Here is a 117402-nt window from a genome sequence, read left to right on the forward strand (position 1 = left end):
CGCTTCACAAATCCCGTCGTTTTTATTATTGCTATTACTGTCGTTATTCTCTGCGCCTCGGTCACCTCGTCTGTAAAACGGAGATGAAGACCGTGAGCCCCACGGGGGCCACAACCAGCTCACCCTGCATCTCCCCCAGCGCTTAGCGCAGCGCTTGGCACACAGCCCTTGACAAATCCCAGCATCGTCATGATCATTATTCTCTGCGGCTCGGTTATGTCATCTGGAAAAGGGGGGTGAAGACCGTCGGCCCCCCGGCGGGACACGACCTGATGACCCCCGCATCTCCCCCAGCGCTCAGAACGGTGCTCGGCACGTAGTGAGCGCTTAACCGATAGGGCAATCACCGTATCGCCCCCCCCCCGCCCGCCGCAGACCCCTGGTCTCCAGCCTGCGAGCCCGTCCAGCGTTTAGCACAGCGTTTGGCACGGCGCTTGGCCCGCGGTGGTCCCTCTGGGAGGGACTGGCTTGGCCGGTTGCCGGGATGGCGTGGTCCCAGCGTTTGGGGCTATGCGGCGGGCTGGAGGGATGCGCGGGGCTGGAGGCGCGTGCCCGGGCCGGGGGGGGGGGGGGGGGGGGGGGAGGGGGAGGGGGAGGCGCGTACCCGAGCGGGCACCCGCCCCGCGCGCCGCCGCCATTCGCTACGTGCAGACTTGTTCGTCGGCACCAGCTGGCGGGCGGAGGGGGAGGGGGCGGGGAGGAGCAGGAGGAGGAGGGAAGGGGCAGGGCCAAGGCAAAACGGACGGGAAAGAGGAGGGGGGGGCACTGGGGGGGGGGGGTCCGACCATCCCACTCCCTGCCCCCCCCCCAAAATGGGGAGGGCCCCCCCCCCCCAGGCTAGGCCGCATCCTCTAGGGTCACCCAATCCATCCCCCCCGCCTCCGGGCAGGACCGGGAGACTTCACCCTGGCGGGGACCGGGCAGCTGATGGGGACCTGGGGGGGCCCGCGGAGGGTCCCCTCCTTCCCCCAACCTCTTCTCCGAACGCTTAGGACAGTGCTCGGCACATGGTCGTCATTTCCTCAGCTGCAGAATGGGGGCGAAGACTGGGAGCCCCCCCTCTCCCCCCAGTGGGACACAACCAGATCACCCCGCATCTCCCCCAGCATTTAGGACAGTGCTTGGCACACGGCGAGCGCTTAAACATATACCATCGTTATGTCCTCATCTGCAGAATGGGGGTGAAGTCTGGGAGCCCCCCCACCCGCCCTGTGGGACACAACCAGATCACCCCGCATCTCCCCCAGCATTTAGGACAGTGCTTGGCACACGGCGAGCGCTTAAACATATACCATCGTTATGTCCTCATCTGCAGAATGGGGGTGAAGTCTGGGAGCCCCCCACCCGCCCTGTGGGACACAACCAGATCACCCCGCATCTCCCCCAACATTTAGGACAGTGCTTGGCACATCGCGAGCGCTTAAACATATACCATCGTTACGTCCTCATCTGCAGAATGGGGGTGAAGACTGGGAGCCCCCCCTTCGAGGGACACAACCAGATCACCCTGCATCTCCCCCAGCGCTTAGGATAGCGCTTGGCAAATAGTAAGCACTTAAGAAATACCGACATTATCATTATTATTATCTCCCGCCTCCGTAGGCCCCGGGAGGAAGGAAGGGACCGGACGGGCAGAGAGCCGGCCGAAATCCTCCGCGAAGCGGGGTGTCGCTGACCTCCCGCCCACCCCCCACGACCCTGGGCCAAAGGAGAGCGGGAGGGAGGCCGGTTGAGAGGCGAGGGGCGGTCCGCTATGTTCGCGGTGCCCCCCTCCTCATCTCTCCCACGGCCTCCCTCCCGTCTGGGGCCGTTGGCCCCCTCAGAGCCCTCCCCGTCTCCGGAGACTTCCTCGATTCCCTCCTCCTCCAGGAACCCCCAGTTAACGCTCCCTCTCTGGGGGTCATCTCCTCACGCCCCTCACCCCGAGCGCTTTCACGCCCCCGCCGCGTTTGTGCCCGCCCTGGCACCCCTGTGGAAAGCCACTGACCCCCTCCACTTTTTAAACGATTATTTACCCCCGTATCCATCTTCTCCTTCTCTTCTTCCTCCTATCTCTAAATCGTCCTGTGTCCGTCTAGCAGGGGAGGGCAGAGACGGTGTCTTCTGGTGTACTCTCCCAGGTGCCGACTGCAGCGCCCTGCACACAGTAAGCGCTCGATAAATACCATCGAATACCACAGACGAAGCGTTGGGGTAGATACGAGCAAAACAGGTTGGACCCAGCCCCGTCCCACAGTGGGGTTCACGGGCTTAATCCTCATTTTACGGATGAGGTAACTGTGGCCCAGAGAAGCAAAGTGACTTGTCCAAGGACACGGAGTCGGGAGTAGGACCCAGGTCCTCCTGACTCCCAGACCCGTGCTCTGTCCGCTAGGTCATGCAGATCATCTGTCCCAGGCTGGCGAGGGATCTGGTGGAAGGGCCCAGGAAAGCAATGGGGACAAGGGGCAGGAGGTCACAGAGATAATGGGGAGGAGGAGCCAGGTTCTAATCCCAGCTGCTGGTGCACTGTGTGACCTTGGGGAAATGACACAGCCTCTCTGATCAATCGATGAAATTTATTGCACACTTTTTAAAAAAATGGTATTTGTTAAGCACTTACTAGGTGCCAGGCACTGTACTGCGCGCTGGGGTAGATCCAAGCTAATCAGATTGGACTCAGTCCAGGTCCCACATGAGGCTCACAGTCTTGATCCCCATTTTCCAGAGGAGGTAACTGAGGCCCAGAGAAGGTAAATGACTTGCCTAAGGTCACCCAGTAAACAAGTGGCGGAGCGGGGATTAAAACCCATTCTGACTCCCGGGCCCGGCTTTATCCACTAGGTCAGGCTGCTTCTCGCTCTTACTATATACAGAGCGCTGTACTGAGCGCTTGGCAGAGTATAGGATAACAGATCTGGTAGATACATTCCCTGCCCCCAAGGAAACCAGAGAGGCTCTTCCCTCCCGGGCTTGCAGAGGGACGTTATCCTTTTCAGGGCCATCTTTTTCCCCTCTGCCCTCCGTGTAGACCCTTCAAAAGAACCCAAAGTCCAAGGACTCCATCCTCGCTCTCTCCACTTTAAAAAAGACTTGGGAAGAAAGGGACAGGGCCCTGAGAAGACGGGCAGAGCTGATGCAAGAAATGGGAAACTCCCTCTGAGAAAAGAGGAAAGGAATTGGGGTTATTTGATCTGGAGAAAAGGGGAATGGATAACTGCCTCAAGTCTGTGAAAGACATTTCTGAGAACAGTGACCAGGAGTTCCACAGAGAGGAAGGGATTTAAAATGCAGCAGTAGAGAATGGGGTTAGCTATAAGGAGGAACTTCCAGATCTCCCGGGAATTAAGCACTCCGGGGCTTCCAAGACTGCTTATGTCACCTAGATCCACGCGGCAAGACCCCGGATTTGGGAGTCGGTGCTCGTGGGTTCTAATCCCGCTTTTGCCACTTCTCTGCTGTGTCATCTTGGACAAGTCCCTTAACTTCTCTGTGCCTCAGTCACCTCATTTGTAAAATGGGGATTGAGACTGCGAGCCCCACGAGGGACGATCCGATTACCTTGCACTTACCCCGGCGTTTAGAACGGTGCTTGGCACGTAGTAAGTGCCGAACAAAAACCGTCGTTATTATTAATTATTATTAAGTGCGAGAGAAGAGCCCCTCAGACCTGGGTGGTTTAGCCACTGACCTGCCTGGAAGCAGGGGACTAGCCCCAGTGACCTCATGAAACCCTCTTCCAGGTCCAGGATCCTGTGACCCTGCTTTCCCCGCAACCATCTTCCTCTCCCGATCACTTAATACGGTGCTCTCTGCGCACGCGAGTGCTTAATAAACGAGTCTGATAGATTGGTACACCCAAAACCCAAACCTGATCATCGGGATACAGCGGGGGCAGACTTGCGGAAGAGGGGAGAGCCGCCTCAATGGCAGATACCATTCTGTGCCCGGGGAAGTTTCGCTTAGGGATCATCTTGTTCCTTCCCTTACCTCTGGGCAAGATGACCTCTCATCTAGCCCAGCCAGACAAGGGCCTCTTAAAAGATTTCCTGTTCGGAGAAGCCGCGTTCATCTCAACCCTGACCACTGAGAAGTCTTTCTCAAAATCTAACTTAAATCCCGCTTGCTGCAGTGGGAAACCTTCCCCTCTCGTCCCGGTCCAGCCAGCTCTCGGGTTTCTATTCCATCAGCATATCTGGGGCACCTAATTAATAACGATAGTATTTGTTTAGCCCTTATTATGTGCCGAGCACTGTTCTAAGCGCTGAGATAAAGAGTAATCAGGTTGTCCCACGCGGGGCTCACAGTCTTCATCCCCCTTGTATAGAGGAGGTAACTGAAGCCCAGAGAGGTGAAGTCACTTGCCCCAAGTCACACAGCTGACAAGTGGCGGGATTAGAACCCACGACCTCTGAAGCCCAAGCCGTCTTTCCACTCCGCTAAGACACGCTGCTTCTCAGTAAGCCACCTAATTGGCACGTTAAAATACCCAGACACGTTCCTTTCCCCACGCCTCCCGCAAGCCCCCAGTCTGCCTTGCCGCCCAGCTTTGGATGCTGATCCATCCCTCCAAGGGAAGTGGGGGCTGCTGCCCCGGAGCTGGTGCCAGACCGCCTTCCTTGCTGCTTGGCTTGGAAGCACTCAACATACCTCATGTCCTAGGAGCAAAACCTCTCCCTCCATCCTCCTCCTCCTCCCCTGAAGAGGAAGAAATAGGTTGACGAGAGACATCGGTTAAACTTGGCGTAGAAGTAGCAAGTGACGGAAGTGCTAAGGTCTAGATTAGTGGGGGTCCCGCCCCCTCCGGCTGCCGAGAGATGGATTCAGCCACCGTGGGTTTCAGCGCCAACCTCTCCGCGCTCTTCTTCTGCTACACCCCAGCTCGCACTTTCTCTTCCTCCCAAGGGCAGGTCCTCGATGTGCCTCCAGATCGTAAGCTCGCTGTGGGCAAGGAATGTGTCTGTTATATTGTGCCGTACTCTCCCAAGCGCTTAGTACAGGGCTCTGCGCACAGTAAGCACTCGATAAATACGTTCCATCACTCTTGACTCTCCCCTTTCGGACCCCCTGCTCTGGGCTTTTCCCCTCCTTCGAAGTCCTTCCCTAAAGGTAACTCCAGAAGACATTCCCTGGTTAATTGCCACCTTCCCGGTCAGGTCTCCCATCCTTAGCACTCGCGCATATCCGTTGGTTTATTTCTTTGGCTTTGGGGGCCAGTTTTTGCTTCCTGAAAACTGGGCAGGCTCAATCTTTCAGGGGACGTCTTACAAGAGGTACGCGGTTGGCTCCGGGAGAAGGAAGCTGGGAGTCTGACTTTGGATTCATAGGCCGATCCAAAGGAAAGCAATTGAAAGAAGGAAAGGGCCGGAAAAGGGATCCTGGGAGGAAAGGAGAAAGTAACCGAGAGGCTTAGCTTGGAAGAGAGAAACCGAGAGACCAATGAATGGGGTTCCCGGGTTTTAGGTTGTCTTTTACATCCCAGGCGTTCAAATAATAGGAAATGGGGTTGAACTGCAGCGAGAGATTGGAGTTAGCCCCAAGGAAGGATCTCCTGAGTCAGAGGTCACCGCTGACTGTGTTCTGAAGACTCTGAGTCCTGTGTTCTGAGTTCCTGAAGACCTTTAAGGAGAAGATAAACGACGGTGCAACCCAGATAGCAGAGGCATTCACCTGCTTGGAGTCAGGAGGTTAGATGAGATGATCTGGCTGGTACGAGAAGCAGCGGTGGCCTGGTGGATAGAGCACGGGCCTGGGATTCAGAAGGAACTGGATTCTAATCCTGACTCTGCCACCTGTCTGCTATGTGACCTTGGGCAAGTCCCTTAACCTCTCTGTGCCCCAGCTGTAAAAGGGGGATTAAGACGGTGAGACCCCTGTGGGACAGGGACCGTGTCCAACTGAATAACCCGCATCTCTCTCGGCGCTCCGTCCGGTATTCGGCGCGTAGTGAGTGCTTAACGAATACCATTAAAAAAGAGGCCTCTCCTGGCTCTAACTTATGCCAGGCTCTTGACCCCATTTCTGTTGTTTTAGCAAACTCTGTGGCTGAAAATGGACACCCTGGCCCGGAATCACAACGTGTCTGTTTATTGTTATATTTTACTCTCCCCAGGGCTTAGAACAGTGCTCCTGCTCACAGTAAGAGCTCAATAAATGACTGACCGAATCAGTCATTAGACCTGGGGATTGACGGCAGGGATGGGGTGGGGGAGCTGGGTCTCTTCACCCCCTGTCAGAATCTTGAACCAGCTCCATCTCTCTCTCTCTCCCTCCAGCCTGCAAAGGGGAAGGGGGAATCCGGGAGCTGGAGGCCTGCAGGGCAGAGGGAGAGGCGAGCTTAATTGGAGTTAATTGGCTAATTGACACTGAATGAGCTGGGGAAGCCAGACTCCAGGGGCAGAGAGAGGGGAGGGGGAAGGAAGGGGAAATTGGGGGAGAGGACCATTCCTCCTGTCTGATGGTTCCACTGCAGAAAGTTTGTCGCCCTCACCCGCGCATACACGTTCTCCCCACCCCAGGATCGCATCCACTCAGGGGGGTCATCCTTGTGGACCCCCACCGCCGTGATCCTCCCCGTTCCTCTGCTGAGAGGGGAAACTGAGCCCCCGGGCCCAGCCCAAGCACACACAAGCCCTGACTCTGTTATACTGTCCTCTCCCAAGCACTTAGTACAGTGCTCTGCACAGTAAGTGCTCAATAAATACGACTGATGATGATGATGATGATGATGATGATTACTGTCTGTCTTCCCCTCTAGACTGTGAGCTGGTTGTGGGCAAGGAATGTGTCTGTTAATTGTTCTATTCACTCACTCGCATTTATCGAGCGCTTACTGTGTGCAGAGCCCTGAAGTAAGCACTTGGGAGAGTTCAACGTAACAATAAACAGACGCGCTCCCAAGAGCTTAGCACTGGGCTCTGCACACAGTAAGCGCTTAATAAATACGATTAATGAACTGCATGATGGAAGCATTATGGTATAGCGGAGAGAGCCCGGGCCTGGGAGTCAGAAGGTCATGGGTTCTAATCCCAGCTCCGCCACTCATCCGCTGTGGGACCTTGAACAAATCACTTCACTTCTCCGGGCCTCAATTCCCTCCTCTGTGAAATGGGGATTGAGACCGTGAGCCCCACATGGGCCAGAGACTGGGTCTCATCCGATTTGCTTGTATCCACCCCGGGTGCCTGCCACATAGCGCTTAACAGATGCCATCATCATTATTATTATTATGGAACGAATTCCACCTCGATCCAACGTGCCCCCGTCCCGCTCGGCGTGGCTTAGTGGAAAGAGCACGGTTTTGGGAGTCAGAGGATGTGGGTTCTAATCCCGGCTCTGCCACTAGTCTGTTGTGTGACTGTGGGCCAGTCACTTCACTTCTCTGGGCCTCCGTGACCTCATCAGTAAAAGAGGGATCAAGACTGCGAGCTCCACATGGGACAACATGATTACCTTGTAATAATAACAGTCCAGTGCTCTGCACCCAGTAAGCGCTCAATAAATACGACCGAATACACGAGCGAAGGAACCCACGACCTTCCGACTCCCAAGCCGGGGTCTCTTGCCACTAAGCCACGCCGCTTCTTGCCCGTGGTTTAGGACAGCGCTTGGAGGTCGGGGGTTCTAATCCCAGCTCTACCACTTATCAGCTGGGTGATTTTGGGCAAGTTACCTCAGTTCTCTGTGCCTCAGTTCCCTCATCTGCCAAATGGGGATGAAGTCCGTGAGCCCCACGGGGGACAACCCGATGACCTTGTACCCCCCTCCCCCCAGTGCTTAGAACAGTGCTCGGCACATAGTCAGCACTTAATACCAACATTATTATTATTATTATTCTCTGTGCCTCAGTTCCCTCCTCTGTCAGACCGTGAACCCCACGGGGGACATCCCGATGACCTCGCATCCCCCCAGCGCTTAGAACGGTGCTCGGTACATAGTCAGCGCTTAACAGATACCAACCTCATTATCGTCATTATTAAAATGGGGGTGAAGAGTGTGAGCCCCTCGGGGACAACCCCATGACCTTGCATCCCCCCCGCACAGTGCTTAGACCGGTGCTTGGTCCATAGTCAGCGCTTAACAGATACCAACACTATTATTATTACTCAAATGGGGGTGAAGAGTGTGAGCCCCACGGGGGACCACCGATGACCTTGCATCCCCCCCCCAGCGCTTAGAACAGTGCTCGGTACATAGTGCTTAACGAATACCAACACCATCATCATTATTACTCAAATGGGGGTGAAGAGTGTGAGCCCCACAGGGGACCACCCGATGAGCTGGCATCGCCCCCAGCTTTTAGACGGGTCCGTAGGCAGCGGCTGAGCGATGGCATCACGGTTATTCTTAGGGTGATGAGGAGGGGGTTGGGTGGGGGGCGGGGGGGACCCGCAGACAGCGGCAACGTGCGGCCGGGCATGTGCGCCCGCCCGCCCTCCACCCGCCGACAGGGGGCGGGGCAGGGCCGCCGCCGCCTTCCACTGCGCCTGCGCCGCCGGCCCTCTCTTCTTCCCCCCCCCCGCCGTCAGGCAGCCAACCGAGCTGTGCTGCCCCCTACCGCCCGAACCGCGCACTTGCTGCCCCCCGCCCGGAGCGCAGCGGGGCTGGCGCGGCCCGGGGACGGGGGACGGGGGACGGGGGACAGGGGAGAGGAAAGGAGAGGAAGGGGAGAGGAGAGGAGAGGAGGGGGAGATGGGAGGGAAAGAAAAGAGGGGAGAGGAAAGGAGAGGAGGGGGAGAGGGGAGGGAAGGAGAAGAGAAGAGGAGAGGAAAAGAGAGGGGAGATGGGAGGGAAGGAAAAGAGGGGAGAGGAAAGGAGAGGAGGGGGAGAGGGGAGGGAAGGAGAAGAGAGGAGAGGAGGGGGAGATGGGAGGGAAGGAAAAGGGGGAGAGGAAAGGAGAGAGGGGAGAGGGAAGGAAAAGAGGGAGATGAAAGAAGAGGAGGGGGAGAAGGGAGGGAAGGAAAAGAGAGAGAGGAAAACAGGGGAGAGGGGAGGGAAGGAAAAGAGGGGAGAGGAAAGGAGAGGAGGGGGAGAGGGGAGGGAAGGAAAAGAGAGGCGGGGGAGATGGGAGGGAAGGAAAGAAAGCAGCACGACCAAGTGACAAGAAAGACTTGGGAGGACTTGGGTTCTAGTCCTGGCTCTGCCACTTGTCTGCTGTGTGACCTTGGGCAAACCACTTTACTTCTCTGTCCCTCAGTTACTCCATCTGTGAAATGGGGATTAAGACTGTCAGCCCCCCGTGGGGCGACCCGATTATCTTGCGTCTACCCCAGTGCTTAGAAAAGTGCTTGGCACAGAGTAAGCGCTTAACAAATACCATAATTATTATTAATTAAGGGGATGAGAGGGAAGGGAAGGAGAGGCGAGGGGAGATGAGGGGAGAGAAGGGAAGGAGAAGAGAGGGAAGATGAGAGGGAAGCCAGGGAGATGGGAGATGAGGGAGGGAAGAGAAGGAGACGAGAAGGGAGGGGAGGGAAGGAGAGGAGAGAAGAGGAGAGAACAGAGGAGAGGAGAAGGGAAAAGAGGCGAGGGGGGCAACACTACTACCTAAATAACAAATGTCTGCAACTCAAACTCCTCTCCCCCAGGCCTCTGGGATCCTTGATGAATGGCTGTCTCCCCCCCCCCCCCCCCCCCCCCCGCCCCCAGACTGTAAGCTCATTAGGGGCAGGGAACTAGTCTAAGTAAGCACTCAGTAAGTGCTACTGATCGATCGGTGCCCCTCTGGTTAAATGCCTGCTGGGCCAGGAGGTGGGAACTGAGGCAGGAGCTGGGGCCAGCTCAGCTCGGCTCTGCCCTCCACCCCCACCCTCCCACGACCCCCGCCCAGGGTGACACGGATCCCGCCGTGTGGGGCATGAAGGTGGAGCGGATTGGGCTGAGCTGGCGCAGAGCGCGGGGACCTCCTCTGCCCTGAGCGCTGGCCGGGCACACCTCTGCCAGGCCTAGAGACGGAGCGGGGCAGCTGCTGAGTCAGCGCCCTCAGAGCCCCGGTTCCCCAGGAGGGAGAGGCTCTGGGACACTTGGGTGGCCGGGACGAGTGGCGAGGGGAGGCCCGGTGGGGAAACTGAGGCAGGACGGCGATGAGTGTGCTCTCGGGGTGTGTCTCCAAGCTGGGCTGTGGCACACAGCTGGGGGGGTGGGCGGGAGGGCGTGCGGGCGTGTGCGGCGTCTGTACGTGAGGGAGAGCACAGAGCCTTGCGCCTGAGCCTTGGCTCCGCAACCCTGCTCGGGCCAGACGCTCCGGCCGGACGGCTGGGCGGGGGCCCGGCCGACGCCGCCTCCTCCCTCCTGATCCGCTCGCTCCACTAGGCGGGCCACCCCCCGGCCCCACCCAGATCTGGAGGACTGAGTGGAGGGTACCGGAACCCCTTCTCGTCACTCTAGCCCACCAGGCCCAGCGGATCCTCCAGGCCCACGCCTCTCGTCAGGCCCACGTCATCCAAAAGGTCCACCGGGCGCACGTTCCCCACCGAGCCCACCGGCCCCTCCGGGCCCCCATTGCCCACCAGGCCCATGTCGCCCTCCAGGCCCATATCACCCACCAGGCCCACGACACCCACGAGGCCCACCGGACCCACATTGCCCACCAGGCCCACTGGACCCTCCAGACCCACGTCACCCAACAGACCCACATCACTCACCGGGCCCACCGGCCCCTCCAGGCCCAGGTCGCCCAGCGGACCCACCCGAGTGCAAAGCAGAGGGCACTGCGGGGCAGTCCCCTGCCTCCTCCCAACCGTGGCCCAACCCAGGGTGGTAAGGGCAGAGCCCCCTCTCCTGCTCCCGGTATCACCGCCAATGAGAAGTGAAGCCTGACCTTTCTCCTCCTGCCCATCCGGTTCCCCTCCTTTCCCCAGGGGCGAGCGGGAGGGGCAGGTACAGCTGGCCCTCAGCCGGCGGAGGGTGCGGGGGCAAGGCGTTTTCGACACCGAGCCGTGTCCGGGCCCTCCGCGGTCGGGGGCGGGAAGAGCAGGGATGGGAGTGAGTGTGTGTCCCGGAGTCACCTGAGGCCCCTTCTGCCTCCCTCGGGGCTGGGGACCTGTCCCGAGGTTGGTCCCGGAGGAATCCCCTTGCCCTGGTCAGCAGGTCTGGTGCCTGCCGCCCGGCTAGAGGGACTTCCTAGAGGCAGAGGGTGAAGAAGAAAGCTCCGGATCCTGCCCACCGGGCCTGCTGCTGTCCTCTCTTCCAGCCTTGAGGGAGAGAGTCAAGGGTCAAGGGGGGTCAGGTGGGTTTCTCCACTGAATCTAGAGTTCTCCAGTGGCTGAGATTAGACAGCTTGGACGTGTGGGTGGACAGCGGGGAGGGCTGGACTCAGAACCTGTAGGGGAGGTGCAGACCCACCCATTGTTTCCCTCTCCCTTCACACACACCCACCCTTCCTCTGCATCTCCCTGGACCCCCCTACCTGAGTCCAGATCCCCAAGAGAGCCTCCACCTTCCCTCTGCCCTTTCCCCCACTCCCTCGCTCCCCAGCACGGAGCACGGGGAGCTTCAAAGAGGCCTGGAAGGAAGTTGGAAAGTCACCTTGTCTGTTGCCCTTGACCTAGTCCAGCTCAGTGAAGGTCTCTCTGACCCTCCCTCAGATGAGGGACCCTCCCCTCGGTCCCCCCGGGGGGGGAGGGGGCAGGGGAGACTGGCGGGAGGCTGGCCAGTTTCCCAGGATCCCCCTTCCATGAGGAAGGACGGACTAAGGAGTGTCACACATAGCACCATTATTTTTATCACCAGGAGGGGAGGGGATAGACTCATCTGGGAGCAGCTTGCCGATCTGGGGAGTGGCTTTGCTTCTCTGCTCCTGTGTTGATGGGGTCTGGGGACCTTCCGTTGTGAGTCCTCCAGACTGTAAACTCCCTGTGGGCAGGGACCATGTCTCCCGACTCTGCTCTACTGTCCTCTCCTAAGTGCTTAGCGCCCAATAAGCGCTCAATAAATCATAATAATAAAAATAATGGTATTTATTAAGGGCTCACTACCGTTCTAAGCACCGGGGTAGATGCTAGGTCATCGGGTTGCCCCACGTGGACCTCACAGTCTAATCCCCATTTTCCAGATGAGGTAACTGAGTGAAGGGACTTGCCCAGAGTCGCACAGCTGACCAGTGGCAGAACCGGGTTGAAAACCCACGACCAGAGTGGTGACTCCCAAGCCCGGGCTCTTCCCACTGGGCCGCGTCGCCTCTCTACCACTTGATGGAGGAGGGTGGTGGCCTCGTCGCTCTGAGGACTGACCGGCATTGAATTCTAAACGTGCGAAGCAGAGAGGGCTTGAGGCAGGTGGATTTTATGCATGTGTTTTGTCGATTCAAGCGTCCATTTCTCGGGCGACGATCACCCCAAGTCCCCGGCTGGCCTGGCGTGCCTCGGGCCTAAACCTGGGCTGGAGGCGACACCTAGTGGTCCCTATGGAGCCCTGTGGAGTCCACGACTCGCCTCCGTGACTCAGTTGGTCAAAATAATAATAATAATTATTATTATTATGGTATTTGTTCAGAGCTTACTATGTGCCAGGCACTGTACTGATAAGGATGCTACTGATGCCCGTTCACTTGTTCTGCAGAGGGCGGAGGCTGAGGATGGTTGAGGTGAGGGCAGTCCGCAGGACTGGGTAGGCAGGAGATGGACTTGAATGGTAAACTCGCTGTGGAGGGGGAATGTGTTTAATGTTCCGCTGAACTCTCCGAAGCACTTAGTACAGTGCTTTGCACACAGGAAGCACTCAGTAAATACGAATGAGTGAATGGGTCCCAGCTTCTCAGCTTGTCCCAGCACAGCTCCAGGACTGCAGGGTCCAGGTTCAGCCCCATTCATGTCAAAATGGAAATGGGATCACAGTGGACCTGGGTCTCATTTGGGGGTGATTGGCCACACATATGCCTGTTCCTCGGAGTGTGTGGTTGCTCCAGTGGTTGCTGGGACTTTTGACCCAACATCCCACTGGAAAAACCAGCAGAGGTGAGAAGAGGCATATATGTGGCAGTATCCCAGCTCCTGTGTCCTGGTTCTCCTCCTCCATCCCCCAGCCAGGTCCCAAACAGTATCATTATCATTATTATTATTATTATTAGGCCTTCCCTTGACTAAGCCCTTCTTTCCCCTTCTCCCACTCTCTTCTGCATCACCCTTGAATTTAGATTTGTCCCCATCATTCACCCCTCCCTCAGCCCCACGGCACTTACGGACATATCTGTAATTTAATTATTTCTATTAATGTCCGTCTTCCCCTCCAGACTGTAAGCTTGATGTGGGGAGTGTCTGTTCGTTGTTATATTGTACTCTCCCAAGCGCCTCCTACTGCAGTTCCCTGCACACAGTAAGTGCTCAAAACTACGGATTGAACGAATAAATGAACGAACTCTACACAGTAAGCGTTCGGTCGATACCAGCGATGGATTGATTGTTTGCTCAACTCATTTAGGTTGGGTTCAGCCAAGGACGTGACCCGGCCATGACCGAGACCTGCCCCACCTGCAGAAGCCTCGACCCCCAGGTCAGCTGGTCCTCCCAGCCCCCTTCGGCCCAGCTGAGACCCTCAGGGCTGCAGCAGAAGAAGAGAGGGAGCTTCTTCAGACTTCGGTCCTTTCCCTCACCAATCCCCGACTCCGGGAGCCTTCAGCTGAGTGAAAGTTGGGTGTAGGGGATCTGAGGGGTTGGGGGGACAGGAGGGAACCCGGAGCCAGAGGCTGGGAAAGGACTACGTGATGGCTCCAGGGAGACCTGAGCATATTAATCAAAGCTGCTTCATTCCAAGGCCTTCATAATCTCCCCCCACAGATCATTTACAGCTGCGGAATGTAATACATTCAGTGAGGGACAGAGCTGCAGAGAGGGAGGGAGAGAAAAGAAAGGAGAAAAGAAGAGAGCGAAGAGAAGGAGAGAGAAAGAGAGAAAAAGAAATAGAAGAGAAAGAGCAAAAAGAGAGAGAGGAGAAAGAGAAGGGAAAAAGAAAGGAGAGGAAAAGAGAGGAAGAAAAGAAACAAGAGAAGGAAGGGAGAACAGAGGAAGGGAAAGATTTCACCTTCTAGGATGTGGTGACCAAACGGTCCACAGAAACCTGCAGTTGAAAGGGATATCAAAAGGTCATTTAGTCCAGTCTCCTGTCTTCAGGCAGATGAATGCCTAAACCATGCAGGGTAGATGCCTATCAGTACTCAATTTGGAGATGCAGCGTGGCCTAGTGGATAGAGTCTGGGCCTGGGAGTCAGAAGAATGTGGTTTCTAATCCCGACTCTGCCACCTGTCTGCTGTGTGACCTTGGGCAAGTCACTTCACTGGGCCTCAGTTTCCTCATCTGTACCACAGAGATTGAGACTGAGGCCCATGTGGGACAGGGACTATGTCTGACCTGATTATCTTCTATCTACTCCAGCACATAGTACAGAGCCTGGCACATAGTAAGCACTTAACAAATACCATAAAGAGAAAAAAAAATTCTTAAAGATCCCAGAGAAGCAGCGTGGCTCAATGGAAAGAGCCCGGGCTTGGGAGTCAGAGGTCATGGGTTCGAATGCCGGCTCTGCCACTTGTCTGCGGTGTGACTGTGGGCAGGTCACTTCACTTCTCTGTGCCTCAGTTACCTCATCTGTAAAATGGGGATTAAGACTGTGAGCCTCACGTGGGACAACCTGATTACCCTGTGTCTCCCCCAGCGCTTAGAATGGTGCTCTGCACATAGTAAGCGCTTAACAGATACCAGCATTATTATTATTATTATCCCCGGGAATGGAGATTCCACAGTGTCTCTCGGTAGTCCGTTCCAGTGTTTCCTCCCCTGAATGGTCAGGAAGCTTTTCCCATTGTTATGTCGTACGCTCCCAGGTGCTTAGCACAGTGCTCTGCACACAATCAGTGCTCAATAAATATGATTGACTGACTCAGGGTGTGAGAACCAGGCTCGGGCTGAAAAACTCCTATTCTAGACCGTGAGCTCATTGCGGGCAGGAACGTGTCTGTCGTTACACTTTCCCAAGCGCTTAGTACAGTCCTTTGCACACAGTAAATGCTCAATAAATACGATCGAATGAATAAATATTTTGCCAGTGTCACCAGATCCTATCAGGTGCCCGTCGCCCCAGGTCTTGCCCCCCTCACCAGCCTCCTAATCGGGGCCACTCGGCTCGGGCCCACACCCCCGTGAGGTCACACGCACTCTTCTCCGGGGCCACGAGGCTGGGGGGGGTGGGGCGAGGGGGCAAGGGAGGCGGGGGGGGGGAGCCCCCAGCTCTGATAACCCAGCTGCTGCTTGGCGAGGCCCGGACGTAACCTTCAGACAGGAATCATCCGTGGTCGTGGCCGTCCTCACGTAGGCTCCGCTGGGATGGCTTCCAATGCCTCCGGCTCCCCACGCCGGCCTCGGGACCCTGGGCTACTGGCCAGCTCTCCCGCTGCCCCAGCACCACCCCGGGGCAGGGGAGGGGGCGGACTGACAGCCCTTGGGATTTCCGGCCGCGTCGGCTGCAGCAGAGGGACACGGATGACCGGACGGGGGGAGGTAGAAGCCCTGGGCACCGGGGACAGAGAACGGGAGCACTGGGTCGGGAGAGGCCGAGAGCGGGCAAAACACAGTGGCCAAGGGACGCCGGCCACAGGTCCGTCACCTCCCATCGCCCCTCTGGAGCTGGCTCCTAGGATGACAGGGAAGCTAGGGAAAGGCTGGTGTAAGGAGAGCGACCTTCAAAGAGGTCACGGACTCTCATTCTCTGGAGATCATCCAGGAGTCGCTTCGCCGCTCTGGGCCTCGGTTACCTCATCTGACAAATGGGGATGAAGATTGTGAGCCTCACGTGGAACATGGACCGTGTCCAGTCTGATTGGCTCCTATCTACCCCAGCGCTTACTGCAAGGCTGACACATAGTAAGTGCTTAACAAATACCATTTAAAAAAAATAAAAAATTGGATAGGCAGTCTGTTCCCCCGCCCCAACCCCGGCCACCTCCTTTTCCGAATAAAGACATCAGCCCCACCGCCACCAGGTCAGACCGTCTTTAATAATATAATAATAATATTATTTGTTAAGCGTTTACTACGTGCCAGGCACTCTTCTCAGCACTGGGGTAGATACAAGCTAATGGGGTTGGACACAGTCCCTGCCCCACAAGGGGCTCACAGTCTTAATCCCTATTTTACAGATGAGGTAAGTGAGGCCCAGAGAAGTGAAGTGACTCACCTAAGGTCACAGGGCAGATAAGCGGCAGAGCCGGGATCAGAACCCATGTCCTTCTGAATCCCAGGCCCGTGCTCCACTTCTTTGACCGTGGCTACAGGATGTTCAGAAGGACCGTGTGGCGGCTGCCTTCGGAGGCAGCGATCCCGGTGCTTAAGGACTGAGTAGCTCAAATCCCCAACTACTTCCCCTCCGGCTGGTCCGGCCACCGGCGCCCGGCTTTACCCAAGACCCCTCTTGAGCCTCCTCCTGTTTCCACCAGCCCAACTTCCTGGAGGTAACCAAGTCCATATGCTTACCCCCCAGAAGTGTTTCCTGTGGTGGTGCGAATCTACCGCCTGGTTTGAAATGACCGGAGGAGGGGTCTGTGGACAAAACGACCTCAGGACTCTTCTCTGATCCCTGTTTCCCCCGACATGTCCGCCTTGGGCCCTCGCCCCCTTAGATTCCACCGAGGTCAGCTCCGGCCATACGGATCTGAAGTTTGACGGCGAAGGTGGGCTTCGAAGGTAGCCATGGAGGAGTCGAGGTGGCCCTGGGCTCCTTTTAATAATAATATTAATATTTATAATAATGATAATGGTATTTGTTAAACGCTTACTATGTACCAGGAGCTGGTCTCCACAGCCACCGCTCTCTACATCATGTTTAAGCGGCCGACGACCAAAAGTCTTGCCTGCCTTGGCTCTGGGGAAGGCAGAGGATAAAACCTGGACCTCATGCACTGAAGAGCTGAGACTAACGGGGGAAATAAGGCCAAACCAGAGATGCAGATGGGTAACCAAACAAAAGCAAGGGACTGAGGTGGGACAACATAACCGACCCATAAAGGAAATGGACAACAGAGACAGACGTTAATTTAGAGAATGGGTCAATGGTGCTGGGAATGGAGGAGGAGGGGGGTGGTTGAAGGGATACAAGTCAAGGTGGGAGAGGGGTCATCTGGGAAGACTTCCCGGAGGAGATGCAGTGGGGCCGAGTTTCGAAGAAGATGGGTGGGGAAATGGCACAAATGGTCTAACCAAGAAGACCGGGGAGGGCGTTGAGCAGAGATGTCCCAAGCAGGAATGCAGAGGGGGTGGAGGGCAGGATCCAAGGGACTGGGAGTCAATGTAAAAATCCATAATTCTATTTATTTATACTGATGCTATTGAGGCCTGTTAATTTGTTTTGATGTCTGTCTCCCCCCTTATAGACTGTAAGTCCATTGTGGACAGGGATTGTCTCTCTCTATTGCTGAATTGTACTTCCCAAGAGTTTAGGACAGTGCTCAGCACAAAGTAAGCACTCAATAAATGTGACTGAATGAATGAATGAATGAATGAATAAATGAATGAAGGACTTGGGTTCTAGTTCCCAGCTCTGGCCCTTGTCTGCTGTGTGACATCGAGCAAGTCAATTCACTTCCTTGAGCCTCAGTTCCCTCATCTGTAAAATGGAGTTTAAGACTGTGAGCCCCACGTGGGACAACCTGATTTGCTTGTATCTACCCCAGTGCTTAGTGTGGTTCCTGGCACATAGTAAGCGCTGAACAAATACTATGATAAAAATAAAATAGGAGGCAGAGCCTACAAACCTAAGGTTAGGAGTCAGAAACTGACGTCAGAGTTGTCCAGGAACCACACCAGAAAAGGGGAGAGTCATTTTAAGTGGTTTAGTGCTTAAAATGTGTCAGTACTGTCCTAAGCACTGGGATAGACCCAAATTAATTCGGTCAGATTAATATAAGGCTCCACATAAGGCTCACAGTCTAAGTAGGAGGAAGTACAGGCATTGAATCCCCACTTTTACAGCGAGGGAAATGAGGCCCAGTGAAGCGAAGTGACTCCCGTCTAGACTTTAAGTTTGTTGTGGGCAGGGAATGGTTCCATTATATTGTACTCGCCCGAGCGCTTAGGACAGTGCTCTGCACACAGTAAGCGCTCAATAAATACGATTGATTGATTGACAGACTTGCCCAAGGTCACAGAGCGGACAAGTGGCGGAGCCATGATTAGAACCAGGTCCTCTGAGACAGACCCGTGCTCTATTAGGCCACGTTGACCCTCACCCTTCCCGCAGCCCCCGCAACCTTTTTGCCAGGGTTGGGGGGAGGCTGGATTCAGAGGAGGGGGTGGGGACAGGTCCCCTACTCCCCCAGGTTCCAGCTCGGCATCAGCGGTTCGGTGGGGCCTTGGCTCATCGGCCCAGGTTGCCCAGACTCCGGGCTTGGCATTTGCACAAAGGGCACAGCCAGCAAGGGCAGGCTCACCTGTGCCCCAAAATACCCTGAGCTCGTGAAGGAGCCAGAAGTGGGGAGGGTTAGATTTCAAAGGTCCCTTGGCCAGGGCAGAGGGAGAGAGAGGATGGAGGGGGCGGGGGAAGGAGGGGAAAGGTAGCAGCTGACTTTTCAACGTTAAAGGGAACCACAGTTCCCCAGCTCCTGTTAGCCCCTGGAGTGGCCCCTGCCTCCCTGCCTCTATTTGATGGCATTTATCAAGCAATAATAATAAACAGTCCCTCTTCAGAGCGGACAGAGAATCGCTCTCTCCACCTTCAAAGCCACATCGATCAATCGGTGGCATTTATTGAGTGCTTATTAAGTGCAGGGCACTGTACTAAAGCAGAATCGGCAGACACGTTCCCTGCCCACAGTGGCATCTCCTCCAGGAGGCCTTCCCTCACTCTTCAATTCCTCTTTTCCCACTCTCTTCTGCATCCCCCTTGCAGTTGTTTCGTTCATTCACCCCTCCCTCTACCCTCACTTATGCACTTATCTGTTATTTATTTCAATTACTGTCAGACTCCCCCTCTAGACTGTAAACTCCTTGTGGGCTGGGAATATGTGTTATATCGTACTCTCTCAATCGCTTAGTTCAGTGCTCTGCGTACGGTAAGCACAATAAAGACAACTGATTGAAATAATTATTGTAATGTTTGTGCTTGCTATGGGCCGATAACTAAACTAAGCACCAGGCTAAAGACAAGATAATCAAGTAGGACCCAGTCCCTGCCCGATCTGGGGCCCACAGGCGAAGGGAGAGGGAAAACAGGGAGTGAACCCCCGTTTTATAGATGAGGAGACGGAGGCCCAGAGAAATTAAGTGACTTGACCAGCAAGCTTCTGACTCCTGGGCCCAGACTCTTTCTACTAGGCCACACTGCTGCTCAAGCACTGTGCTAAGCTCTGGTGTCGGTACAAGGTAATCAGATCAGGCAGAATACCTGCCTCTTCGCTATTCTTTAGCCCCTTTTCTGCTCCTCTCCTTCCCTGTGGGTTCTTACTGTTCCCACTTTCAATTAATCAATCATTTATTGAGCACTTATTGTGTGCAGAGCACTGTAATAATAATTATAATAATATTTGTGATATTTGTTAAGTGCCTGCTCTGTGCCAGGCACTGCTCTAAGCGCTGGGGAGGATACTAGCTAGTCAGGCTGGACACAGTCCATGTCCCGCATGGGGCTCGCAGTCTTAATCCCCATTTTACAGATGAGGTAACTGAGGCACCGAGAAGTTAAGCCACATGCCCAAGGTCACACGGCAGACAGGTGGCGGAGCCGGGATTAGAACCCATGTCCTTCTGACTCCCAGGCCCGTGCACTATTCACTAGGCCATGCTGCTTCTGTGCTAAGGGCTTGGGAGAGTCTAATATAACAGAGTTGGTAGACATGTTCCTTACCTACAAGGAGCTTCTCTCCAGTAAAGTTACAGCTGGTGGAGGAGGGCCAGGGGATTCTCAAACCCACCGAGCCCCCATGATGTAGTGGAAAGAGCTCGGGCTTGGGAGGCAGAGGACATGGGTTCTAATCCTGGATCTGCCACTTGTCTGCTGAGTGACCTTGGACAAGCCACTTAACTTCTCTGGGCTTCAGTTACCTCATCTCTAAAATGGGGATTAAGATTGTGAGCGCCTCGTGGGACAACTTGCTTACCCAATCCTCAGAGCTTAGAACAGTGCTTGGCACATTGTAAGTGCTTAACAAATACTATAATTGTAATTATTATCAGTATTAAAATGAGGATTAAGACTATGAGCCCCCTGTGGAACAGGGACTGTGCCATTCATTCATTCATCCAACCGTATTTATTGAGCACTTACTGTGTGCAGACAACTCTTCTAAACACTTGGAGAGTACAATTCAGCAATAAAGAGAGAGAATCCCTGCCCACGACACAATCCGATTAGCCTGTAAATACCCCAGCGCTTCGTACAGTGCCTGGCACATAGTAAGCGCTTAAATACTACAATTATTATTATTATCATTATCACCTGGAGGCAGGGAACCGGCTGAAATAACCTTTCAAGGCCCTCTCCAGAGCTGGAGCTCTGGGCGGGCGGGCTTGTGTCCGTCTTTCCCTCTCCAGATCCCTGCCTGGGTTTCAAGACTCCAAGGGGATGTCACAAATAACTCAGTTCTGAATATGAACCCGCAAGCCAGGGAACCCAATGCCCAGTTGCTGATGCCTCTTCATCCACGTGGCTGTCTCTCGGGCAGGCAAGGAGTCACAAAATGCTCCCCCTAGTCACCGCCCTTCCCCAGTGCTTTCGCCTCTCCCTCTGCCGCACCCCCTTTTTGCCCCCTCTCCCTGGGATATTTTCCCAGGATCTGGGCACGGGGTCCACGTTCCAGTCAACTTTCCAGTCCCATTGCCCTACAAGAGCATACCAGGGCATGGAGCTGAGAATTCCACAGAGGAAGAGGAGGAAGGGGGAAGGACTCGACTGGGACGAAAGTGGGGGAAACTTCTCTGGGCCTCAGTTTCCTCAACTAGCTTACAATCTAGAGGGGGAGACAAACATTAATATAAATAAATAATAAGACTTGCTCCAGTCTTCCCCCTGCCATTCCTTTTTACCCCAATTTTAGCCCGGTCACCCACCTGATTGTGAGTCTATATCTAAATCCACTCGTATAATCAATCGTAATCACTGGTGATTATTGAGCACTTATTAAGCAGTTGGGGGAGTGCAAAATATAACAATTTAACACACACGCTACCTGGCCACAACAACCTTACGGTCAGTCAGTGATATTTACTGAGTGCTCACTGTATGCAGAACACTGTTCTAAGTGCTTGGGAGAGTACAAAATACAACATTTTAAGAGATACGCTCCCAGCCCTGAATGAGCTTATAGCCTAGAAGAGGAGGCTTATCATGAGCACGGAATGCATCTGTTTATTGCTGTACCGTACTCTCCCAATCACTTAGTACAGTGCTCTGCACACAGGAGACGCTCAGTAAATACGATTGACTGACAAGTCAAAAGGTCACTGCCAGGTAAACTCTGGGCCCGGTGGTTCCAGCCAACCCAGGTTGGCTCCCTGGGAGAGGAGAGAATCTGGGAAGGGGGTGGCAGTTATGCAAACAACGAGCTTTTGCAATTTTCCCAGCCCTCACAGCCGCAGCCCGGGAGGAGGAGGCAGGGCCACAGTGCAGTTGACATACGAAAGATTTGAATGAAGACTTCCGAGCATTCTACGACCTCTCTGAAAAATCAATCCCCGTCGCTCCCCTGGCCGGGCTGTCGGAGGCTGCCGGTCTTCGGACCTGGTCTCGAAGTCCCACTCGCCTCACTGGCCTTTCCCCAAGCCTTTTCTCCGACTAACCCTTCTTTCCCAGTGCCTGGATTGGTGCTCGTTCAGGTCAATCATTCGAGACCAGTGGCTGAGGGTCACTCATCTTCCGCTCCTCGCTCACTCCCCTAAACACAGCTCCTCTTCCTCTAGCGTTCCCTCTTTTCACTGTACCCTGGTCCTGATCCCCCTCCCCTAATTCATTCATTCAATCATATCCATTGAGCACTTACTGTGTGCAGAGCACTGTACTAAGCACTTGGGAGAGTACAGTACAACAATAAACAGACCGTTCCCTGCCCACAAGCTTGCATTCTAGAGGGGAGACAGACATTACTACAAATAAATGACAGATATGGACCTAAGTGCTGTGGGGCTGGGGTGGGGGGTGAATAAAGGGAGCAAATCAGGGTGACACAAAAGGGAGTGGGAGAAGAGGAGAAGGGGCTTTAGTCAGGGAAGGCCTCTTGGAGGCGAGGTGTCTTGAATAAGGCTTTGAAGTGGGGAAGAGTAATTGTCTGTCAGTTATGAAGAGGGAGGGCATTCCAGGTGAGAAGCAGGACGTGGGCGAGAGATCTGCAGTGAGATAGATAAGATCGAGGTACAGTGAGAAAGTTAGCATTAGAGGAGTGAAGTGAGCAGGCTAGGTTGGAGTAGGAGAGTAGTGAGGTGAGGAAGGAGGGGGCAAGGGGATTGCTTTGAAGCCGGTGGTAAGGGGTTTCTGTTCGATGTGGAGGTGGATGGGCAACCACTGGAGGTTCTTGAGGAGTGGGGAAACACGGCCTGAATGGTTTTGTAGAAAAATGATCCAGGCAGCAGAGTGAAGGAGGGACTGGAGCGGGGAGAGACAGGAGGCAGGGAGATCGGCAAGGGGGCTGATCCGGTAATCAAGGTAGGATAGGATAAATGCTTGAATTAATGTGGTAGTAGTTTGGATGGAGTGAAAAGGGTGGATTTTTAGCAATGTTGTGAAGGACATCAGGGTGAGACTGTGCCATCAGCAGCATTTACTGAGCCCCTTCTGGGTGCAGAGAACTGTACTGAGCAGCTGCTCAAAGCAGATTGCCACACTAGGGGTCTGGGGAACACTTACTGAAAGGCAAAGATGTAATCTCTTCCCTCCAGGTACCTCTAATGCAACAGGCCAGGACCGCAGAATCCTCCCTGTCCTTTGGAGATAGCCACCCTCCTTCCTTCCCATACCTAATAATAATAATAATGATGATAGGATTTGATAAGCCTTTACTATGTGTCAGTCCCTGTTCTAAGTCCTGGGGTAGATCCAAGCTAATCAGGTTGGACCCAGTCCCTGTCCCACATGGGGTTCAAAACCTTAATTCCCATTTTACAGATGAGATAAATGAGGCACAGAGAAGGGAAGTGACTCGCCTAAGGTCACTCAGCAGATGCGTGGCCGGTCGGGGATTAGAATCCAGGTCCTTCTGACTTCCAGGCCCGTTCTCTATCCTCTAGGCTTCGCTGCTTCTCTTACTCAGGCTGTGCACCCTTGGTGCACATCTCTATCTCATCTCTATCCCAGCGCTTATCACAAACCTGAGCAAATACCCTAATTGTTGTTATTATTCCTCACATCTAGGAATCTCCGCAGACCATCAGAGCATCATCTCCAGTGCCCCGCCCCTCTTCTTGCCCACCTGGGTCATCCTGGGGCTCTAATGGGGGCTCCCCTTGCTTGCTGTGGGACCTGGAGCAAGTCACTTCACTCCCTTGGGCTTCCTTACCTGTAAAATAGGGATTCAAAACTCATGGTGGGCAGGGAATGTGTCTGTTAATTATTGTATTGTACTCTCCCAAGCACTTAGTACAGTGATCTGCACACAGTAAGCTCTCAATAAATATGACTGGATGAATGAATGAGCTCTCCCGCCCCCTAAGTCTATGAGCCCCACACAGGAAGGGAAATGTGTCCACCCAACCTGGTTATTTTGAATTTACCTTAGGACTGAGCTTAAAGAAAGAACTTCACGAATCCCACAGTTATGAAACTCCTTTTTACCTCTCAGGACCTCGGTTGTAAAGGGATCTCTCTCTTAACTCTCCCCCTTCATATCTAACAATTATTCTCCCCTTTCAAAGCCTTACTGAAGGCACATCTCCTCCAAGAGGCCTTCCCTGATTAAACCTCCTTTCCTCTTCTCCCACTCCCTTCTGCATCGCCCTGACTTGCTCCCTTTATTCATCCCCCCTCCCTCCCAGCCCCACAGCACTTAGGTGCAGATCTGTCATTTATTTACTTATATTCATGTCTGTCTCCCCCTCTAGTCTTTAAGCTCACTGTGGGCAGGGAATGTGTCTGTTTATTGTTATATTGTCCTCTCCCAAGCTCTTAGTAGAGTCCTCTCCACACAGTAAGCACTCAGTAAATACGACTGACTGACTGTCTCCAGAGAATTAGATATGGATTCTGCTTTCTTTGTCCCCGAGACGGTCGTAGGCTGGCACAAGGAAAAAGAGTCTCTGAAAAGAAGTCACTCAGGGCCCCATCACCCTGTCCCTTTAAGAATCACCGCTCCCTTCCCACAGCAGGAGATGAGCAGACACGATTTGCTGCATCTGACGTCAAACGGGGATGAATGCTCTCTGTCTCAGGTCATTAGGCAGGAGGCCTAGCAGCCCCTAGGTGACAAAATGTCCTTCAGTGCACTTCCTCCGCAATTAATGACGTTGGATGGGAAGACTCTGCTTCCCACAGGGCCTGGCTCTCACCCCCAACAAACACCAAGCTGGGGCTCGGAGCAGAGGACGGACCTTCCCTGATTGAGGACCCACAGGGGGATGGAAAATCGTGGCTGCCCAACAACGGTGACCCTCCGGAACATAGGAGAGAAGCCCAGGGACCCCCATCAGGCAGACCCCCCTCCCCACCTGCCCTTTCTCGTTACGGGCAGGGAATGTGTCTACCAACTCTGCTACATTGTTATACTGTTTAATTCCCCCCTTCCCTCTTCTCCCACTCCCTTTTCCATCACCCTGATTTGCTCCCTTTATTCATCCCCCTCAGTTGTAAAGGGGTCTCTCTCTTAACTCTCCTCCCTTCATATCTGACAATTATTCTCTCCCTTCAAAGCCTTATTGAAGGCACATCTCCTCCAAGAGGCCTCAGAGCACCACAGCACTTAAGTACATATTTGCAATTTATATATTTCTATTAATGCCTGTCTCCCCCTCTAGACTGTAAGCTCGTGGTGGGCAGGGAATGTGTTTGTTTATTGTTATATCGTATTCTCCCAAACGCTTAGTACAGTGCAAGGCACATAGTAAGCACTTAATATCATACTTATTATTCTGCATACAGTAAACACTCAATAAATACGATTGAATCAAAGAATTGCTATAGTGTACTCTCCCAAGAGCTTAATACAGTGCTCTGCCCACAGTAAGCACTCAATAACTATAATAATTGTGGTATCTGTTAGTGCTTACTATGTGCCAGGCACTGTACTAAATGCTGGGGTGGATAGAAGCAAATGGGGTTGGACACAGTTCCTGTCGCGTATGGGGTTCACAGACTTAATCCCCATATCCCAGATGAGCTAACTGAGGCCTAGAAAAGGGAAGGGACTTCAGACACAGCAGAGGAGTGGCGGAGCCGAAATTAGAAGCCAGGACCCTCTGACTCCCAAGCCCTTGCTTTATCCACTAGGTCCGGTTGCTTCCTTTCATTCAATCACATTTAGGGAACGTTTAGTGTGACCAGAGCACTAAATACGGCTGACTGATTGACCGGTCTTCAACAGAGGCGGCTTTAAACGGGCCGGCTGCCCTCTCCCTCTGCCCCCCTTCCTCTCCCCTTTAGATGATGGGGACCGCTCCGCAACCAGACGAGCCGACTCCTCTGCAGGCATCCGTCCCGTCTCCCCAACGCCGCACCGCGGCAGCCAAGTGCGGGGCCCTGGAGGAGACGCACCAAGTCGTCCCCAAGGTCGCCCGCCACTTCTCTCCACAGAAGCCGGCCAGGAGACAAAGGAAAGAAAAGTGCAGACTCACGGAGGCCGTCCCGCCGCGGTGCTGCCAGGGGCGACCCCCGCGCCCCCGCGACGACTTTGGGGTGGGGGGAAGCGGACCCTACGAGGCTGCTGGGTCCACTTCACCCCTCCGACAGTGACAATCCCCACCGCCTTCAAAGCCTTACTCATTCATTCGTTCCATCGTATTTATTGAGTGCTTACTGTGTGCAGAGCACTGTACTGAGCCCTTGGAAAACACGATTCAGCAACGGACAGAGACGATCCCTACCCAACAAGGGGCTCACAGTCTAGAAGAGGGGAGACCGATGACAAAACAAGTAGACAGGCAGCAATAGCATCAAAATAAATGAATAGAATCAGCATATCTTCTCCAAGAGGCCTTCCCTGATTAAGCCCTCCTTTCCTCCTCTCCCACCTCTTCTGCGTCGTCCTGACTTGCTTCCTTTATTCATCCCCCCCCAGCCCCACTTCTGTCCATTTTATTTCTATTTATGCCTGCCTCCCCTTCTAGACTGTAAGCTCCTTTTGGGCAGGGAGTATATCTGTTTACTGTTCTATTGTACTCTCCCAAGCGCTTAGTACGGTGCTCTACACAGTAAGCGCTCAGTAAATACGATTGACTGGCTGACTCGCTCATCTCAAGACAATTATGGCAGAACACTCATCAGAGAGGACAAAGCCCGGACTTCCTTCGCGCACATACGCAGCTGGGGAAGCAGGTTGGCCTAGTGGAAAGAACCAGACCTGGCTCTGCCGATTGCCCGCTGTATGACTTCGAGCAAGTCACTTAACTTCTCTGGGCCTCAGTCTTCCCATCTGTAAAATGAGAAGCAGCTCGGCCTGGGAGTCGGAAGGAGCTGGGTTCTAATTCTGCTCCACCATCTGTCTGCCCAATGACCTCTAGACTGCAAATTTGTTATGGGCAGGGAGAGTGTCTGCTAATTCTGTTGTACTGTACTTTCCCAAGAGCTTAGGACAGTGCTCTGCACATAGTAAGTGCTTGATAAATTCCACTGATTGTTTGATTGACCTTGGGCTAGTCATAACTTCCCTGTGTTTCACTTACCTCGTCTGTAAAATGGGGATAAAGACTGTGAGCCCCATGCTGCGTCCAACCTGATTAGCTTGTATCCACCTCAGCGCTCAGTACAGTGCCTGGCACCTAGTAAGCACTTAACAAATACCATAAAATAAAAAGAAGTGCCAGACAGGATCAGATCAATGCCATCCTGTCTGGCAGGAGCAGCAGGGAACATTTGGAAGAACGTTTTACTTGCCTCACGTGACGTCTAACCGCATGATTAAGGATGTTTCTTCTCGCATCCCAAACTTTCCTTCTAATAACCGTTTATAGACACAAATGTTGGTACATAAACATATACAAACGCTTCCTGAGATAATTGGCGTTGTTTGCCTGCCCAGCTTCCTGCGGTGATGAATTCCACATGCTGACCACCGGCTGGGCGAAGAAGTGTTTCTTTTTGTTTGTCCTGAGCCTTCCACCTTCAGAGGTCAGTGGGTGAGTGACCCCTAGCCCCGGAGGCGGGGGAAGGGAGGGGTCCCAGGACCCCTCCCGGGCTTGTCCCATCCACAGCCTCACGAGTCCAGTCCGTAGACTTCCACCCTGCCTCTGCCCAGCCTTCGGCTCTTTGCAAATGCAAGGGTCCGAATCTTTTCAGTCTGGCCTTAAGAGGAAGGAGCGGGGCCGACTGGAAAGACCTGGGAGTTCGGGAGACCTGGGTTCTAATTCTGCTTCCGCCTCTGGCCGGTGCCTCAGTATCCTCATCTCAAAAATGGGGATTAAATACTGCTTCTCTCTCTCTCCCTTAGACCGAGCGCCCCAGGAGGGATGGGAATGTGTCCGACCTGAGTAACTTGAACCTGAGTATCAACCCCAATTATTAGCATAATATGCAGCACATAGTAGACACATCAATAGCAATTATTATCATTATCATTATCATTATTATTATTATGCATGGTGTTACTATGCAGTGATCACTAAGTGCCAGGCACCGTACATAACACTGGGGGTGGATGGAGAAGCAGCGTGGCTCAGTGGATAGAGCACGGACTTGGGAGTCAGAGGTCATGTGTTCAAATCCCAGATCAGCCACTTGTCAGCTGGGTGACTTTGGACAAATCACTTAACTTCTCTGTGCCTCAGTGACCTCATCTGTAAAATGGGGATTAAGACTGTGAGCCCCGTGTGGGACAACCTGATCACCTTGTATCCTCTCCAGCGCTTAGACCAGGGCTTTGCATATAGTAAGCGCTTATCCAATGCCACCATTATTATTATACAAGCAGTCTCTGTCCCACCTGGGGCTCACAATCTTAAATCCCCATTTTACAGATGAAGTGACTGAAGCACAGAGAAACAGCTTGCCCAAGGTTACACAGCAGACAAGTGGCGGAGCTGAGATTAGAACCCATATCCTTCTGACTCAGTGGCACCTCTCTGATCATTTTGGTCCCTCTTCCCTGGACCTTTCTAGCTGCCTGTACTTCCTGAGATAGAGCGAGCAGACTTGCACAGAGGATTCCACAAACTGCCGGTCTCCCCGATTGCTCAGAGCAACCCCTGAGATCCTTACTTGGCTTATTTTCTAACTTGGAGCTGGAAAGGGCTCACAAACCCTCATCCAGCCCAGCCATTAGCCTCAAACCCGTGGAAGGTCTAAACCACCCAAGGCACCAGTGGCCATCTCTACTCTGCGTTTAAGGATCTAATAATAATAGTAATAATTATGACACTTGTTAAGGGCTTACTATGTGCCAAGCACTCTTCTAAGCACTGGAGAAGATACAAGGTGATCACATTGGACACAGTCGCTGTTCCGCATTTTGTTTTACAGATGAGATAACTGAGGCTCAGAGAAGTGAAGCGACTTGCCCCAGGTCACACAGCACACAAACGGTGGAGCTGGGATTAGAACCCACGACTTTCTTGACTCCCAGGCCCGAGCTCTATCCACTACACCACACTGTTCTACTGCCACCACTCACTTCAGCCTGATCCAGGGCTCTTCATCTCCATTCATGCATTCATTCAATCGTATTTACTGAGCGCTTCCTGTGTGCAGAGCACTGTACTAAGCGCTTGGAAAGTATGATTCGGCAACTGCTAGGGACAATCCCCACCCAACAACAGGCTCACAGTCTAGAACAAAAGAAGTAGATCAATAGCCGATCTGTCTCCGATGGCCTCTTTGAGCCCTGAAGTCAACTGATCTGGGTCACCCTTAAGAGAATTAAAGACTGTGAGCTCACTGAGTGTCTAATTTCCCCCTGTCTATTCCTGCCCAGGGCTTAGCACTTAATAAATATTATTACTGCTATTACAATTAAGTCACCGCTCAGTCTTCTCTTTCCCAGGCTAAACACTCCCAATGAGAAGCAGCGTAACCTAGCGGAAAGATCTCGGGCCCGGGAGTCAGAGGATTTGGGTTCCAATCCTGGCTCCGCCACTTGTCTGCTGCGCGACCTCGGGCAACTCACTTGACTTCTCTGGGCCTTGGTTTCCTCATCTCTAAAATGGGGGATCTGATGCCCGATCTCCCTCCTACGAACACTGTGAGGCCCATGGGGACAATGGCTGCTCCCAGCTTGCTTATCTTATATCTACTCCAGTGCTTAGGACAAAGTAAGGGCTTAACAAGTACCACAGAAATAATTTCTCTATCACTGGCCCCGAGGACCTGCTTAATATTCCCTTCAGTATCATCGGTCTTCTCTGGACCTTTTCCAATGTCTCCATCTCCCTTTTAGAGTGCAGTGAGAAAAACTAGAGCACTGACCAGCAGGCTACCCTTCTCACTCTTGCTGTTTACACTTCAGTAAGTCATCTTGCATGCTCTCCTCCGCTGTCCACTGGCCTTTCCTACCACTGGTGAGGTGCTTCTGGGCCTAAAGAAAAAATAATAATAATAATAATAATATTTTAGTGCTTATGGTGTCAAGCACTATTCTAAGTGATAGAGTAGATTCAAGCTAATCAGCTTGGACACAGTCCCCGTCCCACGGGAGAATTGTACTTTCCGAGCGCTTAGTACAGTGCTCTGCACACAGTAAGGGCTCGATAAATAGGATTGATTGAATGAATTAATGAACGCGAGGCTCACTGTCTTAAGTAGGAGGGAGAAAAGTATGAGAAGCAGCATGGCATAGTGGCTAGAGCCGGAAGATCAGGGGTTCTAATCCCTGCTCCGCCACTTGTCTGCTGTGTGACCTTGGGCGAATCACTTCACTTCTCTGGGCCTCAGGCACCTCATCCCTAAAATGAGGATGAGACTGTGAGCCCCTGGCGGGTCAGGGACTTTGTCCAATCCGATTCACCTGTATCCATCCCAGCGCTTACTTCGGGGCCTGACACACAGTTAGGGCTTAACCAACATCACAGTCATTATTATTAAAAGGTAGTGAATCCCCCCCAGATCGAAGCCACGTCCTCAGCCTCACTTCTCTTCCCGTCGGCGTTCCCATTTGGATCCATGGCATGGCAGATCCACCAGAGGGCAGGAAGGGCAAGGGAGAGGGCACGGATTTGGATTTGGATCAAATCCTTTGGAAAGGCAACTTGCCAGTCAACAAGTTTGAATTAGTCTTCGGTGACTCACCAAGCCTTGGGTGGCCATTCAGCCGGATTTATACCGGGAGCCCAGAGTTCAGCCGACCTGCGTCCAGGATGAAACAAACAGAACAAGGAGCTTTTATTTCAAGCGCTTGAGTGTTCCTCCACCGGGGATCCTCCCGGTGCTGGGGTCGGGGGCTCTGGCAGCACCCGCGTCCCTCCTGACCAGGGAAGGGAATTGGAGTGACCAAGCAAAGGGTTGGGGGCTGGAGGAGGGCCCTTCTTGTCTCCCCAGGGAGACTGTAAGCACGCTGTGGGCGGTGACTGTGACTGTTTATTGTACTTTTCCCAAAGGTTGGCAGAGGACAGTACGACAGAGTTGGTTGACACGTCCCCTTTGTATAAATGGAAAGGGACCCCATCTTTCGGCCCTTCCCGTAGGGTGTGAAGCCAGCCTTTCCTGGGTTCCCCTCGGACTTCCCGGAGCCTGGCTCCGAGGGGTTGGGAAGCTGAGGAGGGGGATCTCTGACCCGGCCCCGCAGTCCCAGGCCCAGCGGAGAAGTGGAAGAGGACAACGGCCCAGCGGAGCAGGGAGAGGAGAGTGACTCACTGTGTCCGTATGTTATAATAATAATAATAATGTTGGTATTTGTTAAGCGCTTACTATGTGCAGAGCACTGTTGTAAGCGCTGGGGTAGATACAGGGGAATCAGGTTGTCCCACGTGAGGCTCACAGTTAATCCCCATTTTCCAGATGAGGTAACTGAGGCACAGAGAAGTGAAGCGACTTGCCCACAGTCACACAGCTGACAAGTGGCAGAGCCGGGAGTCGAACCCATGACTTCTGACTCCGAAGCCCAGGCTCTTTCCACTGAGCCACGTTGCTTCCCCTATTGTTGACTGTACTCTCCCAACAGCTTAATACAGTGCTTTGCCCATAGTAAGTGCTCAATAAATAGGATTGAATGAAAGACTGGACTAGACTCCTCGTGGGAGAGGACAATAAGAAGACCTTTTTTTCAAGTGTTCTCTTCCCCACCCCATCTTTTCCTTTCCCCCTCCTCCATCCACTCCATCCCCCCTCTAGACCTTAAGCTTGTTGTGAGCAGAGACCGTGACAACAAACTCTATTATACTGAACCCTCCCAAGCGCTTAGTACAGTGCTCTGCACACAAAAAGCACTCCATAAATACCAGAGATTGGTTGGTAGATTGTTTGCCCCACCCCCCAAGCTCAAAAGGAAGAGTTGGCCGCTCCCCGGGACCACTTTTGTTTGAAATGATCTTCTACTAATAGTATTTGTTAAGCGCTTACTATGTGCCAAGTTCTCTACTAAGTGCTAGGATGGGTTAGTTGATTAACTTGTGCTTAGTTCGGTGCTTGACACATTAGTAAGCGTTCAACAAAGATCATTGAAAAGGGAAGGCACAGCGGAGGTTTTGAAGAGAAGTGATCTGCTCCGATCGACGTTTTTCAAAGATGATTTGTGACCCTGCAAGGAGAGACTGAGCGTGACGGTGATTGAAATAATAATAATAATTTGCTGTTTATTGCTATGTGCCAGGCACTGTACTAAGCGTTTATCAAGGAGTCCTGTGGAAGTTGGAGCTGAGATGGCAGGGATTGGAGACTGGAGGTCTATAAACTCCCATCTTATCATACCTTCTTTCGTAGATTGGGTGTCCCACATGGGAAAGGGACTGTGGAAAACCTGGACCTTCTATCTACCCCAGTGCTTAGGTCAGTGCCCATCACATAGTAAGTGCTTAACAAATGCATGATTATCACTCTCATTATTATACCAAGAGGCAGGGCTGTGGCAGACCACTGGAAGTAATGTTGGGCACGAGGGCATAGTTTATCGAATTTATTGAACGGCAGAGACTGTCTCTATCTGTTGCCGACTTGTTCATCCCAAGCGCTTAGTACAGTGCTCTGCACATAGTAAGCGCTCAATAAAAATACTATTGAATGAATGTTTATTCAATAAATATTCAATTTATTCAATCCTATTCAATCTTAAAGAGAAGCAGCTTGGCTTAGTGGAAAGATCCCGGACTTGGGAGTCAGAGGAGGTGGGTTCTGATCCCGCCTCTGCCACTTGTCTGCTGTGTGACCTTGGACAAGCCACTTAACTTCTCTGTGCCTCAGTCACCTCATCTGTAAAATGGGGATCAAGACTGTGAGCCCCACGTGGGACATCCTCATTACCTTGTATCTACCCCAGCACTTAGGACAGTGCTTGGCATATAGTAAGGGCTTAACAAATACCATTATAATTATCATTTACTAAGCCCTTACCATGTGCCAAGCACTGTACTAAGAGCTTGGGAGAGTACGATAGAACAATATGTTAGGTTTCCCCAGCCCAGGCACAACCTGAAACAGTCTAAGCCAATGAGAGCGCTAGGATTCAGCAATCCAATCATTCTTCTGATATTATTATATATAGATTCCTCAACAGCTGCCACTGACCTCAGCTTTTTATATCTTACCTCCCTTCCCCTGCCAAAAAAAAAAAAAAGGAACGGAAAAAACAAGATGGTGAAAACCTCTCCCCAAACTTTTACCGTCCCAAAAGCAGCTTAACACCCTGGAAATGGGCACCTCCAGGCCTACGACCTTCAGCAGAGGCCACTCGAGAAATCCACCAAAGAAATGTGCGGTCTCCTCAATTACCCAGGGACGGGGAGGGTGAGAACGTATCCCATTTAGACAATTGAACTGTGATCGATATCATAATCTCCTTCCTCCGCCGCCATTTGGGGAGTTATTTAAAAAAAAAAAGGAGCCCACAAGTTTTTTTTTTAACAAGAATTATCAAATTAGAGGGACGGGAGGACTTTGGCTGCTGGCATAAATTTAGATTTCAGCTAAACGTGATGGGCGGTTCTAATTGGAAACACCAAACACCTGAAAGATCTGTAAAAAAAAAAAAAAAAAAGGCTGGGCTGGCCGGGAGGGGAAAATAAAGGGGGCCAACGGATGTCCGCCGGGTCTGATAAGACAGAAGCAGTACGGGCCACATTCATCGCCCGATGGGTTAGTGTCCTTGGGGGAGTCACTGCCGGCTCGGCTCTTCCTCTTCCTGAAATACGAAGGTCTCCTCTTCCACCTGGTCAAAGTGCAAGGTGGCACAACAATTAATTATGCAGAGCCCCCCCTCCTTTACTGGAAAGAGGTGCTAGGTGAATGGGAGTCGTGAGGGGCACGAGGAGGAGAGGCCACCTGAAAGGAGGTGGGAAGCGGCAGGTTGGCGCAACAGGCTGGAAATCCAGAAGGTAGAAGGAGCCGGGAAGCCTCCGGCTAGATTGCAGACACGGGAGGGAAAGCGGCAAGAGGCGAGGCTACCCGGTGGGGAAAGCGGGGGAGGAGGACGGACAAGTTTGTACACATAGGGAAACCTGATCTGTGCTTATAAATATTTCACGGGCAGAGACAGCAGTCCCGGCTGAGAGCTTTGGGGTGGGGAGAGCCGTAAGCCGAGCTTGTGAAAGGGGAGGGTGGCTTGATGGCAAGAGGGGTAGCGTGGCGTAGTGGGTAGAGCAGGGGCCTGAGAGTCAGGTCATGGGCTCTCGTCCCAGCTCTGCCTCTTGTCTGCTGGACCTCAGTTACCTCACCTGTAAAACGGGGATTGAGACCGCGAGCCCCATGTGGGACATGGAGCGGGTCCAACCCGACTTACCTGTGTCTACCCCAGTGATGAATACAGTACCTGGCACATAATAAGAGCTGAACAAATACCACAGTTACTACTACCCTTAGAAACATGGCCTTATTCTGGGCGGGGGCCGAGTTGGTCTCTCACTCAAGGGCCCTCGTTAAGCCCTACCCGTCCAACACCACGGCCCAGCCAGCTCCGGACACCTCAGGGAGGGCGGAGAGAAGATGGTCGGTCAGTCAGTGAGGCATATTTACTGAGCGCTTACTGTGTGCAGAGCACTATACTAAGTGCTTGGGAGAGTACAGACACATTCCCTGCCCTAGGTGAGCTTACAGTCTAGAGGGGGAGGCAGACATTAACGTAGAACTCATTTGCTCACAGGAGTTCAACTACCACCTCTATGTGATGATGCACAAATCTCCATCTCCAGCCCTGATCTCCCTCCCTCTCTGCAGTCTCGCATTTCCTCCTGCCTTCAAGATCTCTCTACTCGGGTGTCCTCCCGTTACCTTAAACTTAATATGTCTACCGCAGGACTTCTTATCTTCCCCCCAAACCCTATCTTCCCTGACTTTCCCATCGCTGTAGACGGCACCATCATCCTTCCTGTTTCGCAAGCCCGAACCTTGGCGTTATCCTTGACTCCTCTCTCTTATTCAACCCACATATTCAATCTATCATTAAATCCTGTCGGTTGGACCTTCACGATATAGCCAGAATCCGCCCTTTCCTCTCCATCAGAACGGCTATCACGCTAATCCAATTACTTATCCTATCCCGCCTTGATTACTGGATCAGCCTCCTTCCTGCCCCCTCAGCCTCCTGCCTCTCCCCGCTCCAGTCCACACTTCACACTGCTGCCTGGGTCATTTTTCAACAAAAAACGTTTAGGCTATGTTTCCCCACTCCTCAAAAACCTCCAATGGGTGCCCATCCACCTCTGCATCAAACAAAAACTCCTCACTATAAAGGGAGCGAGTCAGGAAGGCAGAAGGGAGTTGAAGAAAAGGAGAAGGGGGCTTAGTGAGGCAAGACCCCTTCAATCAGGCTTTGAAGGCGGGGTGGGGGGGCGGTAATTGTCTGTCAGAAATGAAGAGGGAAGGCTTTCCAGGCTAGAGGTCGGCGGCGAGATAGACGAGATCGAGGTACAGCGAGAACGTTGGCATCAGAGGAGTGAAATGTGTGGGTCGGGTTGCAGGAGGAGAGTAGCGAGGTGAGGGGGCAAGGTGATTAAGTGCTTTAAAGATGGAGAGAAGTGATGAAGACAACCATAAAGCACTACAGGCAATATAAGATTATCTCTATTTAATCAGGAGCTGCCAGAACAAGTGACAGGCAAACGAAGAGTCACCAGAACAGCTGTTCTGCCCACCACAGAGAATCCGCATGGCCTAGCCGAGAGAGCCCGGGCCCGGGAGGCAGAAGGACCTGGTTTCTAATCCCGGCTCTGCCACTTGTCCGCTGTGGGACCTAGGACAAATCACTTCACTTCTCCAGACTTCGGTTCCGTCAAATGGAAAATGGGGATTAAGACCGTGAGCCCCACGTGGGACGGGGACTGTGTCCAACCTGATTAACTTGTACCTAACCCAGAAACTGCCTTGGTACATAGTATGTGCTTAAAAGACACCGCTAAAAAAAAAAAGGACTTTCCTTTCCCGTCTTTTCTTGTCTTTCCTCCAAGCCACTGCTGCCCAGGTTCTGATTTTGTTTCCTTTGCCAACGCTCTCCCCTGTAAGTTTTAGGGAGGACCAAGCAGGGGTCGGGCTGGTGGACAAGTCTGGCCAGGAGGGTCCCTGGGCCGGAGCCATCAGCTGTCGGGTGGGAAAATGACAAAGCGGGGGTGTCTTGGAGAAGCCCTACTTCCTCTTCCCAAGAGGCACCAACCGGCCGGCCCTGAGCATAGCGGATGGGCTGAGAGGGGCCCGTCAGTCATCTCGGAGAGAGAGGAAGGAGGAGAAGGGTCAGCACCTTTGAGGAAGGACAGGGTTGAGAAACCGGGGAGGGGGGGATGAATTCCTGTTGGCACAAGAGCAAGAGGAAGCGAGGGCCAAGGGCTCCTCTTCGCGGAAAGGCGAGACCACGAAGGCGGCCGGGATCCTTCCCTGGGAAAACCACCACTTCCGGAATGATAATAATACTAACTGTGGCATTTGCTATGTGCCAAGCACTGTTCTAAAGCACTAGGGTAGATACAAGCTAATCTCTTTGGACACAGTCTCTGTCCCACCTGGGGTTCACAGTCTCAATCCCCATTTTACAGATGAGGGAACTGAAGCACTGAGAAGTGGACTTGCCTAAGGTCACATAGCAGACAACTGATGGAGCCAGGATCAGAACCCATGACCTTCTGACTCCCAGGCCTGTGCTATTTCCACTAGGCCACAGAGGTTTTGGAACCAGTAACCCTTTCCCAAATTAACTTCACAGCTTGGCCCCTGGTGCAGAAACAACAGGATGGGAACTCCATACACTTGGGCTAACTGCCCCAGAGAACCTCTAAGACCATAAGATAGTTTATTGTTCTACTGTACTCTCCCCAGCGCTTAGTACAGTGCTCTCCACACCGTGAGTGCTCAATAAATACGACTGAATGAATGAATGAACCCAGGCAGGCTAAATTACCATTTGAAAATAATTTTATTCAGATGGGGGAGCCCACCCCGCCCAGGTCTGGAATTCCAGGCCCGACCCCTAAATCGCCGGCGGCCCCCTCACACAAAAGTCTGGGCGATGGCCAGCACCTTGGAGTACTCCCCTTCCAGCCGGCGCAGGCTGCTGGGGATGGGGGTCTTGATCCGCGTCCCCACGGGGTTGCCGTTGTCTTCGATGAGGACCACGTTGTTCGAGTCAAACCTGGGAGTCATGGGGGCTCCGGGCCTGCGGTGTCCGACGATCAGCGCCATCTTCTTCTGCCCCCGGATGGCCAGCAGGATCCTGTCGCCCACTTTGCCCACGCCGTTCTTGTTGTAGACGTGGATGCAGCGGGGAGGGCGGTGGTAAGGGGTGTTCCCCATGGGGCTGTTATCCACCACGCGCACGCGGGTCAGCTTCTGGATGGCGCCGCAGCTTCCGCTCGTGCTAGAGGGGAGGAAGAGCAGAAGCACGCGTCAGCCCCTCGCCCGCCCAACGCCATCTTGGCCGGGGAAGCTTAACTTGATTAGTTTCTATCTACCTCAGCGCTTAGTACAGTGGCTGGCGCATAGTAAGCGCTTAACCAATACCATTAACAACCACTTCACTTCTCCGGGCCTCGGTTCCCTCATCCGTAAAAGGGAGATGAAGACTGTGAGCCCCATGTGGGATGGGGACTCTGTCCAACTTGATTTGCTTGTATCCGCCCCTGTGCTTAGAAAAGTGTCTGGCACTCGATAAGCAAGTAACAAATACCATTAATATTATTCCACAGTAAGCACTTAGCAAATACCATCCGAGAAGACTCGGTTGATGCCTGTCCCCTGGAATCTCAGAAGGGCTCAGTCTCCGGAAAGTGCAGCAAAAATTGATATCAAATACGTGCCCATGACTGTTACGATGTGCAGAGCACATAGGGGTGAGTACAATTCGGAGCTGGCAGGCACAGCCCCTGCCCACGACAAGCTTTCAAGAGAGTGGAGGGGGTGGGAAAGAACATACAGGTGAATACTTTCCAGAATCCTCTCTGCCCTCCTGCTCATAGGGAAGCTGACTTTTTTAATAGTATTTAAGTGCTTGCTATGGGCCAGGCGCTGAATTAATCGCTGGCGTGATAATAAAAATTGTGGTGCTTCTTACGCACTTACTATGTGCGAGGCACTGTTCTAAGCGCTGGGGTAGATACTCGGAGGACCACACAGGGCATCCCCGGAAAACGCCCTTTGGGGATGGATGCTGCTGCTTCCTTGGGGGGGGGGGGGGCGCTGGGGTCCTTCGACTAAAGTCTGCCTTTTCGCCTACTAAGTGGAATTTCCTAAAGCTTTCAAAAGGGATTGGACGACTAGTGAAATGGAAAATGGGTAACTCTATCCTGCCTCTGGCATGGCTCTCCCCACATCCCTCCCCTCCAGTAACTGTTCCAATCCTTGCCAGGGCCTTGGCAGAGGCGAAAGGGGAGTAATATTAATAATTACTGTATTTGTTAAATGCTTACTATGTGCCAGGCACTGCTCTAAGCACTGGGGTAGATACAAGATAATCGGGTTGGACACAGCCTCTGTCCCACATAGGGCTCACGGTCTTAATCCCCCTTTTACACTTGAGGGAGCTGAGACCCACAAAACTGAAGTGATTTGCCCAAGGTCACACAACCAGAGCTGCGTGGCCTAGTGGAAAGAGCCCAGGCCTGGGAGTTGGAAGACCTGGGTTCTAATCCCGGCTCTGCCTAAAAGAAAAGAAAACGAAGGGCCACGGCAGAAGTGTGGAAGGGTGAGCCTGGCCTCTTCCCCTGTCCAAGGTCTATCTCCTCTCATTCCATGCCAATTCAGGGAATGGGTCTAGCAACTCTGTTCCACTCAGTACGGTGCTCTCTAATAACTACTGTCATATTTGCTAAGCCCTTATTATAAGCCAGGCACTGTACTAAGCACTGGGGCGGATATGAGCAAAATGGGTTTGGACGCAGTCCATATCCCCTGTGGGGCTCATGGTCTCAATCCCCATTTTACAGATAAAGGAACTGAGGCCCCCAGAAGAGAAGTGACTTGCTCAAGGTCACACGGCAGACATGAGGCAGAGCCAGCATTCAAATCCATGACCTTCCGATTCCCATTGCTCTGTCATCTACGCCCTCCTGCCTCCACACACAGTACACAGTAAGCACTCAATAAACATCTCCAACTGACCCGCCCACATCCTACCTCTGGCCTGGAACACCCTCCCTCCTCATATCAGACAGATAATTGCCTTCCCCTCCTTCAAAGCCTTATTGAAGGCCCATCTCCTCCAAGAAGCCTTCCCTGACTAAGCCCTCCTTTCCTCTTCTCCCACTCCCTTCTGCGCCGCTCTCACTTGCTTCTTCATTCATCCTCCCTCCTCCCCACAGTACATATGCGTATATCTGTAATTTATTTATTATTTATCTATTTACTTATATTAATGAATGTCTCCCCTTCTAGACTGCGAGCTCGCTGTGGGCAGGAATGCGTCTGTTGGCTGTTATACTGTCCTCTCCCAAGCGCTCAGTACAGTGCTTGGCCCATAGTAAGCGCTCAATAAATACGACTGAATGAACTGACTCCGGAGAGGAGTTCGTCCGGTCTCCACTGACTGCGGTCCTCCGGCCCAGCCGACCTCACCCCAGAGCTCTCCCCGAGGCTTGATGTCTCTAGCTCCAGCCGCTCGGCCAAAACACCGAGAGGCCTGCGTCCTGGAATTAGCCTCCAAGCTTACCTGAAATAGCGCTGGCTTAGCGCACGGCTCACGTGGTTTAGCGCTGACCCCCAGGCACCCCCAGGACAGAAAGCCACCGCCATTCTGGACCACAGATCCTGCGGAAGAAACAGAATGACTTGTAAGAAAATCTTGGGCTTTAAAATGGAGCGGTTAAATGAAGGGGGTGGAGGGGAGTGACCGGGGACGGTCAACCAGGGAGGAGACGAACATCAACTCTGTCTTAGAAGTAGCAAAATAAATTCCCAGTTAAAATCCACCAGCAGGCCCAGTAGCGCTCTTAGCTTGGGCAAGTAAGGGAAGCCTATGAATCTTGTTTTTTTGTTTTGGTTTTTTTTTTGGTGTTTTGTATCTTTTAAGTGCTTACTACGTGCCAGGCGCAGTAATGATAAGACTGTGAGCTGCTGTTGGGGAGGGACTGTCTCTATCTGTTGCCGAATTGTACTTTCCAAGTCCTTAGTTCAGTGCTCTGCACCCAGTAAGGGCTCAAGAAATACGACTGAAAAAATGAACAATCAAAATAATGGTATTTGTTAAGCACTTACCATGGGTCAAGCACTTTTTTAAGGGCTAGGGTAGATACAAGGTAATCAGGTTGTCCCACATGGGGCTCACAGTCTTAATCCCCTTTATACAGACGAGGTAACTGAGGCCCAGAGAAGTGAAGTGACTTGCCCAAAGTCATACAACTGATAAGTGGCGGAGCCGGGATTAGAACCCATGACCTCGGACTCCCAAGCCCGGGCTCTTGCCGCTAAGCCCCGCTGGCACCAAATGGGAGGCTAGAGGTGTGAGAAAACCCTGAGATGACTAATAATTCATCCTCATCACCAACAGCACGCTCGATAAGCACAAAATGTCCCCTCTGCCGGCTAAACCGAGCTTGCTTTGTTCTAACGGTTGGCCAGCTTTCCCTCTTAGAAGCAAACCATTATCCCTAACGGTCTTTTCACTGATGGGAATAAAAGTTAAGGCCTATTTCTACAGAAAGTACAAGCCCGGAAAACCGTATTCCAAATTCCCCCAAGAGCTCCCACACTTGGGCACCAGCTCCTCTCGAACCCCTTCTCGCCCTCGAGACGCTTCAGAAGAGTCCTACGATTATGCGGAGTGGAGACGCTGATTGTAAAGAACCATGAATTGCCAGTTAAAATGGATTAATTTTGTAACCAAGGACCCAGAGAAAGTACAGCAACTTTCAGTAACATCAGACGGGCGGCAGGACGGCTATTGTAAAGAGCCAGGGTCTCCCTTGGTTTAACAACTGGAAAACGAATGCTGCTGTTTTAAAGTTTAAATATTAATATTCTCCCGACTGTTCAATCATTCATGGTACGGTAAGAGGCCAATCGGACGTCGGGCATGCAATTCACTCAAGCTACGGTCAGCTCAAACCCCCGCCCCAGAGAAATAAAACCTTCGAGCGGGGGAAAATGATCAATTGTCATCAAAAAACAATTTTGAGAACAGTCTGGAGATTGGGTGGCCAGCAGAGCTCTTTCCTGGGAATAACCTAAAGCTGTGGTGGAAAAAAAAAATGAACCACTAAAAATCCATAGCTTTTTATTCGCATTTCAAGAATGTCTCTACAGCTGGCCTGGTGGGTTCTGGTCGCCCAGCAGCGCCTACCTATTAGCCATGATTCCCACTTCCTCCAGATATAATTAAAAAAAATAATAATAATAGATTTAAGTGCTTAATATGTGCCAAGCACTAGGGTAATAATGAGAAGAACAGGTAGGGCATAGTCCCTGTCCCACATGGGGCTCACAAAGTAGGAGGGAAAACAGGCATTAAATCCCCATTTTCAGATGAGGAAACTGAGGCCCAGAGAAGTGAGGTGAATTGCTCACGATGACCCAGCAGGCAAGTGGCGGAGCCAGGATTAAGATCTGAGCTCCTCGCCTCCGTGGCCCATGGAGGCAGCATGGTCTAGTGGTTAGAACACGGGCCTGGGAGTCAGAAGGTCATGGGTTCTAATCCCGCTCCACCACTTGGCTGCTGGGCAAGTCATTTTACTTCTCTGTGCCTCAGTGACCTCATCTGTAGAATGGGGAGTTGAGTCTGTGAGCCCCACGTGGGATGGGGACTGTGCCCAACCCGATTTGCTTGTTCCCACCCCAGCGCTTAGTACAGTGTGTAGCTGGTAGCATAGCAGTCACCTGGTTTCCCAAGGAGTCCCACCCCACCCCCTCCTCCAAGGCCCTGCTCCAACACTTGAAAATATTTACCCAGGGCCCAAGAACTGCAGTAAGACCATGGGCCTTTCCTTGGAACTACTGAAAGAAAAGGATAGGAGCCCTTGCCGGCGTAGAGTGCCCAAACCTCCCCTTTAGGCCTCTCCTCCTCATCTTTATAATAATAATAATAATGGTATTTGTTAAGTGCTTACTATGTGCCAAGCACTGTTTTAAGCACTGAGGGAGAAACAAGGTCATCAGGTTGTCCCACGTGGGGCTCACAGTCTTAATCCCCCTTTTCCAAATGAGGTCACTGAGGCTCAGAGAAGTGAAGAGACTTGCCCAAAGTCACACAACCTGATAAGTGGCGGAGCCGGGATTAGAACCAATGACCTCTAACTCCCAAGCCCGGGCTCTTTCCACTGAGCCATGCTGCTTCTCAAAAAAATCACCATAATAATAATACTAATGTTGGTATTTGTTAAGCACTTACTATATGCACAGCACTGCTCTAAGCGCTGGGGTAGATACAGGGTAATTAGGATAATATATGCCCTCACTGAAAATAGCAAGCGTATTTTATGGTCTGCTTAAGTACCATCTTCTGAAAACCACAGAGCGTTTTCACCGAATTTATTCAAGGTGCCGCCATGGAAAAATACCCTGTTGAGTGACTTATTCAGTTACGACATTAAAAGAGGGACTCCCAACCCACCCCCAGTAGGGCCCTGAAACCACCGAGAATTGGAGACGGGAGACATAGCAGTCCTCAGCAATGGTACTTATTGAGCGCTATTAGCAGGGAACTGTACTACGCGCTTGGGAGAGTACAGTGCAAAAGAGTCGGCAGATACGTTCCCTGCTCACGACGAGCTCACAGTCTAGGAGACGGACACTGATAAGGGTAAATCATTTACAATATATAATTTAAAGATATGTACTTAAGTGCTGTTTGATGGTGCAGTCATCTCTCTAAGTCTAGACCGATTCCGAATGATTTCAGAGCTCAGGCTAAATGCCTTTCTAGCACTCTGACCCATACAGGAGGCGAAACTACTGATCGATCAATCATACCTATCAATCAGATGCCACTTCCCTTCTACTTCACCCAAGAGTGTTGTTTCCAACTACCTGGTCTACACTGCTGTTCGGGATGAAGCGAATTAGACCCCTCCCCCCCCAAAAAGAAGATGTGGTGTTCCCCACAGCGCTGTGATTTGAAAGAGCCGAATACAGTGCTCAGTAAATGCCTCTGACTGATTGAGGAATGAAAACCTCTTTGGGGCCAAGCAAACAATAGGGATTTAGGGAGAGGGGAATACGATGGTCATTTCTCCTCTGGGGCACAAATGGGGACTTTTTCTTCAATTTCGCATTTCCAACCACCTAATGCCGGCCTAGGACCCACTATTATCATTATTATGGTATCTTAAGTGCTTTCTTTTGGTCAACCACTGTTCTGAGCGCTGGGGTGGACACCAGTTAATCAGGTCGGGTCACAGTCCATGTCTCACGTTAAGGATCACAGTTGAACCAGGAGGGAGAACAGGTATCGAGTTCCCACTTTACAACTGAGGAAAATGAGGCCCAGAAGAATGAGGTGACTTGCCTAAGGTCACACAGCAAGGAAATGCCGGAGCCCAGGTCCTCTGACTTCCAAGCCTGGGCTCAGGCTGCTTCCCCTAGGGCCTAAAAAAGGTGTGTCTGTTCTATTGTTATATTGCACTCTCCCAAGTGCTCAGTACAGTGCTCTACACCGAGTAAGCAGTCAATAAATACGATTGAGTGACTGCTTGGTCAATCCCCGCCCCGGTTTGCCCCCGTTCTTATCAGTAAGATGAAGCAAGACGAGCCACTTCAGTTCTCTGCTCTCTCTAGAGCCCTACCCAAGTCGAGCCCAGGATGTGTGACAAACGGAGACTCTTGGTCCTTGGGGCTTGTTGTTGCAATCCCAGGGTTCGGGGAAGAAATGAAAGCTGGGGAAGCCAGCCAAGGATTTCGGTAAGCCTCCCAGCGGCGGCCTGGCCCCCGTAGACCTCCGGCCGGCCGGTCCACCTCTGCCCCGGCCCAGAGGATGCCAAGTATCCGTCCTCTCCTGACAAATCGGTCGGAGATAACGTCTGTCTTGTCTGAAGGTCACCCTCCCTCCCCTTTACACCGGGAGTCCCATGTGAGACAGGGACTGTGTCCTACCTGATCGTCTTGTATCTCGTGGCCCAGTGCAAAAGGCGGGGACCTTGGGAGTCAGAGGACCGGGGTTCTAATCCCAGCTCCGCCACTTGTCGGCTGTGTGACCCTGGACCAGTCTCTTCACCTCGGTTCCCTCATCTGTCAAATGGGGATGAAGACTGTGAGCCCCACATGGGACAGGGACTGTGACCGACACGATTGTCTTCTATCTACCTTAGCGTTTAGTACAGTGCCTGGCACATAGTAAGATCTTAATAAATAACGTGGTTATTATTATTATTATTACCCCAACATTGAATAACCACCCTCTGCAGAAGAATCTGATATTTAGACTGAAATGCTGACGTTTCCATCCATCGACACCTGTGAAACCTCAACAGTGTGCTAAGCGCCGACGGGATAGAACACTTTAGCGTCGTACAATGCCCGATTCTGCAACCTAAACTTATTGCTGTAAAGTATTTTTAAGTAGAGGATGAAACGTTTTAGATAAGATTCAGACCTCTGATTGGCCTGGCAAGCCTATTCACTGGCTTTCACAGGACCTCTTTCAACATGGAACATTCGGGATTCCAGCTCTCTGAAACCGATCTCCCACGGACTTAATATACTCACCATTGCTCAACTCATTTGTTCAAAGAAGTGGGGACTTTGAAGGGTATCTAAGGGCACAGGCTACTTCAGCCCGATGGGGGAGGGTCTCTCCCGTGTTATGGTACTTCAGACTTCATTTCGCAACTTTCTTCGTGAAGAAAAAATGTTTGCCAAGCTATCCCTGAACAGGATTTGATTACTTTCGAGTGTTCTGAGGCAGATTAATCAATGTGCCAATTCTCCACACCCTTTTTCTTAAATGGTATTTCTTAAGCACTTATTATGTGCCGAGCACTGTTCTAAATGCTGGGGTAGATACAAGGTGATCAGGTTGTCCCACGTGGGGCTCACGGTCTTAATCCCCATTTTACAGTTGAGGTAACTGAGGCAGAGAGAAGTCAAGTGACTTGGCCAAAGTCACACAGCTTCTCTGTGCTTCAGTTACCTCATCTGTAAAATGGGGATTAAGACTTAGTGTCCCATTTGCGACACGGACTGTGTCCAACCTGATTAGCTTGTCTCTATCCCAGTGCTTAGTACAGTGCCTGGCACGGAGTAAGAGCTTAAATACCCTCCCCTTCCAAAAAAAACTGTACATAAACAAGGCCTTGTCCATATCCATAATTTATTTTAATGTCCGTCTCTCCCTTTAGACTTATGGGCGGGGAACCTGTCTACTAACTGCTGTATTGTCCTTTCCCAAGTGCTTAGTCCAGTGCTCTGCACATGGTAAGCACCCAAAAAATATCATTGACTGACTGAGGAAGCGGTGTTGAGCTCCAGCCTAGAACGATCCAGAAGTTGGCCTGAGGAGCACAGGTTGCCGAAGAGACGCACCCACCTCCTCCCAGACATGCTCCAAAGCCTCCCCACTGATTCCTAAAGAGCTGTGTAGCCCCAAAGGTCAGCCAGTCCATCGTACTTACCGAGCGCTTACTGTGTGCAGAACACTACACTAAGCACTTGAGAGAGTGGAATATATCAATAAACAGACAAATTTCCGGCTCATAAGGAGCTTACAGTCTAGATGGGGAAACAGGCAGTAATATAAATAAATCAATTACAGATAAGTACCCCCGGATACCCCGCTCTAAATAAGGGAAAGGTTGAGTTGCTAATCCAGTTTAACAGCCCAGGCTCCTGGCCTGGAAGTTTTCCACTGATTTGAGTCCACACGATCCCTGTTATCTGGATCAGTTGGCCACCGTAAGGTTATTAAGCTTAAACAACGCTAAAAAGTGCTGAGTGAGGTCGTGCTGGAAATCATCTTTTGCTTTAAGGTCCTAGAAGACAAATTTTTTTTTTTCGACAAGCAGAACGACCTCCCGGTTCATTAATAAATCATTCAGCATCACAAGGCTATTTGGCAGCCTCCTCGATAAGGTATACCGACATCTCGACCAACAGCAATAACCGTGAGAGCCGAATTGGACTCCTCCCCGACAGGGTTCGGAGAGATTGCTGGCAGGCAGGGTCAAATGCGAACCTCAGGAAGCAAATGCTACCAGAGAAGAGCGGAGGTGAAACAATTCTTCCACCGATCCTCCTGAGGCAGGATGTAAAAATCTCTCCCCCTAAGCCCTCCCACCCTATTTGGAACACTACAGATTCGTCATCATTGGTACTTATTGAGCGCTTACTATGTGCAGAACATTGTACTGTATCCAAAGATTCTTCCAGGTGCTCATCATCAGTGGTATTTACTGAGCGCGTACTAGGTGCCTAGCGCTATATTATGTACCAAAGATTCTTCCAGACAATGATGCTCATTTTCAATGGTATTTATTGAGCGCTTACGATATGCAGAGCTTCGGACTACGCACTTGGGAGAGTTCAATCATAATAATTATTACAGTGGCATTTGTTAAGCACTTACTATGTGCTAGGCACCGTACTTAGGGCCGGAGTAGATCCAAGCACATCAGGTTGGGCACAGTCCCTGTCCCATATGGGGTTCACAGTCCTAATCCCCATTTTACAGATGAGGTAACAAGCCCAGTTAAGGTCACCCAGCAGACAAGGGGCAGAGCAGGGATTAGAACCCAGGTCCTTCTGACGCCCAGGCCTGAGGTCTTTCATTCGTTCATTCATTCATTCAATAGTATTTATTGAGAGCTTACTGTGTGCAGCACTGTACTCAGCGCTTGGAATGTACAATTCGACAACAGATAGAGATAATCCCTGCCCAATGACCGGCTTACAGTCTAATCTAATCTTTCCACTAGGCCATATTGCTTTTCTACAAATACCAAATTGCTTAACAAATACCACGATTAATTATTTTATGACAACTGTTGACAGAGGTTTCCCTGCCCTCAAGGAGCTTCCAGTCCAGGAGGGCTGAAGATCCCAGAGGTCTTTGAAGATGAGGTGTCAGAAGACTGCTTCTGCCTCTGAAGGTTATGAGGGGCTGCTTGGGCGTTGGAGCAAACCCAACTCACGGCCCCATTTCAAAAACAGTAATAATATTAATAATAACGATGGTATTCGTTAAGCAGTATGTGCCAGGCACTATACTAAGCGCTGGGGTGAATAGAAGCAAATGGAGTTGGACACGGTCCCTGTCCCACGTGGAGCTCAAGTCTCAATCCCCATTTTATAGATGAGGTAACCGAAGCACAGAGCAGTAAAGTAACTTGCTCAAGGACACACAGCAGACAAAGGGCAGAGCTGGGATTAGAACTCATGGTTTAGGCCAGGTCAGGATGGAGACTCCTTGTGTCTCCAGTCAGATCCAAAGACCCTGGAACCCAGCCACAGGTCAGACAGCCCCTAACCCTCCCTTACTGACTCCTTTCTTTAAAAAAAAATAGAGAGAGAAAGATAGATAATATTTATTAAGGATTTACAAAGCACTGTACTAAGCCCAAAGGTAGATACAAGTTAATCAGGTTGAATAGAGTCCAACGCCCTCATGGGGCTCATAGTCCTAGTCTCCATTTTACAGATGAGGGAACTGAGGCACAGAGCAGTGAAGAGACTTGCCCAAAGTCGCCCAGCAGACAAGTAGCGGAGCCGGGATCAGACTTGCATCCAGGATTTTCAGAGCTAAGGACTCAACCAGATCAATCAATTCATGCTATTTCTTTGAACTCTTACCATGTGACGAAACCCGTACTAAGCGCTTGGGAAGAGTACAATGTAGTCGGTAGGTTTGTATCCTGCCCTCAAGGAGTTTACAATCTGATGCGGGGCTGTGGGGGAGGAGGAGGACATGAAAAAAAAAAATCAATGACAGTGACCTAGCATATAGATTTATACCCTAGTGCTGTAGGGTGGGAGCCAATCCTAAAACATTCCCACTTCTCCTTGCCCCGCAAAAACCTCCTGAAGGCAGGAACTACAGCTCAGCCTAAGTAGGGGATGGATTGCTCGAGGTTTCACTGATTTAATCCAACCTCCACCTGCCCCGATTTTTTTTAGAGTTAGGGTTAAGCATCCCCAAGACCCCTATGTTTTAATTTTTTTCCCCTCAGATGAAGTTTTTCATTTTCCCTACCGCTTCACCTTTTAGAACATGCTGTCCGGAAGTCTGGTCATTTTACAATGCATCCTTTTCCTGAAAACCCACTGCCTCGCCCCATTTTTCCCCCTCCCACCTGCCACTTCAGCTCTTCTGTCCCCTAAACATTTGCATGCACCCACACACACCCCCTTCCCCACCATGTACCCATACAGTCCCCCCAACCCACCATGCACTTACGTACAAATCTTTATAATCCACTTCCCCTACCTGTAAATTGCTTTAAAGTCTCCCACCCAGGCTGTAGGTTCCTTGAGGACAGCACTGGTTTCTAATTCTATTGGACTCTAGGTGCTTAGCAGAGCACTCTGGACAAAGTAATAGCTCGGTAAATACTCCTCAAGGATTATTTAGGTATACATCCGCTTCCGTACCCCTAAGCACTCTATATTCATTCCTCCCCTTTCCTCTGCTACGACAACACCCAGGAGACAGTTCTTTAAACTCTCCTATTTCCTCTAGCCAAAATTTATTTTCATGTCTGTCTCCCCGACTAGACTGAAAGCTCCTTGTGGCCAGGGATCTACCAACTGTGTTGCACTGTACCCTCTCCAGCATTAAGCGCTCCACCCCCTCTAAGCACTCAGTAAATGCTTTCGATTGATAACGGACACCCACAGCCAATTTTTGCTTCAATTAATCGAATTTATTGAGCACTTACTGTGTGCAGAGCACTAGGCTAAGTGCTCGGGAGAGGAGAGAATTGGTACGTATGTTTCCCGTCCCATCCTTACCGTTTTTCCGTATGGCATCAGTCCCCTCACCCCAGGGGTCCCTCAGTCTCAAAACCAAGATGCGGACATCAATTTTCGGATTGATGCTGGAGTCTAATACTTTAAATGCCTCACCACTGTTATGTATGCTAACAATAGCTGAGTTCTCGAACTATTTCGCCTTTTGTGTCATCCGCAATCGCTACAAAGAAATAATTGTTCTGAAGACATGCTGGTAAAGGCACAAGCAGTACAGTCAATCCAAAAAGCTAAACTAAGACCCAGGATATTTTTCAGTTTGAAACTTTTGAAAGTTGAACACAGATTTTCCCCACTCTTTAAAAACCTGAAATTAACTCCTCTAACTCAATAAAATTTTTAATCGTAAAAATCCATTCCTTCAACGTTAAGGGCCAGGTAAAGTATTGCAGCCTCATAACTAGGAGTTTCCATCATGGGCAGAAAAAAAATGCTGCCAAACAGAAGGATAGCCCTCTAGGAATATCAAGTTTGAATAATAATTATGGAACTTGTTAAGCGCCTACTATGAGCCAAGCACTGTTCTAAGTACTGAGGTAGGTACAAATTAATCAAGGTGGACACAGCCCCTGTCTCACCTGGGGGCTCAGTCAATCCCCACTTTACAGATGAGGTAACTGAGGCACCGAGAAGTGACTTGCCCAAGGTCGCAGCAGACGCATGGTGGTGCCAGGATTGGAACCCAGGTCCATCTGACTCCTAGGCTCTATCCATTAAGGCACGCTGCTCTTGTGAAGAGAACATCCCCTCCAGCCAAGTCACTGCAAACACCGTGGAGCTACTAAAATTATGGGAGAGTCTTTAACTTTACTAGATAGGTGATAATTGTCTTGAGGCTAACAATCTCTCAACTCCGGAAGAATTAGGCAGGAATCTCACAGAAATTCTGCACCTTCAATTTGCAAATTAACAGCAGTGCCCTGAGGACTGACAGTATTCACTAAGCGCTCACTGTGTGCAGGACACTGTGCCCAAGAACACAATGGTGGGATCCTCCCCAAACGAAGTTTCCGCACACAGTAGGGATGATTTTCGCCAAATGAAAAGGGTGTGAAAAGAGGAAACTGGCTTGGGAGCCAGAGGAGCTGGGTTCTAATCCAGACTCTTGCCACCCATCTGCTAGTTGACCTTGGGCAAGTCATTTAACTCCCTCATCTGCAAAACAGGGATTCAATACCAGTTCTCCCTCCTACTTGTGAGCCTATGTGGGACCTGATTATCTTTTACCTACCCCAGCAACCTGGATTTCAATCCCAGCTCCTCCACCTGCCTGCTGGGTGACTTTAGGCAATTAAGACGATGAGCCTGATGTGGGGGCAGGGACTATGTCCAGTCTGATTAGCTTTGTATCCACTCCGGCACTCAGTAGAGTGCCTGGCACACACTAAGCGCTTAACATAGCATTAAAAATTTTAAAAACCCAAACCTTAATTTCATCCTACACTGGAGGACCAGGGAAGACAAAGGTCAGCTGAATGGCCACCTGAGCCTGAAGGAGAAAGTGCCTAATATGCACACTAAACAGCACTGCAATCCCAGATCCCACAGTTTAAGAGGGAAAAGAGGGGATATAAGTGGCGGGAAAGGAAGAGGAGAGAGGTTTAAATGTTCAAAAATTGCATTTCCTCTCTGCCTTAGTGCCCAGTGAAATGGGTGAGAAAGGGTCAGGTTTTCAGCTCAGAAGTCCTAAGTTAGGAGTAAAATGAGAGCCTTGCAGGGAGGCAGGAGCTGGATCTCATCCCCAGGACAGGAAGGAAATGGAAGAGGCTGTATTTTTTTGGTTTGGGGTTTTTTTTGTGGGGGGGGAGGAGGAGGGGGTCGTTTGGAGACATCCATGAGGCTGGCTCAAGTAGGCTGAGGGTGGAGGCCCTGGCTCAGCCACCCTGAAGTAGACCAGCCCCCCAGCCTAGTTCTGGGCCCTCCCTTGCTGCAGGGGTCCCCCCAATTCACTCTGAGACCCTATTCCTTCACTCATGAGCACTTACTGGGTGCCGAGCACTGTCCTAAGCGCTTGGGAGAGTACAATATCACAATAAACAAGCACATTTCCTGCCCACAATGAGGTTAGTCTAGAGGGTGAGACAGGCATTAATATATGTCAGCTCACAAAGCAGGCTGGGGCTACCAGACCACCTATCCGGGACAGACCCCCACCCAAAAACACCCCCTCCCACCCCCTCCCGCGGCCTAGTGGATAGAGGATGGGCCTGGAAGGACCTGCGTTCTAATCTGCCCCTCGTCTACTTGGGTGACGTTGATCAAGTCACTTCCCTGGGCCTCAGTTTCCATATCTGGGAAATGGGGATTAAGACAGTGAGCCCCACGTGGGGTAGGAACCGAGTCCCACCTGCATAGCTTTTAATAATAATAATAATGTATTTGTTAAGCACTAACTATATGCCAAACACCGTTCTACGTGCTGGGGTAGATTGCCCCGTGTGACTGTGGGCAAGTCACTTAACTTCTCTGGGCCTCAGTTACCTCATCTGTAAAATGGGGATTAAGACTGTGAGCCCCATGTGGGACAACCTGATTCCCCTATGTCTACCCCAGCGCTTAGAACAGTGCTCTGCACATAGTAAGCGCTTAACAAATACCAACATTATTATTATTATTATTACAAGGTCATCAGGTTGTCCTACGTAGACCTGACGATCTTAATAAGCCCATTTTACAGATGAGGTCACTGCGGCCCAGAGAAGTAATAATAATACTGCTATTAAAGCACTTACTCTATGCCAAGCACTGTTCTAAGCGCTGGGGCAAATACAGGGTCATCAGGTTGTCCCACGTGGGGCTGACGATCTTAATAACCCCATTTTACAGATGTCACTGCTGCTATTTAAGCACTTACTCTGTGCCAAGCCCTGTTCTAAGCACTGGGGCAAACAGATACAGGGTCATCAGGTTGCCCCACGAGGGGCTGACGATCTTAATAATCCCATTTTCCAGATGAGGTCACTGCGGCCCAGAGAAGTAATAATAATAATGCTGCTATTTGTTAAGCGCTTACTCAGTGCCAAGCACTGTTCTAAGCGCTGGGGTAGATACAAGGTCATCAGGTTATCCCGCGTGAGGCTGACGGTCTTAATAACCCCATTTTACAGATGAGGTCACTGCTGCTATTTAAGCATTTACCCTGTGCCAAACCCTGTTCTAAGCGCTGGGGCAAACACAGGGTCATCAGGTTGCCCCACGTGGGGCTGACGACCTTAATAAACCCATTTTCCAGATGAGGTCTCTAGGGCCCAGACTAGTAATAATAATAATAATGCTATTTAAGGGCTTACTCTGTCTCAAGCCCAGTTCTACGCGCTGGGGGCAGATACAAGGCAATGAGGTGGTCCCCCGGGGGGCTCCCGGGCTTCATCCCCATTGGACAGATGAGGACACTGAGGCCCAGGGAAGTGACTTGCCCCAAAGTCACACTGACACGTGGGGGAGAAGGGCACCGTGGGCCTCGCTTTCTGCCCCCCTTCCTGCCAGTCCTTCCTCCATCCTGCCCTCGGAGTGCCCCCCCCACCGCCTTCGTCTCCTCAAGCCTTCTCTGCGGGGAGAAGGACCGAGGCCCGGCCATACCGCGCTCCTCCTCCTTCTCCAGCAGGCCCAGCCACCGCGTTATATCCAGCAGGACCGTCGCTATGGCAGAAGGCCCCAACGCGCCTGCGCGGCCCGCCCCCCCCGCCGTGGCCGGGGGGAGGGGGCCGAGCGGGAGCGCGCGCGTGACGTCACGGCGGAGAGGGGTGGGGCTCTGCGGTGATTGGGCCCCGCCCCCTCGCTCCTCCTCCCCGAAGGCCCGAACGCCCGAACGCCCGAGCGGCCGAGCGGCCGAACGCCCGAGCGGGTTCGGAGCCCCTTCCCGAGGGCGCGGCAGCAGCCGGGACCGGCCGCTCGGCTCGCCCCCCGCCCGCCCTCCTGCCTCCCCCCGCCCCGGGGACCGAGCTGCGCCTGGGGTAAGTCCGACCCCCCCATCCCGGCTGCACCCCCTCCCCATCCAGGGCTGCAGCTCCCCATCCCACCCCCTGCAGCTCCAGCTGGGCTGGGGGGGCTCCCCCTCCCCGGAGCCCCCCTGGAGGAAGGAGGGGCTTTCCCAGCTGGGAAAAAAAAAAGTGACCCCAGGAAGGGGGAGGGGGCCCGGCCTGATTGAGCCCTGCCCCCTCCCCCAGCCCAACACAATGCGGCTCATTCAGGGCAGACACCCAGGCCTTGCACCAGGCCCAGACCTGGGGGTGGGGGGACAAACCCCTTCCCCCCTTCCTCCTCCTCCATCCCTCCCGGGCATGGGGTGGGCACCCCCTCCAAGGAGGGGCAGAAGGTGACCCGGCCTGGCAGAGGGAGAGGTCAGGAAGGGCGTCCGCCTCCCCCTTGACCTCTTGCAACCAGCAGCCAGAGGGCCCGTGCCAACCCTTCCCTCCTTGGCACTGCCCGGGGTGCCCCCGAGGCCGGAGGGAAGGGGTGGTGCCGGGCCTGGACCACCCCCCCGCACTGCTCCCCACCCGTGACCCTGTTGCTTCGTCCCCCCCCCCCAGCCGCGGTGCCAGGCTCCGGCAGGTGGGACGGACCCTGGTCACCCACCTGCCATCCACCACCCCTTGACCTTCATTCATTCGTTCGTTCGGTCCTATGTATTGAGCGCTTACTGAGGCCAGGGCACCGTACTGAGCGCTGGGCAATTCAGCGAGACAGTCCCTGCCCACACCGGGCTTACGGTTCAGAAGGGGGGGAGGCAGACATCAAGACATGTAAACAGGCACCGATATAAATAAATAGAATTAGAGATATATATACGTCTGAGCCCGGGCACCGAGGTGGCCACCGGAGTTGCCAGGGAGCGCTGCCAGGTAGGGGCGGGATGGCAAGACCAGGGCTCTGAGGTGGCTGGGTCATGTGGCCGGTCGAGGTTACCCGTCTCCCTCCGCTGCCCTCCGCCACCGGGCTCCTCAAGGCCGGGGTCCCCCTCCCTCCCACCCCCTGGCACCTGTCCCTCCCTCTCTTTCCAGCCCTAGTTTCCCAATCCTCCCTTCAAAGAGGGGGTGGCCTGCAGCTGGGCATTGGGGTGACACAGCAGACCGGAGTCTGGTCCCCACATGCCCAGGCAGAGCGGGAGGGGCAGGTCGGGACCTGTTGTTTTCACCTGCCCGGGCCCTGCCCTGGTTGGGGAGGGGGGGAAAGGGTGACAGAACCAGGTGGAGGTCAGGCATCCCATAGGGTACCCATCTGGAATGTATTTATTTGTATCCATACCCGTCTCCCCTTACTCCCCTCCCCTTACTCTAGATTCTAAGCTCGCCGTGGGCAGGGAATGTATCTGCTTATTGTAGTCTCGTACTCTCCCAAGCACCTAGGACAGTGCTCTGCACACAGCAAGCGCTCCATAAATACGATTGAGTGCATGAGCGAACCCAGGGCCTAGCGAGAGGGATGTGGGGGAGTGGCTTGGAGTTGGCACAGAAGAAGACCCCTTGAGCTGTCTCTCCGCCCCACTCAGTCGATCGATGGTACTTGTTGAGCGCTTTTTAATAATCAGGGTACTTGGCTTACTGTGTGCCGCACACTCTTCAAAGTGCTGGGGTGTGTGCAAGCCAATCGGGTCGGACTCGGTACCCGTCCCACGAGGGGCTCACCCTCTTAATTCCCATTTTACAGATGAAGTCTCTGAGGCCCAGAGAAGCGAAGTGACTTGCCCAAGGTCACCCAGCAGGCAGGGGGCAGAGCCGGGATTAGAACCCAGGTCCTCCTGACTCCCAGGCCCCTGCTCTATCCACTAGGCCGCGTTGCTTTCTGCGTAGAGCACTGTACTAAGCGTTCGGGAGACTACAACAAAGTAAGAAGATGTGATCCCTGCCCTCGAGGAGTTTGCAGCCTCCCTGGGGAGACGGATATTATTAAAATAAATTACAGGTAGGGAAGCAGCTTGGCCTAGCGGAAAAAGCGCGGGCCTGGGTTCTCATCCCAGCTCTTCCACTGGCCTGCCGGGTGAGCTTGGGCCATTCACTTTACTTCTCTTCTCTGGGTCTCCGTTTCCTCCTCGGTAAAATGGGCATTCCAAACCTGTTCTCCCTCCTCTGTAGATTGTGCGCCCCTGGTGGGACAGGGACTGTGTCCTCCCCTATTATCTCGTATCTACCCCAGTGCTAAGTACAGTGCTTGGCGCCTAGTAAGCCACTGACAAATACTACAATTATTATTGTAGGGGAGGCAACGAAGTAGAAGTTTAGGGACATAAGTGCTGTGGTGGGGCGACGACTAAGTAGCCCCCTTCCCCATTCCCCTCAACATAAATGCTAAGTCAACCCCCACCCCCACTCCATTAGAGCTTTCATTTCCTCTTCTCCCACTCCCTTCTGCGTCGTCCTGATTTGCTCTCTTGATTCACCCCCACCCCCACATCAGTCCCACAGCACTTATATACATATCTGTAATTTTTTTATATCGTCTGTCTCCCCCTTTAGACTGTAAGTTTCTCATGGGCAGGGAATATGCCTACCAACTCTGTTTATTGTTAGATGGTACTCTCCCAAGCGCTGAGTACAGTGCTCTGCACACAGAAAGCACTCGATAAATACGACCGGCTGGCCGATTGATCAGTAACCAGCTCAGTGTCACGTTCGATGGCTCCGGGAGAGTTAGGGTCAGCCAGTAAGAGAGGTGGGGAGGGTTCCCTGCCCTCACCCTGCACCTCTTTTCTCCGGTCATCTTTCCTCCCTCCTCTCTTGCCTCACTCATTATTGTGTGCTACACACACACATAGACACTCACCACCTACAACCTCCCCCTGCCCCAGATACTTTAGTTCACGTGGAGAAGCAGCGTGGCCTTGTGGATGGAACACGGGCCCGGGAGCCAGAAGGATCTGGGTTCTAGTTCCAGCTCCGCTACTTTCATGCTTTGTGACCTTGGGCAAGTCGCTTAGCTTCTCCGTGCCTCAGTTCCTTCATCTGTCAAATGGGGATTAAGACTCTGAGCTCCATGTGGGACAGGGACTGTGTCCAACCTGATTAGATTGTACCTACCCAGCGCTTAGAACAGTGACCGGCACATTGTAAGTGCTTAACAAATACCATTTAAAAAAAAATGAATTCTCCTTTCCTTTACATCAGCCAAACACTGGACCTGAGCTTCATCCTTTCCAGCTTTTCCTTTTTCTCCCTTTTTTCTCCTCTCCCCTCTTCCTCCCCACCTATGGGGTCAGGCTGTGGACGGGTCTTGGACACTTAATCCCATCCAGCCCTCTGAAGAGGAGGGGGAGATGGCAGGGGCAGATGGTAAGAGGCAGAAGTGTTTAGTGCAGTGCTTGGCACAAAGTAAGCAGCTAACAAATACCTTTAGTAATAGTAACAGCAGCCTGAGAGATGGGTTGCAGCTACATGTCTCGAGAAGTAAAAAGGAGCCTTTCCTCTCAGAAACCCGGTAATGATAACCTTAACTCATCCAACATCAAGCGGTGTGGCCTAATAGAGAGAGCACGGGCCTAGGAGTCAGGACCTGGGTTCTAATCCCAGCTCCGCCACTTACCTGCCGCTGGGCGACCTTGGGCAAATCACTTCACTTCCCTGTGCTTCAGTTCCCTCATCCTCAGAATGGGGGTTCAATATCTGTTCTCCCTCGTACTTGGACCGGGCGCCCCATGTGGGACCCGATTATCGAGCATCTATCCCGGCACTTAGTCTCGCGCTTGGCCCGTAGTGAGCGGTTAACAAAAACCACAAGTATCGTCCGTCACCCAGCAATCCTACCACATAATAAGCCCCAAAACACCCACCCTCCCATCCCCAGCCACTCGACAGTAGCCAGCCGTCACGTACCCTCCGCCCTCCAACTCCCCCCATGCCACCTAGCTGCGACAAACCTGAAATAATCCCTTCGGCTAAGCATCCCTCCGATAAGGGGGCCCTAAATCCACCTAGAAATAAACTCCCGCTAAACACGTCCCAAGACTCGAAGTCGTTCAGGCTGCCACCGTCTCTCCCTTCCGCCAACCCCCAGGTCCCTCGTCAGCCTCCCCTCCTCCTTGCCACCCTCCCACCCCTTTGGTGCCCGTCTCGGTCCTCTGGCTCCTTCCCACCCCCGGCTCCAAGCCTCGTAGGTAGGAGAGGGGAGTGGTTTGGGGGCCCAGGGGGTGGGAGGAGCTCGTTATTGCCAAAGAGCCTAGCAGCTCACCCTGGTAACCCTACAGTAACAAGCCACCAGGAGTAACAGTCCACCCGGACGGATCTACGGGTCCCGACCAACTACAGTGTTGATTCATCCAAGCAGCCCTCCATAAACCAGCCTGGAGCCGTACGCTCTCCACTCTCCCTTTTCCGCTGGTCCCCTGCTCTCCCGCTGCTAGGTTTTCGCCCCACAGTAGTGGAGGAAGAGGGAAGGCGGTAGCTAGCAGAGGGTCCCAAAATTTCCCAAAAGAGCCAGGGCAAGAGCAAGGGTGGGCAGGACCCCTCTGGGAGCCGGGGGTGAGGGCGAGGGGTGGTCTTTGCTACTAATCAGCTCGGCCCACCGTCCATCTCTGGGGAGGAGCAGGAGTAGTAGGATCTAGAGGGACTAGGCCTCAAGACCCAGGGCCAAACTCTGAGGTAAAGTTTAACGAAGGGCTCCCCACTTATACCATGAAGCCCCTGCTAGACCGTTGACCAGGCACCTGTTGGAGGGAAGAGGATCCTTACACCTAGTCAGCCAGTCAATCGTATTTGAGCGCTTACTGTGTACTAAGCACTTGAGAATACAATACAACAATCAAAAGACCCATTCCCTGCCACAACGAGCATACAGTCTACAGCCAAAACACTTGTACCCTCCCAGCCTGGCACGCACTCGGGGCCCAGTGCGCCCTGGTGAAAAGAGCAAATGATTGGAAGTCAGAGGACCTGGGTTCTGATCCCAGCTCCGCCGCAACAGGTTTGGTTTTGGGTGGGTCACTTCAGTGCTCTGTGCCTCAATTTCCTCATCTGTAAAATGGAGAGGAAATACCTGTCCTTCCCCCTTAGACTGTTACCCTCCTGTCTAATCTGTTTATCTTGGATCTACCCCAGTGCTTAGTATAGTGCTTAGCACATAGTAAGTGCTGAATATTACAATTACTGCTCTCATTACCACACAGGGGCCTATCCCGGGGACACCCTGACATGGTCACACACCCCTGTGGTGGGGGGAAAAAACCTGCACCCTTTTATAACCAGTCACACACTCTTCGTTTTAAAAAACACCTGTACACATCTCGGTCGCACACTCTCCCTATACAGGCTGACACACATCCATATCCCCTTTCTTCTGTCCCCCACTCCTCCCTTGGCGGCGGCCCTTTAGGACTCGCTTTCTGGGGAGGCCGGCAGAGTTGCTCCACTACAGAAAAGGGGTGCAGCAGCCGGGGTGGGGGGGGATGCGGGCCTTTCAAGGAGAGGGCCGGGGCTTGGGTATCCCCGCAGGAAGGGAGTGCAGTCCGCTCTCGAGAAGAGGGCAGGGGCTCGGGGTATCCCCATAGGAAGGGGATGTAGGCCGCACTCGAGGAGAGGTCTGGAACTCAGGGTATCCCCACAGGAAGGGGGTGCAGGTGGCTCTCGAGGAATCGTCCGGGGCTCAGCGTCCCCGCCGCAGACCCGGCTCCCTTTATCCCCGTGAGGCTGCCGTCGGCCCGGCTTTGTTATTCTGCTGCCGCCGCCTCTGCTGCTGCTACGTCTCTCCCGTTCTCCCGGGACTCCCCCCCGCCTCCTGCAGAAGCCGAGCCCGCAGTGCCGGCAGCAGAGGCAGGGAGACCCCGGGGGTACCCAGGGCACAGAGCCGGAGAGGTCGGAGCGGCCTCCGCCCAGACACCCGTGAAACTCAGGTGTCCTGGCAGCTAGGCCTAGATGGCCTTCTTCCGAGTCCTGGGTGTCCGGGGGGGAAGGGAGGCGTGATGCTGTTGGCTACTGGCCACTCCGTCTGCCGGCACCGGCTGCCTGCAGAGGAAGTGGGGGGTTCGGGGGTGGGGGTGGGGAAAGGTTTGGGGAAACCACAGAGGCTGGCCCGGGGACGAGCAGAGGACAGACAGAACCTCTTTCCCGGTCCTCCCCTCCAAGCCTCCGCTCCCACCTTGGGCCCAACAGTTTGGCCCGCCAAAGGGCACGGCCGTCCCGGCTTGGCCGTGCGGCGTGGCATGCTGGGAGCTGTAGTCCCCGGGGGCTGCACCTAGGTGTCCCTCAGCATCGTTGCTGCTTTCCGTAGCGGTGGGGGAGGCAGAGGAGGGGTGGGGAGAAAGCCGAGATGGGTCAGGTGAGGGGGGCGAGATCGGGGTCGAGGTGCCAGAGGAATGGAGGGAGCCGAGGGACACCGGAATAAGGGGCCGGATAAGCCCACTCCCAGCAAGGACCCAGGAGTCCCACCTCCCTGCAGCGGGCCCAACCCCACTGAACCTTGCCCTCTGATCCCTCAGTGGAACCCAGAGCTGCCGCTTATCGGGAGTCCCCATTTCTTGCTCTGGATGACAACCGTGCGAGAGGAGGGGCGGGCGATTTTGGTGAGCCGCGGCGGGGAGGGGCTTGGCCCGGCAGGGCCAGCTGCCTTGACCCCTGACCCTCGCCCCCTCGGAGCTCCCACGGATCCAGCTCGGTCTCCTGCTGGCCCACCCACCCCAGCCGGCTCCTCTCCTGTCCGAGCTCGACCTGCTGCCCGAGGGCCGGAGGGCCAGAGTGTGAGGCACCCGGGAGGCGGGCTGCGGGGGACGGGAGGCCCGATTCTGTACCCTGAGGTCCCTCGCCCCGATCCGAGCTGGCACCTGGGCTCCAGGCCAGGGAAAGTTCCTGCCCAGAGCAGAATGGCACCCTTCTCTCTTCCCCTGCTGTCTCTCCTCCCCTTCCCTCCCCGCCCTGCTCCTGGGCCTTATCTCCTTCAGTCAGCGGCTTCCCCCGGGCCTGCCAGCGTCAGTTCGGGGACAGAGGGGGGCTGAGCTGGGGGGTGGGCAGCCGGGGGGGGGGGGGAAGGGGGCAGAGCGGGGGCGACCTGCCCAGCTCACCCGGCGCTCCGACCCCCAGGGAGGACGATGTGGCAGTAGCGGCCATGCTGCCCTTCTTGTTGGCCACACTGGGCTCGGCCGGCGCCACCTGCAAGGCCCCGGGCTGCGGCGGAGGCGGAGGCGGCGGCAACAACACGAAGGACTATTGCTACAGCGCCCGGATCCGCAGTACCGTGCTGCAGGGGCTGCCCTTCGGGGGAGTGCCCACCGTCCTCGCCCTCGACTTCATGTGCTTCCTGGTGAGGGACAGGGATCCCGTGCCCCCCAGGCCTCGGCCTCCGGGTCCCCTCGACCCGCGCTCCCGGGCCCCTGCGCAGCCCCCGGGACCCTTGGGTCCCAACCACCGCACGACCCCTCCGAGTGGCCCCCGAGCCCCAGAAGCTGGACCCCCGGCGCCCAGCCCATGGAGACATGGGACGGGGACCATGTCCAACCTGATTTGCTTGTATCCACCCCGGCGCTTAGTACAGTGCTTATAGTAAGTGCTTAACAAATCTCATTATTATTATTATTACAGTGCCTGGTACAATGTAAGCCCTTAAGGAAGCAGCATGGCCTAGTGGCAAGAGCACAGGCTTGGGAGTCTGAGGTCGTGGGTTCAAATCCCGGCTCCACCACTTGTCTGCTGTGTGACCTTGCAAGCCACTTACCTTCTCTGTGCCTCAGTTACCTCACCTGTAAAATGGGGATTAAGAATGTGAGCCCCATGTGAGACAAAGTGATTACTTTGCATCTACCTCAGCACTTAGAACAGGGCTTGGCACATAGTAAGCACTTAACAGATACCATAATTATTATTATTACCAGCTCCCAAAGCCCCCTGCGTAGACCTCCCCCTGGAGTCCATATACCAACACAGCCCTCTCCCATCCCAGAACCCTTTACTTCCAGAGGCTTCATCCTCTTCCCCCCCGACCTCCCTTCCCGCTCCTACCCGGGGGGCGGGGGCGGCCCAGGAGAGGGGAGTGGACGGGCAGGGGCTTGGACCCACCCTGCCAATGCTCTCCCCCCCCCGACAGGCACTCCTGTTTGTGTTCTCTATCCTGCGCAAAGTGGCCTGGGACTACGGGCGCCTGGCCCTGGTGACCGACGCTGACAGGTGAGGCGAGGAGGGAGAGGCCTGGGGGATCTTCAAGGGCAGAGTTGGGGGTGGGGGTCCTTCCCCACGGGCCTGCAACCCCTCTCTCCTCCCCAGCTTTGCTCCGTTCAAGACCTGAATGGGGGTCGGTGGGGGAGGGCGCCTCAGAGCGGGTGGGAGACCGGAGGGAAGATCCTGAGCTGGGCCACAGTAGCATCCAGCCTGGAGCCCCCGTCCACTCTATCCCCTCGCCGCCAGGACCACTGACGTGTCTGTTCTCTGTCCCCAGGCTGAGACGCCAGGAGAGGGACCGCGTGGAGCAGGAATAGTACGTGCGGCCCAAGCACACCCTGCCCCTTCTCCCTGCCTCCCCCTCCCCGCTCCTCTCTCTCGTCCTCTGCCGCTTCGCAGTTTTCTTTTGCAGTTTTTTCTCTCTGCAGTCTCGTGGTTGCGGGATTAACGCAGCTGGTGTGCTCCGAGGCAGGGGTTCCAATCTTGTCTCTGCTCCCCCGTCCCCCCGACCGAGGGACTCCCGCCCTGGGGAGACCCTCCCCATCCAAAGCCGGGCCCCGGGGCTGGGGCTCAGGGATGCCTTGGGAGGGAGCGGTACCCAGGCCTTTAGCTAGACCGAGCCCGCTGTGGGCGTGGAATTGAGGCTGGGGGCTGTTGGCAGGAACGGCAGTGACTCCTTCCCTGCCCCCCAAGGGGGCTTGGCGGTCAGCTAGGGGAGACGGACAGACAGACGGACAGGCCGAGGCCTCCCGGAGTAAAACGGTGAGCCATTGTGCGGTCCGCCCCCTTTTTACTGCCCGCTATCGACCGGGAAGGATTTGCTCTTATTGCATTCTCCCGTTTTAACCCGGGCTGAACTCAGAAGTCCTCAAAGGAGCCTGGGAGGTTATCCAGGTGGGGCTTCTGGCCTGTGAGATGGTGTGCTCTGAGGGGTTCAGAGTCAAGTGCATAGGAGACCCAGAAGGGAGGGAGAATGAGGGCTTAGTCAGGGAAGGCCTCTTGGAGGAGTTGTCATATTAGAAGGGCTTTGAAGATGGGGAGAGTGGTGGACTGTTGGATGTAAAGGGGGAGGAACTTCCAGGTCAGAGGAAGGATGTGGGTAAGATGTCGGTGGCGAGAGAGACGAGATCTAGGTACGGGAACGGAACGTGCAGGCTGGTTCGTAGTACGTCGGTGAGGTCAGCTAGGAGGGGGAGAGCCGATGGAGTGTTTTTAAACCGATGGGGAGGAGTTTCTGTCTGGTGCAGAGGTGGGTGGGCAACCACAGGGGGAAAGGAAATGTGGGCTGGAAGGTTTTTTAGAAAAATAATCAGTGCAACGAAGTATGGACTGGAGGCAGGGAGGTCAGCAAGGAATGGTGGAGATTCAACCTGGGCACTGTGGATAAATGTCATTGATTGAGTGCTTATTATGTGCAGAGCACTGTACTCAGCACTTGGGAGAATACAACAGAATTAGCAGGCATGTTCCCTCCCCATAACGAGGGATCCTGAGGTGATCTCTGAGCCTGGACTAGCTGTCACGACTTGCATAGCCATTTGCCCCTGGGTGCCTGACTTGCTCTTTGGTCGTTAGGATTAGCCCATGCAGATTCCAGTCCAAGGAGGAATTTTCCTCTCGAGAATTCCCTTCCAAGAACACTCCTGCCCCTCCAGAGCACTGCACTAAGCTCTTGGGAGGGTTCGGTACAACACACCAGACAAGTGAGACCCCTTTTCTGCACCGAGGGCGGTGTCCGAAGTCAGGAGGAGCTGGTCCTGGAAGGCTTCTCGGAGGAGACGGGTTTCGAGCGGGGCTTGAAGTAGGGAGGCGGTGCACGCTGAAACTGTGAGAGACAGGGCTGGAGGGGAGGTGGCCAGCCATGCTGGTGGCTGGATTCCCAGGAAGGGAGCGTGGAGGAGTCAAGGACGAGAGGTCGGATCGGATTTGAACTCCGCTGGGAGATGAGGGTGGGATGGATCGGCGGATCAGAGGGTGGTTTCTACCCCCAGAGGCCTCGCTTCCCTTCCTGCACTTGCAGCCTCCCGGAGTCTCCCGGGGCCTCGGGCCCAATTTCTCTCTCTCTCCTCACCCTGGGGTCCCCCCACCCCCCGACACGTCTGCAGAGACAAGATTTGGGTCCCGGACACCTCCCGCCCCCCACTTTGTGCATTTCAGGGCTCCTCCCGGGGCTGGGCTATGAGGTGGAGCCCCCAGCCCAGCCCCTTCCGTCCTGCCAACCGGCTCTTCCTGAGGCCCAGGATGGAGCGGCCCCGCCTTGCTCCCTCCCTCCCCCTCCCTTCTCTCTCCCTCCCTCCCGCCCCACTTAAATCGCAGGTGAGGGGCTCTGCCGGAAGAGAATTGCCGCCGCCGCCACCCCCCTCGGTTTGAGGGGAGCGGGGGACTGGGTTCCCCCCGGGCTGACGGATTTCATCCCCACAGGCCGGGAGCGGAGGGAGGGGCGTGTTGGCCTCGGAAGGTAGCCTGGGATTGTCCCCCAAATTAGACAGAAACACACACACACACCTCTTTCCCCCCTGCCAACCCCAAGCCACTTGCCCCTTCTGGTAGCCAAGCCAACATTCCTCTGGGTTCCAATGGGGCTGTTGCCCCCTGGCAGTTAAGGCCCAGAACTGCAGAACCCTCCAGAGGTCACCTTGTCCGCTCTCCTGCCTCCGGCCGCCCTCAACCCTCCCCCAACCCGGACGTTATTCGGCATCATCTGCCCAACCGTGGGAGTCGTTAAGTGCCTACTGCGTGCTAAGCACTGGGGTAGATGTGGGATCATCAGAGCAGACCCCCCCCCGACACGTGGGGCTCCGTGAGCCCATGGCGGAGGGAGTAGGGGCTTCGGAGCCCCGTTTTGCAAACGAGGAAAGGGGTCCAGAGAAGCTAGGGGACTTGCCCCGGGTCACAGAGCGGGCACGTGGTGGAGGCAGGATTAGAAGCCGGGTCTCTTGCAGTCCCGTCCTCTTTCCCTTAGGCCGTGCTGGAAGGTGGTGACTCCTCTCCTGCCCCTCCCCCTGGCCTGGGGTTTCCCCCGATTAGCAGGAAGGACCAGGGGAGCAGTAATAACAGTAATGGTATTTACTGAGTGCCCGATGGGGGCAGTGCGCCATACTGAGCGCTTAGGAAAAGCCAAAAGAAGCACGAGTCCCATCCCCTGCCCTGAAGGAGCTTTCACTCTAAGAGGGCAGACAGATGGCAAAGTATTCACACACAGGGTAATCGGAGGAAGGGGTTGGGGTCGGCCTGGGTCTCTGACCTCCCTCCTGAGCCGATCGCCACCAGGTGTGGGGGGACTCTGTTCTGTGCTTGTCCCTCTCGTGAACTCGTGTGTCTCTTCTGGAACCGGGGCTCCGGCTGTCGGCCCTCTGCCGGACCCCGGGGCCCCCGTTAATCCGGTCCGTTCCCGCCCCCACCCCCGTCCCCCTTCTCCCCCCCGCCCCCGCAGTGTGGCCTCGGCGATGCATGCGGACAGCCACGACCGCTACGAGCGTCTCACCTCCGTCTCCAGCTCCTTGGACTTCGACCAGAGGGACAACGTGAGTCAGTCTTCCCTGTCCCCCTCCCCTGGGCCGAGTGAGGAGTTGCGTTCTGGGGTCGGCGCGCTCATCCTCCGTCCACGCTGAGTGGTCCCATGAGAAGCAGCGAGGCCTAGTGGGTAGAGCATGAGCCAGGGAGTCAGAAGGATCTGGGTTCAAATCCCAGCTCCGCCACTTGCCTGCTGTGTGACCCTGGGCAAGTCACTTCAATTCTCTGGGCCTCAGTTACCTCATCTGGAAAGTGGGGATTGAGACAGGACAGGGACTGTGTCCAATCTGACTGTCTTGTATCTACCCCAGCGCTTAGAACAGTGTCTGGCACATAGTAAGCACTTAATAAGCACCACAGTTATTATTGTTGTGGGAAGGGACGGAGGAGGGGGACAGTCTAGTTCCTGCCCTTGAGAGGCTAAGGTCAGATGGATAAATTCCCATGGAAGCACAAGGGTCCGGCCTGGGTTTACTAGACACTTTTGGGGGGTTGCTAAAGATTCCAGAGAGGGATATTCCCTCCTGCTTCCAGCCTGCATCTGGTTTGGAAATGGGGCCAGCCAATCGATCAACCAAAGGTATATATTAAGCACTTACTGTGTGCAAAGCACTATCCTAAGTGCTTAGGAGAGTACCACACAATAGTGTTTTCAGTCGATCACATTTATTGAGTGCTTACTGTGTGCAGAGCACTGTACCGAATGCTTAGGAGAGTACAATGTAACAGACACAGTCCGTGCCCACGACATGTTTAGACTCTAGAGACAAGCTTACGTACAATCGAGTTGGTAGACATGATCCCTGCCTTCGAGGAGCTTACTGTCTCCAGGGGAGACAGAGGTGAAAATAAATTGCAGAAGTGGCAGAATTTAAGAATATGAAGATAAGAGCCGTGGGGCTGAGGTTGAGGGGAGTTTAAGTGGTATAGGCCCAAATGCACAGGCGATGCACAAGGAAGGGCGAATAGGGGACGTGAGGGCTTAGTTAGGGAAGGCTTCTTGGAGGAGATGTGCTTTTAGAAGTGTTTTGAAAAGGGGAGAGTGGTGGTCTGTCGGATATGGAGGAGGAGGGAGTTCCAGGCAAGAGGGAGGACGTGAACAAGGGCAACACAGACAAGTTGGAGGCTCAATTTGTTAGTGTGAGAGGCATGAAGTGTGTGGGCTGTGTTGTAGTAGGAGATCAGGAAGATGAGGTAGGAGGGGAGAGCCAATCGGATGCCTTAAAGCCGATGAAGTAGTTTCTGTCTGACGCAGAAGTGGATGGGCAACCGTTAGAGGTCCAGTAGAGGAAGACATGCACCGAAAGACATTTTAGAAAACTGATCCGGGTGACTGAGTGAAGCGTGGACTGGAGAGGGGAGAGACTGGAGGCAGGGAGGTTGGCGAGGAGGCTGATGAAGTTGTGGAGGTGGGGTACAATGAGTGCTTTGACCAGTGTGGTGATTGTTTGGATGGGAGGGGAAAGGGCAGATTCTAGAGATGTTGTCAGGAGGATGGGGATTTGAGGAGGGAGTTTGAAGTCTGAAACAGCTGGCGTGGGCAGTGGGCATGGGAGTCAGTAAGGCTGGAGAAGTATTGTCACTGGGCAGAGGAGAGGGCAGCATTAAAGCGGGTGGGAATGAATTTAAGATGGAAAAGGTCGTCCTGGCATCTGAATTTCTACCAGTAGTGCCCCATGGCTCTGGCACAAGAGCGGAGGAAGCGTTCCAAGGAGGAGATTCAGGACTGTGGGTTGGTGGTACGAAGTCAGCGGAAGGACAGGGGAGTGAGGGAGTTGAGTTCAGTGGTGAGGATGGAGTCGTTGGAGGAAATGCCTTCAGACCGTTTTCATTAATTCAGTCTTATTTATTGAGCGCTTACTGTGTGCAGAGCACTGTACCAAGCGCTCAGGAGATACAGTATAACGAACAGACACAATCCCGGCCCCCAGTGAGCTTACAGTCTAGAGACGAGCTCACAGGCCTACTTCAACCTTGTAGGGAGGAGTTATCATCAAATGATACCCACATTTTTAGATACGGCAACAGGATTCAAAAATGTAGTTTTCGCAAAAGTTCAAATGCGTTTGTTTTGATGTGAGAGCTTAGATCACTAGACAGGATTTCAGAAATGGGTCATGATGACCTGGGATAATAGGAGGAGGGTCAAGAGATCAGCGTTTCGGTCAGGGGACAGGACAGTTGTGGGGAGCGGGAGAGAAGGCGGGCGAGGAGGTTGTGGTTGTGGTCAGATAGAGGGATTTCACAGCTGGGGAGATTATACAATGACTAGAGATAAGACGTTGAAGCAGGGAAGGGGAAGACTGAGGGTGCAGTGGGTGAGGGGACATGGACTAGGTACAACCTGATTGGCGTGCATCTACCCCAGCACTTAGCCTGGCGCATAGTAAGCGCTTAACAATTACCATGGGGAAAAAAGCCAAGGGCTTTAGGGAAGGAGGTGAGGGGCCAGGGGGCACTGAGGGAAGTCCAACCCGATTTGCTTGTATCTAACCCAGGGCTTATTGAAGTGTCTGGCACATAGTAAGCGCTTAATAAATGCCACAAGGATGGTGATGATGATTCCCTTTGGGGTCCCACAGCTACAGTGGGAGAGAGCAGGGCTCACACCTTGGGAAGGGTGAGGAGGAGGAGGATGGGAAGGAGGAGGGGAAAGGATTTTCCCTCCAACTGCCCCTCTCACCTTGCCCCCTGCAGGGTTTCTGCTCCTGGCTGACAGCCATCTTCAGGATAAAGTAAGTGAGCAAGGCGCCAGAGAGAGAAACCCCCATTGCCCCCCAACCTGCTAGAAGACCCCTCCCACCCCTGCCCCTTCTCCCCAGGGCTGTACTGGATTCCTCCAACCCCTCCCCTCAGGGCCTCAGTTCTGCCCACCCCCATCCCTGCCAGGGCCAGGCTGGCACCCCTGGGAAGACCCCTGTGCTCACAGCAGGGTCAGCTGCAACCAGCCTGGAGAGAGCATCTTGCCCAGCAGCAGGCAGAGAAAGCGACAGAGTCCCAGCGGCAGGCAGAGTGAAAGAGTCCCAGCAGCAAGCAGAGAGCGGCAAAGTCCCAGCAGCAGGCAGAGCAGCAAAGTCCCAGCAACCGGCAGAATCTAACAAAGTCCCAGCAGCAGGCAGAGAGAGTGAAAGAGTACCGGCAGCAAACAGATGGAGCAGCAAGCAGAGGGAGTGGCAAAATCCTAGCAGCAAGCAGAGAGCGGCAGAGTCCCAGCAGCAAGCAGAGAATGGCAAAGTCCCAGCAGCAGGCAGAGAGTGGCTAAGTCCCGGCAACCGGCAGAATCTAACAAAGTCTCAGCAGGCAGAGAGAGTGACAGAGTCCCAGCAGCAGGCAGAGAGAGCCGGTCCAGGTTAGAATCTCCTCCCCTCCCTCATCCCCAGAGCCATCAGGAGCTCAGTTCTGATGTGATCGTCGAGCCTGGAGTCTCCTGGGAGGGGGCTTATGGGCCGACGGGCTGCTGGGCTACCAGCCGGCTGACTCCCGACCTGTAATCCCCGTCCCTCACCCCACCCCAGGGACGACGAGATCCGGGATAAGTGCGGGGCGGACGCTGTCCACTACCTGTCCTTCCAGCGCCACATCATCGGGCTCCTGGTGGCCATAGGGGTCCTCTCTGTGGGCATCGTGCTGCCCGTCAACTTCTCAGGGGACCTGCTGGGTGAGTGGCGGGGGTCGGGGGCCGGCTCTGAGGAGAGACGGGGGCGGGCGGTGGGGCCGAGGGCCCCGGGACCTTAACCTCAATCCCCCGTCCCATCCCTGCACTCAGAGAACAATGCCTACAGCTTTGGCAGGACGACGATAGCCAACCTGAATTCTGGGTAAGTGGGAGACGGGGGGAGGCAGAGAGGAGTGGCCGTGGGGAGAGATCCTGCCTCCTCGGTCTGGATCGGTGGCAGAGGGGTGGAAAGGGCGATGGGAGCAGAGGAAGTGCCAGGGGGCAATGGTCCCAGTGGGGAGGGGCGGGAGGCGGTGGTCACAGAGGGCTGGGGGTGGTGGTAGGCGGAGGGACGGGGGCGCGGAGGATGGTGGTTCGAGGGGCAGGAGGAGGCGGCTCCGGCACCCACACCAGCCCTCCGGTCCGGGTAGGAACAACCTTTTGTGGCTGCACACCTCGTTCGCCTTCCTGTACCTGCTGCTCACCGTGTACAGCATGCGGCGTCACACCTCTAAGATGCGCTACAAGGAGGATGACCTGGTGAGCTCCCCAAGCCCCCTTCTCTGCCTCAGCCCCCGGGCTCCCCAAAACTTCAGCCTGAGGCCCAGCTGGCCCCAGCCACCCACCAGGCTCAGGCATCGTGACGATCACATGTGCGTTTGAAGCACTCACTACACCCCGAGCTCTGCTGTACTGAGCGCACGGGAAACCCCAACAGTCAGCCGGTGCACCCTGCCCCATGAGGGACGCCCAGTCTCCGTGAGCGGGAAGAGCATCCCAGATCCAGCACCGCGGGCCTGGACACCCCGGGATCCAGCCCTGCCGGGAAAGGCAAGGCCCGGCAGAGCTGAGTCCAGCTTCCTGTTGGCTGTCGCCTGACCTCATTGGGTCCAAAGCCTGGTCTCCCAGCGCTTCGGGCCATGACCTCTTGTGTGGGGTTAGCCCAGCCCCTTGTTCCTCCCCACACAACCACCCCATCCTGCGCCCCTTCTCCCTCATATCAGCACACGCACACAAACACACACTCGCTGCCTACAGGAAGTAGCAACCCCCCCACAACTTCCGTTCCCACTGAGGGACCAGCCAGCCTCCCGAGCCATCCTCCCTCTCCCCTAGGTGAAGCGTACCCTGTTCATCAACGGCATTTCCAAGTATGCAGAGTCCGAGAAGATCAAGAAACACTTTGAGTGAGTCACTCCCCAGCCCTCCCGACGCGCTGTCAGTGGGTCCCCTCCCCGGGACCTCTTCCCTCCCAACCCTTCGGCTTCGGGTCCAAAATGACTCCAGCTGGTCACCTCTAATAATAATCATGGAACTTGTTAAGCACTTACTATGTGCCAGGCACTTTTCCAAGCACTAGGGTAGGTACAAGTTAATCAGGTTGGATGCAGTCCCTGTCCCACTTGAGGCTCACACTCATCTCCATTTTATAGATGAGATAACTGAGGCACAGAGAAGTTAAGTGACTTGCCAAGGTAACTCAGCAGACATAAGGCACAGCTGGAATTAGAACCCAGGTCCTTCTGTCTCCCAGGCCCATGCTCTATCCGCTAGGCCATGCTGCTTCTCTAGGAAAGGAAATCCTGGAGGGGCCCGCTCAGCAGGTCTAGGGAGGGGTGGCAGGACTGGGAGAATGTGTTGGGAGCGGGGGTGGGCTGCCCCGTGACTTTATGCACGAGGGGCTGGGCCCTCGAACCCCACCATGGCTGAGGTTCCAGGGCCCGGCCAATCCGTTCCCCCAAGGACACGACGGACCCTGTCGGCCTGCCCGTGTCCTGTTGACCCCTGCCTCCAGGGAGCCAGAGAGCAGTGAGGACTGGGGCGGCCTATTTTGTACCTACCTACACACTTTTACAGACACACTGTCCACATACACCACCCACATACATACACCCTGGCCACCTACATATACACCATCCACATACACACGCCCCACAGAAACACCTGCGGGTTGGCATGTTGCATTGAGAAGCACACACCCAACCCATGGACATTAGATACGACTCACACAGTGCATACTTGTGGTGAAGCACAGTTCACACCGCCCCCCCGGAACAACGTACGTGCAGGCACGCACACCTGCCCCGCCCCACAGAGGGTCTTGAAGGGAGAGAAGGAGAGGCGGGAACTCTCGGGCCAGATGAATTTGGGGTCTGGGCTGGGCGCAGAGCTTGGGGGCAAAGGTCCGAGGCGCTGGTGGTGCCAAGGGAAACGCCGGGGTTTGGAGGGAGTAGCCGGGGAGGGGGGAGGGCTTCGGGCTGTGACCGGCAGGGGGTGGGGGGTCTCTATTCCAGGGAGGCCTATTCGAATTGTACAGTGCTCGAGGCCCGGCCCTGCTACAACGTGGCCAGACTCATGTCTCTGGACGCCGAGAGGTAACGGACATCCCCCTCCCCCGATTCTCAACTCCCCCAGTGCTGGCCCGCTCCCTTGGTACCTAGCAGGTGCCCCCCACCCCCAACCTCATAGGAGGCGCTGCAGACTGTTGCCCATGATGCTGTGCCAGGGGAGGGGGGCAGGGTGACTCCGTAAGGAGAAGAGAAGGCTGAGAGTGAGGGCTGGGGGCAGGGCAACTGACCACCGGCCTTAGAAGGGAGGGAAGGTGGATCAGGGTAGGACGAATTGGTGGGTTTTTTCACCGCTGATGGGAGTCGTCGGGACTGACTGGCACCAGAAAAGAAGAGACTCCCGGGACCCCTAGGACACGTAGGGGGAGATAGTCTGGCTTTGGTTTCCTCCCCTGTCCTTCTCCTCTTCCTCCTCCCAGCCCTCCACCTCCTCCTCTCCTTTCTCCCCATCCTCCTCTTCCACCTTCTCCCCATCCTCCCCTCCTCCTCCTCCTTCCATCCTGCACTTCCACCTCCTCCTCCTCCCCATCCTCCACCTCCTCCTCTTCCTCCTTCTCCCCGTCCTCCTAGACCAGGGGAACTGCCATCCAGTGGGGACACAGGGTGACCCGGAAGCGACCGGGGAGGGGGTACTCAGCAGGGGGCAGACGGTGACGCAGGGATGGTGCCAAACAGGAAGAAGGCAGAGCGGGGGAAGATCTACTTCACCAACCTGCGAAGCAAGGAGAACGTCCCAGCCATGATCAACCCCAAACCCTGCGGTCACCTCTGCTGCTGTGTTGTCCGTGGCTGCGAGCAGGTACCCGGAGCGGGGGCCGGGAGGCAGGGGCGGGCTGGGCAAGTCCCCGGGCACGACCGGAACAAGCTGACCCTGACTCGGTGGCCCTCCCGCCCTCCCACACCCCCAGGTGGAAGCCATCGAGTACTACACACTGCTGGAGCAGCGGCTGAAAGAAGACTACAAGAAAGAGAAGGAGAAAGTGAACGAGAAACCCCTGGGCATGGCCTTCGTCACATTCCACAACGAGACCGTCACCGCCATGTGAGTCGTCCTCAGCCTCGATCCCGCCCTTTCCTCACCCTCATCCCCATCTTCCACCTCCTCCTCTTCCTCCTCCCTGTCCTCTACTTCCTCCTCTTCCCATCCTCCACCTCCTCATCTTCCTCCTTCTCCCCGTCCTCCACCTCCTCCTCTTCCTCCTTCTCCCTGCCCTCCACTTCCTCCTCATCCCATCCTCCACCTCATCTTCCTCCTTCTCTCTGTCCTCCACTTCCTTCTCTTCCCATCCTCCACCTCATCTTCCTCCTTCTCCCTGTCCTCCACTTCCTCCTCTTCCCATCCTCCATCTCCTCCTTTTCCTCCTTCTCCCCATCCATCTCTTCCTTTTCCTCCTCCTCCTCCTGTTTGACTGCCCCTCTCACCCCTGACAGAATCCTGAAAGACTTCAACGTCTGCAAATGTCAGGGCTGCAAGTGCCGAGGGGAACCCCGCTCCTCCTCCTGCAGCGAATCCCTCCACATCTCCAACTGGACGGTCACCTACGCCCCTGATCCTCAGAACATCTACTGGTGAGGGGCCGGCAGTGACAGCCAGAGGAGGGCATGGGGCATGAGGAGGAGCCTGGGCTGGGGAAATGGGATGAGATGAAAGAAGGGTGGGGGGTTGTCATGGGGTGGACCCTGGCTGAGGGAGCACGGAGAGCCAGGAGGAAGAAGAGAGGAGAGGGGCCTCCGGGGACTCTGGAAGCCTTGCCGAGGTCAGGAAGCGGGAAGTTGGGATAGGGGAGACTGGAGGGAGGGTAGTTGGAGCGAAGAATCAGGAAAGCGGAGTGGGATGGGAGAGGTTGAGCTATAGCCTGGGAGAGTCAAAAATGATAATTATAATAATAATCACTGTGGTATTAAGTGCTTACTATGTGCCTAACACTAGCGCTGGGATAGATTCAGTGACATCAGAGATACCCTATGCCACATGAAGCTCACAACTTTTTGCTTTATTTTTGAATGGTATTTGTTAAGTGCTTACTATGTGCCAAGCATTGTACTAAGTGCTGGGGTAGGTATAAGCTAATCAGGTTGGACTGTGTCCCACATGGGGCTCACAGTGTTTGGGGAAAGGAGAATGGGTATCCCCATTTTACAGATGAGACTGAGGCCCAGAGAAGCAAAATGGCTTAACCCAGGGCACATAGCAGGCAAGTGGCAGAGCTGGGACTAGAAGCCAGGTCTTCTGTCTCCCAGGCCCGTGCTTCTCTAGGCCATAGCATAGGAGGGGGACTAGGGGTGGTGGAGGTGCGGGGTGGGAGGCGGGCAAGGCCCCTCCGTCACCCCCTCACCACACCGTCCCCCCCAACCCAGGGAGCACCTGTCGATCCGTGGCGTGGTCTGGTGGCTCCGGTGCCTGGTCATCAACGTGGTCCTCTTCATCCTGCTCTTCTTCCTCACCACACCTGCCATCATCATCACCACCATGGACAAGTTCAATGTCACCAAGCCCGTGGAATACCTCAACGTGAGCCCGAGAGCCCCTCCCCGGCCCTAAGCCCGCTTCTTCTGGGGGGCGGGGGACAAGGGAAGGGGAGCAAAGGCTGATTTTTGTTGTCACCCGTTGTTCCGCAGAACCCCATAATCACCCAGTTCTTCCCTACGCTGCTGCTGTGGTGTTTCTCTGCCCTGCTTCCCACCATCGTGTACTATTCAGCCTTCTTTGAGGCGCACTGGACACGGTGAGACCCTCGGGGACCCAGGGACGTTTCAGAGCGCTCTCCAGAGCTGGGAGCTAGGAGGGAGTGCCCAGACAGAATGGTCAGAAGTCACCTGGTCCGGTCCTGTCCCTCCAGATGGCGTTACAGCCCACCCCCAAAAACTTCCAGATGGATGAGGTTCATTCATTCAATCATATTTATTGAGCGCTTACTGTGTGCAAAGCACTGCATTAAGTGTTTTAGGGAGTACAATATAGAAGTCATTCCCTGCCCACAGTGAGCTTATAGTCTAGAGGGGGAGACAGACATTAATATAAATAAATAAATGACGGATATGTACTTAGTGCTGTGGGGCTGGGAGGGGGGATGAATAAAGGGAGCAAGTCAGGGTGACACAGAAGGAAGAGGGAGAAGAGGAAAGGAGGAAGTTTTCCCTCCTCCACCACCACCACCGCCTCCCTCTTGCATCTGCTTCTTTGGATAAAACCTTTGGATGGAGCCTTTTTCTGTAGGCTTTCTTAAGCACTTACTAAGTGTCAAGCATAGTTCTCAGTGCTGAGGTAGATGCAAGTTAGTCAAGTCCCACAGAGGGCTAAGTAGGAGGGAGAACAGGTGTTGAATCCCCATTCTACAAATGGGAAAACTCAACCACAGAGAAGTGAAGTGACTTGCCCCAAGGTCACACAGCAGGAAAGGGGCAGATTGGAACCCAGGTTCTCTGACTCCCAGGCCCGGGCTCTTTGCTCTAGGCCACGCTACTCCCCACGCTGCTGTTTTCTTCCTCATTTGGTCTTGTTCCCTCTTCTCTGGATCCTGTGGTCTCAGAAACACTCTTCCCACCTTTGTCACCTTCAGCTTTCCCTTCAATCCCACCCCTCAGGGTGGTCCAAACTCCTGGGGTTCTCTAGACCAAAAACTCCAGTTTGGGGATCCCTCCCCTCCGTCGCCGCCTCATTGGTAATAGCTTTCCCCGAGCCCTGTCACCACTTCCAGGAAGTCTTTCCAGGTTTGGGCCTTCCTCACAGGATCATCTGTGTTCTTCTCTGAGTGGTGCGTCAGCCCCAAGCCTGACCAGTAGGGCAGGAAAAGGGGAGGGTCCAGTCTCTGACCTCCAGGGGCAAACAGACAATCTCGTGGGACAGAGCTGAGCCACAGCAGAGCAGCTCTGACCTGGAGGAGGCAGAGACGGGCAGAACGGGATGGATGTACAAGAGCTCAGACTGAGCAAAACATTGGGGAAGGGAGCCGGGATTGGCCAGAGTCAGAGGGTCCAAACCTGGAAAAGCTTCCCGGAAGAGGTGCCCTGCATCCAGCAGATGCTCGGGGAAAGCTTTTGCCGATGGGGCGGGGGAAGGGATCCCCAAGCTGGAGGCTTTGGACTAGGGAACCCCATGGGGCTCTGATCACCGAGGGGAGGGTTCCACCACCACCCTCATGGCCTCTCCTCCCCAGAGGCAGCTCCGTGCTGCCAACTCCACCTGGGTGGGATTGCGGGGGGACCTCGGGCAGTTTGGTTATCCCCACACTGACCCTCCCCTCCATTTTTCCCCACCCGGGCCAGCTCTGGGGAGAACCGGACTACAATGCACAAGTGTTACACTTTCCTCATCTTCATGGTGCTGCTACTGCCCTCTCTGGGGCTGAGCAGGTGAGTGGGGGCAGTCGGAGGGGTTGGGGCTGCCAGGAGGGCAGGTGGGGGCGGGAGCGGCCAGAAGAGAGACCCGAGAGAGCTGGGCAGAGGGATTGGGGAAGGAAGAGGAGAGAGCCGAGAAAGCCAGAGCAGTCGGGGGAGGGAGTGGAAGCCAGGACCGAGAGGGGCGAGGGATGAGACTGCTCCACTGTAGACCACCTGGAAGTTCTGAGGGCTCAGTCTCCCCCAACTCAGATGGAGAGGAGCCCGACCCCTGTGGAAAGGGGCTTTGGGGCATCGGCGGGAGAGCTGGCGTAGGGAGGTCGGAAAAGCCCATTCCTCCAAGCCCAGGAATAACCCCGTGACCCCCCCCACCTACCCTTTTTTCCTCTCCCCTGCCCGGCATCCAACCTCCAGCCTCGACGTTTTCTTCCGCTGGCTCTTTGACAAGAAGTTCCTGGCCGAAGGGGCTGTGCGGTTTGAGTGAGTGATTGTTGGAACGTAGGGTGTTGTGGGTGTTTTGGGCACCGGGGCAGGAGGCAGGCATGGACTGGGGGTGTCTTGAACCGTCGTGGGGGCACAGAGTGGGCACGGGAGGAACACAGGCTCTGGGACTGTGGGAAAACCCAGGGTGGGCACAAACCTGGTGTCTCCAGGTTTCACATGACATCGCAGAGAAGCAGCGTGGCCTAACGGATAGAATACGGGTCTGGGAGTCATAAGGAACTGGATTCTAACTCCTGGCTCCACCACCTGTCTGCAGCGTGACCTTGGGCAAGTCATTTAGCTTCTCTGTGCCCCTGTTACTTCATCTGTAAAATGGGGTTAAGACAGTAGGCCCCACATTGGATAGGGACTTTGTCCAACCTGATTAGTTTGTATCTACCCCAGTGCTTAATACAGTGCCTGGCACATAGTAAGCTCTTAACAAATACCATTAAAAAAGTGGGGGCCACAGGACAAGCACAGAGGAACCGACACTGGGGAGACCCTCAGTGGGGGACAGACTGGCACAGCCTGGCCTAGTGGAAAGAGCCCGGGCCTGAAAGTCAGAGGATCTGGGTCCTAATCCCGGCTCTGCCGCTTGTCTGCTGTGTGACCTTGGACATGTCGCTTAACTTCACTGTTACCTCATCCTAAAATAGGGATTGAATCGTCCTCCCTCTAAGTTAGGCTGTGAGACCCACGTGGGACAGGGACTGTGTCCAGCCTATCTTGTATCTACCCCAGCACTTAGAACGGTGCTTGACACATAGTAAACTCTCAACAAATACCATTAGAAAAAAACGAGGACAGAGGGCCAGGGCAGGCTGGCACTGGCCAGAGGGGCTGACTGGCAGACTGGGGAAGAGGCCCAGGGCAGGCGGGCACTGGAGAGGCCTACGGTGGAGGCCGGGACCGGCAAGGGCCAGGGAGGACTCCGGAGGCCCAGGCAGACCCGGCTGGCACCGGTGCGGCCCACGGCAGGGGCCCGGGACTGGCCCAGGTGGTAGAGGTGCCCGCGGCCGCCCCCAGGTGCGTGTTCCTGCCGGACAACGGCGCCTTCTTCGTGAACTACGTCATCGCGTCGGCCTTCATCGGCAACGCCATGGACCTGCTGCGTATCCCCGGGCTGCTCATGTACATGATCCGCCTCTGCCTTGCGCGCTCCGCCGCCGAGAGGCGCAACGTCAAGCGGGTAGGGCAGGCGGCGTCGCCGGGGGCACGGTGTGGGCGCAGGAGGACCACTGGGGTGACTGGGGGCGCGGGGGCGGGCGGCGAAGGAGAGGAGAGGTGAGGGAGGTGGCAGCGGTGGGGAGACTGGTGTCTCCAGCCTGCGGCCGTTGTGACCTCCAGCAGGGTCACCTTCCCGCTGTGGTCCTGCGGGTCCACAGTGGCCGCCCTGGTCCCGGAGGCCCTCGGCCTCTGCTCAGGCCCCGTGACTTGATGGCACTGCCCCGCACCAGCTCCCCTGCCCACCTGCCTCACCTCCCCTTTGCCCCTCACCTCCCCCTTGCCCTTCCTACCCAATTTCCTTCTCCCATTCCCTCATCCAGCCCAGCTCCCCCTCCTGCGCCTCCCACTTTCCTTCCCCGCTCCTCCCCTCCCCAAGACCAGCCGCCCCTCAGCCCCTTTTCTCCTTCCCATTCATTTGATTGTATTTGTTGAGCGCTTACTGTGCAAAGCACAGTACTAAGCGTTTAGACCGACCCCTCCCTTCCCAGGCCCACCACTTGCTCTTCAGACCCCAACCCTCCTTCCACAGCCCATCCTCCTTCAGCCCCACCCCTTTCTCCTCAATCCCTCCCGTCTTCCCTCAATTCCACTCCTCCCTTCCCATTCCCGTCCCCCCTCAGCCCTTCCTCTCTCCCGAGGCCTGACACTTGCCCCCTCGCCGCCCCCTGGCCCTCTCGGCCGCTGCGGCCGCCGCCCCCTCTCCCCCCCAGCACCAGGCCTATGAGTTCCAGTTCGGCGCGGCCTACGCTTGGATGATGTGTGTCTTCACGGTGGTCATGACCTACAGCATCACCTGCCCCATCATCGTCCCCTTCGGTAGGCAGCGCCGCCCGGGCCCTGGGCCCTGCTGGGGGGGACTCAGGCCAATCCCCATCCATCCCCTCCTGCCCTGGCCCCGCCAGACCCCTCGTCCCGGCCCGGCCCTCTGGGACCACCCAGGGCAGGGTGCTGTGGACAGAGCTCTGGGCTGGGAGGTCAGATAGATCCCCGTGACCTCCCAGCCCCAGCCCCAGCCCAGCCAGACCTCCGGACTCCCCCGGTGCCTCCTGCAGCAGGAAGGGCCGGGCCCTGGAGAGGCCGGCAGGTCTGCCCGACTCTGCCCACAGCCACCCTCTCCTGTCCACTCTGAGGAAGAGCAGAGGCAGTTCCCCCTTGTGTGTGTGTGTGGGTCTGGGTGTGTTTGAAAGCAGCACCTTGTGCCTTTTACATACACTTACACACACACACTCACACACAAACACACACACCTGCCCCAAGGGGAACAAGGAAGGATGGAAGCAAAGTGGGTTGGGGCAGATGCAGAAGCCCAGACCCAGGCAGAGATTTGGAAGAGTTCCCAGAAATGAAGCTTGGAAAAGGGACCTGGATCGGGTTCCCTCAGAGTAAGGGGGCCAGCCCCTTGAGTGGTCAGGGAGGGAGGGGAGCCATAGACACAGGGCTGGAGGAAGGGGGTTCTCTCGGACATCCTAGGGCTAGAATTAGCAAGCAGCTGGGGGGCACTGGACCCCAGGCTGGAGGAAGGGATGGCATGGTGATGGTAGCCCTGGTGTTGGGCTCCTCTGAGGTGCCTAGGGGTTTGGAGGTCAGCAGGGTCGGGGGCTCCTGGAGTAACTGTCTCTTGGCTGGAGGAAGGAGGTTCTCTGGGGGTCTAGGGGTCTGTCAAGGGGGTAGGCCTTGGCGTGATCATAGTTATCGAGTGCTTCCCGGATGCAGAGCGCTGTTCTAAGTGCTTGGGAAAGTAGATATTATAACAGTTGGTGGACATGTTCCCTGCCCAAAAGGAGCTGACAGTCTAGAGGAATCTCCTGGGCCAGAGGAGAGGGTCCTCTGGGGGGTGACCCCTGGCATGGCTGTCTCCCATGGGCCGGAGGAAGGGGTTCTCGTGGGAACCCGGGGGCTATCTTGGGGGGCAGGCCCTGGCGTGACCGTCTTCCCCGGGCCAGAGGAAGAGCTTCTCTGAGAGTCTGGGGGCAGGTCCTGGCATGACTGTCACCCCCCGGCCAGAGGAAGGGGTTTTGCTGGGGGCTATCTGGGGGGGGGGGGGGGGGCGGGCCCTGGCGTGACTGTCTCCCCAGGACTGATGTACATGCTGCTCAAGCACCTGGTGGACAGGTACAACCTCTACTACGCCTACCTGCCCGCCAAACTGGACAAGAAGATCCACTCGGGAGCCGTGAACCAGGTGGTGGCTGCTCCCATCCTCTGCCTCTTCTGGCTGCTCTTTTTCTCCACCATGCGTACAGGTGAGGCTGCTGGGGCCGGGGGCTCTGAGACCAGTGGGGGCTGGGGGTGGACCTCAGAATGGAGAAGGAAATATAATGATGATGATGATGATGATTGCGACATCTGTAGAGAAGCAACGTGGCTTAGTGGCAAGAGCCCGGGCTTGGGAGTCAGAGGATGTGGGTTCTAATCCTGGTTCCACCACTTATCAGCTGTGTGACTTTGGGCAAGTCACTTCCCTAGGCCTCAGTGACCTCATCTGTAAAATGGGGATGAAGACTTGTAAGCCTCATGTGGGACAAGCTGATAACCTTGTATCTAACCCAGTGCTTAGAACAGTGCTTTGCACATAGTACATGCTTAACAAATGCCATTATTATTATTATCTGTTAAGCGCTTACTATGTGCCTAGAATTATACTAAGCACTAGGGTGGATTCGAGGTGATCTGTCCGATGCAGTCCCTGTCCCACATGGGGCTCACAGTCTTAGCAGAGGGGAGAACAGGTATTGAATCCCTATTTTACAGAAGAAGAGACTGAGGCACAGAGAAGAGAAGTGACTTGCCCAAGGTCACACAACAGGCAAGTGGCAGAACTGGGATCAGAACTCAGGTCCCCCGGCTCTCAGGGTCATGCTCCTTCCACCAACCCACAGCTTCAGGGGAGAGGGGAGGGAGATTTCTGACTGAAGCCAAGCCTGGTCATGTCAAGTCCAACAAGGGTGTTTTTCCAGTTTGGATATCTGTGCTGGACTGCAAGGCCCCAAAGCCAGAGCACAGGAATCGGAGTCGGAGGCCTGGGTTCTCACCCCAGTTCCGCCACATGCCTGCAATATGATCTTGGACAAGTCCCTCAACTTCCCTGGCCCTCGGTTTCGTCATCTGTAAAATGGGAAATCTATTCTTGCCCCTCCTTCGACTGGGAACCCCATGTGGGACAGGGATTTTGTGTGGTTTGTCTTGAATCTGCCCCCAGCGCTCAGCACAGTGTTTGGCACAGAGTAAATACCTCAGTCACTGTAATTATTATTATTGTAAGGACTCTGTGTCCAGGGCCACCCAGGAAGTAAGAATGGAGCAGGGTGCCCTGGGAGGAGCCAGAAATCTGGCCTCCAGATCCAGGGTCTAATAATAATAATAGCAACAATAATAATAAGTGCTTACTATGTGCTACGCACTGTACTAAGCTCTGGGGTGGATACAAGCAAATTGAGTTGGACACAGTCCCTTTCCCATGTGGGGCTCATAGTCTCAATCCCCATTTTAACACACGAGGTAACTGAGACCCAGAGAAATGAAGTGATTTGCCCAAAGTCACTAAGCAAAATAGTGGCGGAGCCGGGATTAGAACCCATGACTTTCTGACTCCCAGGTCCATGCTCTATCTACTGTGCCATGCTACTTCTCTTCATTCCTTCACTTCTTAACAATGGGGAAAGGCATAGGAAAGGGATAGGGTCACTCAGTCTCCTATTCTCCTATTCATGTCTGGGAGTCAGAAGTCCTAGGTTCCGATTCCAACTCCACCCCTTGCCTGTTGTGTAACCTTGGGCAAGTCACTTCCTCTGTGCTTCAGTAGCCTCATCTGTAAAGTGAGATTGAATACCTGTTCTCCCTCCCTACCTAGACTGTTAGCCCCTGTGGGACAGAGACTGGCCTAAATGATGACCTCGTATCTACTCCAGCGCTTAGTACAGTGCTTGGCACATAGTAATGACTTAACCAAAAACATTATCATTATTATTATTATTATTCTGTGGTGGATTATTTCCGAGTTAGCAGCCCCTGGGCCACCAGGAAAAAACTAAGCAAGACCCGAGCGTGTTTGCTTTGAGGGGAACTGGAGGGTGAAGGAGCCCCAGAATGGGCCGAGGGTCTTGGTGAATATAATGGATGCTTGACCCCCCGCCCCACCTTTCACCCACTCTGTCCCTCTTCCCTCCACCCCCTCGGCCATGCTCCTCAGGGTTTCTGGCTCCCACATCTATGTTCACATTCGTGGTTCTGGTCATCACCATCGTCATCTGCCTCTGCCATGTCTGCTTTGGCCACTTCAAATACCTCAGCGCCCACAACTACAAGGTGAGAGGCCAGCCCCACCCCCAGAATCCTCCCTCCCTGGGGAAGTGCCCCTGCTCCGAGAATTCTCCCTGAGGGTATGTTCCCCTTCCCAGAATCTTCCCTTTGGGAGTGCTAATGCCTCCAGAATCCTCCCTAAGGGACTGCCCCTGCTCCCCAAATCCTCCCCGTGGGTGTGCTCCCTCCCCATACTCATTCCAAGTCCCGGCGTGGGAGACCCCAGCCTTTCTGCAAAAATTCCAGGGAAGGGGTCTGAGAGGTGAAAGGGGGTGAACTGTGGACTGTGAGACAGAAGAGCAGAAGGGGAAAGCCGTGGGCCCGGGATTGGATTTCTCCCCCTCCCTCTCTCGATCCTCCGTTCCCGACCTGTTGTCCTACAGATCGATCACACTGAAATTGACTCCACCGACGCCAGGGGCAACGGGCGGCCCCCATCCAGCATCGCCGTCCCCAAATCTGCGGTAAGTCCCCCTGCCCGCCCCCGCCCTGTACCCTGGCGCCGGGTGACTACCAACTGTCGAGGTGCCATCCTGGCATGGGGCTCGGGAGGGAAGGAGAGAGACCTGGAAGCAGGAAGATGGAGACGATGAGGAAGAGAGCGGGAGGAAGAGGGAAAGAGGCCGAGCAGGTGAACATCACCCCCCCAGGACCCCTGCCCCCTCCAAAGATCCCCCCGCCCCAGGCCGCCCTCAAACGCGGCCCACCTTGACCCCGCCATCTCAGACCCCCATCTTCTCCCGCAGAAGTACATCGCTCAGGTGCTGCAGGACTCCGGCTCCGAGGGGGAAGGGGAGGGGGCCGGGGCCGAGGCCGGGGCGGGGCCCGGGGCGCCCCGAGACGAAGCCCCCTCCCAGGACGAGGAGCTGCTGTTGAGGCAGCCCGACGCCCTGACAGACACGGACTTCCAGTCATGTGAAGACAGCCTCATCGAAAATGAGATCCACCAGTAGCCGAGCTAGGGGGGCCCTGGAGGCTCCCTCCCTCCCTGCCCAGAGCTGGCCCCTGGGGGCGGGGGTGAATGGGGATCCCCCCAGCCCCCGGATTCCCTTCCCCTGCTCCTCCCCACCCCCAACGGACACTAAAACGCTAATAACTTATTAGATTTAAACACACACCCCCCCAAGCCCACACCCTTCCCCTCTCCTCCCCACCCCAGCTTTAACTGAGGTATTGAAACTCGGGACCCCCTCGAAGACAGAGCCCACCCACCGCCCGGCCAGCACCCCCTCCCCGCCCAGGAGTGCAGCCCCGTGCTGGCCCCGGGGCAGAGCGGTGGGGAGTTGTGGGGGCTGAAGGGAGGGGGTCTCCAGGCTTGTGCTCGCCAAGGCCTAGCCGAGACACCGGGGGCTAGACGGGGTTAATGAGAGCCACTGGCTGGAGACCTAGGGAAGGGGTGGGTGGAGGGCCCTAATGGGGGGTGGGGGGGGAGGCTGCCGTGCATGAGTCTGGGGGGGGTGGGTCCTGGGGGGGTGGGGGGCAGAGCCGCCCAGGAAGGCAGGGGTGAGGGTGTGGCCAACACTGACACTGAGAAGCGGGTCTCTGGGGTGGGGGGGGGGTTTTGCACTTTTTTTTCCTTTAAAATAAAAATGACAAGAAAAAGCCTGAGCTGGGGAGGTTTGGTCTCTGCTCCCCGAGCAAACACCTCTGTGTCTTGAGAGGTCTGAGGCCCCCAGGGAATTGGGGGGGGGGGGGGGGGGCAAAGGGACCCCAGGGCCCAAAACCTCCAAGCCTTTAGGCCCCCTGCCCTGCCTCCTGAGTTCAGCCTTAGGGGGTGGGGAGGACTGGCCTCTAACCCCGCAGGGAGTTGAAGAAACCAGCTCCCAGCCCTTCCCCTGGTTCTTGAATCCAGTTCTGGAGTTTCTTGGGAGTTTCCAGGGTGGGACATAGAGAAAAGCAGAAGGTTCCCCAAGGGAGAGGGGTGACTCTTTTGGCCAAAGGCTCCCAGTCTTCCAAAGGCTTCTGGGAGTAGCTGGGGTCACAGGCTGGGATTTAGGGATGGGGGAAATGGACGAAGGGGAGAAAAGAGAGACGCAGCATGGCCTACTGGAAAGAGCATGGGTCTTGGAGTCAGAGGACTGGGTTCTAATCCTGACTGAGCCACAGGCTTGCTGTGTGACCTCAGGCAAGTCACTTCACTTCTCTGGGCCTCAGTTCTCCTGTTCTCCCTCCTACTTAGACCTGTGAGAGCCTGTGGGACAGGGACTGTGTCCAACCTAATTGACTTGTATCTACCCCAGCTCTTAGAACAGTGTTTGGCCCATTGTAAGTGCTTAACAAATTCCATAAAAGGGTATGGGGGGTATGGGGGGGTGACCCTTGATCTCCCCCCCCCACCCCAGGCCACACATGTCAATGGCATTTTTTGAGTGCTCACTCTGTGCAGAGCACTATTAGCATTTGGGAGAGTACAATAGCGACAGTGCTTGGCACATAGTAAGTGCTTAACAAATACCATCATTATTAGTACAATACAACAGAATTAGCAGACAGGTTCCCTGGCCCCAAGTTAAGTCTATCCATCCACTGGGCCATGCTGCTTCCCTGGGGTTGGATACAGGGTCCTGATCTGTTGTATTGAGGGGAAGGGGCTGGAGGGAATTCCAAGGTTATTGGGGAATACCACCTGGTGAGTAATCTGAATTTTCCCTGCTGCTATTGCACTGCACTGCAGTGTATGGTGATGACCGTTTCATCTCCTGAGCCCTGCACAAATGCAATCCTGTGTCCACTGTGTAATCCTCTTCTACCTCTCTCCCTCTTGACTAGACTGGTGGGCAGGGAATGGGTCTGTTATATTGTTAGATCGTCCTCCCCCAAGCACTTAGTATGGTGTTCTGCCCACGGGAAAGGCTCAGTAATTCTTGGGGGGGACTGGGCATTTCTGGAAATAAAAATCCTAGGGAGCTAGCTGGAGCTATCGGTTTGGAAAATCAAATGGAAGTTTGTTTGAGAAAAGGCACCTCCCTCTAGCAAAGGGTCACCTCCCTCAATCAAATAGTTAAGGGTGAAACTGCAGAGGAGGTAATTGGGAGTTTGTAATTGCTCTCCTGGGCTAGAAATGCCTGTAGGAGTGGCGATTTAATCACTATTTCTGAAATTCTACTGCATTAGATTTTGCTAAATTGGTTAAAGAGGTATATAAGCAAGTGGAATACAAACTATATGGGAAGCAGCGTGGCTCAGTGGAAAGAGCCTGGGCTTCGGAGTCAGAGGTCATGAGTTCGACTCCCGGCTCTGCCACTTGTCAGCTGTGTGACTGTGGGCAAGTCACTTCACTTCTCTGTGCCTCAGTGACCTCATCTGTAAAATGGGGATTAACTGTGAGCCTCACGTGGGACAACCTGATGACCCTGCATCTCCCCCAGCGCTTAGAACAGTGCTCTGAACATAGTAAGCGCTTAACAAATGCCAACATTATTAAGGCTGTGGGTTCTAATCTCTGTTCTGTCACTTGTCTGCTGTGTGACCGTGGGCAAGTCACTTCACGTCTCTTGGCCTCAGTTTCGTCATCTGTAAAATGGGGATTAAGACTCTGTGCCCCATGTGGGACAGGAATTCTGTCCAACCCAATTTGCTTGTGCCCACCCCAGCACTTAATATAGTGCTTGGCCCATAGAAAGCCCTTAACAAATAGCACAATTCTTATTATTAGCTCTCTCCCTTCTCGCCTGCCGACCTCTTCAGACTCCTGCTTGGATTCCTCTTCCCTCCCAGAACCCCTCAGGCTGTCCCAGAATGCTTTGTTGGCTCTCACATCTCCTCCTCCACCCACCCCCAAAGAAGCTCATGCTAATTTCACAGCTGTCCTGGCTGCACAAGCCTCTCCTTTCTTCAAGGAAGAAATCAATCCCTGCCTCTCTTCCCTCCTGGCCGATGCCCCACTTTCAAAGATGCTTAGGCAGGTGCCTGGCAGAACAAAATCTTGCCGGGATTCAATGCCGCTTCTCCCACCTCCTTAGTCTGTGAACCCCATGTGAGACAGGGACTTTCCAACAGGGTTTAGAACAGTGCTTGACACATAGGAAGTGCCTAACAGGTACCGTAATAAGAATAAAAAAGTGCAGAGATTCCCTCCTTGTATTTTTCTCAATGAAAAATGCAAGAAAATACTTCAAAACCTCGGTGCCGCCTAGACTACTGAGAAGCAGTGTGGCCTAGTGGAAAGAGCACAGACCTGGAAATCAGAGAACCTGGGTTCTAATCCCAGCTCTGTCACTTACCTGCTATGGGACCTTGGACAAGGCACTTCTCTGTGTCTCAGTTCCCTCATCTGCAAAATGGTCATTCAGTACTTGTCCCTCCTACTTAGTCCATGAACCCCATGTGGGACCTAATGATCCTGCTTAATGATAATATTAATAATAAAAATAATGTTGGTATTTGTTAAGCGCTTACTATGTGCCAAGCACTGTACTAAGCGCTGGGGTAGACACAAGGGAATCAGGTTGTCTCACGTGGGGCTCACAGTCTTAATCCCCATTTTGCAGATGAGGTAACTGAGGCACCGAGAAGTTAAGTGACTTGCCCAAAGTCACACAGCTGACAAGTGGCCGAGCCAGGATTCGGACCCATGACCTCTGACTCCAAAGCCCGTAATGTTCCTGGCATTCGTTAAGCATATACTATGTGCCAAGCACTGGGGTAGATACAAGTCAATCGGCCCCCGTGGCACTCAGTCTAAGTAGGAGGGAGAACAGATAAGTGATCTTGTATCTAACAAATTCCAGAGTGTTTAACAAATACCACAATTATTATAAACTACAGTCCCCTTGAAGGAGAAGAGCTGAACCCTATCCCTGGGCCTGGGTCTAAGGAAGCAGGTCTGCCTTGCTCCAGCTCTGCCCCATCGAACTGCTTCTTCTACCCCCAAGAACAAGGCAGACCATACTGCAGAATGGGCATTTGACAACTTCGGGCTGCGGGGCATGAAGGAAGCTTGTGTCCATTAGAGGGTAAGTTCCTTGAGGGCAGGGACCCAGTCTATCAACTTTATTGCACTCTCTAAATTGCTTATTATATTACTCTGCACAGAGTAGGTACTCAGTCAATCAATTGCATTTATTGACGCTTACTGTGGGCCGAGCACTGTACCTTAGTGTTTTAGTAGTTTAGGAGACTACAATACAACAGAGTTGGAAGACACACGTTTCCTGGCCACAGTGAATTTACAGTAATGGCAGAGGAAAACAATCTAAATAAGTGCTGTGGGGCTGAAGGGGTGGAAGGTGAATAATGGGAGCGAATCAGAATTTTGCAGAAGAAAATGGGAGAAGAGATCAGGGCTGAGTTAGGGAAGGTCTCTTGGAGGAGTTGTGCTTTCAATAAGGCTTTGAAGGTGGGGAGAGTCATTGTCAGATAGGAAGAGGAAGGACATTCCGGGCTAGAGGCAAGTTGTAGGTGAGACCTTGGAGGCGAGATAAAGGAAATCAAAGTACAGAGACGAGATAAAGGAAATCAAAGTACAGTGAGAAGGTTGGCATTAGAGGTGCTCGTTGTGGGCAGGGATTGTGTCTGTTATTGCTTTATTGTACTCTCCCAACTTAGTACAGTGCTCTGCACACAGTAAGTGCTTAATAAATACCAGTGAATGAATTAGAGGAGCAAAGTGTGCGGGCTGAGTAGGAGTGTAGCACGGTGAGGTGGGAGAGGGCAAGGCGATGATGTGCTTTAAAGCCAACGTGAGGGGCTTCTGTTTGATGTGAAGGTGGATGGGCAACCCCTGGGGGTTCTCGAGGAGTGGGGAAACATCAGTGGATCGACTGATTCCGCCACTAAAGCGTGAGGGATCGAAGGTAGCAGCTGAGACAGAGTCCTGAGATGCTGGAGGAGAGAAGCAGGCAGGCCCGGGGAGCTCCGGCAGTGTAGAGTTCAGAGGATATCCTCAGGATTAGACAATCAGGCTGGATTTAGTGTACAGAGACAGTGGAACAAGGCAGAGCCCAGTAACGGCTTTCTTCTGCCGCATACCATCGCTCAAGTTCACTTCTCGGAGGAGAGAGCAAGCAAGATCAAGTCTGACTCCACCGACACAGAATGTCAAGAGACAGAATGCCCTCTCCATACCTCACTTAGCTAAGACCAGACATGAGCCCTGGACGGGAGGAACGCGAAGAGCCCGGAGACAGCAGTGTGGGCTAGTGGTCAGAGCACGGGCCTGGAAGTCGGAAGGACCCGGCTTCTAATCCCGGCTCGGCCACTTGTCTGCTGTGTGACCTTGGGCAAGTCGCCTCACCTCTCTGGGCCTCTGTTCCCTCATCTGTAGAATAGATATTAAAACTGGGAGCCTAGTGGGAAACAGGGATTGTGTCCAACCTGATCAGCCTCTATGTATGTTAGTATTTATCACAGGGCCTGGCGCATAGTAAGCGCTTCACAAGTACCATAAAAAAGACACTGGCTTAAAATAAGGAAGGAAAGCAACTGAAAGGCAGATCTTTGGGGAATTAAAGAGGGTCCATTAGACCCCAGGGAGGATGGGGTTAGTAGGGAAACTGAAAACTCAAACTAAAGACAAAAGGAATACGGGAAAACTCCTAAAAATCTTGCTTTATGCTTTTTCTGTTCATCACTCTGAGGAGAGGACGTGTCTACCAACTCTAGTATATTGTACTCTCCCAATTTAGTACAATGCTCTGCCCATAATAAATGCTCAATAAATGAGATTAACAGATTGATTACTATGTGCCAGGCACTGTATTAAGTGCTGGGAAAAATGCAAGACAATCAGGTCAGACATAGTCCCTGTATGATATGGGACTGACAATCTAAACAGGAGAAACAGGCAAAGGATCCCCAGTTTACAGATGAGGAAACTGAGGGCCAGAGAAGTTAAGTGACTTGCCCAGGATCACCGGGCAGGCAGGTGGCAGAGCTGGAATTAGAACCCAGTGACAGCTCTATTGTATTGTATTCATTCATTTATTCATTCATTCAATCATTTACTGTGCGCAGAGCACTGTACTAAGAGCTTGAGAGAGTACAAAATCGTAATAAACATTCTCCTGCCCGCTACAAGCATACAGTCTGGGCGGGGGGGGGACCGACATTAATATAAATACATAAATTAATAAATACGTACAATGACAGATATGTACATAAGCGCCGTGGGGCTGGGAGCGGGGGGCGGGGTGAATGAAGGGAGCAAGTCAGGATGATGCAGAAGGGGGTGGGAGAAGAGGAAAGGAGGGCTTAGTCAGGGAAGGCCTCTTGGAGGAGATGGGCCTCCGATAAGGCTTTGAAGCGGGGAGAGTAATTAGGTGCTTTCCCAAGTGCTCAATAAATACCAAGCGTTCAATAAATACCAAGCGCTCAATAAATGTCATTTATTGATTAAGTGATTGATGGGGATGGGAAGACAGAAAAGGCACCAGATAAAATTCCCATGGATGAAGGCGAGGGGTAGTGGCCTCCCTTTGATCTGAGGGAGCAATTACTCTGAGCCTCCTCCTCCTCCCCAACCCCTTTCTGCTTTTCCAGTTGATAGTAGTCCCTCCCCCCTGCACTGTCCGGCTGGGAGGCTGCTATTCAAAGAGGAGGAGGGGGCAGGGGAGAGATAAAAGGAGGAGGGGGGAAGGGGACAGGCGCTGGGAATGAGGATTTTCAAGGTCTTTTCAGGTGTTAATGAGGCAGGGCTGGGCAGAGGATTTTAGATTTGCCATTGAAGAGGAGGCCCCGAGGTCTGCTGCCCATGAATAGGAATGGATAAAGGGGAAAGGAGGGGGGAGGGGGATTCCTGCAAGTGGGGGACCCTCCCCCCTCTTTCCCCTTTATGCATTCCTAGTCAAGGCCTTCAAAACAGAGAGATTGGACACCGGATGGACACTTCCAGCTTTTGGGTTTTTTTAATGGTATTTTGAAGCACTTACTATGTGCCAGGCACTGGAGTAGACACAAGGTCATCAGGTTGTCCCACATGGGGCTCACAGGCTTAATCCCCATTTTCCAGTTGAGGTCAAGAGCTGACAAGTGGCCGAGGCAGGATTAGAATTGATGTCTGTCTCCCCCTCTCTAGTCTGTAAACTCACTGTGGGCAGGGAATGTCACATTGTTGAATTGTACTTTCCCAAGTGCTTAGGAGAGTGCTCTGCACACAGTAAGCACTCAATAAATACAATTGAATGAACTCAGGTCCTCTGACTCCTAGTCCTGTGCTCTTTCCACTAGGCTATGCTGCTTCTCACTGATTCCCTGACATTGATCGATGGGCAAGAACTGGGGGGTGGCATCATCCAACAAGGTTGATGAGAACTAGGGTGGCCTGAAGTTCTTAGGAGAAGGAGAGGGGGCAAACTGCAAAGAAAATGGGGAGGCGGAGGGGAGAGGAAGTGCTGAACTCCTACCCCTCAAGTTGGTTTTCTTTTATGGTACTTGTTAAGCGCTTTCTAGGTGCCAGGCACTGTACTGAGCACTTGGGTAGTGCCTCACTACCTCTTTACAGTGGTGGCATTGAGCCATCCAGCCTAGGGTTCCCTTGCCAACTGAGCCCTGGCATCCCTGAGGCGATGCCAAAGATGACCTCCTTCCCCCACTCAAAAATAATAAAAATAATAACAACAATCACTGTGGCATTTACTGAGTGCATACTCTATGTCCATGGCCTTGCTACGGGTCAGAGACGACTCGACAGCAAAAGACAATACGTCAAGCGCTGTAATAAGCGCTGGGGTAGATACGAGATAAGCAGGTCAGACAGAGTCCCTGCCCCATATGGGGCTTTCAGGCCAAGAGGGAGGAAGGACAGGTATGGAGGCTCCATTTTTCAGATGGGAAATTGAGGCACAGAGACGTGATTACCCAAGTCAGCCAGCAGGAAAGTGGCAGAGTCAGAATTTGAACGCGGGTTCTTGGACTCCCAGGCTTGTGCTCTTTCCACCAGAGTGAAACTCCAATCAGCTGCCGAAATTGCAGCAGCAGCGGAGACCAGTGGAAGAGCATGGGTCTGGGAGCCAGAGAACCTGGGTTCTAATCCCATTTGGCTGCTGCTGCTGCTGCTGCTAATAATAACGATGGTATTTGTTAAGCGCTTACTATATGCCAAGCACTGTTCTAAGTGCTGGAGTAGATACAAGGTAATCAGGTCGTCCCACGTGGGGCTCACAGTCTTCATCCCCATTGTGCGGATGCGGTCCCTGAGGGACAGAGAAGTGAAGTGGCTTGCCCAAGGTCACACAGCAGACAAGTGGCTGATCCGGGATTAGAATTTGTGACCTACTGACTCCCAGGCCTGACTCCTATATGTTCGATCCACTACACCATGTGCAATTATGCAGAAAACAGAGAACCAGCTTGGCCTGAGTGGAGAGAGCACGGGCCTGGGAGTCAAAGGACCTGGGTTCTAATCCCTGGTCTACCACGTGTCTGCTGTGTGACCTTGGGTCAGTTGCTTCACTTCTCTGTGCTTTAGAGACCTCATCTGTAAGATGGGGTCAAAGACTCTGAGTCCCATGAGGGACACCATCCATTCATTCAGTTGTATTTATTGAGCGCTTACTGTGTGCAGAGCACTGTACTAAGTGCTGGAATGTACAATTCTGTCCAAACTGATTAGCTTTATAATAATGCTGGTATTTGTGCCAAGCATTCTTCTAAGCAATGGGGCAGATTCAAGGTAATCAGGTTGTCCAACGTGGGGCTCACAGTCTTAATCCCCATTTTACAGATGAGGGAACTGAGGCTCAGGGAAGTTAAGTGATTTGCCCAAAGTCACACGGCTGACAAGTGGCAGAGCAGGGATTAGAACCCATGACCTCTGACTCCCAAGCCCGGGCTTTTTCCATTAAGCGCTGAACAAATATCATTAAAAAATAAAACGGAATCAGATATTGACCTGACCCTTACCTCGCCCTTCCCAGTCTCCAGCTCCGGGGGCAACCGATCATTCTCTAATCCGATAGAGTAGTCAGGGCGGGATTCATGTTAAACAGAACAGGTGGTTATGCCAATCAAAGTAGGCCCATTCCAGACTGGGGGTCAAATTTATTATTATTAATAGTCCTTTACTAACATTCACTAAGCGCTCACAATGTGCAAAACGTGACACCAAGAGCTGTGTTTCTGAAAGAAAATCAATTAAAACAGGGCCCTAGCCCAAAGTCTAATCGGAGGAATTCAGAAACAGAAACCAGTAAGGTCGTAATTCAAACAACGATGGGATCTGGCTCTGCTCGGTGACCTTGGGCAAATCACTTCACTTCTCTGGGCCTCAGTTACCTCATCTGTGAAAGGGGGATTGAGACTGTGAGCCCATGGGGGACAGGGACTAGGTCCAACCTGATTAACTTGTATGTACCCCAGGGTTTAGAACAGTGCTTGGCACATAGTAACAAATACAATAATAAGAATGATGATGATGATAATAATAATAACATAGTGTTTAACAAATACCATCAGCGTCAGGGGAAGCAGCTTGGCTCAGTGGAAAGTGCACGGGCTTGAGGGCTTGATAACAGTGCTTTGCACATAGTTAACACTTAACAAATGCCATTATTATTATTATTACTGGGAGGGGAAGGTGAGGCAGAGGCTGGGGACTGTCCCTTTTGGTTCATGTGAGTTTGTTGTGGGCAGGGAATGTGTCTGATGGTATATTGTCCTCTCCCAAGCACTTAGCATAGTACTTTGCACACAGTAAGTACTCAATAATTAGGATTAATTAATAATTTATAAACTGAAATGAAGTTTAAAATGGGGATGAAGACTGAGAGCCCCACGTGGGACAACCTGATGACCTTGTACCTCCCCCAGCGCTTAGGACAGCGCTTGGCACGTAGTAAGCGCTTAACAAATACCATGACCATTACCAAGTACCAATATTATTTAATGTACATTTAATGTGTGTTATGTTTAACAAATAATTATTCTATTAATAATAATGAGGGTTTTTTTCCAGGTTAATCCTTGAGGTCTTCCTGGGGGCAGGCTGGGATACGTTGGAGGTGCCGGGGGAGGGTGGGGGGTGTCCAGGTCCCCTCTTTCCAGCTCCCCCAGGGTCGGGCCTGGCCTGAGACCCCCGACCCCTGCCTCCCCTACCCCCCTAAATTTCCAGGGGAGGAGGGTGGGCCCGCTGCAGAACTGGGGAGGGGGAGGTCAGGGGTGCCCAGAGGGTGCACCGCCCATAGCTGTGCACGGCTGGGCATAACTGAGCCATGACTCGGTGCCTGGGCCTGACAGAGGAGGGGGCGGAGTGAGATTTGGGGGGAAAGGGGGTGGCTTAAAGGCGCAGCCACAGAGACACACACACTCCCACACACACTCCCCCCCATTCCAGCTCCACCCCCCTAATGTTACCACCAAATAATAACAATAATAAATAATAATGGGGTATTCGTCAAGCACTCATGACGAGAAGCAGCGTGGCTTAGTGGAAAGAGCCCGGGCTTGGGAGTCAGAGGTCGTGGGTTCTAATCCTGGCTCCGTCACTTACCAGCTGTGTGACTTTGGGCACGTCACTTCACTTCTCTGTGCCTCAGTTACCTCATCTGTAAAATGGGGATTAAGACTGTGAGCCCCACGTGGGACATCCTGATTCCCCTGTGTCTACCCCAGCGCTTAGAACAGTGCTCGGCACATAGTAAGCGCTTAACAACTACCAACATTATTATTAGTGTCCTCTCCGAAGCGCTTAGGACAGTGTTCTGCACAGAGTAAGCACTCAATACACACCACTGAATGAATATTATTAGTGTCCTCTCCGAAGCGCTTAGGACAGTGTTCTGCACAGAGTAAGCGCTCAATACACGACGGAATGAATGATTATTATTAGTGTCCTCTCCTAAGCGCTTGGGACAGTGCTCGGCACACACAATAAGCGCTCGATACAGACGATGGAATGATTATTATTAGTGTCCTCTCCCAAGCGCTTAGGACAGTGCTCGGCACAGAGCAAGCGCTGAAGAAAGCAGCACCGCAAAAGGCCCACCCACCCCCGCACCCCAAATGCGGGGTGTAGCAAGGAGCGGCTCCTTTATGGGCGCCCCCGCCCCCTTCTCCGCCCCCCGCCCCTGCCCATTTTCCCGGGCGGGGCCAAGCCCCTCCCCCACCCCGCCCCCTTTCTCAGCCCCTTCCCCCCCCCCTCCCTGCTCGGGCCGGACAGGGCAGCGATTCGGAGGCCGGACCGGACCGGGCAGGACAGGGCAGGACCGGACGGGACCGGACCGGTCAATCACAGCTGCGCACTCGAGGCCCGACCCGTCGTCCACCCCGGGGAAACCGAGGCCTCAGGCCCGGGACCCTCCCCCAGCTCCGAGGTACGGGAGAGGTCCCCCTCCACCACCACCACCAGGCCCCTGCCCCCTCCTGCGGCCCCAGGAGTGCCCCCCAGGCCCGCCACCCCTGGCAGGGAAAGGACCGAGTGACCCCAACGGAGCAGCGGCCCAACCCCGTCCGGTCCTCCCTTTCCTCGGGCCCAGCCGGAAAGGGAGCGGAATGTCAGGCCGATGGGCTGGGCCGGTGCCAACCGGCGGGCATCCCCCGGCAGGGAGGGGCCCAGGAGGCCCGGTGCCCGCCTGGCAGAAGAGGGCTCTAAGCTGCTGCCGGAGCCGGAAAGGGCTGTTGGGGGGCTCCCCCGGGATGCCACCCCCTTGCCCCTTGAATCTGGGTGGGGGTGACTCTGGTCCCCTCCCCTCCTGCAGCGCCGTCACCCCGTGCCCCCGCCCCGGCTACTTCCTCCTCCTCTTCCTGCCCTCCCTCTTTCCATGCCCCCGGAGAGGACTAGCCATCTTGGCCTGCCAACCTGCAGGACAAGGTGTAGGGGAAATGATTGCTTTGGGGGCATCACCCCCACCTCCTCCCCCCTACCCCCCAAGACCCCACCACCCCCTTCCCACCGGAGGCCAGATGGGACCGGGCCCCCTCCCCACTCTGGCCCTAAATTTGTACCCTGCGGGGTCATCCCTACCCTGCCCAGGGATTTCCGTGAGCGCTTCCACCCAGGAAGTGGACAGAAGGGGTTGTGCCCGTGGTGACTCAGGATTTGGGGTTTCCATGAGATTGATTCCTGTGTACTCGCCTCCCGCCCCTCCTCTTCCCCCCCAAGCCGCTGAGTCAGTCCTGGCACCGAAGACGGTGGGGCGGGAGAGCGGGAGAGAAGGCCTTGGCCGGCAGGGGAGACTGCGGCGGCCCGGCTTTGCCGGCCCCGGGTGCCAACTAGAGGGGCTGGACCCCGGAGTCCCCAGCTGCCCAGCCAGAGAGAGAGTAGGAGATCCTGGCCTTGGATCTCCTTCCCAGCTTATTCATTCAGTCATTCGGCCCAATTTTTTGAGCACTCATGTGCAGAACATTGTACTGAGAGCTTGGCAGAGTGCAGTACAACGGTAAACACATTCCCTGTCCACAAGGAGCTTACGATTCCCAACGGCATCCAGCCCTCCCTTCTTCCCTCCAATCCTTCTCCCCCTCCCTGCCCCCTCAGTTCCCCTCGCTCATTCCCTGATCTTCTCACCTCTCGGTGCTCCCCGTGCCCTCTACCCCCAGTAACCCCGCAGGCGGGCGTCAGGCCATGATGCTCTTTGGCGGGATGGCAGCCCAGCTACAGAGGGACCGGCTGAAGGCGGAAGGGGTCGGTCAGCACGACAATGCCATCCGCTACCTGAACCAGGACTTTGAGACTCTGAGGGCCGAGTGTCTGGAGAGCGGGCAGCTCTTCGAGGACCCCCATTTTCCTGCCGTGCCAGAGGTCCTGGGGTTCAAGGAGTTGGGGCCCCACTCCAGTAAGACCCAGGGGATCCATTGGATGCGTCCCACGGTGAGCACCGGCCCGGGTCCGAGGAGGACGGGATGGGGGGCTGGAGAGTGTGGACTTCCTGGGATCCTTCGCCAGGGTGGTTGGGGAGAGCGCTGTGCTGAGCACTGCAGGGAGAGGTGGATGGAGTGGGCACTGGGGGGTAGGGGGTTTGAATGAGGAGGGCACTGCGGGGAATGGAAGGGTGGGCACCAGATTCTGCAGAGTTCAGAGCACTGCTGACCCTCACCCACAGGAAATAATTGATGACCCCCAGTTCATTGTGGATGGAGCTACCAGGACGGATATCTGCCAGGGGGCCCTGGGTGAGTGTCTGACCCCCTGAGCGGGGGGCACCGAGCCCCTGGGACTTATTCATGCGCGCAGGGGGAGGTGGGCAGGGTGAGCCCCCCATCTCTGAGGAGAAGCTCTCTGCTGTCGTGACCAATTTGCCAAAAGACTGGGGCCTCTGCTCACGACCGCTCCAATCCGGCTTCAGTTTTCCCATCGTTGGTGGTCCTGGAAGTGGGGAGGGGGTGGCATCGGGAGATGCCGATGATTTTCCAGGTCCCACCCCAGGAACCCTCTACTCCCCTCCGCTCCCCTCCCCTTTCTCTCTCCACCCTCACCTTCCCCCCCCCCCCCCCGAGTCCAGGCTTGGTTCATGAAGCCTAAATAGCAAAACCAAAACAACTGAAGAGGAAAACCAGTGTCTCAAGACTTGAGGGTGGGAGGGGTCTCTGAGTGGTTGGGACAGGAAGAGCCTGGAGGATAAGGAGGTGACTCAGGAGAGGTCTAGGCTGACACTCTTACCCTCAGAGCCCAAGGGACGGCCCTCCTCTGCCCCCCACGGACCGCCCCCCACTCCCAGGGCACGGGTGGTTCTGAACCTGACAGTCAGCTGGGCCCCAAACTGTGGAACCCAGGGCTGGAGCCAGGCAGGCTGCCCCCAGCGTCGTGGCTGGACTCCACCTCTGAGTAGCCCTGCCATCCATGGCCCGACCCAACCTCAGCGTTATCCTGCCATCGTGGCCTGACCCCACCTCGGGGTAGCCCCACTGTGCAGTTGGGGTGGCCAACCCTCCGATGGGGCTGGACGGGAGCGGCCTGAACACCGGGGGTCTCTCGGACAATGGCCCCTGCCAGTCTAGGGCCACCTGCTGTGATGTCTCACCCACTGACAGGGAGGACCGGGGGCAGGGGCCGGGGGCTCTGGGGCCGGGCCTTTATTTCGGCCTCTCTCCTGCTTTCTCCTCCTGGTCCCTGCCATGCCCTGTCCCCCCTCACCATCGATCAGGAATTCAGGATTTGGGGTTTGGATGTTTTCTGGTTGGCGATACTCCAACTGTTGCACTGGAGCTTATACATAGGGAGAGGGTCTAGAGCAGCCCCCCCAAACCCCCTCCAGCTTCCCCCCCAACACAGAGCCAGGCAGGGCAAGGTGCGGGGCCGGGCCAGGGGCCAGCGCTTCGCCTGCCAGCTGCACCACCGTGCCAGTTAATGGGAGTTATAATGGGCCGTAACCGCCCTGCTTCCGGGCCCCAGGGCTCCCATCTGCCAGCTCAGGCCTCTACCCGTCACCCGGTTAGGTTCCTGGTTTCCCCAGGACAAAAGCGGGCACAGGGGCCCTGCAGCTCAAATTTCTGCCCAAGTACTGGGCACTAGTAATAATAATAATAATAATAATGTTGGTATTTGTTAAGCGCTTACTATGTGCCGAGCACTGTTCTAAGCGCTGGGGTAGACATAGGGGAATCAGGTTGTCCCACGTGGGGCTCACAGTCTTAATCCCCATTTTACAGATGAGGGAACTGAGGCACAGAGAAGTGAAGTGACTTGCCCACAGTCACACAGCCGACAAGTGACTGTAGTAGCCTGCGAGTCAGGATCCTTATCAATCCATCAATTAATCAGTGCTTTTTATTGAGCGCTTACAAAGTGCAGAACACTGTCCTATGTGCTTGGGAGTCTTCAATACAACAGAGACCGTAGATATGATCCCTACCCTCAAGGGGTTCTAATCCTGGCTCCTCCAATTGCCTCCTGTGTGACCCTGGGCAAGTCACTTACCTTCTCCCTACCTGTTTCCATAACTGTAAAAACGGCATTCGGTACCTGTTCTCTATTCCCGTAAGACTGTGAGTCCCGTGTGGGACAGGGGCTGTTTCCAGTGTGATTATCCTCTATCTACCTCAGCATTTAGCCCAGTGCTTGGCACACAGTAAGCATTTAACAAATACCACAGTTATGATTATTATTGTTCATTCATTCAGGTGTATTTATTGAGTGCTTACTGTGTGTAGAGCACTGTAATAAGGGCTTGGGAAAGTACAGCGGTAAACAGTGACATTCCCATGGTTATTACATTGTATATAGTATATAATGCATTATTTTCATTGTTCTATTTTTCTCCCATTGGAAACTTTCTCTTCAAACCAATCTACCTTCTCCTCCTCTCCCCCTTCCACTGCCTCTCCCCTCCCGACTCCACATCCACCTCAGACGTTTTCAGGGCAGAAACAAGGCGAGGCGCTGGGCCTCGCCCAAATCGCAAATCTATAACCAGGCCCGACTTGGCCCTTTTCCAGTCCACCCCAACCCGACCCGCTACCGGTCTGTGCCAGCGCCAGCCGGGCTAAACCAGGTCCTGATCTCGGCCAGTCTGGGGAGCACCAGTTACCAGGAGGGAATCCCATCCAACCAGAAAGAGCCGGGCTTCCCCTTCGGATCCCACGTCCCGCCTTTGCCCCAGCTCGAGGGGCTCAGGGCTAGTGGGGCCTGAGGACAGATTAGATTTTCCAGGGCCGTCCAGGGGCGCACTCGCTCACAGCCTCAGCGGACGGGAAAGGGGGAGAGGATATGCCAGGTGGTGCTTTGAAAGCGGTTGGGGTGGGGGCCTGGGTGTGGCTGGTGCCAACCTCAGGCTGACTTTCTAACCAAAGAAAGACTAGTCATTTGCTTTTAATTTGCATTCAGTTTTGGAGTCCTCCCTGTCAGGTGTATTAATTGAGTGCTTACTGTGTCAGAGCACCTGTACTAAGCACTTGGGAGAGGACAGTATAACACGGTAACAGACACACTCCCTCCCCCCAACAAGCTTACAGTCTAGAGGGGGAGACGGATATTAATATAAATCAGTATAATGGCAGATGTGTTCATTAGTGCTGTGGGGCTGGGAGAGGAGATGAATAAAGGGAGCAAGTCAGGGCGATGCAGAAGGGAGTGGGCGAAGGGGAAAGGAGGGCTTAGTCAGGGAAGGCCGCCTCCAGCGTCTGCTGGCCCGGCTTATAATCCTGGGCTGCTCTGCCTTTGGTTTGAGATCCTGGGCCTTGGGCAGAGCCTGTGGGCAGAGTAGAAGCTTCCTAGGGCAGGATGTGGAGAGGATTGGGAACAGGGCGGGTAGGGATTGAGTGCGCCGGCCCTGCCCCCCCACAGGTGACTGTTGGCTTCTGGCCGCCATCGGCTCCCTCACCCTCAACGAGGAGCTGCTGCACCGGGTGGTGCCCCACGGGCAGAGTTTCCAAGAGGAGTACGCGGGCATCTTCCACTTCCAGGTGGGTGGTGGAAGGAGGGGCAGGGCGGGCCCGCCCCAGGGAGTCCATTGCCCCCGACGAGGGTCTCCTCCCCCAGGACGGATCAGGCCCAACCAGATACCAAAATAGTGTCTGGTGTCCATTTCCTTGCCCAGATGCCTCCTCTCTCCCTCTTCCTCCCCGAAAGACCTCTTGAGGGCCAGAGACTGTGCTGGCCTGATTATCTTGCATTTGCTCCAGCACTTTGCACAGTGCTTGGCCCAGAGTATAAGGTATCAAGAGAAGCAAGGTGGCTTAGTGGATAGAGCCTGGCCCTGGGAGTCAGGACCTGGGTTCTAATCCCGGCTCCGCCACGAGTCTGCTCTGTGACCTTGGGCAAGTGACCTCACTTCTCCGGGCCTCAGTGACCATATCTGTAAAATGGAGATTAAGACCGTGAGTCCCATGCGTGACAGACTCTGTGTCCAACCTGATTACCTGTATCTATCCTGTGTTTAGAACAGTGCTTGGCACATAGTAAGCACTTAACAAGTACCATAATTATTATTGGTTTCATTGTCATAAATAATGATAGCGCCATTAGTAATGGCAGCCTGCCTTGCTGCCAACCTTGGTGGTGCCCATGAGCTGCCCCATTGGTCCTCACTCCTAACCCATCTCGGTCCCGGCGGGTGGGGAGGGTGAGGGGCCCCTGTCTTGCCGCCCAGCTGACGTAAACCTCTCCGTCCCCAGATCTGGCAGTTCGGAGAGTGGGTGGACGTGGTGATAGATGACCGCCTGCCCACCAAGGATGGGGAACTGGTGTTTGTCCACTCGGCGGAAGGCAGTGAGTTCTGGAGCGCCCTGCTGGAGAAGGCCTATGCCAAGTGAGTGCCCGCCTCCGGTGCCCGCTCCCGCCAATCAGTCAGTGGCCGACGGGCCTACCGTTTTGAGAGCACTGTTTGAAGGTCTTGGGAGATGGCAGTCCATGGAGTTGATAGATGCAATCTCTGCCCTCGTGGAGCTTGCACCAGAGGGGCCATCCGGTGCCCGCTCCCCGGTTGGGGCTGGAAAGTTTCGGGAGACTGGAGGCGAGAACCCTGCTTTGCTTTTGGCCCTGACAGTGCTGCTGAGGAGGGTATCTCTCATGGGGGAGGGACGCCCCTGTTCCCAGACCTTCAGGTGTCTGAGAAGCAGCGTGGCCTAGTGGATAGAACGTGGGCTTGGGAGTCAGAAGGACCTGGGTTTGAATCCAGGTTCGAATCCTTGGGCAAGTCACTTTGCTTCTCTGTACCTCAGTTACCTCATCTGGAAAATGGGGATTAAGACTGTGAGCCCCGCATGGGACAGGGACTGGGTCCCACCCGATTTGCTTGTACCCACCCCAGCGCTTAGAATGGTACTCGACATGTAGAGAGTGCTTAACCAATACCATTATTATTAAATACTATTGATGATGAAGATGATGATGAGACAGAAGGGCCTGGAGCAGAAAGACCATTCCAGAGTAAATTGCCTAAAATTAAACCCAGTCCCTTTGTCAGCATGTATTCAGTACTTGGTAGTCTTGTCTACGATAAAACCGGTGTGCCCAAGAAGACCACCCTTTATTCCCCACCCCTTTGGCCCCACAACTCTTAGGAAATAATCCATAATTTAGTTATATTCATGTCTGTCTCCCCCACTAGACTGTGAGCCCGTCGTGGGTAGGAAACGGATCTACCAACTCTATTCTGTCATACTCCCCCAAGGGCTCAGTACAGTGCTCGGCACACTATAAGCACTCAATAAATACTACTGATTGATGGTGGCCTTCTGCCCCAGGGGGTCGGATCCCACTCTTCCTCTAACGGTTGTTCCCCGTCTGTGTCCCCCGCTCCCTTCCCACCTGCCGCTGCCGCCGCCGCCCCGGGCCCACAGACTGAACGGCTCCTATGAGGCCCTGTCTGGCGGCAGCACCACCGAGGGGTTCGAAGACTTCACCGGGGGCGTCGCCGAGATGTACGAACTTCGGCGGCCGCCCCGCAACCTCCTGCACATCATCCGCAAGGCTCTGGACCGAGGCTCGCTGCTCGGCTGCTCCATCGACGTAAGGAGGCCGGGACGCCCCTCGTTTGTCCTGCCCGGACCCCTTGGCCAGATCCTCTCTGCCCCCACCTGCCACCGTACCTTAGCCTGAATTTGGCCACCACCCCCGCCCTATGCCCCTTCCACCTCTGCATAAAGTCCATTTCCCAGAACGCTTCGGGGGTTGACAAGGTTTAGGAGGCTGTCTGGTCCGTCCTCTCGGTAAAGCAGACCTTTGTCGGATCTGGCAGGGAGCTGTCCCCCTCCCACTTCCGTTACCCTGAGCCTCCCCATTCCTTCAAATGGTCTTAAACTCCTGGAGAAAGAGCTAGTGTCCGTGTACCCCCTGAGAGGGGCTCTTGGGCCTCAGTTCTCCTCAGTGTCTAATCTCAGTCCTTCCTCTTGCAGTTTCAGCTGTACTCTTTCTGTCCTCCCCAAAAGGCAATCTGGGCCTCGTCAGTGACAGTCCAGCCCTCTGCCTCTGGGCAGAACACTTTATAAGCCAGGCCTGAGTGACCCCAGTGACCTCAGAGAGGGGCAGTGTTATCAGAGGGACCCGATCGGCCCCCTCAAACTTCCCAATTAGACTGTGAGCCCCTCTTTGGGCAGGGATTGTCTCTATCTGTTGCCGAATTGTACATTCCAAGCGCTTAGTACAGTGCTCTGCACCTAGTAAGCGCTCAGTAAATACTGTTGAATTTCCTGGTTCTGTCCCTCCCTGTTCCTCTCCTTCCCCAGATCACAGGTCTCTTCGACATGGAGGCTGTGACATTCAAGAAGCTGGTGAAGGGGCATGCCTACTCGGTGACGGGGCTTAGAGAGGTGAGTCGTCCCCCCGCGTCTTCCGCCCCCACTGGCCCCTTGGTCCCCCAAGTCCCTCTGGCCGCTCCCCAACCCAAACCCCGTTGAGCGGTCAACCCCTCATCCTGGACGCTGAGGGATCCTGTGAGAAGCAGCATGGCCCAGTGGATAGAACACGGGCCTTTGAGTCAGAAGGACCTGGGTTCAGATCCCGGCTCTGCCACTTGTCTGCTGTGTGTGACCACTTCTCTGTGGCTCAGTTCCCTCATCTGGAAAATGGGGATTAAGACCGTGAGCCCTATATGGGACAGGGGACTGTGTCCAACCCGATTTGCATGTATCCACCGTGGCGCTTAGTACAGTGCCTGGCACATAGTAAGTACTTAACCAATACCACAGTTATTATTATCAGATCTCAGGCTTCACGGCTTCTATCCACTGCCCTTCCCGGACTGTCTGACCCACATCTTAATTCCTCCTGCTCTTGGTGGATCCTGCCCCAGCAAGCCCTCCGGCTCTCCTTCCCTCCAACTCTGCCCCCTCCACGCCCCTGTATGTAAACTCTTCCATCACTTTGTCCCCTTTCCATGCTCCTGCTGAAAACCCATCTCCTCCAGGAAGCCCTCCCAGACTGTCCCCAATAGCTCCAGCTCCCCGCCATGTGCTGGCTCCATCCACCCTCGAAACTCTCCCACTCGTTAGACCTCCATCTGGTGTGTGTTCTGTCTGTCTACCGGTCCCTTGGGCTCTGTCCAGCTTCCCCCACTGGACTGTCAGCATCTCAAGGGCAGGCAGCAGCCTTCTCCTTTCCCTGATCCTCCTCAAGGGACTGACCGTAACCTTTAACCCCCTCCCTAGGTTAACTATCAGAACCGGCAGGAGCCCCTCATTCGCATCCGTAACCCTTGGGGGCAGGTGGAGTGGACGGGGGCATGGAGTGACAAGTAGGTGCTGGTCCACATTGGACCAGAAGGTGGCTTGGCCGGGCTGGTGGCTCCGGGGGGTGCTGGGCTGGGGCCCTGAGGGGATTTGGGATCTCCTGGTGCCCATCTTTGCTCCCCTTCCACCCTGGGGGGCTAGAGAGGGAGGGTCCTCAGAGTCTGGGGGAGAGGGTCAAGGGGCTGCCCAGGCTACTCCCTTCCCCACCGCCAGGCTCTCTGCCCGTCCTCGCCTCTCTGCCAGTGGTGCCCACCTCCCCGCCTGTGCCTTGCCTCCCCCGCTCTCCCCACAGTTCCAATGAGTGGAATGAGATCGACCCTGATGAGCGGGACCAGCTGCAGCTCAAGATGGAGGATGGAGAGTTCTGGTGAGTGGGGTGGGTGGCTCAGGGAGGGCGCGGAGTGAGCGAGACATGAGGGGGGCAGATGGGGCAAGGTGGGCATGGAGTGAGTGGGTGCGGGGGCTCTGGTGATTGAAGCAGGCGGGGGTGTTGAGCTCTAGAGTAGACTGGGCAAGTCGCGGTAGGCTCACGGACCCCCGTCCCCGGCCTCCGGGGGGTTCCCAGGATGTCGTTCCAGGAGTTCCTGCGCCAGTTCTCGCGGCTGGAGATCTGCAACCTGACGCCCGATGCCCTGACCAAGGACGACCTGAGTCGTTGGCACCCCACGCTCTTCGAGGGCTCCTGGCGCAGGGGCAGCACGGCGGGCGGCTGCCGCAACCACGCCGGTCAGCCGGGGGGTGGGGGAGACTCGGGGGCCTCAGACACCGGTCGCCACCTCCCGTGCCCTCCACCCCTCATGCCCAAACCTCCCAGCAGGCCCCTGCCCCCCAATCCCCTTTTTACTAAATCTGTAAAATGGGGATTAAGACTCTGAACCCCACGTGGGGTAGGGACTGTGTCCAACCCAATCACCTTGTTTCTACCCCAGCCGTTAGTACAGTGCCTGGCACCTAGCAAGCTCTTGATAAATACCTTTGATTGATTGATAGATGCACTAGAGTTGGTAGATATTGTGTCCTACCTGATTTCCTTTTATCTACTCAAGCAGCAGTTAAATGCCAGTTATTTTTATGTGGGCACCGAGTGGGTTTGGGTGCCCCCCGCCGGGGTGACATCGAACCCTGGCTCCCAGCCCTCCCCGCCGCCACCCCCGTACGAGCCCCTCCGTGCCTGTTCCCGCAGCCACGTTCTGGATCAACCCACAGTTCCGGTTGCGACTCCTGGAGGAGGATGACGACCCCGGGGACGACGAGGTGGCCTGCTCCTGCCTGGTCGCCCTGATGCAGAAGCACCGGCGCCGGGAGCGGCGTGTGGGCGGAGATATGCACACCATCGGCTTCGCCATCTACGAGGTGGGCGGTGGGGTGAAATTGCTCGTGGTGTGACCTTGGGTAAGTCCCTTGACTTCTCTGTGCCTCAGTTTCCTCAGCTGCAAAATGGGGACTCAGTACTATGAGCCCCATGCGGGAGAGGCACTGCCTTCAACCTGATTATCTCGTAACTTTGTCCAGTGCTTAGAACGGACACATAGTGAGCACTCAAATCTCGCCTCAAAAAAAGTGGGTGCTCAATTAAGTTTCCATGGCTACTTCAACTACTACTTACCAGTCCTCCTGGGAAGAGCTGAGGACTTTGGACAGCCCTGTCCCATGCCTGTCTTCACCCCGACTATTTTTTTATGGTATTTATTAAGCGCTTACTATGTGTCAAACACTCTCTTAAGCGCCTGGGGTAGATACAGGTCATTTAGGTCAGACGGGCTCACGGTCTAAGTAGGAGGGAGAACCAGGTATTTACAGTTGAGGAAATTGAGGCATAGAGAAGTCAACTGAATTGTCCAAGGACACACAGCAAACGGTTGGCATAGCCAGGATTGGAACACAGGTCCTCTGACCCAAGGGCCCGTGCTCTTTCCACTCGGCTATGCTGCTTCCCTTCTCCCTCGCCACCCCCTCCCCGCTGGGTTATGCACCCTACTGCCCTCCCCACCCACCCCCATCTGACTCTGTCTCTGACTGTGTCTCTGACCATGTCTCTCTGCATCTCTCACATACAGGTCCCAGAGGAGGTAAGAAGGGCTGGCGGGAACCTGAGGGCCACAGAGAGGGGTGCGGCGGCTGGAACCCCAAGAATCTGGGGGTGGAGGGCGGAGGCTGAGGGCCTAGGGCTTCTGAGTCAAATGTCCGGGGAGGGAAGGTTGGGGAGGGTTGCGGGGGAGATCTCGCCCCATCCTTCACGGGGACGTGAAGCCTGCCTGATCCTGGAGTCCCCGGAGTCTGCCCGGTGACCAGCAGTGCCCGGTGTACCGCAGTTGCAGGGCAGCACGGGCGTGCACCTGAAGAAGGAGTTCTTCCTGCGGAACCAGTCCCGAGCCCGTTCCGAGACCTTCATCAACCTGCGGGAGGTGAGCGCCCACGTGCGGCTGCCCCCGGGAGAGTACGTCGTGGTGCCTTCCACCTTCGAGCCCCACCAGGAGGCCGACTTTGTGCTGCGCGTCTTCACCGAGAAGCAGAGCGACACCCAGTAAGGACCCAGGCCACCCCACACCCCTCCCCGTCCTTCCTCCCCACACCACTCTTCCCCTCCGAAACACCCCTTCCCCAGAAACGTCCCCCACCACTTTCCCTCTTCTAGCCTCTAAGACCCAGGCCCACCTCTCCCTCCCCTTGCTTCCCTCCCTCCCCGAGCTCAGCCATGGTCTTCCCTGCCTCATCCCTCTCCGTGTCCCCCCTCCAGGGAGCTGGATGAGGAGATCAGTGCAGATCTGCCTGATGAGGTGAGAAACTGGGGGTGAGCTGGTAGAAGGTCTAGCATTGGGAAGACGGGGCCCATGGGGCTATTAGTGGGGTGCAGGCTTGGGAAGGGAAGAAGGTGGTTCCCAGAGACTGGGCAACTTGGGGTCTCACGCCCTCCCCCCCTTCTTTTCCTCCCTCTCCCCGTCCTCTCCGCCCAGGAGAACCTCTCCGAAGACGATGTAGACGAGTCCTTCAGAAGCATGTTTGAGCAGCTGGCAGGAGAGGTGGGTATGGCGGGGGAGAGGTGGGGAGGAGGGCAGGGAGAGAGGGATGTGGGGTCAGCTGGGCACCAGACGAAGGGGTTAGGGAGGGGTGAAGACAGGGCCTGAACTCGAACCTCCCTCTGTTCCATAGGATCTGGAGATCAGCGTGTTTGAGCTGCGCAAGATCCTCAACAGAGTCGTCACAAGACGTGAGCCCGGCCCCAGCCCCTGCCCCAGCCCCAGCTCCAGGCCTTCCCTTGCCCCTGACCTGGCTTCAGCTCCCCCACCCTGAACACACACACAGAGCCCACTCCTCTCCCCTTTACCTCCCTCTATTACCACTTCTCTCTTCCCTCTCCTGCTCCTTCTCTCCCTCTCCCCCACTTCCCCTCTTTCTTCCCATCCTCAGAATCTCTCCCAGAAATTTCCCTCATGTCTCTGCCCCTCCTGCTTCTGGGTCTTTCTCCCTCCAACCTCATCCCACTCCCTCCCCTTCTGCCGGGGACCAAGATCAGCCCACGTCCCCCTTTTCCTCCCTTCTCCACCTCTCCCCACTCTACATCCCACCCCGTCCCGTCTCCCTCTCGTAGCCCCTGACCCACCCACCCCCCTTTCCCTCAGACAAAGACTTGAAGACCGATGGCTTCAGCATGGAATCTTGTCGCAATATGGTCAACCTCATGGATGTATCCTTCCCTGCTCTCCTCCCCTTCCACCCTCCCCATCTCCTCGAATCCTCCTTCCCCTCAGCCCCGCCTCCGCTGGGAGGGCAGTGTGGGGAGATGGAATAATCCCAACCCTACCATCTTTCTGCCTGGCACTGCCCACCCAGAGGGTTTCGGAGACTCTTCGGGGAGAAATCCAATCTTCCTCTGTCCTCAGGCAGGTAGCCCTGTCCTGGGGAAGCAGCCTGGTGTAGTGGATAGAGCTTGGGCCTGGGAGTCAGGAGATCATGGGTTCTTAATCCCGGCTCTGCCACTTGTCCACTCCGTGGCCCTGGGCAAGTCACTTCACTTCTCTGTGCCTTGGTTACCTCACGTGTAAAATGGGGATAAAGACTGGGAGCCCTAAGTGGCGCAGGGACTGTGTCCAAACCGATTTGCTTGTATCCACCCCAGCGCTTAGTACAGTGCCTGGCACATTATAAGAATTTAACCAATGCTATTATTATTATTATTGTCTCTCGCACCCACTTTCGATTTGCCCCTGACTCCTCACCTCAGAAAGATGGCAGTGCCCGCTTGGGCCTGGTGGAATTCCAGATCCTCTGGAACAAAATCCGCAAGTGGTTGGTGAGCCAGGAGGGCAGTGGCGGTTGGGGAGGGGTCAGCTCCTGGGAAGGCAGTGTTCGGGGAGGGGATCCCAGGGGAACCGTGAGGGGCAGGGGCGGACCTCGCCTGCTCCCCCTCCCAACCATATGGATCTGCCTGTCTCCCCCTACCCCCCGCAGACCATCTTCCGCCAGCATGACCTGGACAAGTCGGGCACCATGAGCTCCTACGAGATGCGCCTGGCGGTAGAGTCAGCGGGTGAGGGGGCGTGCGAGGGAGATGGTGGGGAATACTGTGGTCTGCGGAGAGTGGCCTGCACCTGGGGAGTGGGGGGATGGCTCAAACCCCATCTGGGGAGCTGGGAGTTCCCCAGGGGAGGAAGGGAGAGGCAGGGGGGTATAGACCCCCATTAACTCTTTCCCCCGTCCCCTTAGGAAAAGTGGTCTGAGGCTACAGAAGGAGCAATAGCAGACAGGATTCTCGTTGCAGAAAGGGAATGTGTCTATTATATTGTTACATTATACTCTCTAAGCACTTAGTGCATTGCTCTGCACACAGTAAGCGCTCAGTAAATATGACTGACAATAGGAAGAGCAGCCCAATGATGAGGGAAGAGTCCAGGTTTCGACCCTGGCGGAGGTAGGTCCTGACCAGTTTCGCCAGGACGCTTCTGGCTCCTCTGGCCACCCCCTGGTCGTTCCTGGGCCTCCCCCACAAAGCCCCTCTCCCCCAACAATCCTCTGCTTCCAGGCTTCAAGCTGAACAATAAGTTACAGCAAGTGCTGGTGGCTCGCTACGCCGATGACAACATGGGGATTGATTTTGACAACTTCGTGTCCTGTTTGGTCAAGCTGGAGGCCATGTTTCGTGAGTCACCCCGCTTCCCACCCATCTCGGACCCCCTCCCAGAACTGTCCTCCCCGGCCCCCCACCTCCAGTCCGCCGAGGGTAGACTTCCTCTCCCCCTCACTCCTTTTTGGGTCAGTTTGAGCTGAAGAAACTGAGGCTACTTCACGTTTCGGCCTTTTGGCTGAGATCAAGCTCAGTATCTGTTCCGAGCGAAGCAGTGTGGCTTAGTGGATAGAGCACAGGCCTGGGAGTCAGAAGGACTTGGGTTCTAAACTCGGATCTGGCACTTTTCTGCTTGGGCGAGTCACTTTGCTTCTCTGGGCCTCAGTGACCTCCTCTGTAGAATGGGGATTAAAACTGTGAGCTCTATGCGGCAAGTGGAGGCTAACTTGGATCTTCCCCAGCACCTAGAAAAGTGCTTGGCACATAGTGAGCACTTAACAAGTATCATTATTATTATTATTACTACTCCAGCGTTTAGTACAGTCCTGGCACGTAGTAAGTGCTTAACAAATACCATTTAAAAAGAAAAAAGACACTCAGGGACCTTCTCTGAATGTTACTTATTCCCTGGGAGGTCTCCCCCAGGCCCGGTTTCTCCCCTTCTGGCCCCTCCCACGCTTCCCCCTTTCCTCGGGCTCAAGACCTTCCTTCCTCCCACAGGATTCTTCTACGGTCTGGACCCTGAGGGCAGTGGTACCGCTGTCATGGATCTGGGTCAGGTAGGAGGCCAGGGTCCTGTGGGGGGCACTTGGGGAATGGGACAAGGCCCTCCAGCCAAGCCAGAAAGGGGGTTGTGATCCCAGAGGACCCTGGGTCGGCCCCCTCCCCTTGCCAACACTCTGTCCTCGCCTGGGGCTCCCAGCAGCATGGCAGAGTGCTTGGGAGTCTGAAAGGTTGTGGGTTCTAATCCTGGCTCCCCCACTTGTGTGCTGTGTGACCTTGGGATTGTCTCTATTCGTTGCTGAGTTATACGTTCCAAGCGCTTAGTATAGTGCTCTGCACATAGTAAGCGCTTAAAAAATACTATTGAATGAAAGTCACTTCACTGCTCTGTGCCTCAGTTCCCTCATCTGTAAAATGATGATGGAGAAACTGAGCCCCACACGGGACAGGGACTATCCAGCTCGTTTTCCTCGTATCCACCCCAGTGCTTAGTACAGTGCCTGGTTCATAGTAATCATGTAACAAATCCCATCATTATTAGTATTATTCCCTTACCCGCCTCACCCTCTCCCTTTCTCCCGACAGTGGCTGATCCTCACCATGTGCGGATAGAAGAATCGCCTGGCTCCGCCAGCACGCAGCCCCCTCCCCGATTCCTGCCGTCAGGACCAGGGCGGAGGGCGAGGGGCCAGCTGTCGAGCTGACCCCTCCCCGCTTCTGCATGTGCTGGGGCCTTCCTGGGGGCCCGACCTGGAGCCGGCCTGAAAGCGGGACAACATCCCAGTTCCTGTTGGCCTCCCCGGTCTCGCCTCAGTCTGGGGGTGGGTTTTATACTCTCTGTCTCTCTGATTCTCTCTTTATATATATATACACATATATATATATGTATACATAGGACTTGGGAGGTTATTTTAGGAAGTGGGAGGGAAGGGGGCTTCACCTGCCCCTGGGCTCACCTCACCTTCCACAGTCCCGTTCCCCCTTTCCTACAGCTCTGTGTGGGCACCTATCAGGACTCCCTTGCCTTCATCCTCTTCTCCCTCAACCGCCTTTGAACCACTCGGTGCACTTAGCCAAGGGCAGGGTCCATACCACTTCCATCCGCTACGCCTCCCCAACACCCCCTCCCCCCAAATACACATGCACTATGAGGGACCGTCCACTCCGGGGCCTCTGAGTCTCTTGACCACCAGTCTGCCTGTGGAGCAGCCTGCCAGCAGAGCCAAAGGGGTGCCAGCTGGGGCACAGGGCGTGGGGGGACCCACAGAGGCCAAGGATGGAGATGAATCTGGCCATACCACTACCCCCCACCCCTCCCTTGCCCAGCTGAACCCCCTCCCCCCATTACCCGCAGCCCCTTTCCAAGTCCATCTGTTCCTTTCCTGTCTTCCTCCTTCCCATCCTCGTCCTCCCCACGGCCCCGTGGGCCTCAGTAAACATTTCATACTAACAGCCTATCCCCATCTGGTGTCCGCACTCTCGCCTTCTGGGGGCCCGGGGAGGGAAGTGGGCAGATCTCTATCCACCCCGCACACCCGCACCCCCAGATCCCGGCGAGCCACAGCAGAGATGAGTGAAGGTGGGAGAACAGGAGCTGGTGAGGGAATTTGGTCATCAGGCTCCACTAAAGCAGCCTCTGGAGCAGGGGATGCTGGATGGAAAGAGAAGAGGGCCTCCCGTCTGGGGAGAGAGAACGTATTTTTGTCAGCAGCAGGGGCGTGCCTCTCCCTTCCCTCCAGCCTCCTTCCCAACAATGTACTTAAAAAAAAATCATCCCGGGAGCCTGGGCAGAGAGGACCAGAGGACACAGGGAAGACCCACTGCTCTCCTTTCTCCTTTATGGCTTTCCCACGGTGTGACCTTTAACTGGAAAATGGGACCACTTTTTGTGTCTTCCCTCCGAGGGGTTACCTGTGGGGGGCCAGAGGACATCAGTCGTATTTATTGAGTGCTTACTGTGTGCAGAGCATTGTACTAAGTGCTTGGGATAGGACAGTATAACCATATAACAGACATTCCCTGCCCACAGTGAGCCTGAGTGGGGAAGTCTTGGATGCCCAGAGCTTCAAAGCAGACTGGCACAGCGTGGCTCAGTGGAAAGAGCATGGACTTGGGAGTCAGCGGTCATGGGTTCGAATCCCAGCTCTGCTGCTTGTCAGCTGTGTGACTGTGGGCAAGTTACTTAACTGTGCCTCAGTTACCTCATCTGTAAAATGGGGATTAAAATTGTGAGCCTCACGTGGGACAACCTGATTACCCTGTATCTACCCCAGCACTTAGAACAGTGCTCTGCACATAGTAAGTGCTTAATAAATACCAACATTATTATTTACTTGCTGGCTGAGCCCTGTCCTGGGTGGCAGGCCTGGCTGCAGCAGCATTAGACTAAACTGGCACCGAGCCACGCAGCGAGGCCCTCACCCTTGACCCCTGGTGACTGGATTGCCAGAAGCTGCCCTAGCAGGGAGGTCCATCCTTGGGGGTTAATGACAAGCAGCGTGGCCTGTAGTGGAATAGAACCCGGCCCGGAGTCGGAGCACCTGGGTTCTAATCCCACTTCTGCCAATTTCTTGCTGTGGGATCTTGGGCAACTCTCTTCAGTTCTCCGGGCCTCAGTTTCCTCAGTTGTAAAATGGGAATTAAGTAGCATTAAATACCTATTCTCCTTCCTACTTTCATGAGCCCTCTGCGGGACAGGGACTGTTTCTGACCTAATTAAGTTATGCCTACCCAGCCCTTAGAACAGTGTTTGGCACAGAGTAAGGGCTTAATACCATAAAAAATACTAATAACAGTAATGATAATGGGATTTGCTAAGCGCTTCCTACATGCCAAACAGTGGGTAGATACACTTCATTCAGTCGTATTTATTGAGCGCTTACTATGTGCAGAGCACTGTACTAAGTCCTTGGAACGTACAATTCTGCAACAGATAAAGACCAGACCCAGATCCTGTCCCACATGGGGCTCCCAGTCAAAGGGGGAGAGAGTACAGGTGTCGTCTTCCCATTTTTAAGATAAGGAATCTGAGGCCCAGAAGAGTTAAGTGACATGCCCAAGGACAAACAGCAGGCAATTGGTGGATCCAGGACTAGAACCCAGATCCCCTGACTCCCAGTACTGGGTTTTTCCACTGGGTCCTGCTGCTTCTGTCTTGCGGGGTGCATCAGTGGGAGGTGGGAGGGTTTAAAGGAAACAGTCGTTCCACCCCAAAATGGGGTTTCCACCATTTCCCCCCCAGCAGTTGTCGACGGATCCACCGGAGACCCGCCTTTGCTGCCGTGGCTGGGGCCGTCTCCCTCCGCTCCTCCCGGCAGCCCTTGTCCTGCGTCCGGGCCCATCACCCTTTCCCTGCGGCCTTCCCGCCACTGCTGTCCAGGGAAGTCCGCTCCCTCAAGGACAAGGCCGGGGGGTGGCAAGAGGCCGGTCTCCTGGAGGGGAGGGTCCAGGGGCTGCAGCGGGAGCAGAAGGAGCAGCAAATCATGAGAATCCTGCCACTGCACGGTGTCAGTTGTGGGGAAGAGGGGGATGGGACTTTACCGCCACCTCGGCTCCGCACAGAGCCAGCTGCTAACATAACCTGCTGCCACCCTCCCTAGCTGCCACTGGGCCCAGGGGGTTGGGTGGCGGGGAGGGGAGGTGGGCCAGCGGCCTGGGGCTTGGGCTCAGAAGTTCCACTTAGCTGGGGGCCAGATGCAGGGCTAGAGTTTTTTTGTTTGGTAACTCCCACCCCCTTGACTTCTGGGTGATGATGGTGATGGGGTTCCTGACTTCCCCCCCCAAAACAGGAATCCACCCTCTCCACATCCTCCAGCTTCCCCAATCCCCATCCTCCCCCCCTCAACACCCCAATCTGGGGGTGATCTTATCTATGCCCAGCTTGAGGCTAGAATGAAAAATACCATGAAGAAATACCAAAAACAAATTCCACTTGTTTGTTTCTGGTATTTTTAAATTGTATTTGTTAAGCGCTTACTATGTCTCAGGCACTGTATTAAGCCCTGGGCTGTAAAAAAGATAATCAGGTTGGACACAGTCCAGTGACCGACATGAGGCTCACAGTCTTAACCTCCATTTCGTAAATGAGGTAACCGAAGCCCAGAGAAGTCACCTGACTTCCCCAAAGCCACACAGCAGACCAGTGGCGGAGCCGAGATTAGAACCAAGGTCCTCTGACTCCCGGGACCGGGCTCTATCCACGAGCCCATGCTGCTTCCCGTTCCTTGTTTTGATACAAACTCTTCTCTGTTTGGGAGCGGATCCCAAATAGGGCGGACGGAACTCCAGAATTAGGAGAGATTTGTGGGAGTGGAGAGGAGCAGGGCCTGGGGGCCTGTGGAGAGAAGACTGACTGGGAGACCCATGTGGGACAGGGACTGTGTCCAACCCAATTTGCTCGTGTCCACCCCAGCACTTAGTACAGTGCCTGGCACGTAGTAAGCGCTTTATTCATTCAATAGTATCTATTGAGCGCTTACTATGTGCAGAGCACTGTACTAAGCGCTTGGAATGAACAAGTCGGCAACAGATAGAGACAGTCCCTGCCGTTTGACGGGCTTACAGCTTTACAGTTACCGCAGTTATTGTGAGATGAGGGCTAATAGCCCTGGAAGAAGAGAGAGGGGAAGAAGCAGCGTGGCTCAGTGGAAAGAGCCTGAGCTTGGGAGTCAGAGGTCATGGGTTCGAATCCCGGCTCTGCCACTTGGCAGCTGTGTGACTGTGGGCAAGGCACTTTGCTTCTCTGTGCCTCAGTTCCCTCATCTGTAAAATGGGGATGAAGACTGTGAGCCTCATGTCAGACAACCTGATTACCCTGTATCTACCCCAGCGCTTAGAATAGTGCTCTGCACATAGTAAGCGCTTAACAGATACCAACATTATTTTTACTATTATTATTAAAGCCAGGGGCATCCTGGGAAGAGAGAAGCAGCAGCACTGAGAGGAGGTTAGGTGGGGAGTCGGGCAGTGCATGAAGAAGTTTGCCAGATGATCAGGGCCGGAGGGGATAGAGGGAAGAGGAGGAGGAGTGAGGGTGTCCAGAAACAGAGGACAAGGCCTGGAGGCCCTGGAGGGGATGAAACTGAGGCTGGGGACATTGAAGGGGCAAAGGCAGAGGCCATGAACCAAGCCGGGCCGGGGCTGGGAGGATTCCCGGAGGGAGGAGCAGGGACTTTCCCAAGTCTAGTATCTCTCAAGACTGTCTGCAGTGCTTTACACCCCCATAACTCCACCAGCTGCTCCTTACCCACCCTAGGGAGAGTCTTGCTGCTACCCCTGCCCTGCTCTGTCCAGTCCAGCCCCATCACTGCACCGTACCACACTCTGCCCAGCGGGTAACTGCCAGTTACCCACAGTCCCCAAGTCTGACCTTGAAAAAGGCCTTCCTCCCCGACCCCTAAGCGCTCGTTGTGGGCAGGGAAATGTGTCCGTTTATTGTTATACTGTCCTTTACCCAAGCACTTAGTACAGTGCTCTGCACACGGTAAGTGCTCAATAAATACAACTGAATGAATACTCTGTACGGGGGCAGAACTTAGCCTGCTCACACCATGCTCTCTCACACACCCTTAAGGTGGTGCTGGAACTCCTGAAGTGTTTTTGTTTCCTGCCCCCTAGTAGGGGGTCCTCAGCTGGGATGTGCCCCCCTTCCTCCACATAGAGGGGCCAGTGTCCCCCCAAACACGGACCAGGAGGGTCTAAATAGTCCTGTGCCCCTCCCCCTGTGAATCAGAACAATGCAGGCCTTCTCTCCCTGACAGCAGCTGAACCTCCTCCCTGCAAGGCCTGGACAACTGTTACCCCTGGGTTTGGGGTAGAAGTTGGGGGAGGGAGGACCGTCACTCCAGGGACAGGTGGGGACTGGGGGGGCTGAGGCTCAGCTGTTCACACAGTGCAACTACTGGGATTCACCTCCCGCCTTTCCTGGGGGTCTGCCGTGGGGTAGGGGAGTGGGTAGAGGAGCCTGGGGACTCAGGATGTGGAGTTGGAGGGGACTGGGGAAGGTCTAGCCAAGTGCCAAGAGGACTTGTCTGTCTGGAAGTCAGTGGACAATATCCTACAAGAGTCATTCCATGCACACACCTGGGTTAAGTGGTAATAATAATCGTGGAATTTGTTAAATGCTTACTGTGTGCCAGGCGCTGATCTGAGTGCTGGGGTAGATACAAGATAATTGGGTTGGACACAGTCCCTGTCCCGGGCTTGCTTAGAGTCTTAATCTCCATTTTGCAGATGAGGGAACTGAGGCCCGGAGAAGTGAAGAGACTTGTCCAAAGTCACACAGTAGACAGGTGGTGGAGCCGCGATTAGAACTCAGGTCCTTCTGACTCCCAGGCCCATGCTCCTATCCACTAGGCTATGTTTGCGGGCGGGGGGTGTATGTATGTATTTGTGCCTGGAGTGTCTCCATGTGTGAATCTGTATGCACCTGTTGGAGTATGTCTCTACATGTCTGTAACTTTCCATATCTAGGTACATCGGTGGCCCTCGGTGGGTTTAGCTGGATGTCCGGGTAGGTACTTGAATCATTCCGTGATACTTATCGAGTGCTTACTCTGTGCAGAACACTATACTAAATGCTCGGAGAAGTTCAATAGAGTTAGTAGACATGATCCTCGCCCTCAAGGAGCTGTGTGTGTGAGTTTATTTGGGGTGGCAGGTTTTTAGGGACATCTGCGTGTATATGTTTGTGTGTATGATTACGTATATCTCCGTGTTTGGGTTAATAATAATAATAATAATAATGTTGGTATTTGTTGAGCGCTTACTATGTGCAGAGCACTGTTCTAAGCGCTGGGGTAGACACAGGGGAATCAGGTTGTCCCACGTGGGGCTCACAGTCTTAATCCCCATTTTACAGATGAGGGAACTGAGGCACAGAGAAGTGAAGTGACTCGCCCACAGTCACACAGCCGACAAGTGGCAGAGCTGGGATTCGAACTCATGAGCCCTGACTCCAAAGCCCGTGCTCTTTCCACTGCGCCACGCTGCTTCTCAGCGTTGGGTTGGTCGGTATTTGGTCAGTATGTGGGAGGGGGACAACGTTGCAGGGAGAGACTGGGAGGGGCCGGGGGCAGGAAGATGGGGGGAAAGAGGGGTCAGTCGGGGACATAGAGATAGGGAATCCCTGTTTGGGGCACAAGAAGCTTCGTTGCCAAGCTGAGTGTGTGTCGGTCCAAACCTGGAGACACCAAGATTCACTTATATGGGCATCGGTGGCCTTTAGCTCCAGTTGCCTGGTATTAATCAAGTCTCGTATTAATTGAGCACTTACTGAGTGCAGAGCACTGTACTAAGAGCTTGGTACAAAACAGTAAAGTGGATGTGATCAATCAGTGGTATTTATTGAGTGCTTACCGTGTACCAAGCACCATACTTGGGAGACTACAATAAAATGGAGTAAGTAGATGTGGTCAGTCGGTGGTATTTATTGAATACTGGGTGCGGAGCCTTAGGAGAGTACAGAACAACAGGGTTGATAGACACATTTCCTGTCCACAAAGAGCGGACGTTCTAGAAGATGTTTTACAGCCTAGCGGCGGAGTTTACAGAAACAAATCTCCTGCCAGTTTAGGATGAGCAGCTTTTGCTTTCTCATATAAGGCCTGAAGGCCTGCTTCTGGCCTCTTACGTTCGGCAGTTGTGTGTTGGAAATGTCCAACCCTGGGGAGGTGGAAGGGGTCGGCGTGGTTGTGTGTTCACTGACAAACAATCCAGTCACACATTACCAGAGCAGTTTTTCCAAGAACAAGATCTCCTGCTCTCTTCTCTCTTCTGCGTTGCCCTCGCTCTTGGATTTGCACCTTTGATTCAGGCCACCCTCAGGCCCGCAGCACTCACCTATATACCTGTCCTTTATTTTAATCTCTGTCTCTCCCTTTAGATCGTAAGCTCCCTGTGGGCAAGAAACATGCCTACCGACTCTGTTATATTGTATTTCTCCCAAACGGTGAGTACAGTGCTCTGCACACAGTAAGCGCTCAACTGATTAAGCTTGTCGTGGGCAGGAAATGTGTCTACCAACCCTGTGATACTGTACTCTCCCAAGCACTTACCTCAGTGCTCTGAACATAGTAAATGCTCAATAAATACTATCAACGATTGATTAGGTTGGTTTGCTCTTCTAGGACCTCCTTGCCTCTTTGGAGCTTTTCTTTTCTTAAAGATATATAGTATTGTGAAGCAGCAGCATGGCCAGGTGGAAAGAGCACAGGCCTGGGAGTCAGAAGACCTGGGTTCTAATCCCAGCTCCGCCACTTCTTTGCTGTGTGACCTTGAGCAAGCCATTTAACTTCTCTGTGCCTCAGGTACCTCATCTGTAAAATGGGGACTAATACTGTGAGCCCCAAGTGGGACGTGGACTGTGCCAGTCTCATTTGTTTGTGTCTACCCCAGCGTTTAGGACAGTGCCTGAATCATAGCAGGCACTTAACAAATACAATAAAAAAAATCACTTAAAATAGAAAGAGGCTGAGGCGGAGTCCTGGGGATCAGAATCACAGGCTGGGGTGATGCGTTTCACTGTGAGTTTGTGAGTTTTGTTATGACTGTGGTCAGTGGCTTGTGTCAAGAGGTGTGTAGGTGCACGAGTAAGTGGATGCAAATGTTTCTCTGTGTGGGACGGCGTGTGTCTGTATGTGAATCTTCAAATTATGGTAGCTCAGTGTGTGTATATGAAGGGAGGGAGTCAGGCGAGGAATGAGGGAGGAAGAAAGAGAGAGAGGGGAGAGAGAGGAAAAGAAAGGGAGGAAGAGAGGGAGCGTGAAAAAAGAAAAAGAAAGGGAGGAAGCATGGGCCTGGGAGTCAGAAGATCTGGGTTCTATCTCAACTCTGCCAAATGCTTGGGCCCGTTGGGCAAGTCACATTGCTTCTCTGTGCCTCAGTTCTCCTGTTCTCCCTTGTACTTAGACTGTGAGCCCCCTGTGGGACAGGGACTGTGTCCAACCTAATGAACATATCTACCCCAGTGCTTAGAACAGTGTTTGACATATAGTAAACGCTTCACAAATACCATTAAAAGAAACGGGGGAGGTGAGAAAGAGAAAGGAAGAGGGAGAGAGAGATAAAGGGAGGAAGAGCTAGGGATAAAGGAAGAGGGAGGAAAAGAGGAAGGAAGAGGGAGAGAAAGAAAGGAAGAGGGAGAGAGATAAAGGGAGGAAGAGAGAAAGGATGTAAGGGAGAAAGGGAGAGAGAGTGAGGAGAGGAGGAGAAAGGAAAGAAAGGAGAGAGAAAGTGGAAGGAAGAGCGAATGGATGAGGGAGAGAGAAAGGGAAGAAGAGAGAAAAAGGGAGAGTGAGGAGAAGAGAAGAAAGAAAAGGAAGGAGAGAGAAAGTAAGGAAGAGAAGGATAAAAGGAGGGAGGAAGAGAGAGGAAGAAGCAAAAAAGAAAAGGAGGGAGGAAGAAATGAGGATGAGGGAGAGAGAGAAAGGAGGAAGAGAAAGAATGGGAGGGAGAAAAAGAGGGAGGAAGAGAGGATGAGGGAGAGAGAGAAAGTGGAGAGGAAGAGAAAAAAGGGAGAGAGAGAACGCACTTGGGTATTTCTGACTGTTTGCCCCCCTGGAAGTCCCTGGGGTAAAGCGGGCAGGGTAGGGGTAGAAAGGGGATCCCCTCCCCAGCTATGTCATCTCTGGCCATGAAATGGGACCCGGCCCAGCTGCCTCCTCCCTCCTCCCAACCCCCAGCCCCGACTGTCCCCAGCAGCTGCTAGCCCAGCTGCTCCTCTGCATCCCTCCATCCTCCCACCCCGACCCCTCTGCGTTCCCCCAGAGAAAGTCCAGCCACAACCCAGGAAACGGTCGTGTCCGTCCAGCCCACGAGGGACGGGAGTGAGAGAGAGAGAGAACGCCAGCCAGCCTGGTGAGTGGAGACAAGGCAGGCTGGGATGAGGGGGTTCCCTGGTCAAGGGGAAGGGGCTGGGAGGTCTGGGGATGCCAGGGCAGGGCTGGGGCTGCTGGAAGAAGGGGCCGGGGCTAGAGAGGGGAGCTAGAGTTAGGCCCTGGGGAGGAAAGCACTGTCACTAGTGGGGAATGGTAATAATAATAATAATAATAATAATGGTATTTGTTAAGTGCTTACTATGTGCCAGGCACTCTACTAAGCGCTGGGGT

At 54.3% G+C, this 117402-nt stretch overlaps 3 protein-coding genes across 6 annotated transcripts; 2 read left to right on the forward strand and 1 right to left on the reverse strand.

The window, feature by feature from the left end:
- Positions 1-36550: 36550 nt before the first annotated feature.
- Positions 36551-52219, reverse strand: MRPL14 (mitochondrial ribosomal protein L14). 3 transcript variants are annotated; one of them, XM_039914855.1, is made up of 4 exons: positions 52115-52212; positions 43670-43804; positions 39297-39394; positions 36551-37010 (listed from the first exon to the last, which is right to left on the reverse strand). In XM_039914855.1, exons 3-4 carry the CDS (start codon positions 39377-39379, stop codon positions 36644-36646), a joined length of 450 nt encoding a protein of 149 aa, XP_039770789.1. In that variant the 5' UTR covers positions 39380-39394; positions 43670-43804; positions 52115-52212; the 3' UTR covers positions 36551-36643. The 3 variants fall into 3 exon arrangements, with proteins under 3 accessions (XP_039770789.1, XP_028902729.1, XP_028902728.1); XM_029046896.1 differs by lacking the exon at positions 43670-43804 and having other exon boundaries at positions 52115-52219; XM_029046895.2 differs by lacking the exons at positions 43670-43804; positions 52115-52212 and adding an exon at positions 48518-48640.
- Positions 52220-52328: 109 nt separating this feature from the next.
- On the forward strand, positions 52329-81887 carry TMEM63B (transmembrane protein 63B). 2 transcript variants are annotated; one of them, XM_029047375.2, is made up of 24 exons: positions 52353-52488; positions 59536-59755; positions 60536-60615; positions 60884-60922; positions 64040-64130; positions 66817-66854; positions 67635-67777; positions 67886-67937; positions 68206-68314; positions 68891-68961; positions 70069-70149; positions 70798-70921; positions 71031-71164; positions 71554-71691; positions 72481-72634; positions 72742-72848; positions 74389-74475; positions 74875-74940; positions 75973-76135; positions 76884-76989; positions 78249-78416; positions 80363-80478; positions 80856-80936; positions 81219-81425. In XM_029047375.2, the coding sequence occupies exons 2-24, from the start codon at positions 59561-59563 to the stop codon at positions 81423-81425; spliced, it is 2550 nt and encodes an 849-aa protein (XP_028903208.1). In that variant the 5' UTR covers positions 52353-52488; positions 59536-59560. The 2 variants fall into 2 exon arrangements, with proteins under 2 accessions (XP_028903209.1, XP_028903208.1); XM_029047376.2 differs by lacking the exon at positions 60884-60922 and having other exon boundaries at positions 52329-52488; positions 81219-81887.
- A 10644-nt stretch (positions 81888-92531) lies between these two features.
- On the forward strand, positions 92532-108753 carry CAPN11 (calpain 11). Its single transcript, XM_029047540.2, has 22 exons — positions 92532-92720; positions 93946-94216; positions 94449-94518; positions 97628-97746; positions 98458-98591; positions 99625-99793; positions 100510-100593; positions 101431-101516; positions 101804-101878; positions 102077-102237; positions 102695-102864; positions 103569-103580; positions 103824-104035; positions 104249-104288; positions 104466-104531; positions 104662-104719; positions 105132-105196; positions 105734-105802; positions 105961-106039; positions 106532-106648; positions 107294-107352; positions 107882-108753. Exons 2-22 carry the CDS (start codon positions 93971-93973, stop codon positions 107906-107908), a joined length of 2118 nt encoding a protein of 705 aa, XP_028903373.1. The 5' UTR covers positions 92532-92720; positions 93946-93970; the 3' UTR covers positions 107909-108753.
- Positions 108754-117402: the final 8649 nt, after the last annotated feature.

The sequence above is a fragment of the Ornithorhynchus anatinus genome, chromosome 19 (assembly GCF_004115215.2).
Source record: "Ornithorhynchus anatinus isolate Pmale09 chromosome 19, mOrnAna1.pri.v4, whole genome shotgun sequence".
Classification (NCBI taxonomy): domain Eukaryota; kingdom Metazoa; phylum Chordata; class Mammalia; order Monotremata; family Ornithorhynchidae; genus Ornithorhynchus; species Ornithorhynchus anatinus.

What these genes read in the sequence shown, in the direction of transcription:
- MRPL14 (XM_029046895.2), bottom strand. An exon ending in CTAAGCCAGCGCTATTTCAG is followed by an intron (nt 37,011 to 39,296) that starts GTAAGCTTGGAG and finishes CCTCCCCTCTAG; the next exon opens with CACGAGCGGAAGCTGCGGCG.
- TMEM63B (XM_029047375.2), top strand. Translation starts at nt 59,561, where the DNA reads ATGCTGCCCTTCTTGTTGGCCACACTGGGCTCGGCCGGCGCCACCTGC. An exon ending in CTGGTGACCGACGCTGACAG is followed by an intron (nt 60,616 to 60,883) that starts GTGAGGCGAGGA and finishes CTCTGTCCCCAG; the next exon opens with GCTGAGACGCCAGGAGAGGG. An exon ending in GATCCTCAGAACATCTACTG is followed by an intron (nt 71,692 to 72,480) that starts GTGAGGGGCCGG and finishes CCCCCAACCCAG; the next exon opens with GGAGCACCTGTCGATCCGTG.
- CAPN11 (XM_029047540.2), top strand. Translation starts at nt 93,971, where the DNA reads ATGATGCTCTTTGGCGGGATGGCAGCCCAGCTACAGAGGGACCGGCTG. An exon ending in TTGAGCAGCTGGCAGGAGAG is followed by an intron (nt 104,532 to 104,661) that starts GTGGGTATGGCG and finishes TCTGTTCCATAG; the next exon opens with GATCTGGAGATCAGCGTGTT. An exon ending in ATATGGTCAACCTCATGGAT is followed by an intron (nt 105,197 to 105,733) that starts GTATCCTTCCCT and finishes TCCTCACCTCAG; the next exon opens with AAAGATGGCAGTGCCCGCTT.